The 144,179-nt window shown below is 44.9% G+C and overlaps 1 protein-coding gene across 1 annotated transcript; it reads right to left on the minus strand.

Moving 5' to 3' along the window:
- Window positions 1–37,675: 37,675 nt before the first annotated feature.
- Window positions 37,676–114,790, minus strand: LOC124552295 (zinc finger protein AEBP2-like). Its single transcript, XM_047126571.1, has 4 exons — window positions 114,623–114,790; window positions 94,769–94,902; window positions 79,482–79,591; window positions 37,676–37,851 (listed from the first exon to the last, which is right to left on the minus strand). Exons 1-4 carry the CDS (start codon window positions 114,788–114,790, stop codon window positions 37,676–37,678), a joined length of 588 nt encoding a protein of 195 aa, XP_046982527.1.
- Between the last annotated feature and the right edge of the window lie 29,389 nt (window positions 114,791–144,179).

Here is a 144,179-nt window from a genome sequence, read left to right on the forward strand (position 1 = left end):
GTCCTTCCCTAATCCGATGAGACCGATGACCTCGCTGTCTGGTCTCCTCCCGCAAAACAACCCAACCCCAACCCAACGGGCGTGTGCTATGTATGCTGCTCGGTATCCTGGGCGACATCATCCAAGTGTCCGGACCGTTCGCCGGATAGTTACGTTATTTAAGGAAACAGGAAGCGTTCAGCCACATGTGAAACGTCAACCACGACCTGGAACAAATGATGATGCCCAAGTAGGTGTTTTAGCTGCTGTCGCGGCTAATCCCCAAATCAGTAGCAGACAAATTGCGCGAGAATCGGTAATCTCAAAAACGTCTGTATTGAGAATGCTACATCAGCATCGATTGCACCCTTACCGTATTTCTATGCACCAGGAATTGCGTGGTGACGACTTTGAACGTCGTGTACAGTTCTGCCATTGGGCACAAGAGAAATTACAGGACGATGACAGATTTTTGGCAGGCGTTCTATTTAGCATGGCGCTCTAATAGTCACAAACATATGGCTCACAATTTTACACGAACAGTTGGTAACAGGTAGGTTTTTTATAAATTAAAATACAGAACATTTTATCTCGGTTGTTGCCGGACAGGGTGGCCAAGCGGTTGTATGCGCTTCAGTCAGGAACTGCGCGACCGTTAAGGTCGCAGGTTCGAATCCTGCCTCGGGCATGGTTGTGTGTCATGTCCTTAGGTTAGTTAGGTTTAAGTAGTTCTAAGTTCTAGGGACTGATGACCTCAGAAGTTAAGTCCCGTAGTGCTCAGAGCCAATTTCGGTTGTTCCAATGTGATACATGTACGTTTGTGAACTTATCATTCCTGAGAACGCATGCTGTTACAGCGTGATTACATGTAAATATCACATTTATGCAATAAACGCTCAAAATGATGTCCGTCGACCTCAATGCATTTCGCAGTACGTGGAACAGCATTCCTCTCAACAGCGAGTAGTTCGCTTTCCGTAATGTTCGCGGCCGGCCGCGGTGGCCGTGCGGTTCTGGCGCTGCAGTCCGAACCGCGGGACTGCTACGGTCGCAGGTTCAAATCCTGCCTCGGGCATGGGTGTGTGTGATGTCCTTAGGTTAGTTAGGTTAGTTAGGTTTAAGTAGTTCTAAGTTCTAGGGGACTTATGACCTAAGATGTTGAGTCCCATAGTGCTCAGAGCCATTTGAATCATTTTTTCGTAATGTTCGCACAGGCATTGACAATGCGCTGACGCATGATGTCAGGCGTTGCCGGTGGATCACGATGGCAAATATCCTTCAACTTTCTCCACAGAAAAAAATCCGGGGACGTCAGATCCGGTGAACGTGCTTCGACGACCACTCCACCTGTCATGAAATATGCTATTCAATACCGCTTCAACCGCACGCGAGCTATGTGCCGGACATGCATCATGTTGGAAGTACATCGCCATTCCGTCATGCAGTGAAACATCTTGTAGTAACATCGGTAGAACATTACGTAGGAAATCAGTATACATCGCACCATTTAGCTTACCATCGATAAAATGGGGGCCAATTATCCTTCCTCCCATAATGCAGCACCATACATTAACCCGCCAAGGTCGCTGATGTTCCACTTGCCGCAGCCATCGTGGATTTTCCGTTGCCCAATAGTGCATATTATGCCGGTTTACGTTACCGCTGTTGGTGAATGACGCTTCGTCGCTAAATACACTCCTGGAAATGGAAAAAAGAACACATTGACGCCGGTGTGTCAGACCCACCATACTTGCTCCGGACACTGCGAGAGGGCTGTACAAGCAATGATCACACGCACGGCACAGCGGACACACCAGGAACCGCGGTGTTGGCCGTCGAATGGCGCTAGCTGCGCAGCATTTGTGCACCGCCGCCGTCAGTGTCAGCCAGTTTGCCGTGGCATACGGAGCTCCATCGCAGTCTTTAACACTGGTAGCATGCCGCGACAGCGTGGACGTGAACCGTATGTGCAGTTGACGGACTTTGAGCGAGGGCGTATAGTGGGCATGCGGGAGGCCGGGTGGACGTACCGCCGAATTGCTCAACACGTGGGGCGTGAGGTCTCCACAGTACATCGATGTTGTCGCCAGTGGTCGGCGGAAGGTGCACGTGCCCGTCGACCTGGGACCGGACCGCAGCGACGCACGGATGCACGCCAAGACCGTAGGATCCTACGCAGTGCCGTAGGGGACCGCACCGCCACTTCCCAGCAAATTAGGGACACTGTTGCTCCTGGGATATCGGCGAGAACCATTCGCAACCGTCCCCATGAAGCTGGGCTACGGTCCCGCACACCGTTAGGCCGTCTTCCGCTCACGCCCCAACATCGTGCAGCCCGCCTCCAGTGGTGTCGCGACAGGCGTGAATGGAGGGACGAATGGAGACGTGTCGTCTTCAGCGATGAGAGTCGCTTCTGCCTTGGTGCCAATGATGGTCGTATGCGTGTTTGGCGCCGTGCAGGTGAGCGCCACAATCAGGACTGCATACGACCGAGGCACACAGGGCCAACACCCGGCATCATGGTATGGGGAGCGATCTCCTACACTGGCCATACACCACTGGTGATCGTCGAGGGGACACTGAATAGTGCACGGTACATCCAAACCGTCATCGAACCCATCGTTCTACCATTCCTAGACCGGCAAGGGAACTTGCTGTTCCAGCAGGACAATGCACGTCCGCATGTATCCCGTGCCACCCAACGTGCTCTAGAAGGTGTAAGTCAACTACCGTGGCCAGCAAGATCTCCGGATCTGTCCCCCATTGAGCATGTTTGGGACTGGATGAAGCGTCGTCTCACGCGGTCTGCACGTCCAGCACGAACGCTGGTCCAACTGAGGCGCCAGGTGGAAATGGCATGGCAAGCCGTTCCACAGGACTACATCCAGCATCTCTACGATCGTCTCCATGGGAGAATAGCAGCCTGCATTGCTGCGAAAGGTGGATATACACTGTACTAGTGCCGACATTATGCATGCTCTGTTGCCTGTGTCTATGTGCCTGTGGTTCTGTCAGTGTGATCATGTGATGTATCTGACCCCAGGAATGTGTCAATAAAGTTTCCCCTTCCTGGGACAATGAATTCACGGTGTTCTTATTTCAATTTCCAGGAGTGTAGAACGCGCGCAAAAAATCTGTTATCGACCCGTAATTTCAGTTGTGGCCAGTGGCAGAACTGTACACGATGTTCAAAGTTGTCGCCATGCAATTCCTGGTGCATAAAAATATGATACGGGTGCAATCGATGTTGATATACAATTCTCAACACCGACGTGTTTTGAGATTCCCGATTCTCGCGCAATTTGTTTGCTACTGATGTGCGGATTAGCCGCGAAAGCAGGTAAAAAAACCAACTTGGGCATCATCATTTGTTCCAGGTCGTGGTTGACGTTTCACATGTGGCTGAACACTTCCTGTTTCCTTAAATAACGTAACTATCCGGCGAACGGTCCGGACACTTGGATGATGTCGTCCAGGATACCGAGCAGCATACATAGCACACGCCCGTTGGGCATTTTCATCACAACAGTCATACATCAACACTATATCGACCTTTTCCGCAATTGGTAAGCGGTCCATTTGAACACGGGTAATGTATCACGACCCAAATACCGTCCGCACTGGCGGAATATTACGTTATACCACGTACTTATACGTTTGTGACTATTACAGCGGCAACTATCACGAAGCGCAAAAAGTGGTCCAATTAAAACGTTCATAGCCGGCCGGAGCGGCCGACCGGTTCTAGGCGCTACAGTCCGGAACCGCGCAACTGCAGGTTTGAATCCTGCCTCGGTCATGGATGTGTGTGATGTTCTTAGATTGGTTAGGTTTAAGTAGTTCTGAGTTCTAGGGGACTGATGACCTCAGATGTTAAGTCCCATAGTGCTCAGAGCCATTTGAACTACTTGAACTTCCCATTGTAAGCGCTGCAGGAGCATATTCATTGCCCCTGCAGACTGCGGCCGAGAATTGTCACGAGGAATGAAACACGTGTGAGTTATGTTAGGTGGGATGCATGACAGCAGGGTAAATCTCTTACCAGGCCCTCATACTTGGAGGGAGACACTACTTTTAGGCATCTTTATGAGCACACTGTGTACTCAGAATTGAAAAGAGCATGCGTAGTTATCGATGTGTATACTAGGGACACTACCCAACACATTTGTGTAAAACGTCATCGGATTTTTACAGTGGCTGCCATTGCGCAACTGATCGGATCTTACTTGCCGCATAGCCTTCGTATTATTTAAGATACCTTCGAGCCACTCACATATCTTTGAAGCTATTCCGTATGCTCCTACCTTCGTTAAGATTCTTCAGTGGCGTTCCGTGTCAACTGATTTTCGAATGTGTTTCACGATCAGATTGGCTTTAGCAAAGGTAAATGTTCCACATAGGCAGCCTTGATGGTTCTCTTGATAAGGTACTAAGACTAAAGAAAAATGTAGACAATTTCATAGTATCTGTCGGCCCGGAAAAAGCGATCGACAGTGTCAAAAGGAGCAAGATATTCTTAATACTCAGTAAAATAGATGCAAGCTACAGGGAAATACAGGTAATACACAGTATGTAGCAGAACCAAGATTGGAAGCCGAAGAACATTACTCGGACTAGAGTATATGAGAAGGATGTCCTCTTTTCCCTTGGTGTTCAAACTTACACAACGAAGAAGCAGTGATGGATATAAAAGAGAGATGGATGATTGGGATTAAAATTCAGAGTGAAAGCATATCAGTAACAAGAGTCGCCGATGTCATCCTTATCCTCAGATATTACAGAAATACAGGCTCTGTTGAATGGAAAGAACAGCATAATGAATGTAGAACATGGATCAGTAATAAACTGAAGAAAGACGAAAGTGATGAGACAAGCGACAAACGTAACATCAAAACTGGATACCACGAAGTAGATGACGTTAAGAAATTCTGCTACTTTATAAGAACAACAGACCGTGTAGGACCTCAAAAATGAGATTAGCACAGGCAGAAAGGGTATTCCTCGCCAAGAAAAGTGTGCTAGTACCAAACTTCGGCCTTCATCTCAGGAATAAAGTTCTGAGAATACGCGTTTGGGGCACAGTACTGTATGGCAGTGAATCGTGGACAGTGGGAAAACTGGAACACAAGAGACAAAGAGTCTGACATTGGCGTCCTGTAGAAGGATGTTGAAAATTAGGTGGACCAATAAGGTAAGGAGTGAAGAGGTAGTGTGCAGAATTTGCGAAGAAAGGAGCATATGGAAAACACTGTACAATATTCGCCAGTTTTGTTTTCCCTCGCCCTTTTCAAGTTAATAATAGGAATATTTCGTGCATGACATAAGACGCCTGCCATAACCTCATCTGCAGGTACAATAAAGTTCACCTGCTTTAGTTCAGATTATCCTCAAATGAAACCGAACCTTAAAAAGCGTTGCGATGCTCATGCTAGTAGATACCTGCTTTATTTCTATCATTCATCATATACGTTTTCTACGGAAATAATATTTCTTACGGAAGTGTTGCTCACGTCTCAGTTTTGTGCACATAAATATAGTAGACCTGATATGTCTGCAGCCATGCATATTATTAGGACTGATTACACGGTGGTATCAAAAATGTGTGACTGTGTATACTTCTACTCTCTTTAAAGAAACTTTTTTACACGTTTCTTTCCCCATGAGGAATGCTTCGCTTTGACTCTGATGGATATGTTTAAGATAAAAAGTTGTAAGCTGACGCGCGTAGGAAGAATGTGTTCGCACATTTGTCTGTTCAGATAACTGCATAGAAACCTCTGCCACTATATTAATCACTAACCAGTCATAATTTTTGTGGCAGTGTGATACATGGCATTCTTAGCTCTTTTTCATGTGGCATTAAAGATAATCCTTCTCAACATTTAGCTGATCAGTCTTTTCGTGTAACTGGCGCCGTTCCCTATCTCGCTCCTTACCATGTTACTCTATTTATTCTCTGCATGTTCCGGTCTTCATTTCTTCCAGCAGTTTCGTCTTTCCTGCTTTTTTTTTATTGTAAAATTAATCCTTTCCGCACGCCCGTATACGTGTACCAGTCTTTTCGGTCGCATCTGTCGAGTTCCACTTACCTTCACACTTACACGTATTTTTTAAGGTACTTCTGCTACATCATATTTCATTTACTCCTAGTTACTTGCTTTACTGTTTTCCCTCAACACATTAAGTACTTATGCATTTCAGTCGTGTAATACGACGAGTAACATTAAGAATTCTATTCACACAATTATTAAAAATAGTAATGCAAGAAAATTGTTGGTTCTAAAGAAATCCATCCAGAAATTTTCTACGTCTCCTCTTATCGAAAAAGATGGCGCAGTAGTAAATACAGTGCCCTCGTATACGGAGAGGATTTACCATAGTATAGTACTCTGTTCCGACGACGTTTGTGTTACTGACAGCCCTCTTTCTTCATTCTCGAGTTGTATATGTCCCAGTATACTATGGGGCTGGAATACTATCGCTGCAGACTTGACGAAATGAGTCACTACAATTGTGAAGTAGAAGTTCTCTCAACAAAAATACAGTGCCGTGTAAATGAAACGTACGGGTTATGTGAAAAGAATGTCACAGTTTCGAATTCCGACGTCAGGAATCTTGAAATTAAAATTCCCTTGGTGATTTTAAATCTGGAAAAGTACTCATAAGTTGCTTTCATTTGTTTTACTCACATTTTGTTTCAAATTTTGAGGAACACAAAAATTATTTGGAGTAGCGCTGATCGCTTATAAACATGGTCGACAGATCTAATAGCTGCCTTACAGAGGGAAGAAAATGGAATTTTAGTTAGGTAACTTCTTTATTATTTGAACATAAAACCGTTTTCAGGTGCTGCTCTCTATATTCGATCGTTTGTTTACAGAATATAAGTAAAAATTCCGGCTATACCTTGTAAGTAGCTTTAGCAGCCTCTTATTATAAATTTATGAAGTTCAATGGTCGGGACTGTAATATAATGTAATAAGAACTAGATGATAGCCGCTTTCCGTGCCGGCCGGTGTGGCCGAGCGGTTCTAGCCGCTTCAGTCTGGAACCGCGCGACCGCTACGGTCGCAGGTTCGAATCCTGCCTCGGGCATGGATGTGTGTGATGTCCTTAGGCTAGTAAGGTTTAAGTAATTCTAAGTTCTAGGGGACTGATGACCTCAGATGTTAAGTCCCATAGTGCTCAGAGCCATTTGAACCATTTTTGGAACCGCTTTCCGTTTACAGCGAACTTTCCTCCTACAGAATGTGTTAACCAAACAACACCTTTACTAAACTAAACTTGTCAGTATTAAGAGGCTGATGAAAGCATTTCTCTTAGCATACACAGAGTGTTACAAAAATGTACGGCCCAACTTCAAGGAAACATTCCTCACACACAAATAAAGAAAAGATGTTATGTGGATATGTGTCCGGAAACGCTTAATTTCCATCTTAGAGCTCATTTTAGTTTCGTCAGCATGTTCTTCCACCTACGCTCAATGGAGCACGTTATCATGATTTCATACGGGATACTCTACCTGTGCTGCTAGAACATGTGCCTTTACGACACAACATGTGGTTCATGCACAATGGAGCTCCTGCACATTTCAGTCCAAGTGTTCGTACGCTTCTCAACAACAGAGTCGGTGACCGATGGATTGGTAGAGGCGGACCAATTCCATGGCCTCCACGCTCTCCTGACCTCAACCCTCTTGACTTTCATTTATGGGGGCATTTGAAAGCTCTTGTCTACGCAACCCCGGTACCAAATGTAGACTCTCTTCGTGCTCGCATTGTGGACGACTGTGATACAATACGCCATTCTCCAGGGCTGCATCAGCGCATCAGGGATTCCATGCGACGGATGGTGGTTGCATGTATCCTCGCTAACGGAGGACATCTTGAACATTCCCTTTAACAAAGTGTTTGAAGTCACGCTGGTACGTTCTGTTGCTGTGTGTTTCCATTCCATGATGAATGTGATTTGATGAGAAGTAATAAAATGAGCTCTAACATGGAAAGTAAGCGTTTCCGGACACATGTCCGCATGACATATTTTCTTTCTTTGTGTGTGAGGAATGTTTCCTGAAAGTTTGGCCGTACCTTTCTGTAACACCCTGTAGTATAACCATCAGGAGGACGCTGCAGTACACCAAGATGGATTTTAATGAGATTGTTGCAGATACCTTTCACAAAAAAAAAGAAGAATGATGTAGGCACTTCTATGGTGGGGCAATGTCAACAGGTGGTTTCCAACATGAACTCTCCCGAACAGAAATTTCCATACACTTTGCGTGTAGTGACGTGTGAGAACGAGCTTGCCTCGTAGAGGAAGTGAGGGGCGGAAAAAAGCGTGATCGTGAAAGAGTTAGGCACGTGATCGGAGCGTATCTCGGCGGCGCAGCACGTGCTGGGACACCTGTTAGCGGGCGCTGGGCGGCTGTTAGAGTTTACTGCCCTGTAAATCTCTGGCGGCCCGCCGCTACGATGACATTAATGCCGGCATTAGGCGAGACGTTTACGACACTTTAAACGGTCCGGGCGCACGCGCGCCGCCGCTCTATTTATTTGCTTCCCGACGCCGCCGACGCGAGATATCACGGTCGGAAAGTGGTGGCGGAATGGTGGGAGGGGGGGGGGGGGTCTGCCCGCAGTTTTACGACCTGTGGTAACACGCCTCATCAGGCTAGATTGGATTACGCGCGCCGCGCGCCTGCCAGCGCAAGCGGCGTCTTGCGCTACCACAGGGATCTGTTCACGGTCCAGTGTTTATTAACTCTGACTCGCAGGAACTTGTTTACAGTGTAGTGACTGCGAACGGGATTATTATTTTTCTGGCCACGGATCATATCGCAGAGAATAAGTTGAGAAGCGTCATGCAACACTGTTTTTCGCTAGAGATTAACTTTTTGGTTCGCATCCTTCATTTTTTCCTGCCCCATGGATGCAGTCCTGGACCAAGCAGCTTAACTTTGGCGCGCAGAAATTCGTTTTTAATGCAAGGTGTTGTAATATATTGGGTTCCACGGCTCAAACTGCAGTGAACTAATCGATGAGTGTCGTGTAACGCTGTTTAGCACAGAAATCTTGCATTTTCTCTCACAATTTTCGTCTTGTGCTACCACAACAGTGCATTCCTGGACAATCTTTTAGTAACCCTAAAAAAAAAGCACTCCGTCGTCAGGCCACGAGTGGCCTACCGGGACCATCCAACCGCCGTGTCATCCTCCGTGGAGGATGCGGATAGGGCCGTGCGGTTCTAGGCGCTACAGTCTGGAACCGCGTGACCGCTACAATGCTTCGTGTATTTGAGGACGAACTATCGCCAGCACTACTGAGGGAAGTAGACAATGCGCAAGGGACTTAGATCCGTTCAGGAGCGAAATTCAAAACCCTGTCCCGCCATCAACATTTAGGTTTCCTGCAGTTTCCTTATATTGATCAAGACCAAAGTTGGTGTGGTCCGTTTTAGAAGAATACTGAACATTTCATTCTCCAAATTTTTCCTATAAGAGCACGTGTTCCTTTTTTCATGACCTCAATGTAGGTATACTTTTAAATCTAATTTTTGTTTTGTCAAGGCCATGGATTCTGCCTGGCAAAATAATGTGGGGGTGGTCCCTTTTAGAAGAATACTGAACATTTCATTCTCCAAATTTTTCCTATAAGAGCACGGGTTACTTTTTTCATGACCTCTATCTAGGTATACTTTTAAATCTGATTTTTCTTATGTCAAGGCCATGGATTCTGCCTGGCCAAAAAAAATGTGGGATGGTACAGGGATCTGTCTGTTTGTGGCAGATAAAGAAGTTAAGCTTGTAACAAGACCAGTTTCATAAAAATGGCTCATACTACAACAGGTTTGCTTTCTCACACCATTCTTTGTTGACTCTGATTTCCAGTGATGTACAAAATACAATTTTGCGTTGTATTTGTTGTGATGTACTTTGTCAGTATTTTAGTTTGCAGCATTACAACTCGCCCGATGAACTCATTTATTCCAGTTATGATGTAACGTTGATTCACCCTAGCTGTGTGAGGGACAATCGACTCTCGACCTCTCCTTATCAAGCTGACCTCATGGACCTATGTCACTGAGAACGTAATAGCTGTATTTATAACGTTTACAAATGATTCTTTTGTATGTCTTAACCGCTACAAAACGATAATTCACATTAAAGGTCACATTGTTTTATTGTTCGTCTTTCTACCTTTGCTTTATTTATTATTCAGTTACGATTAACTGTATCGATTCTTCAAATGGAGCTTATCCTTAACAACAAAAACATTGGTACAAGTCTTTACTGATGCGGTCTGTTTAGGTATATTATCGACACAGCATTCAATAAAACGTATAAAGAAAGCACGGTGACAAGATGAAATTAAAAGTCGTATTCATTATGCTTTTATTTGGTTCTTTCTGACAGAAAAACTTTTTAAAATTGAATTGAAAACAATCTCTACTGCAATAAAATATTTGTCGGCAAAGGTAACTGGTTCCGGTAAAAGTGTGACCATATGACGGCAAGCAGTGGTGTTGAACGGAGAATGATCCATAAATGTCAGTTTCTTCGCTCTTCCCAGTACCACAGGATTTGAATGTTCATATTTCTGAACAAATTTCAGTCCCTGAATTAAGCGTCTACGGTCCTTCCCTTTTCCGATTAAAGTTACTAATTAGTTTAAAATTTTGTGCATTATACCGTAATAATTCTAGGTATTTTCGGATAGAAACTTGTGGTCTCCCAGGCAAAATCCCGTATTTCTGTTTCCTTGTTCCGTATCCACGTACACCGTGACACAACCATATTGCGTATTGAGATGTTTCATTTTCCTAAGATTCTCCGTACCTCTGAATTTTCAGGCTCCCATATATAACTGTGATTTCTTCCTGACTGGAGTATCGGCCTTCTTACGTCAGCGAACGAATATCTCAAGTTCTCATTCTTTGCCAAAGCGCTTGGCACACAATTACAGTTCTTTCCCAAGGATATGGAGTTCATACAGTTTTCTTGCTCTGTCGGCTAAGCCTCATTCTCTTATCAGATGATTAATTAGTTTGGCAACACCCAGAATAAAGTAATAATAAGTTTCACGCAACCGCAGTCGTCCAACTAAGGCAGAACTATAGCGGATCAAAACTTTAATTTAACGTTACGTACCGTTTTAGCTAGACACACAATTCTTCCTCTAGCAACTTCATTTCGTACGCTTTGTTCACTCTATCTGCTATGTTTATATAATATTACTCTTTTGTCGGAGGTGCTGTTCTAAATTCCACTGTGGGCTAAAAGGTCCGTGCATTTGAGTTTCCGATATTTCCTGAGTCCCTCATGACGATTTCTTCCAGAAATGGCGACGAAACCTAGAATTTTCCACAAATAAAAAAAAAAATAATGGTACCCCGTTACAATAGCCGAAAATCTTCTTATGTAAGAATTCAGCCTCCGTATGGTTGTGTTCCCAGAATTCGAAAAATAGTTGATTGATTGACGTGAAAGACTGACATAACGTTGGACTCACATACTCGTGCTTTTTGTTAATTTATTTTTAATCTGTGTAGTATATAAATAAATAAATATATAAAGGGGAAACGATACTACAAAAATCGGGAAAACTTGTTGACCGATTTACTCATTTTTACACGATACTGTAATGAACATTCGGATGGACATAGACTATATATTTCTAATATATGTATTATACCAATATTTGTGTAACACATAAATGGGGAATATTGTTACCAAAATTCTCGAAATTTTCCTGACAGATTTACTAAAACTTTTACGCGACTCTCTAATGAATAGTCAGACGAACACAGGCTATATGTTTTTCTAATATATATGTAATATATAAAGGGGAAACTTTGTAACCAAAACTCTCGAAAACTACTCGACCGATTTACTTCAATTTTACACGTTACTGTAATAAACGTTTGGACACATACAGGTTACATAGTTTTAATGGATGTAATATATAAATATATATAGAAAACCTATAATAGTGCAAGGTCGTTAGCAAACAAAAAATGTTTTATAAATGGGTTATCGGCTTATGATTAGAATACTGTTTCATAATGTGAATTTCCAATAGGAGTAAACAAAGCTCAAGGTCAGAGAGAGAGAGAGAGAGAGAGAGAGAGAGAGAGAGAGAGAGAGAGTGAGAGAGAGGCGTAGGAAATGGATAGAGAGGTGGGAGGAAATAGACAGAGAGAGCTGAAAGGAGGAGATTAATAGGTAGCGGGGGCAGGAGGGGATGGAAAGAGAGGGAGAGGAGGTAATCGAGAGAGAGCAGGAGAGAGAGAGGAGGCAAAAAGAGATGGAAAGAGAGGTGAAGAGAAGTTGTGAGGGAAGGAGGAGGGGATGGACAAAGAGAGGGGAAGGAGGAGGGGGTGGACAAACAGAGGGGGAGAAGGAAATGGACAGAGACAGAGGGGAGAATGAGATTAGGACGTATATCCCCTTCACATCCATAGCCTGTTTAGCAACTTTCCATTTAACAAGACTGAGTTACTGGGTGTTTCTAGATTGTAATACACGTATTTAAAAGATACGTCTGAGTTAAAATTTTTACAATTTCTAAATTTTCCAGCAAATAACCAAATTGCCTTGGCAAGAATCTGTGGTTCCGTCAATTGTTTATTACATCAAGACACGCCTTTACATTGCTAGGAGACGTGGTCAAAATACCATACTAATGTTTTCAACAACAGACAGAGTGAAACAGTTGGGCATTTCACGATGACGGACACAGAGGCTCAATCAAGTTTTTAGGGTCGTGCAGACGAGAAATGATTTTTGCTCGACGTATTGAGAGCAGCTATCGGCAAGCGAATGGATCAACAGGTATTGCGAAGAGAAGTGGCCAGAAATATTTGCGTGCACCGGTTTCCTCTGGTAAACAGACACGCTGTCACTGCGAAACTGATCGCCGTGTTTATCGCATTATACGTATCGACGTTCCGCATATTTCACACTGCTTCGCTTACGCGGACATGCAAACGCTGTCGCAACTCAGTTCCTCATTTTCTCGCTTCTATACGCCATAACTTGTCGTTTCACACTTCTGACAGCAACAGACAAACATATTTTGTTGCGTTACGATACCGCGGAAGGTAGCAATTTTTCTGTTTAATCAAATCGAAGTCATCATACTATGTTACGGAGCGCTCTTGCCATATCGCCAACAAGGTAACACGTTGTAAATAGTCACCGTCGATAAACTGTATGATGGACGGTCCCTAGTCGAGGTAGTCCTAATTCGACGTCTGCGTTGCATCCACTACTAGCCTGCGGTGCTTTTGAGGTTGCCAACTAATTTCAGTAACTAATGTTCCTCCTGTGTGGCTGCTTCTCTTGGACCGATGCTACTACTTCTTAGCGTTATTTATTCTGGAATGTTCCGCTGTGGCATCAAAACTAATGACCTGATTAACGTTTTTTTTGGCGGTATGGGGAAAAAGCTTTTCTTTGCTTTACCGCTCCATGGATAGAAAGGAACAGTATTAAGTACACAGCGGGTTGTCTCGAGGTGGCCCACAAGGTCTCATGCTGGGACCACTGTTTCTTTGCTGCCATTTATTTCCGTGATCCGCTATCACACGACTTTGTAAATGCAATCGCTGTGGTTATCGCTTTTGCGAATCAGTATGCTGTCTCTGTTGCAGGGCGTAACTAGTTAACGAAACGACTGCGCAATAGTATTTCATTTGGCGATTCCTGCCGACGATAACACTTCTCTAACTTTTTATCTCATCCGCAACTGTCAAAACGTTTCTCATCGAAGTGAATGTAGCACATTATTGTTGTTGCGAGCTGTAAATCCGCTGGCTGTCTCTAAAGATGCAGATAACAAAGGATCTCGGTACACAATGGTCGTTAATCTGTTAACCGAACTAATTTTGCTTTTACTTAGTTCTAGAGTTCCATTCTACCGAAACTACGATTCCGTAGTTTGGTTATTACCGGCAATATTGGTAGCACTGGTAAGAGAAGAAACACAAAGGAATACCTGACAGAAACTGGGATCTGATAACTTACCTTTTTTTTTTTTTTTTTTTTTTTTTTTTGTTTTCTTTTGCACGTAATTGGAACAGGACATCGTTCATTGTTACACCGTTGTGTATTGTATACACTTACAAGACGTAAATTGGATTTTATAAGTAATAGAAAATTAGTTAATCTCCTAACTTCTGCGCTTTTACTTAGACAAAGCGATTACATGCACTAATTTTTAAAAAAATCTGTTTAATTATTGTTGTTATAGTATATTGAACAGGGTGTTCTTGATCATGATGACTGGCAAGAGTTTCCTGTTATTAATAATAAGTGCGAACATTGTATATTAATTACACAGACATGATTTATGTAATCTTGACGAAGTATTGAAACGATGTTTGATATGTTTTTGTTTTGGTTTAAATGGTTCAAATGGCTCTGAGCACTGTAGGACTTAACATCTAAGCTCATCAGCCCCGAGAACTTAGAAATAGTTAAACCTAACTAACGTAAGGACGTCACACACATCCATTCCCGAGGCGGGGTTCGAACCTGCGACCGTAGCGGTCGCGCGGTTCCAGACTGAAGCGCCTAGAACCGTTCGGCCACACCGGCCGGCTGTTTTTGTTTTGTTTGTGTGTTTTTTTAATTTTACCCTTTCCTGACGAAATTCCGTTTTCTGCTGTTACGTGATAAATGAGCATTGTTTTTCTTATCTTTACTACAGCATACCCCCGTTTCACAATACAGATCAACAATTTTCGAATCAAACCTGAATGAAACACTGACAATTTCAGTTCTGCTGTAAATTCTCTTTGTTTTTAAGCAAAAGGCGGGAGGACAACCAGGCACTACAAAAGTGTCCCTTTATACATCCTCACTTAGTTTGTAGACGGTTCACCGCTTCCGGTTTTTGGAGAAGTCTAGTGAGGCGCTGATGAGCAATAAAAGCGATTAAAATGAGGTAACGCCCTATAGGTATGCAACACATCTAACGTACAAACAACGCAGTTGCAACCTTAACTGACCAAAGCCACTAGGAAAGCTACCGTAGCCTATGCTTAAGCCGGCCGAAGTGGCCGTGCGGTTAAAGGCGCTGCAGTCTGGAACCGCATGACCGCTACGGTCGCAGCTTCGAATCCTGCCTCGGGCATGGATGTTTGTGATGTCCTTAGGTTAGTTAGGTTTAACTAGTTCTAAGTTCTAGGGGACTAATGACCTCAGCAGTTGAGTCCCATAGTGCTCAGAGCCATTTTTGAGCCTATGCTTACTTACGACAGTCTACTATAGCATACGTTAGCTTTACAACTCTGGTTAGAATAAAAGGACTGCTTTGAGCACACGCGAATTGTAGGAGAGTCAGAGATTTCGTTAACCATTTGAAAAAGTTAGTAAAATAATACTACTAACTTATCTACGTTAACATGATTGTGTAGATGCTCAAAACTAAATCGCAAGACATGCTCACAGATCACCCGCAACTCTCCAGGTTGTAAACAACTCATATTGATTTCGCTTGGTTAAACACACGCACGTACAGATGTTTGTAGGGTATGCAGGTGTATGTGTGTGAGTGAAAGAGCGTTGTCTGACTTAATAACTAAATGTTCGTCTAGTATTTGCATCACTGTTTTCTACTGATCTGTGTGCATTTCAGTGCGACGGATACTAACTGAGGCGTTTAACGCAGGCATGGTGACGCAGTGACACCCCAGGGACGTTACATTCTTAAATAAAGGGCAATAGATGGGAACATAATGACAAACAAAATTGAGGGTCGAACTACTGTTTGCTTGGATTTTGTAAATTTTGGTTTGCCAGTTGTTGGTGATGAAATTCCTGTACATTCACTTTTCTTTAGCACGTCCCAACAAACTGATGTACAGCACTGAACACGAGCAAATCTTTTATACACAGCGTACTATATTTCACAGACACCGGGCAGTTTGCCAGTGTACTAATTACCAATGAATCGAAGCCTTATGACAGGAACGTAAAGGAGGGTTCCTTTGATAATATTTGGAAAGTCAGGCAACCATGTCTTTCCGAACGATTTCTTCTTGTATAATACTTGACTTCATCGTGAAATGATACATCTAGAAGCGAAACCATAATATACGCAACAGAATGAATACAATGGCCTGAACCAAGGAAGACAAAGTCGATTTCATCTGCCGAAACACTTACGGCGTGTGTTGTCTGAAATGCAGGAAGAGTTTCAGCTTATTGATTACCTTGAAAAGTGTAAGAAAAGGAATGTGTTCATAGTATCAAACATGAACAATTGCTCACAGCTCTTAATGTACGTATTTTACTAGACCTTTTTATTGTTTTGCTTCATAATACGCCTCTCAGACATTTGTCGGGGAGGTCTAGTTCAGCCTGTATGCAGGGTGAGCCAGGGCTACACCGACAAACTTTCAGACCAAAGTAAGAAAAAACTATGTAGTAAAAATGGGCTCTATAGTGCTTACCTTAAGAGCTATGAGCAACTGTTCGATTTCGATACTATGAAGCACGTGGTGAATAGTATGGACCAAAACAAGGAAAAAGTCTTTCAGCTCTTGTTCAGTAGAAGAAATTTGTTTCACAGAAGTGAAAGTGAACAAGTGTTTGCAGCTCTTAAGTGTCCGCTGTAGAGCCCATGTTTACTGCACAGTTTTCCTTGTTTTGGTCCATATTACCATCTCCGAAATTTGTCGGTGCAGTGCTGGTTCAATTACCCCTACCTATTGGTTATATACAACAAATAACACTTTCAAAAATTACGTATGGGGTTTTCATGTTCTCTCGCTCGGTATGCGCAGACTATTGGTCTCCGAGAAACAATTAACAGGATGCTTTTGTAGGAAATTTAATGCAATTAAGTTTTTTAATGGGATGGGTTCAAAAATGGCTCTGAGGACTATGGGACTTAACTTCTGAGGTCATCAGTCCCCTAGAACTTTGAACTACTTAAACCTAACTAACCCAAGGACATCACAAACATCCATGCCCGAGGCAAGATTCGAACCTGCGACCGTAATGGTCGCGCAGTACCAGACTGTAGCGCCTAGAACCGCTCGGTCACTCCGGCCGGCCTTTTACTGGGATGCAATTTCACTGGAGACCACAGTTTTGAAGTCAAACAAGAAAAAAGCGTTTGAAGGTGAATTTTGTACATTTTTCTTGAATAATCGTTCTTGAATGACACATTAGCCTGTGATTTTGCAATGTTAATCACTTAAATATATTGCCTAGACAAATTTATTCCAAACATTTCGTTACTCTACATTAATTACTTTTTGGTGCTGCACTTTCTTTTCCCATCAATGCAGTTTCATTGTTTCAACAGATTTGCATTCTCTTATTCCCCTTATTCCCATCTCCAAAGATACCTATGGCTGGAAATGTTTTGATTTCAGTAAGTTAAAAAGAAGAAGAAGAGGTTCAAATGGGTATAAGCACAATGGAATTTAAAATCTGAGGTCATCAGTCCACTAGAACTTAGAACTACTTAATCCTAACTAACCTAAGGACGTCACACACATCCATGTCCGAGGCAGGATTCGAACCTGCGACTGTAGCAGCAGCGCGGTTCCAGACTGAAGCGCCTAGAACCGCCCGGCCACACCGGCCGGCAGTGAGTAAGTTATGAAAGCTATCGAGGTGTGTGTGTGTGTGTGTGTGTGTGTGGTGTGTGTGTGTGTGTGTGTGTGTGTGTATTACACTGTGGATCTAGAAACGACGGAGACGCTTCGTCCTGCTGTAGCCGTCAGTGGTTGTCAACCACACAACAGGCCACAGCAGTCCACCCACCGCACCGCCGCCCCACACCGAACCCGAGGTTATTGTGCTGTGTTGAGCCTCCAGTGGACCAGTGGACCCCCTTCCCCCCCCCCCCCCCCCCCCCGCCCCCTCCGGGAACGCCTCGTACCAGACGAGTGAAGCCCCAAATGTTCGCGTGGTACAGAAATTATGGAGAAAGTGTTTGCGCAGCAATTGCCGACAAACTGAGGCGGAATAAGGAGGACCAGCCCGCATTCGCCGAGGTAGATGGAAAACCGCCTTAAAAACCATCCACAGGCTGGCCGGCACACCGAACCTTGACACTAATCCGCCGGGCGGATTCGTGCTGGAGACCGGCGCGCCTTCCCGCTCGGGAAACAGCGCGTTAGACTGCGCGGCTAGCCGGGCAGGCTGTCGATGTGTATTTTGTAAATCTTCCGTAACTCACTTCACAGATGGAATGTATTCGCTAGAAAACAGTTTTACCAAAACAATAATGGCCTTCATACGAGCAGCGTGGAGATGTAAATATACTACGAATCAAACAATGTCGCCCTTTCAGAAGGGTTCACCATGCACAAGTAATTCTGAAGTTTGTGGCGGCCAGTAAGGGACGTGGGGTTATCCCGTGCAGATAGGTGCTTTCCGAGCAGAAGGGCAGAGCGGCGGACTGTTGCTGCGGGCGTCCTCTGCGCCGGCGGGCAGCACGTGGCGTTTTCCCGGCCGCATTTCTTTCCGATCCGGCGCCGCGGTTGTAAATCAGCGGAACCAGTTCCCAGCTGAGCGCAACAGCTGCCCCGGGTCCCGTTCTGCCGGCTCGCTCGGCAGCCAAGCCTTCCGCCACACTCAGCTCAACGCCCCAGTTACACGGGGAACCGCGGGCGTGTAGCGGCCCTCGGCCCCTGATCACCTCGGCCCCAGGTCACCCTGCTAATACTTTCCTCCTCGACTGAGACACTAACAGCAATTATTAGACCAATAGTGCAACGAAAACAAACTGCAAATGGTCGGGAAATAGGAAGAAACGAAAGGTCTACGAAAATATCAGAAGTAATGGAAAATCTAAGATCAGTCTCCTTAGAACATGTTCAAAAATGGCTCAAATGGCTCTGAGCACAATGGGACTCAACTTCTGAGGTCATCAGTCCCCTAGACTTACAACTACTTAAACCTAACTAACGTAAGGACATCACACACATTCATTGCTCGAGGTAGGATTCGGACCTGTGACCGTAGCGGTCGCGCGGTTCCAGACTGAGGCGCCTAGAACCTCTCGGACACTCCGGCCGGCTTTGAACATGTCCACTGAATGTCTGAGAACAGGCAAATGAAACAACTATCCTGTATTTATGAAAAAATAAATCAACAAAAATGTGGACTACCGAAATAAGAAAAGAACTGGAAAGGAACAACAATAAATAATAGGAAATAACAGAAAGAAACCATTTTTAACAGTAAAATACTAAATTTAGAAGGTTTTCAAGTTTGATGAAACGCTAAGTCGGGAACAACATGGACAGAAGGAAGAAAATAACAACGTGGAATGAAGACGGAGGAGTACTGGAAAAATAGGGGACAAGGAAGGCTGAAGACGAATTGTAATTATGAAGTGATCCTAACTGGAAAAGACGAAGAAGAAAAAAGTTTCGTGAAGTAGAACAGCTTCTTCCCATCTATGTTAAATTACAAGTTTTCTCGCTTGTTCAGTTTTATTTAAAGGTATGTAATTAGAATTAAAATTTCTGTTGTTCCAAATGCATCAGGTGCGTTTGCTTCTCGTTGTGCGCCTTGTTTCTCGCGTTTGGAGTGAAGGAAAGAGAGAGAGAAAACACCTTTCCTTTGTAACATGTGTAATTTTATTTCTGCCGTCTTATTATCAGCTGTGGGTGTGCTTCTGTCTTTTTTGTAAATTTCTTTAGAATATGATAATTTAATGCGGCACACTTACCGTCAATAATTTTCCGAAGGTTTCTTTGTACATATAATGTGCTGTATTTATCGTGTTTTGCAGTAATGCAGTACTTGTATAAACCTCCAAGCTTGTCTCATTCTTCCTAAGTATGACGTAGTATTACTCACCTAACGACACCTTACCGTTATGGAAATACAACTCCAGTCTGAGACATAGAATCACGTTGACTACGTAATCTAAAAGCTGTAAATTCAACTAAATACTTAGGTATTACAATTACGAACAACTTAAATTGGAAGGAACATACAGAAAATGTTGTGGGGGAGGTTAACCAAAGACTGCGTTTTATTGGCAGGACGCTTAGAAAATGTAACAGATCTACTAAGGAGACTGCCTACACTACGCTTGTCCGTCCTCTTTTAGAATACTGCTGAGCGGTGTGGGATCCTTACCAGGTAGGACGACGGAGTACATCGAAAAAGTTCAAAGAAAGGCAGCACGTATTGTATTATTGCGAAATATGGGAGAGTGCCTCACAGAAATGATACAGGATTTGGGCTGGAAATCGTTAAAAGACGGAATCTTCTCACGAAATTCCAATCACCAACTTTCTCCTCCGAATGCAAAAATATTTTGTTGACACCGACCTACATAGGCAGAAACGATCACCACGATAAAATAAGGGAAATCAGAGCTCGTACGGAAAGATACAGGTGTTAATTCTTTCCGCGCGCTATACGAGATTGGAATTAAAGAGAATTGTAAAGGTGGTTCGATGAACCCTCTGCCAGGCACTTAAATGTGATTTGCAGAGTATCCATGTAGATGTAGATGAACAGTGTTCGCTGTTACCAAGGAAAAATGTGCATTTTGTAAAACAACTTAGCGGAGAACCACTCTGGACTTCTTTAATGGTTTGTTGCCAATAGTGTAAAAGTATGTTGTTTTCCTTTCTTTAATTCCAGACAAGGTTCACAAACAAACCGGCGTCAGACTCTTAATTTCGATCCGTAATGATCATGTTCAGATCTCAGTAAAATAGTAGAAGACTTGTATTATCGTAATATGATTAAAATAAAGTGTCGTCATAATATGACGATGCAACATAGACAGAATAATGTAAGGTTATTCACATATGAAGATGGTCATTACCGACCGAAATCGGTAGTTTGATGGAATTTGATTGTGATCATTGACTGAGATTAAGGAAATAAATTCTGTCCTTCCTTGGTCACTGTCTTTATTCGCGAGTATGTTGTAGCTTGTAAAAAATTGTCTCCTAGGGGTAATGAATTTCGTGCGATGATAGGATGAAAGTTGACATCTCGAGTTAAAGCGAACAACACGCATGCACGCCATCCCGACGCAGAACAAATACACAGTCGTGACACATTTCACTTCTTCTTCGGGACGCATTTCCTTCCAGAAGAGCAGACAGGCTGTCACACGCGAGCTCCCCGCTGCAGTCCCACTTTCGACACAGCGTGCGTAATCGATCTTAACGATTCCGCAACTGCCACGCGTGTTTACGACACGAATCGGGCTGGTTTCTCCAACTCTCTCCTCCACACCTCTTGACTCCTGTCTGCAGTGACCACCAACAGCCTAGGCGCTCCGTCCGCCATTATTCATCCGTAGCTCAGTTACTTAGCGAGAGATGAGTAGCAAAAAAACCACATGATGGGAACAGTACGCTCGCCAAGTCACTATACCGTGTTTAGCGGAGGGTTTATCGACTACCAGTATTAGGGAGTATTGCCATTTCACCCTTCCCCCCACCTCCGCCACCATCTTCTTCCTGTTCTTTAATGAATCAAACTCAAACTCTCATGCAAAAAACAGCTTCAAACGTCTGATCATCTTACGAATGAGTTGATGAGTTAAATATTTGACGTTAAGCGTGTAAACCCTTTTTGTGGTTGAAGACACTGTAGTTTTCAATGTATCTCAGCGTTTGTGTCGTCATACTTCCTCAGTTACGAGTCGTAGAATGGTACAATTTTGTAGATACATTCAGTGGCATATGTGGATGCTATCTGCACAATGTGTTGCGAATATATTTACTAGTAAAGAAGTAATAACTTAAAATTTCATGTCTGATGCTGCAGTTTTAGTGTATGAGCAGCGAAAATGCAGGAAACAAGAACCTTTATGCCTTTCATTATTTTGTACTGAGAGGAGGGGGGTTGTCAGTAATAGCAAGTTTCCTAAATACTAAAATAAAGTCGAAAGGTCGTCGAAAGTCGGTACGTGTTCTCATTGTCAAATACTAGGCGAATATAGTCAAGGCTATTTGCACGCCGTGACTTAACGGTGCGTCAAGACATACTCGTATAAGCAGCTTCTAACTTGTAATACCTGCCTTACTGTGTCAGATCTTTAACTTAAGATTATATATCTTGACGCTTTGAGTCTGAAAAATACAAAAAAAAAATTATTTTAAAATTTTTTTTACAAAATGGACCAGTATCATCGTAGTAAGCAACAAGTACTAGAAGATATTGGCAAAAAGTAAATAGCAATTATCTTAAAGAGGTGGTTTCACTGTGGCATATAATTTTAAAATTTTTGATAAAAGCCGCGTGGGATTAGCCGAGCGGTCTAGGCGCTGCAGTCAGGGACTGTGCGGCTGATCCCGGCGGAGGTTCGAGTCCTCCCTCGGGCATGGGTGTTTGTGTTTGTCCTTAGGATAATTTAGGTTAAGTTGTGTGTAAGCTTAGGGGCTGATGACCTTAGCAGTTAAGTCCCATAAGATTTCACACACATTTGAACATTTGATAAAATTAGCGTTTGTTATCTTAGTAAGCGACGAATACAAGAAGAAATTGTCAAACATTATACAATCAGGTGTATTGAAGTTGTGGTTTCACTGTGGAACGAATGGGATGAACAGTTTTCAGCCGGGCAATGTGGACGAGCGGTTCTAGGCGCTTCAGTCTGGAACCGCGCGACCGCTACGGTCGCAGGTTCGAATCCTGCCTCGGGCATCGATGTGTGTGATGTCCTTAGGTTAGTTAGGTTTAAATAGTTCTAAGTTCTAGGGGACTGATGACCTCAGGTGTTAAGTCCCATAGTGCTTGGAGCCATTCGAACAGTTTTCAACCATCCATCATTTTCTGAGATATAGCTGAAAGTAATTTCGCGTTTTTCGTGACAAAATTCACATCTCGAAGCTTCCATGAGCTCATAATACCGAAAATAGATTATAGTCCTATATAATAAACAGAAACCGTACTAAAATTTAATAAATTTGTCGCAATAATACGTACAGGTACAGCGGTTTCCTTTCGAAACCGTCCATAACTGCAGTAGTACAAACTTAAATTTGCGATACAATGACTTGTGACACACTTCGCTGTCACTGATCTCCTCAGTATGATCACCATTAAAAAAAACCTCCCACTGTCATGAGGCACTCCCACAGCGCCCACTGTTTCTTTCAACGGTCCGAGTGACTGCTACAGTGCACTATAATTCATAGATGTACCTTAGTGCACCACTACAGGTCTCTGTCTTGCGATACCATCGGTGGCGCAAAAGTCACTGGTGAAACGTCCCCTTAGAAAAATTATACATGACTGTGCTTAAACTGACACACAATATTTTTTGCGCAACGCAATCTGACTTTCAAAAATCCCTACAAAAGAATGGCCCTGACTAACATTAACCTATACCTTTCATGAATCACTTACCTCACAAAAATCTTCGTTACACGAACTACTGCAGTACAGCGAGCGCCAATAATGCCAGCTAAATAAAAGATTCAAACTACTGACGGCACTAACTGCTGATAGGCATAGTTAGCAAATGTATGATTTTGATAGAGAACAAACAATGTATTTACCTTAATAGTGTTCAAAAGTCATAATATATATAGCAGTTCATGACATCCATTCTTACAAATGTACTGTGTCTGATGGACACACGTGCAGATCATCCGCTCTCAAAAATCCGCCATCTCACTTCCCCACATCCACCACTGCTGGCGGCTCACCTCCAACTGCGCAACGCTACGCGCTGTTAACATCCAGCTGCCCAACACTACAATAGCCAACAACAATGCAAACCAGCCACAGACTGCACACAGCACAGCCAGTGATTTTCATACAGAGCGCTACGTGGCGTTACCAATAAAAAAACCTGAACAGCCTACTTACACTGGTACTTAAAAAAATTATAAATTAAGTAGTGGTTTCAAGCAGAAACTACTGCTGATCAAGGGGTTAATACGTAGATCATGACAGCAATTTAAATTTTTAAGTTCGGTCACTAGTTACATCATACGGTGAAAATAAAATTTTTGTTGCTTCTAGAAGCCGTTACATAGGTGACCTGCAAGTAGGGGATGGGAATCAGGTGACTGTTTCAGCCGTTTAGTGACATCGTTTCCCCCCTTCCCCGCCCTCTACCGCTTTGCGCCCTTGCTATTCTATTCACAGATGGTTCGTGGAAAGAAACACTCGGTACCCTTTCTGAACGATCGCTAAATTTATGTTGGACAAAGCACTATGATTCCTGATCCATTGTGGAATTAAGGTAAAAAAAATTTTGCGATTTACTCACGACTGAACGTTGTGGAACGGAACTCCAAAACACTGCGCCGGCCGGGGTGGCCGAGCGGTTCTAGGCGCTACAGTCTGGAACCGCGCGACCGCTACGGCCGCAGGTTCGAATCCGCCTCGGGCATGAATGTGCGTTAAGTCCTTAGGTTAGTTAGGTTTAAGTAGTTCTAAGTTCTAGGGGATTGATGACCACTGCAGTTAAGTCCCATAGTGCTCACACCATTTTATATATATATATATATATATATATATATATATATATATATATATATATAATGTTTGTATGTATTTATACCATGTTTATATGTATGTATACTATGTTTTTAATGCCTTTGCGCATACTGTACTATTTCATTTAGACGCTACAACGTAATAATCTTATATTTGACGATTAAAAATATTCCTCTGATACGAAGTAGTGGTATTCGGGAACATCTGCTATACATTCGGGAGGACGACGGTTCAATCTCGCGTCCGGCCATCCTGATTTAGGTTTTCCGTGATTATCCTAAATCGCTCCAGGCAAATGCCGGGATGTTTCCTTTCAAAGGGCACCGCCGACTTCCTTCCCCCTCCTTCCCTAATCCGATGAGACCGATGACCTCGATGTCTGGTCTCCTTCCCCAAAACAACCAACCAACATCTGCTATACACATTAGTTCAGGTTGATTACTTTGACATGTACAATTTGTTACACGATTCTTGTTAATGTACGGGCGACTTTAAGACGGTTTCTACACCATATTGGGTGTTCGGTAAATTAATACGCGTCACAATATATTTTGGTGCTTTCGTGAGGACATTTCCATCTTGAAAAAAAAAAAAAAAAGAAAAAAAGGAAGTCGTGGCATATTACAGTCTATCGTTTTCTTCCTTATCATTTTAACTTAACAGACTAGTTGTTACGAAAAAAATTGAGAAATTACCAGGAGCTACGAAAATGCGAGAACTTCGACTACGATTCATGCGGACACCCAGTTCCTCGCTAGACGCGCCCGTTGTGAATAATGAACGGCGCTTCGGTCTTTGGCCCCTCACTCGCTCTCGGACTCACCAGCCATAACCACTTTGCGGCGGCGGGTAATGGAAACACGTGAGTCGTATTAGAGGAATAACCCTCTTCACGGAATGTGGCGTAACAAGCGCACGCTAGCGGTCGAGCGCACACACTGGTGTACCAGCTGGCCGTATCCCTCTGCCCTGTACTTACTTTTTCTTTGCCTTCGACCATCCTTTTTTCGTCTCTCTTTCCTTCCTGTTTCTCTTTCTGGTCTACCGTCGTCTCGTTACCGCAGCGATTTGCATACCGGCCCGGGCCAGCGCCGCCGCGTACTCAGCACGCATTTTCGCGGGACCGCTCGATAAATTTTCCTCCGCCACGGTGCGCGTGTGGGCGCAAAGTGGTGTCGATGAGGCGTTTTATTTAATAAGCGGGCTGGTCGCTCACTTTCCCTCTCGGGACCTCCCGGAGGAGCAATGTCAAGAGCGGGCGCGCGCGCCCAAGGCTAGCTAGCGGAGCGCCGGTCGTACGGCGACGTAAATGGCCGTTACTCGGAATTATGGTCCCGCGGCCAAACAGGTTACGCGGCTACTGCGTGCGGGCGGGCGTGCGGGCATGTGTGTGTGTGTGTGTGTGTGTGTGTGTGTGTGTGTGTGTGTGTGTGTGTGCGTGTGTCTGGCGACCGCCGAGGCCGTGTCGTATTTCTTCGCGGCTTCTTTAGCTGACCTACATTTACAGCAGACTTTTACTGGAGCAGAATTCGCAGGTTATATGATAGGTAGTTAAATTTTTTAGAATGAGAGTTTCACTCTACTGCGGAGTGTGCGCTGATATGAAACTTCCTGGCAGATTAAAACTGTGTGCCGGACCGAGACTCGAACTCGGGACCTTTGCCTTTCGCGGGCAAGTGCTATACCGACTGAGCTACCCAAGCACGACTCACGCCCCGTCCTCACAGCTTTAATTCCGCCAGTACCTCGTCTCCTACCTTCCAAACTTTACAGAAGCTCTCCTGCGGACCTTGCAGAACTAGCACTCCTGGAAGAAAGGATATTGCGGAGACATGGCTTAGCCACAGCCTGGGGGATGTTTCTAGAATGAATTTTCACTTTACAGCGGGGTGTGCGCAGAAATGAAACTTCCTGGCAGATCAAAACTGTGTGCCGGACCGAGACTCGAACTCGGGACCTTTGCCTTTCGCGGGCAAGTGCTTCATTCTAGAATCCTCCCCCAGGCTGTGGCTAAGCCATGTCTCCGCAATATCCTTTCTTCCAGGAGTGCTAGTTCTGCAAGGTTCGTAGGAGAGCTTCTGTGAAGTTTGGAAGGTAGGAGACGAGGTACTGGCGGAATTAAAGCTGTGAGGAAGGGGCGTGAGTCGTGCTTGGGTAGCTCAGATGGTAGAGCACTTGTCCGCGAAAGGCAAAGGTCCCGAGTTCGAGTCTCGGCCCGGCACACAGTTTTAATCTGCCAGGAAGTTTCAGTTAAATTTTTATTTCGAAATATATAACCGCCATTTGATTGCACAACGGCTTTTTTTCCACAATCTAGATTCCAACCTTAGGACATTATCAAGTGTTACAAACTATTAAAAATCATTATGAATTCAGTGAATTCGAAAAATAAAATTCTATGTACCGACTTCACAGAAAATCCTAGGAAGTTCTGGTCTTACGTTAATCCAGTAAGTGGATCGAAACAGCATATCCAGACACTGTGGGATGATAATGGCATTGAAACAGAGGTTGACACGCGTAAAGCTAAAATACTAAACACCTTTTTCCAAAGCTGTTTCACAGAGGAAGACCGCACTGCAGTTCCTTCTCTAAATCCTCGCACAAACGAAAAAATGGCTGACATCGAAATAGGTGTCCAAGGAATAGAAAAGCAATTGGAATCACTCAACAGAGGAAAGTCCACTGGACCTGACGGGATACCAATTCGATTCTACACAGAGTACGCGAAAGAACTTGCCCCCCTTCTAACAGTCGTGTACCGCAAGTCTCTAGAGGAACGGAAGGTTCCCAATGATTGGAAAAGAGCACAGGTTGTTCCAGTTTTCAAGAAGGGTCGTCGAGCAGATGCGCATAACTGTAGGCCTATATCTCTGACAACGATCTGTTGTAGAATTTTAGAACATGTTTTTTGCTCGCGTATCATGTCATTTCTGGAAACCCAGAATCTACTCTGTAGGAATCAACATGGATTCCGGAAACAGCGATCGTGTGAGACCCAACTCGCCTTATTTGTTCATGAGACCCAGAAAATATTAGATACAGGTTCCCAGGTAGATGCCATTTTCCTTGACTTCTGGAAGGCGTTCGATACAGTTCCGCACTGTCGCCTGATAAACAAAGTAAGAGCCTACGGAATATCAGACCAGCTGTGTGGCTGGATTGAAGAGTTTTTAGCAATGGAGAGACATCTACAGATCTTAAAGTAACCTCTGGCGTGTCAGAGGGGAGTGTTTTGGGACCATTGCTTTCACTATATATATGACCTAGTAGATAGTGTCGGAAGTTACATGCGGCTTTTCGCGGATAATGCTGTAGTATACAGAGAAGTTGCAGCATTAGAAAATTGCAGCGAAATGGAGGAAGATCTGCAGCGGATATGCACTTGGTGCAGGGAGTGGCAACTGATCCTTAACATAGACAAATTTAATGTATTGCGAATACATAGAAAGAAGGATCCTTTATTGTATGATTATATCATAGCGGAACAAACACTGGTAGCAGTTACTTCTATAAAATATCTGGGAGTATGCGTACGGAACGATTTGAAGTGGAATGATCATATAAAATTAATTGTTGGTAAGGCGGGTGCCAGGTTGAGATTCATGGGAGAGTCCTTAGAAAATGTAGTCCATCAACAAAGGAGATGGCTTACAAAACACTCGTTCGACCTATACTTAAGTATTGCTCATCACTGTGGGATCCGTACCAGGTCGAGTTGACAGAGGAGATAGAGAAGATCCAAAGAAGAGCGGCGCGTTTTGTCACAGGGTTATTTGGTAAGCGTGATAGCGTTACGGAGATGTTTATCAAACTCAAGTGGCAGACTCTGCAAGAGAGGCGCTCTGCATCGCGGTGTAGCTTGCTGTCTAGGTTTCGAGGGGGTGCACTTCTGGATGAGGTATCGAATATATTGCTTCCCCCTACTTATACCTCCCGAGGAGATCACGAATGTAAAATTACAGAGGTTCGAGCGCGCACGGTGGCTTTCCGGCAGTCGTTGTTCCCGCGAACCATACGCGACTGGAACAGGAAAGGGAGGTAATGACAGTGGCACGTAAAGTGCCCTCCGCCACACACTGTTGGGTGGCTTGCGGAGTATAAATGTAGATGTAGATGTAATGGTCTAAGGCCGAAATCTAGATTGCGAAATAAAACCTGTTGTGCAGTCAAATGGCGGTTATATCTTTCAAAAAGTTTTATGTGGCTGTGGCTCCACACCAAAGTAAAATTGTTAAATTTTTGTTTGTTTGCGGGGAAATATCTCCACGCCTTGTAGAGACTGAAATCCCCGCCCCACAGTAGCGTGCTCACTCAGTTGATTTTCTTAGCCGTCTGGATAGACCACAACGGCTGCAACATTTCTGCTGCAACAGAAAACTAATTACCGCGTGGAACTCCATATTGTCAATCCGCTACGCCATTTCTTCATGTTCTGGTTGTTGTTCTTCTTCTAGTTCTTGTTCTTCTACTTCTTCTTGTTGTTGTTGTTCTTCTTCTTCTTCTTCTTCTTCTTCTTCTTCTGCTTCTTCTTGTTCTTGTTCTTTTTGTTTCTTTAGCGGACGAGTGGCTAAAATAAGGAAGCTACAAATGTCGTTGGGTCGCGTCACGTGACTCCCTTCGCACGTTACTTCGGAGACGCCATATTGAATTTCATCATGCTAGGTTGTGTCCGTATTATAACATGCGTGTTACGACAGTGGATCCACATTTGCCGAAGCTAACAGAACCCATTTTGATTTAGGTGAAGGAGAATCTGAATTAGCTTCAGGATTTAATATTGAATATGGTGTAGGTGTTTCAAGGCAAATGCGCTCTGAAGATTTATGACAAACATGTCACTCTTGGTAAGTTACTATTAAATGTCAGTTAACGACACATTGACGGTTAAAGATTTTGTCAGATCGTAAGATACACGATTATAATGCTCAGAGAGGTATATGTATTAGGTGGTCTTGAGCTTAAAGAGATGGAGTTGCAGAATGCTAATACTTCTTTTTATCGTTGCGTTTATAACAAATGGCTCTGAGCACTAAGGGACTCACTGCTGAGGTCATCAGTCCCCTAGAACTTAGAACTATTTAAAACTAACTAACCTAAGGACATCACACACATCAATGCCCGAGGCAGGATTTGAACCTGCGTCCGTAGCGGTCGCGCGGTTCCAGACTGTAGTGCCTAGAACCGCTCGGCCACCCCGACCGGCGCGTTTATAACAGATTCTCATTATTTCTTATTCATGTGATACAAATACGTTGCCGCGCGGGATTAGCCGAGCGGTCTCAGGCGCTGCAGTCATGGACTGTGCGGCTGGTCCCGGCAGAGGTTCGAGTTCTCCCTCGGGCTTGGATGTGTGTGTTTGTCCTTAGGATAATTTAGGTTAAGTGGTGTGTAAACTTAGGGACTGATGACCTTAGCAGTTAAGTCCCATTAGGTTTCACACACATTTGAACATTTTTGAACAAATGCGTCCTGCAATATTTAATATTACTTACACATAAGAGTGCACTCTCTCATGAATGATTTTCTTCGATATTGCTACTTCACTGTGATTAAAAAACTAAATATGAAATTGTTGCTAGTGAAACGAGCAACAGCGAAATTTTTACTCTTCCTTTTCACGAATACTCTGCTGTTTATTCCGAATATGTCGCGTTTTAAGGCGGTCTGGTTAGATAGGAACGCGAGAGCTATTCTCACAGCAGTGGCACTTGTAATCTTACTTGTCACAAATATTTGGCTGCGACAGAATCGTTAACAACGCTTTCCCTAAAGTCGGCGGTCACGACAAAGATCGCACCACATTGCCAGCGAGTGACATCACGTGACCCGAACGCCAGCCGAAGACCGAGTACATTTTAGTCACTCGCCTCTAGCGGCACGCTTCGATACTGTAGGGCTGTTATTTCACGGGTACCAGCACAACACACATGTACCTACAAACAGCAAAAATTTAATTACGTGACGTAATTTTCCTAACTGATAAGCAGAGCTTTATGGCTACCCTCCCCGGCAGGAAATCCAGTACTGTTACTCTCGGAAAAAGTATACAAGATGAGTTACTTTTCGAACAAAGAGTCACATTGTTTCGACTACTGTGCAGATTATGTGTCTTCAGGCCATAAAAAGTAGAAAAGCAGCTCGCGCCGTCCATTTCCGTCTTTACAATTCATACAGTTTCAACCAAGTGATCGTAACAAAATAAAATACCACTTGTAGTGTGGCTGCAGAGAAATGCGCCACGGTTGCAACGGTGATTTCACGGGGTACAGCTTAGTTCAAATGGTTCTGAGCACTATGAGACTTAACATCTGAGGTCATGAGTCCCCTAGAAGTTAGAAATACTTAAACCTAACCTAAGGACATCACACATAGGCATGCCCGAGGCAGGATTCGAACCTGCGACTGTAGCGGTCACGCGGTTCCAGACCGAAGCGCATAGAACTTTTTTTTTAAATCGTTGTGTTCGGTCGTTGCGGACGTCGCAAGGCATGCTGTTCAAGTTCGGTGGTTGATCCTTCCACTCAGTTTTTTTATTGCAGAGTCCAACCGGCTCTCTGGCCGAACACGCTGAGCTACCGTGCCGACGAACCGCTGGGCCACACTGGCCGGCTGCAGCTTATTGTCTGTCGCTCCCAGCCATTTATCCTGCCCACATCCACACGACTCTGCACCTGAAAGGCCTGTTGATAAACATGTCAGGTGACGAGACTCGGAAGCACCTTGTTGTAACTACTTCTTGGCTGCTACATTCCCTGAATTCCGATGTGACCTACCCAAAGGAATCACCCCTTCTCCCCAATTTTTTGTAGGCGGGGAAGCCCATTATGGATATTCTGCACTGGTCAGCTATATGGAGCAGACTGGGAATTCTAGAATCTGAACACATCTGCTCCAGCAGCGTGAGAGACCACATAATTCTGTATCGCACACCATGCATTTCTTAATTAATTTCAGCAATATTCATCGTGTAGTGTACTTGGCGGACTCTCTGTACAGTATTCAGAGTATCTTTACGTCAGGATCATCAGTCGGTTTGTTCATTGCTGAATGTAGTGATCTTATTTCTTGATTCATTTATTTAGTAACTGACTCATCGTCTAGAAGTCTTCATGCACAGCGATCTTCAGCTCCTCGTAATATAATGAGAAGAGGTGGTAGGGGAGAAACCTTCTTGGCTTGGTCCAAGCGGCTTCTTAATCTCTTCCTCGTGCTCTTTTGGCTTGGATTTTGCCTCGCAAGATGGTCTTTTCTAACATATCCGCCTCTCTTCTCAAAATGTTCCCAAGGAAACGGGAATATGTGTGACCGACACGGGAAGATAAACTTCTTGTACTGTTGGAAATGCCGTGTGGCTAGTCTACCGTCGGGTAGACCGTTCGCTTGCTTCAAGTCTTTTGATTTGAAGCCACTTCGGCGACTTGCGGGTCGGTGGGGATGAAATAACGATGATAAGGACAACACAACACCCAGTCCCTGAGAGGATAAAATCTCCCACCCAGCCGGGAAACGAACCTGGGCCATTTGGTATGACATTCCGTCGCGCTGACCACTCAGCTACCAGGGGCGGACTCTTGTACTGTTAATTTCTTATGTAATCGAATCATTTGTTCTTCTCTCTGTCGACGGTATGTGTTAAATCTCCCGTCAACACCGCAACTTGAAGGCATCAGTTCGATTCTTGTCACTAGCTTTCACGGTGCAGCTGTACGAGAACACAGGGGACACCGACGTTGTTTGGGATATTACCTGGCTTTGCCGGATCATAGTGAGTTTAAGCATTGCGCTCTGCCAAGAAGTCTGATGCGATCTAAACTCTGGATATTTTTTATGTCTGTCTCTATACCGAAATTTAAGCTGCCAGTCTTCGCTCTGGAGAACAGGTCGCCAAGTTCCTCTTCATTTCCTGCAATGAATTTGAAGGGCGACCAGTTGTAATTGTTTAAAACCACTCAAAACCCAAGATAGCACAAAATATTTTTTGTTCAGGACTCCAATTTCAACAGTCTTAGTTAGCTGCCATCTTCAGGTCTGAAAGTTTTTTTTTTTTTTTTTTTTTTTGTAGTAAAACATGTTCATTTTACTCTGACCTCATGCGCAAGATATTAAGTGGATAAAACTCAGCACTTTATAAACGTTTCCCATCAGTAATATATATATAAACAGCATCTGATCCAAAAGTCCATGTCCATATAGGCTTACATATTGCTCGCAAGCCGCGCGGGATTAGCCGAGGGGTCTAAGGCGCTGCAGTCATGGACTGGTCCCGCCGGAGGTTCGAGTCCTCCCTCGGGCATGGGTGTGTGTGTTTGTCCATAGGATAATTTAGGTTAAGTAGTGTGTAAGCTTAGGGTTTTTTGGGGAGAAGAGACCAAACTGCCAGGTCATCGGTCTCATGGGGTGAGGGAAGGACGGGGAAGTAAGTCGGCCGTGCCCTTTCAAAGGAACCATCCCGGCATTTGCCTGGAGCAATTAATGGAAATCACGGAAAACCTAAATCGGGATGGCCGGACGCGGGATTGAACCGTCGTCCTCCCGAATGCGAGTCCAGTGTGCTAACCACTGCGCCGCCTCGCTCGGTGTGTAAGCTTAGGGACTGATGACCTTAGCAGTTAAGTCCCATAAGATTTCACACACTTTTTTTTTTAACACTGCTCGCAATGGGGGTAGTACCGTCCGAAAAGCGTTGATTTTTTTTTTTTTTTTTTTTTTTTTTTTTTTTTTTTTTTTTTTTTTTTTTTTTTTTTTGTTTTTCCGCCACCACATGATACTCCACCAACGCAGCCATCCAATGCGACCCTGATGAGATGACATTCTCTGCATAGATGTTGCACAGCAGATGTGGCAGTATAGCACGTTCAAAAATGGTTCAAATGGCTCTGAGCACTATGGGACTCAACTGCTGAGGTCATTAGTCCCCTAGAACTTAGAACTAGTTAAACCTAACTAACCTAAGGACATCACAAACATCCATGCCCGAGGCAGGATTCGAACCTGCGACCGTAGCGGTCTTGCGGTTCCAGACTGCAGCGCCTTTAACCGCACGGCCACTTCGGCCGGCGTATAGCACGTTCTATGACTCCTTTTGTCACATCGACAAACTCAAATATTCACCTGTCGACTTTCACGCTTACAGTATGACTGTTGCAAACACCTTTTACTGATAGTACTAGGTGTTTTGAAACCTGAGATTAACAGAACACTTGATACTGTGTATCCCACGTGTAACTGTTGGGAAAGTTCTGCTGAAAGTGTTGGATGATTTTTGCCACATGAGATATGTTAGTGTCTTTGATCACATAACTGCTCGACACAAGCTCGTTGGAGGAGCGGACTTGTGGGGCACGGTGTGGCGCCGGCGTGTATCTGCCTGGCAGCTGTTCCTTTACTCTCACGTGCTCCTCCTACGGCGGATCCCCCCCCCCTTTTCCGCCCCCACTCACGTCATCCTTCACCGCTCGGCCGGCCGGGCCTCCTAAATTACTTTTGTCGTTGACGTACGAATATCCCCCTCCCCCGTCCCAACCCTCCATCAGGCCCGCCGGGATCAATTCCCTGGACGCCCCCACACGCATGGCAGCTGTCACTCCGTCAAAGCGGCTGCCCCGCCTCCAACAGGCAGGCGTTTTTCTCGCAGGCGCTATCCTTTGTTGTTACTTCTCTGGGCAAGGCTTAAAACTTGCTGCAGAGGAACCTTGTCTTGCAGGAGTCTAATCTACATCTGCATTTATACTCCGCAAGCCACCCAACGGTGTGTGAGGGAGGGCACTTTACGTGCCACTGTCATTACCTCCATTTCCTGTTCCAGTCGCGTATGGTTCGCGGGAAGAACGACTGCCGGAAAGCCTCCGTGCGCGTTCGAATCTCTCTAATTTTACATTCGTGATCTCCTCGGGAGGCATAAGTAGGGGGAAGTAATATATTCGATACCTCATCCAGAAGCGCACCCTCTCGAAACCTGGACAGCGCGATTCAGAGCGCCTCTCTTGCAGACTCTGCCACTTTAGTTTGGTAAACATCTCCGTAACGCTATCACGCTTACCAAATAACCCTGTGACGAAACGCGCCGCTCTTCTTTGGATCTTCTCTCTCTCTCCTCTGTCAACCGGACCTGGTTCGGATCCCACACTGATGAGCAATACTCAAGTATAGGTCGAACGAGTGTTTTGTAAGCCACCTCCTTTGTTGATGGACTACATTTTCTAAGGACTCTCCCAATGAATCTCAACCTGGTACCCGCCTTACCAACAATTAATTTTATATGATCATTCCACTTCAAATCGTTCCGCACGCATACTCCCAGATATTTTACAGAAGTAACTGCTACCAGTGTTTGTTCCGCTATGATATAATCATACAATAAAGGATCCTTCTTTCTATGTATTCGCAATACATTACATTTGTCTATGTTAAGGGTCAGTTGCCACTCCCTGCACCAAGTGCCTACCCGCTGCAGGTCTTCCTGCATTTCGCTGCAATTTTCTAACGCTGCAAGCGGGGTTCTGTACTGGACTTGCATATTCCTTGAGGTAACCTACAATTCACAAGACTTCGTGCTAACGTGACGTCATTTTGACGTCACACGCTTCACCGAAGACGAAAAGAGGTGTCTATCGAATTTGGCGATCGTTTGGTTCACAGCATACGAGGCGAGCATGACGTTGAAAACGAAAACAGTCACCTCAAGAAGAAAGCACTGGAGGTTATGCTTTTCCTTTACCACAGGATACGTTAAGTTCGAAGTTACATCGTTTATAAATGTGCAAAGCTCCCCTTTCACGCAGACTGGGCTGCGGATAACGGAGAGATCAAAGTATTGGCAAAATTTACCTCCGAAAGGTACTTAAAAAGTTGTACTAACTGTTTTTCGTAATACGCCTTCATCAACACCGTGACACGAGTTGCTGATTAACAAGCAAAAAGACGCTGAAGCTAACCTAGCATTGAATGCAGTAACGTGTACATTCAACAGGGTTCATTAAGATAGCCCAACAAACTTAGCTTATATTTTGGAATTCTGGAAATTAGTTTCAGGAGTCGCTCTACAGTTAGAATGTATGGGTAGCCATACCAGGAAACGAATTAAAGTAACAGCTAATTTATGTTTTGTCCAACGAAATAATGCTATTCCAAAACAGGAAAACGTTGAGGATCCCTGGAAAACGCGTCGCTATTAGAAAAATTTTCAGTAATAAAATGACGAAAAACGTAGTATTGCTGGTTAAAGATGTATTTTTGAAACGTCCTCTTTGAAAAATAATGAATGGCAGTGCCGGAAAAACTCTTGCGTTATTTGATACAGGAACAGCCGAGTAAAACTCAACGTACTCAGACAGTTTTCTCTTTACTTGTTCTGATCATCACTAAACCGACACGCAATATTTTTTTGCGCAACGCAATCTGACTTTCAACAATCCCTACAAAAGAATGGCCCTGACGAACAATAACCTATACCTTTCATGAATCACTTACAGCACAAAAATCTTCGTTACTCGAAATACTGCAATATAGCGAGCGCCAATACTGCCAGCTAAATAAAGGATTCTAACTGCTGATAGGCATAGTTAGTAAATGAAAGATTTTGATAAAGAACAAACAATGTATTTACCTTAATAGCGTTCAAAAGTCAACATATATATTTGTGACATCCAGTAAAACAAATTTCCTTTTTCTGACAGACACACGACCAGATCGTCCGCTCAAATCTCTGCCATCTCTCTCTCCACATCCACCACAGCTGGCGGCTCACCTCCAAGTCAACTGCCCAACACTACACAAGCGAATAATCCAACAATGCAAACCAGCCACAGACTGCCCACAGCACAGTCAGCGATTTTCATACAGAGCACTAAATGTCATTACCAGCATGAAACCTAAACAGGCTACTTACAGTTTAACTGAAGGCGTTTGTTTGGAAACGAGTTGTCCTAAAAAGCACTAGCTCGTTAATTGTCTTTTATATACTTTCAGATGGCTCAGACTAAGTTACCTCTTAATTCTGATGCAAATTTGTCAGTCTTTTTATGCTTCTTCTTCTGAATGGTACTTTACCAGATATTCGACGTTTGAATATTTATTCGCATCAGCGTGTTCCATGCCTTAATTTGTAAATTATTTACAGTGACAACTCACACCTGAGAGAGAGAGAGAGAGAGAGAGAGAGAGAGAGAGAGAGAGAGAGAGAGAGAGAGAGAGCGAGAGAGCATGACGCGAATCACATTCATAGTGACGCTATGTATTGTAAACCACATATTTTACATAAATTTTCACTTCAATGATGTCAGATCACTGTCACTGTCAGCATCACTGTCATTTATGCCGCAAGATGAAGCAAGTTCGGCAAGTTCAAATGCTGCGTCTACTGTCGTAATTTCATATCGTCACCCTGTGTGTGGATTCGGTAGTACCATATTCTTATTTCCGGCCCGCTCGAGTCTACTACGATGGCGCTTATATATTTATATGACAGACGCACAACTGTGTACACCGTCAGAGGATGACGGCGTAAGATTACTAGTCTACCAGTGAGCATTTAAAAACGGCAGGTTGCCGAAATGAGCTGACGGTGTGGAGCAATCGACAAAGCTTGTATGACAGCCAAAGTAGGGAACGGGGCTGTCTTTCACCGTATCTTGTCATTGCTCTTCCGTCTTCCGTTATTTCATTTGCGTCATTGCTTCTTCGATGTACGACATGGGTGAAAGACAGAATTTCTGTTTCACGCTCTTTCTTATCCCACCACTCCGTTCTTGGTTCTCGATTTGTATAGTACTCTTGATTCTTGTTCACATTGTCTATTTCCCATCTTTTCCCCGCAGCTTACTCTTGCCCTGCACCATTTTACGCGTCCAACGCTTCATTTTGTTTAGCTCGGCAAGTCCTATATCTACATCTACATTTATACTCCGCAAGCCACCCAACGGTGTGTGGCGAAGGGCACTTTACGTGCCACTGTCATTACCTCCCTTTCCTGTTCCAGTCGCTTATGGTTCGTGGGAAGAACGACTGCCGGAAAGCCTCCGTGCGCACTCGAATCTCTCTAATTTTACATTCGTGATCTCCTCGGGAGGTATAAGAAGGGGGAAGCAATATATTCGATACCTCACCCAGAAACCTGGATAGCAAGCTACATCGCGATGTAGAGCGCCTCTCTTGCAGAGTCTGCCACTTTGAGATCCTACGAAGAGCCATCAAATTTTCTCGGGTGTTGCTTCAGTTTTCAAGGGTAACACACTGTCGACGTCATCTTTTCGTGACGTCACACGTCACTGTGTGTCGGAAGCCGCTCGCGTGGTATGACGCGCGGCCGTTGCGTTCTCCCACGCGGCCTCCGCCGCCGCCCCCGCCGCCGCCCCCACGCCGCCCCCGAGCTCTTTCCGGGCTGGCCGTCGCCGACAGGCGGCATAAATCTCGGCGGTCTGCGCCCGGCGTATGACTGATTTACCGCCAGAGCCCACAAAAAGAAAACCGCCCCCGCCAAGGCACCTCCCGCCCGAAATAACAAAACACAGAAGACGGCGGCGCACTCTGACGGGGGGGCGCAGGGGGCGGCACGAAAGGACGGACAGTTCCACAGAGAGAGAGAGAGAGAGAGAGAGAGAGAGAGAGCGAGAGGGGGGGGGGGAGAAGGAGACTCTCTCCCTCTCTCTTTGTGGAACTGTCCGGACACCAAATTTCCTATGAAAGAGCTGAGTGTACGGACACCAAACCGACTGGAAAACTGCCACTGAAAACACGCTATGGAAACATCTCACAGGTGACTCATTTCGTATACTTGCAAGAAACCATCCAACCCCCTGGACTGGGCACAATCTCCAACATAGAAAGAATATCAAAACTGCAAAAGGCGTACAAACTGGCTTGAAATCACTATAACGAAAGAACAACATGTCGTATGCTAAAGTACGGCATTAAAACGCCGTTGTTTTACCGGGATCCTTGTATTCGGCAGAAACCACAGTTATTAGAGGGATCACAAAGATTCGTGACAGAGAGAAATAGGAACGAAAAACTCTTAGGAAAAGCTACTGCGCTGTGCTCCGAGACAGAAGTTGGGTCAGACGACCTAAAAAATAAAAAAAATGCGCAACGAACACACACACAAAATAAAAGATAAATTTAAGAAAAGACGTCTTCAGTTGTATGGACACCTACATAGAATGGATGAAAACCGACTCACTACGGAAATTTTTAGCATCGTTAACACAGGCAAATTAATGACCAGTTCCATGACAGAAACATAAGACGACATGCAACAACTGAAAATTTAAGAAGAAGAAGAAATAGAAAACAGTTCAGAAGTAAAACCAGAAACAATAAAACTGAAGATATTGAGAGGTGGCATGAGCCCCCTCTCATATTTCTATCTTACGATTTTCCTCTCTAATTGCACACAGTGAAAAGTCGCTATTCCTTCACACGCGGACTTCCCACGCAGCGTCTCTCGTCACCCGGGTGGTCCGGTGACAGGCGGGCACCGCTGATCTGGAAAGGGTTAAGCCGACGGGTGTGAGGAAGTCGAGTGAATGCTTTGCAGACGCCGACATTGTCAAAAGACACGCCCGGAGGGGTCAGAAGTAGCGGCTGGGCTAGAGGTTCCGTTACTTCGCAGAAACTTAGCGAAAACACTTTCTGGCGGGCTACCAGCGAGGCGTGGGAATGACTTGTGTACCCAGGCAGTTGTGGCGGGAAAATTCCCGCGCTTTCTGCAAAATAGTAACTGTGATTGGCTTGCTCAGGGCATAGCTCCGTGACGTAGCAAAATCGGCGCAGAAATTGGCACCAAGAATCTCCATTGGTGGAATGGTAGTGCTCCGGCAATAGAGTGGAATTTTCTGCCGGTTTTCGAGTTGCTGATTGGAATGTTTAACCACGGCCACTGTCGTGGGGGTGGGAATGTTGTGTGTTCGGCCTGTACGGGTGCTCTAGGTAGTCGGCTCTCGCCTTTCGGTCGAGGACGTCGAAGCCACCAGCCGTCGCCTCCGGTACGCCAGATCGTGTTCTGGCAGTTAAGAAGACAGATTGGGAATGTATGTCCGCAGCACCGGCAGACAGGGATTTTCCTAGGTGATAATCAGAGCTCAGCAGAGCGCGCCTGTTCGTCTTTTTCTAACTTTGTTCTGTCTTGGGTAGCAGCAATTAATGTTGGGTTGGCTATGTGTTTTCTCTTAAGATTTGAGTTGCAAGGAATTGGCTCCACATACCACTTCGTCATAATCCTCACAATCTAGTTTAGGGACAACTTCACATTCACAGCATTTGTTTGAGTATCCAATTTGAGCCAATTTGATGTATTGTAAATGTTTCATGTGTTTTTGTTTATTATTTTGTGTTAAGTCTTAATAAATCATATTGTTATTTTGGACAGAACTTTCATTCTGTTAATCGGTAGAGCAACCTTATCATTCCTCACTATGTTAATGAAACCTTCGTTTATTTAACTTATTTATCAAATTAAATTATTGCAGGTGCCAAACTCTCTTCTACTCCACTGGCAGGGTTGATTAGAGTCAGTTCGCGTATTTTTTTTAATCCTTGTGCCACAGCAAAAGTCGGAGTTCGGAGTTAGAATAGGGGGGGGGGGGGGGGCTTAGAGCATCATTTACATATGTAGATTCTAGAAGAATTTAGTGTTAAATGCGCTGCTAGCCCCGGCACCTCGCAATGTGTCAACGAAGGAAACAACGTGGAGAGAAAGAGAAAAAAGGAAGAAAAAACAGTTTATTAATGAAGAGATTTTGGGAAGAAAAGAAAAGGAAGTAAATCTGTGACTGACCCAAGTTCACAATCTCTCCTAAAGGGAAGTAATCAAAAGTAATAGACAGGAAAAACAGCTCCATGTGTGCAGGGTGGAGATATGGAAAGAATTTAACCTACCTCAGCACAGGTCAAGTTCTTTGATGTTAAGCTGCGATCATGCACGCCACTAAAGAGACGCCACAGCTCGCAGCGTACAGCTACCGCTCCCAAAGGGCGCCACAAATCCTTCACGGTGGGGCTGTTTTCATTATGGTGTCAACTGAGGCATGTCGCGTGGATATTAATGTTAAAGTACAGGTTACCCAAGAAGAAGATCACGAAGAAGAAATATAAACTTAGGGTTTTGCCGATGACATTCTAAGTCTTTCGTGGACTGGACAAAACCTGGAAGAGGCATTGAATATAATGGATGCGATCTTGAAAAGACGTTATGAACGTCAACGTAAGTAAAACAAGGGCAATAGGCTGCAGAAGATGCTAATGTACATATTTAGGCTGGGAAATGAGACACTAAAAGTAGTAGATGATTTATTCTGTTTCGTCAGCAAAATAACTGATGATGTAATAATGAGCGATGTCGAATGATTACGAAATGCGGACTGCGTGTAGAATGAAAACAGTTTCCAAGGAAAAAAAAATTGTTAACATTGAATATAAATTTAAGTGCAAAGAAGTCTTCTTGGAAGGTATTTGTATAGTGTGTAACCTCGTATGGAACTGAAACGAGGACGATAAACAATTCAGACTAGAGGAAAAATAGCAATTTTTCAAATGCAATACCGAGGGGTGTTGATGGTTAGGTGGGTAGCTCAGATAACTGGAAATGGGGAGAAAAGAAATTAATTGCACGTGTTGACTAAAAGAAGGAGTTTACTTTAGGATACGTCCCGAGGCTGCAACGAGTCGTCGACATTTTGGCAGTGGAGGGAAGTGTGTGGAGTAAAACTTGTAAAGGGTGACCAGTGTTCAAACATAGGTAGCAGTTTCTTGTGGGTGTAGACGTAAGTTGTTACGAAGAGATGCAGAGACTTCCGCAGGATATAATACCGTCGACCCCAAATGGTCGATCCGAATATGGACTTCGTACAGGATTGAAACGGGCAACAAAGGCATTTATAAAAGAAATTCGTGGGGTTCACGCTTGCATCTGAGAGCGTGCAATAGCGGCGTGTTTAGTTTACTTCAAGCGTCAGTTTCGCTTAGAAATTTCTCCGGATGTAACTGGCGTATTGTGACGCAATCAACCCCATTCTTTCTGTGATTGTTCATGTCACTGATTGGGTAAGAAATAATAAGGGATGCCCATTTGAAATAGTTTGCGTTGAAACTAATATTCGCTTACCTTTTAGAATCTCGCATTGTATTTGCTTTGATGAGCCCCCGCCTTACATTCATACCTGTGACAGCCACCTATTGTAGTTCCAGAGATATTTGCGCTGACATGATTAAATGGACCATCCTGTATATCAACGGCCTTGCCGCAATGGTAACAACGATTCCGACCACATCACTGAAGTTGAGCGCTGTCGGGTTTTGCTAGCATCTGGGTGGGTGTCATTTAGTCTGTTTTGATATGGGCCTTATTTAAGGTTAACAACACTGTTTTGCATACTTACAGGTGAATTTCAGATTTTTCTATCTTTAATTGCTTACCTATTGTATCAACTCAGATACGTTTTTAGTGGAACATTGTACCAATATAACAGCATTCGAAAGAAGTCAAATACATTATGTAACGCTTGCTGATGTTGACGTCGTAGTTGGCTGTTGACGTGTAAGCGGTGTGGTGTCATGTCACACTTTTATGCCGAGAAATCTTGAAAGAGGACACAAATAAAAAAAGTATATGTGTCAAGTCGGCGTAAATGACGTCCTGTTTATGTTGGATGCTACGTGTTCGAAAATAGTAATGGACCTAAAACGCTTCCTTGTGGAACATCTCTTACCTGACGATGACACACAAATACTGAAACTAGACTCCGTAAATCCAAGAAGAACGACTGTGTATTTCGTACAGAAGGGAGAAGCAGGCAATATGTCTTGCAGGGTTTTGTACGCCTTCGTTCGTCACCCACGCACAGCCTTTCCGCAGGCGAGAGACGTCCCGGTCGGTATGACGCGGCCGACCCATTACGGGGACTGTAATGGGCCCGCCGGAATGGATCCCGAGCCCGCCAGAGATTAATTCGGCGCCAGATAAATTCCGAAGGGCAGCGCGCCGTCTCACTGCTTATTAATATTCCGCTGACCCGCTCCCTGTGATTTACGACCCAGCCGGCGTCTCCGCACGACAAAAGGCAACCAGCCGCCATGGCGGGCGCAGTTCCGCGTGCAAATCACAGCGCGAGCACGTTGGCGCAAGTCTCGCCTCTTCATGCTTTTACTCAAACTGTTTCTGCACTTGTCTGTCATCATCAGGCGTGAAATGTTCCACAAGCAAGTGTTTTAGGTCCATTACTATTTTCGATCACGCGTTATCCCACGTCCTGGTCTCCTTTTTTAATGTTTTCTGCCACTTACGAAGGAAGTCCTCCCTCAACAACTGTTACTTTATTCCAGTAGTTTCACAGGGACATATCGGATTTTTATTTATTAATGTTGGCTTTTGACAAGGTCGACCTTGCAGTCAACAACTATACATAGTAACTAAAAAATTTTGCTTTTAGTGCATACTCTCAGGATTATTTTACAGTTCTGTCTAGTATAATATACTATGGACATATAATAATGGCCATGATCAGGGCATGGTTCAAATGGCTCGGAGCACTATGGGACTTAACTTCTGAGGTCATCAGTCCCCTAGAACTTAGAACTACTTAAACCTAACTAACCTAAGGACATCACACACATCCATGCCCGAGGATTAGGGCATGCCCAGAAATATCTGGCACGTAGGCGTTTTCGAAATTATAATTTTTTTATGGAGGTTGTATTGTTAACTTCCTTCACGTTAAGCAATACTATGATATTTTGCTTAACAAAATTATAAAACTAAACAAGAATATTCGTTAATCTTTCAATCTTTGCAGTTTGGTCGTTTAAATTTTTAGAGGGCTACATCGCACATGAAATTTTGAAGTGTAAAAGAACAAAAAGATCATCTTTGTCACAGAAAAGGTTTAACTGGATCGTAAATGACAATATAGTTGAACTTGCACATCAGCTCACCTAATGAGTCAACTAGGCCGTCTCTGTAAATTTCTTGTTGATGTAAACTCGTGGATTCAGCTGTCATCGTAGTAAAAGTCTTTACCCCACTTTAATTTTTGTCTTATTGAACTGATGCTGTATTTTCAGCTGCTCTACATATTTGTAAAATAGATTTAGGAACTCAACTTTACTCAAAGGCGTAAGTTAGCGACCTTAATTTTTAGCATGATCGTACAGTCACTGATTGTTCTCCGAAACACCATTTTCTAAAACAGGTTTCATGGTCAGTCTTTGTTGTCCTGTAAACCATTGGACCTTACAGATCATTGGGTGAATCGCTAACTGGTTTTCGTAGCTGCTCTTATATTGTATCTCTGGTGTACAAAGGCTAAGATGTGGGGATTGGCTTTTTTTTCCTCGGTACTTGATGGACACGAAATTTTACTGCTATATTTGAACTGTGTCTCTGAACTGCTTAAGATAAATAACGATACGTTTCCTTTGGGAAAGACGCAGCAAGCTTCATTCCTGATTCTTGTCTAATTTGAACATGAGGACAATCGCCTATGGCCTCCTCGTGCACATGATGTTGAACACCAATCTCCTATTCATCCTTTCTTCTCGTTTTTCGACAGCTGGTACTTATTTTCGAGTACGAAGAGAAGTTCCAGAGACTATGCTGCAGAGCACAAATAGATTCAAACAGGGAAACAGAATAATGTTTTGATATATCTATCTCCAAATTTTACTGTTATTCGTAGCAGAATCGTAATATTTTCATAAATTTTTAAGAAGGTTCACAATTTGCGACGTCCAAAGGAAGTATTCATTATTGTTCATCTCAATGTTACACCCACCACGTTTATGGACAGCATCGCTACTATTAACGAGAAGTCCTGATCGTATACTCAGATTGTTAACTAACTTAGAACAAAACAAAAGTCCCAGGGACAGTCAGCGTGATTTATAAAAACAACTTCTTGGGCAACTATGCTCCTACGCGCGACCCTGATGCCTGCCAAAATAAATATATCAAAATATCGATCTGGTGAGGCCTTGCAGCACTCAGCCTCCTACGACGGAAGGTGGGTGCACCAGCCTACCACAGTTCGGAATACCAACTTCTGATTATTTTGCCAGAAGCCAGTGCCCTGTATCGCTGTTAGGTGTTGGATCTTCACAGGAATGATTACATGGTGTTATTGAAGTTTAGCAACAATCAGTGCACAGAGTACCACTTTAATAATTTCTTAAAAAGATCATTTGTCTTTTTCAGTGCTCAAGAATGAACGGTGGAGAAGACCTTAAATCTCGTATCGTGAGCAGGAAAGAATGATTTATTCGCCTTTCATTAATGACGTGAAATTATCTGTGTGAGCCGAGAATAAAAGTGGACCCGATACTAATGCTTGTGGTACACCTATGCCGTGAGACAGTTCCGTCGCGTATGATCCCGCGCACTTGTGGTCGAACGATACTGTGAAAGTGTACTACACAGTTCCGCAAGACAATATAGTAAATTCATTGTACGCCTGATGTCGACTGGAAGCTCAGGGTGATAAGCGGAGACATGACTTTTCCCTGGCGCAGCTAATGAGCCCCCCCTGATAAGCAGAGCGTGCAGATAAACACGAGGCCGTGTGTGGCTGGCGCAGGCGTGCGTGCGGCCGGGGGGCGTGGCCGGCCGTGACGTCACCGCGAGGCCCCGCCCACCGGCGCCTTCCCGCTCGGGCCAGACTTCCGGCCGCCGCTGTGTCTGCACGGTAGTAGTCCAGCGCAACGTCGTACCCGCTACAAAAGTACTGCCTTTGTCTGTCTTCAGAAGTGTTTCGAACACTTCTCAGGAAATAACCCTGCAGATCGTTGGCTCAGCTGCTATAGTCGCTTTTATCATGGTGTTGTGTGACACTCTAAGGAATGAAGATATTAATATAACTTTATGACGAAACTACGAGGTCACGTAATTGTGTTGAAGTGCGATATTTTCTCGAACGGATAAGCATATCGCCAATGCTATCTTCGCAATGTACAACATTTACACGGAAGGGCCAAAGAAACTGGTACACCTGCCTAATATCAGAAGTGCCTCAACACGATATGGTATGAACTCGACTAATGTCTGAAGTAGTGCTGGAGGCAATTGACACCAAGAACTCTGCAGGGCTGTCCAAAAATCCGTAAGAGTAAGAGGGTGTCGAACAGCACATTGCAAGGCAGCCCAGATATGCTCAATAAGATTCATTTGTGAGGAGTTTGGTGGCCTGCGGAAGAATGTCGGTTCAAAAATGGTTCAAATCGCTCTGAGCACTTCTGAGGTCATCATTCGCCTAGAACTTAGAACTACTTAAACCTAACGAACCTAAGGACATCACACACATCCATGCCCGAGGCAGTATTCGAACCTGCGACCGTAGCGGTCGCTCGGTTCCAGACTGTAGCGCTTAGAACCGCACGGCCACTGCGGCCGGCTAGAATGTCAGTAGCTACTGACAAAATTACTCGTGCATATGATGTTATTTATGTATATTTGACGATGCTGGTGCTGATTTTGCATTTAACATTTGCCGTTGCCACTGTGGCTGCAGTACATTAGGACTTTGTTTTATAGACCGAAACCGGTAATCTGTTAACAAAAAGTTTGTGACCATAGACGTAAATTAAAGGAAACTTATTGCATCATATTTGCTTGAAATCGTCCAGCGGTCTAGGAGGAGATGTGGAATATACATACATACAGCACATTCGAATATATATTTTCATAATATGTATGGATATTTTTTTTGCTTAATCTTAATCATTCAGTAAAATGGAGTGTTAGAAAGTTACTGTACGTAATTTCACTTCTCTTTCCGGCTTCTAAATTAATTTCGTTGCTATAGCAGAGACATATTTTGCTTTGGCCGTACACTGTATACATCAGCTCTGTATTAACGTCTTCACCACTCCAACACCTTTGAAACTATTTTTTTTGTCACTCTTGCTAAACTGGGCCACGTTTTGTAAATTTGAGCATGTATGCTGCATAAAACATATGATGGTGTGCGCTAAAGCAGTTTCCAGGAAATTAAACACCACTCACGTAGTTCAAATGGTTCAAATGGCTGTAAGCACTAAGGGACTTAACATCTGAGGTCATCAGTCCCCTAGACTTAGAACTACTTAAACCTAACCAACCCAAGGACTTCACACACATCCATGCCCGAGGCAGGATTCGAACCTGCGACCGTAGCGGTCGCTCGGTTCCAGACTGTAGCGCTTAGAACCGCACGGCCACTGCGGCCGGCTAGAATGTCAGTAGCTACTGACAGAATTACTCGTGCATATGATGTTATTTATGTATATTTGACGATGCTGGTGCTGATTTTGCATTTAACATTTGCCGTTGCCACTGTGGCTGCAGTACATTAGGACTTTGTTTTATAGTCCGAAACCGGTAATCTGTTAACAAAAAGTTTGTGACCATAGACGTAAATTAAAGGAAACTTATTGCATCATATTTGCTTGAAATCGTCCAGCGGTCTAGGAGGAGATGTGGAATATACATACATACAGCACATTCGAATATATATTTTCATAATATGTATGGATATTTTTTTTTGCTTAATCTTAATCATTCAGTAAAATGGAGTGTTAGAAAGTTACTGTACGTATTTTTCTTCTCTTTCCGACTTCTAAATTAATTTCGTTGCTATAGCAGAGACATATTTTGCTTTGGCCGTACACTGTATACATCAGCTCTGTATTAACGTCTTCACCACTCCAACACCTTTGAAACTATTTTTTTTTGTCACTCTTGCTAAACTGGGCCACGTTTTGTAAATTTGAGCATGTATGCTGCATAAAACATATGATGGTGTGCGCTAAAGCAGTTTCCAGGAAATTAAACACCACTCACGTAGTTCAAATGGTTCAAATGGCTGTAAGCACTAAGGGACTTAACATCTGAGGTCATCAGTCCCCTAGACTTAGAACTACTTAAACCTAACCAACCCAAGGACTTCACACACATCCATGCCCGGAGCAGGATTAGAACGTACGACCGTAGCAGCAGCTCGGTTCCGGACTGAAGCGCCTGGACCTGCTCGGCCACACCGGCCGGCTCCACTCACGTAGTGTACGTACCAAAATGAGTTCACTTTAAAATGCAGAAGTCAAATACGAAATGAATTCTTCGCACAGAAATGTACACTATGTATGGTTTCACCACATTTGAGTTTTATTCACTTTAAAATCATTTCATTAATGTTCAAATGGCTCTGAGCACTGAGGGACTTAACATCTGATGTCAACAGTCCCCTCGAACGTGTAAGTAATTAAACCTAACTAACCTAAGGACATCACACACATCCATGACCGCGGCAGGATTCGAGCCTGCGACCGTAGCAGTTGCGCGGTTCCGGACTGAAAATGTTTCTGTGAAGGTCAAATGGGGAAAATCTCCCGTATATTAACGGAAATATGAACGGAAAAACTTCTTGTTCAGCTTAGTGCACCAAACCAGTAACGAGTACAAAACGAATCCCCAGCGGGAAAGTAAGGAAATCTATGAGAGCCGTTTGAAGATGGATTTGCAGTAAATCCGAAACCGGTAATGATATGATTTAAATAAAATTTTTTTAAACCGCAGCTCTTTCCATATTTAGGTAGTCTCTGTGCTTGACTAGGACACTCCGACTATCCGTGGATGTGTGCTGTTTCGCACGGAGGAGGTCTCCAGGGTCTAAGACACGTAAAGTGAGAGTACGGGTCGTGTCTCTCCATTCCACGCACGACCCCACCGGTCCGCGGCCCGTTATGATACTTGAGCAGCTGTAGCTGTGAGTTTACCTGTGTGTGAGTGTGATTACCCCGCGCCGCAGTAAATTATACGGCCGGTCGGGTCGGTTGTGCGCATGCGCCCACTGCTCGCTGGCTGCGCGGAAGGACGCGCCAGATCCTTATCCTCTTCCTCATCCTGGGGGCGGGACCCCAGCTCTGTTCCGCCAACCTGCGCCTCTCTCGTACACACGTCCACTCGTACGCTCTTAGTTTCGTTTATGTTCACCCGCTCATTCTGCCTCGTTATGTAGGGTAGATGCTGCTTGTGGCTGTAAACAAACCTTGAGGCTTCCAAGAATGTTTTCTGTTGTTCTTAAGTTGCTAGCAGCTCAGTGCGTAGCGTACAAGTCCTTTAATCGTGATGTCCCTGTTTCGAATCGTACTAACAGCATTTTTTCTTTTATTTAAACCCTATGTTTATTACCAAATGTAAATGCTAATTAGCCGGCCGCTGTGGCCTAGCGGTTCTAGGCACTTCAGTCCGGAACCACGCTGCTGCTACGGTCGCAGGTTCGAATCCTGCCTCGGGCATGGATGTGTGTGATGTCCTTAGGTTAGTTAGGTTTAAGTAGTTCTAAGTTCTAGCGGACTGATGACCTCAGATGTTAAGTACCGTAGTGCTTAGAGCCATAAACACTAATTAACGAATTTTGGATGATAATATATTTTATTTTAAACTACTGATCGTAAGAAAATGAGTGTAAAACTTGGTACCAAAAAGCGAAACAGGAAACAGAAAATATAGTTTTTTATTTCGAGACTTTGTACAATATTATTGATGTACAGTATGCAGTTTTTTAATCTGACAATATGGTATTCCGGTGGTCAGGAAGTCGGCACATTAGCGCGCTCGGTAGTCTGGGAGGGTAAGTCTATTCTCATTAGTAATTGCTAATGAACCGTAAAGAGATGTTGCTAGATAAGTGTGACCGACTATTTGTTAATTAACAACTCCATTTGACAATAAAGGTCGCGTCATACGGAATTTTAAAAGTGTACCTATACAGAGAAAACCTATAAGTCGATCTCGACGCCTGTAGACAAGCATCTGCTTGACACCCGTCTGATTCGAGATGCCTACCTGCAGATGTCTAGAACTACTTCATAGATTTTCACTGTACAGGTACACTTTTAAACTTTTAAAATTTCCAGTAAAGCTGAGCGGGTGCCATTGAGGTTGTTGAGGTATTGGGGGGGGGGGGGTGTTATAGGGACTCTTGTTGTTTCATCCACTCGTGTATCGAAGTTGCAACCCCCACCCCCATGCCGATCACGTCATAAGGGGATGCGAAACAAGAGGGATCAAAAAGCATAAACACCCTATTTTTATTCTGATCGCGTTTACAGGTCATCACGTGATGTTGAACACAATATAGAGGATCCAACCTGCACACTAGATCAAAAATTGCTCTCGCCTTGCGTTCACTTTCAGTAGGGGTGCAGAGGAGAGTTGAAACGTCTCGGAGGGTCAAAGGTAGCTAAGAACGTTTTCCTGTTATTCATCACACTGCGAACTGTCGTCTTCGAACACGAAATGTGAGGGAATCAGTACCACAAGGAAATTTTTTTTTTTTTTAAATTTGTGGTAAGTTCCTGTGGGACCAGACAGCTGATATAATCGGTCCGTAGGCTTACACACTATTTAATGTAACTTAAACTAATTTACACTAAGGATGACACACACATCCATGACCGAGGGAGGACTCGAACCTCCGACGGGGCGACGAGAAGAGCCGCGCGAACCGTGGCAAAGCGCCTGAGACCGCGCGGCTATCCCGCGCGGCAATACCACGAGAAAGGGAGTGTTTCATTAACACCCTTTAAGGCACCCCCTGAGCAGCGGTGTATCTGAAACGTTTTCCTCGCCCGCCTATAAGAAAACTGCGTGGTTTCAACGCCAGGGACCACGATCCTCACCCCAGTGGCAGTGGCAGTTGACCCCAAATAATGAAAAGTGTGAGGTCATCCATCCACATGAGTGCTAAAAGTAACTCGTTAAATTTCGGTTACACGATAAATCCTTCTAATGTAAAAGCCGTAAATTCAACTAAATATCAAAAAATGTTCAAATGTGTGTGAAATCTTATAGGTCATCAGTCCCTAAGCTTACACACTACTTAACCTAAATTATCCTAAGGACAAACACACACACCCATACCCGAGGGAGGGCTCGAACCTCCGCCGGGACCAGCCGCACAGTTCACGACTGCAGCGCCAAGACCGCTCGGCTAATCCCGCGTGGCTAAATATCAAGGTATTACAATTACGAACAACTTAAATTGGAAGGAACACATAGAAAATGTGGGGAAAGCTAACGAAAGACTGCGTTTTATTGGCAGGACATTTAGAAAATATAACAGACCTACTAAGGAGACTGCCTACACTACGCTTGTCCGTACTCTTTTACAATACTGCTGCGGGGTGTGGGATCCATACCAGATTGGACTGACGGAGTTCATCGAGAAAGTTCAAAGGAAAGCAGCACGTTTTGTATTAACGCGAAATATGGGAGAGAGTGTCACAGAAATGATACGGGATTTGGGCTGGAAATCGTTAAAAGAAAGCCGTTTTTCGTTGCGACGAAATCTTCTCACGAAATTCCAATCACCAAGTTTCTCCTCCGAACGCGAAAATATTTTGTTGACACCGACCTAAAAGGGAGGAACGATCACCACGATAAAATAAGGGAAATCAGAGCTCGTACGGAAATATACAGGTGTTCATTCTTTCCGCGCGATATGTGAGATTGGAATAATAGAGAATTGTGAAGGTGGTTCGATGAACCTTCTGCCACACACTTGAATGTCATTTGCACAGTATCCATGTAGATGTATATGTAGAGGCGACAAAATAAGGGGTGAAATGTGGTTAAGAAGGGGTATGACAATGTTAGGTGATACATCCACGGTGACGTTGGGCAGAATTGTGGTGAAATTTGGTGGCAGCGCCACATCTTTAATCCGCATTAAAGGCATCAGCTTCTGAGCTCTGGCCTTTTTTCTCGTGTATGGACAAGTTTCTGTTTGGAGCGCCGTCGAGTCCATGGTGACGCTCGGCGCCACCATTTTGCACACTGCAGAGGAAGTTTGTAGACACCTGTGCCCAATTTCAAACTTCTGCGTCGCAACGGGAGTCAATTTACAGGTTTGGAAAAAGCGATCCTTTAACTGCGCCGCACAGTGTATTTTCTTATTTGAGTGTGCATTATGGGAAGTCTACGACGACATGATTCACGTTATTGCTGTATGGAGGTGTTACGCAGTTCGTTGTTCTGTCGTTCGCCTCTGCTACCGCGGCGTGAAGTCTAGACGATTATATACCCGTGTCCTGTCTGCAGCGTTATTAAACGGAAATGAGGAACAAAACCAGACTAGACCCATTAACGGCGACGACTGCTAAAAGTTCTTTCGTCCAGATGGCGGCTGTAGATTACCTCTGCAACGGACGCAGGTTGGCGGCGCTTCCATTGCGCGCTCGGAAAAGGAGAAATGTTTCAGATATCAGTTGGCGTGGCGCGGGGAGTGCGTAGCAGGTGGCATCCGCTTACAAGGCGGTCGCTACGTAAATTGGAAGTAATGGAGGCGGCGGTGACATCAGACGGCCGGTGTATGGTGCACGGCCACACACGGCCCCGTCCGCTTCCGGTAGGCGAGGACACGGCGTTCGTTGCCTCGCACCTGCAGGCGGCTATATGATTACCCGCCTTCCAAGTCAGCCAAGTATGTCGAATGCTCATTGCTCATATCTATTCGTAGGTAGAGTGACCTATCAGCTTCCCATCCTGCATCTGTACTACTAAGGTCATCATAGGGCGTGTGGCAGAGGGTACTTCATATGTAAATGTAAACTCCGTCCACAGCCCTGGTACGACCGACCGCCATGTCGTCCTCTGCCAGTGGCGTCACAACCCTGGAACCGACCGACCGCCATGTCGTCCTTTGCCAGTGGCGTCATTGAATAAGGAATGGGCGGCGTGGGGTCAGCACACGGCTCTCCAGGCCGTTGCCAGTTTCGTGACCTGGAGCCAGTATTACACGGGCATGTAGCTGATCAGTTGGCTTCATGAGGCTGAGTGTGCCGCCTTCTAGCTTTTCCAGCAAGGGAAAATCTCTGGCAGTACCAGGAATAGAACATGGATCGCCGCTTGGCAGTCAGTTACACTGATCATTCAGCTATAGAGGCGGATAGAGAGTACGCCCTTATTTGCTGTCCCATTCGCGAATACTGTGGTTAGAACGACACCGTGCTGTTGCTGTAGTCTCCAGTCCGAAGACTCGTTTGATGCAACACTCTGCACTGGTCTCCCTCGTGCAAGGCTCATCATCTCTTCCTCATAGCCGGCCGGGGTGGCCGAGCGGTTCTAGGCGCTACAGTCTGGAACCGCGCGACCACTACGGTCGCAGGTTCGAATCCTGCCTCGGGCAGGGATGTGTGTGATGTCCTTAGGTTAGTTAGGTTTAAGTAGTTCTAAGTTCTAGGGAACTGATGACCTCAGCAGTTAAGTCCCATAGTGCTCAGAGCCATTTGAACCATTTCTTCCTCATAACTGCAGCCAAAATCCATTGAACGATCTTTCTGAAGTCAAAGCATGGTTATTGTCTGCAACCCCTCACACCATCTTCCCTTCCGTTATCTAATAGCCGATTCCTGATGACTCGTGAAGTGTCCTGTCAAGAGCCATAAATTTCCTTTTCCCCACATCAGTTCAGTGCCTCCTCATCACTTAGTCAACATAGTAATCTACTCGTCTTTTTAACGACTTTTCTTATGTCTTGTCCACACTTTTATTTTTCCGAGAAGCTTCCGCGTCTCGACTTTCCGTCATTTTAAAAGGCAGTGTTATGTCAGTTGTATAAAATTATTCATTAGATACAGTGTATCGCGACAACATTCTCAGTCACGAGACAAGTGATGTGATTCATTGTGTCTAATGAACTTATATGACTGACATAACACTGCGTTTGGAAATGACGGAAAGTCGATGACAAAAACCACCAATCTATCATAGTTCAGGAGATATTACGATGTCGTAAACAATGACATGCGTGAAAAACCTCTGTGTCATGTATGACGTTTAAGTTTATTACTTCTGTGCTACTCACTCTATCGGTAATAAATTTCACATGCAGTATTCACATGTAGTGCTGAATGTACCCACACAAATATATCACTTTACGACTCATAGTTCAAGAGATACGATGTCGTAGCCGGCCACTGTGGCCGAACGGTTCTCGGCGCTGCAGTCCGGAGCCGCGCTGCTGCTACTGTCGCAGGTTCGAATCCTGCCTAGGGCATGGATGTGTGTGATGGCCTTAGGTTAGTCAGGTTTACGTAGTTCTAAGTTCTAGGGGACTGATGACCTCAGATGTTAAGTCCCATAGTGCTCAGAGCCATTTGAACCTAAATCGCTTCAGGAAAATGCCGGGATGGTTCCTTTGAAAGGACACGGCCGACTTCCTTCCCCATCCTCCCTAATCCAATGAGACAGATGACCTCGCTGTTTGGTCTCATCACCCGAATCAACCATCCAAGTTAATTTTTTATTTTTTTTTCTAATAGAAAAATGTCAAAACGAGTATCCGGGCAATGTCAGGTTTGTCAACTAGTAATGGATGCAAGATGCAGCCGGCGAGGTAATTCAGCGTGTACCGTGAGGGGACGGACCCTCCTCTGTAATAAAAAACTGAGTTCTCGTCGATGGAATGTGAAAGGTGTTGTGCGACATCCGCACAGAACCAACGGCGAAAAACAATGAAGAAACAGATGGAAATAAAGAAAGACAAGGAAAGGTGATAAAGCACGCTTTTGGAGAGCGAAAGGTCGCGGGATCGAATCCTAGTCAGACAACGAATACTCTTTCATTCTGTTTGTAAGCTAGCTTTCATCTCTAATTGGTCCGAAGATTCGCACGTGGTTCGGATTTTACGTCAAACTGTGTGTGCCATTTCTTCCGTAATATAATAGTGGTAGGTTATGGACACGTAAGTCGCCCAAGTGGCGTCTATGTTGAAACACACGAAATTATCGTAGGTGGATGGAAGTAACTTACGTGAGGATTGTAGTCCTGAGACGGCCAGGCAGGAAGTCGAAGAACCGGCGCACGTATTCGGCAAGTGAGGCGCGCTCGCGATACGGGAAGTGCGTAACTTCGTCCACGAAAACCTAATACTGACTGCCGCATCGAGGGCGCGAGCCGGAAAACGGAGCGAAGCGGACAAAAAAAAAAAAAAAAAAAAAAAATGCCCGACTTTGGGTTTTACAGCGCGATGTGGAGTCCCTTGTCCCCGTGTAACGGTGCTAACGTCCGGCCGGGCCGTTGTGTTTGGACAGCGAGGAAGACCACCCCCGCAGAGGGACCCCCTCGCCTCGCGCCGCAGTCGTAAAAGAACCCAGGCCGTCCTTTGTCTCCTTAAAAGAACGGCCGCGGTTTTACGGCGCGCGCTGCTCGTGTAAGGATTCCTCGGCCGCGAGTCAAGGCTGCGAGGCCGACCGCGCGCTGTCCTGTTTGTTTATCGACGGTTCGACGCCCAGATGCCCGCCACACAGCCGCTACCACAACCCCGCGGCTCAAGTCGTCGGCACACGGACTGTGCTTTCGAACGTCATACAGGGTGGCGCACGAAATGTGTTACCATTTTGTTTTTGAATATAAACTTTACTGTCAATATAATCTGAAAGGCACGTATACTATAATGAAGATCAGTCCATGGAGATTTGTTATAACTGAGCACATGGACTGTTGGGGGGCCAATTTTGTCCGTCATTGAGCGACCTGGAAACCTGAGTGAAATGATCCGCGTGTCGAATGCTCGTGTAAAAACTCCAACACAGTGTATGCAGTATGTGGCCTTGCTCCATCTTGCGTGTCAAAGGGCAAGGCAGTAGCAAGAAGCTGTGGAATGAAGCTATTACGAAGCATGCTCAAATATCGCTCGCTGTTCACAGTTTCTTCAAATAAAAAGGGTCCAGTAAGTCCGTGACTGGAAATTGCTGCCCACGCTGTAATCCTCGGAGCACAATGTTGTCTTTCATGAAGTACTTGTGGGTTTTCAGTGGCCCAAAAGCGTACATTTTGTTTGTTAACCACACCGTCTAAATGAAAATGCGGCTCGTCTGAAAACCAAACGTTGTCGAGAGTTTCTTCGCTATCCTCCGCCGACTGAGCAGTCTCTGCTGCTTGTGTTCTTCAGTGAGCTTCTGTGCACAGGTCATCTTGTATGGGTACATATGGGGGTTACTTTTAAGAATGCGTTGAACGGAGCATCTGGATATTCCCAGTTGCACTGCTGCCTTTCTACACGATTTCCCGGGACTTCTCTGTACAGCAACTCGTACCGCTTCAATATTCTCCGGCGGACAAGCAGGCTTAGGCCGAGGTCGCTTCGCTTCCAATACTGTTCCTTCCTGTGCAAATTTATCGTACAACCTGTGGATGGTCTTCTTGCAACGGACCCATCGTGTGTTAAACTGTTGTCGAAAACGCCTCTGAGCCACAATAAGGCTTTGCGTTTCATGAAAAAGTAACACAATTGCCGTTCGTTGCTGTGTCGTCAGTCTTCCATTGTCAGCCATTGCTGCTTACCAGTCTCCTAGCGGCAGTATCGTGAATTACACGTCATTTCGTAACTCGTTTGTTTTTTCCAAGCTCTGCTGATACTGCTGTAGAGATCTCAGCGGGATATCTAATGTGCGTCGTAAATTGTGGAAGAAACAATTGGTAAGACATTTCGTGCGCCACCCTGTAGTTGAGCGTGCCGAGTTCAGCGTGCTGCCGGAAGCTCAGAAACGGTGCGACCTGTGCACACGTGGCGTGGGCCAAAACGTGGTATACGCGATCGCAGCCACGCTCCAGCGGCAGTTGTCGGCTGTATCTGGATCGGATATCACACAGTTTGTATACGAAATGGACGGGCGTAAAATTACTGCGTTAGCTCCATTAAAACGCACATTTCTTCCTTTGTCTATATACTAGTCACGTTGTTCTGTCTTCTTTTTATTTCATGATTACCGGTTTCGGCGAAACTGAAGCCACTATCAACGGATCTAGGGAGGACAGAAAACACTGTAAAAGTGGGCTAGGACTCCACTTATATAACATGTATACATATAAATTTAGTTACGTACCTTAGGACACATACAGATTACAGCATCAAGGCAAACTTGTATGTGTCCTAAGGTACGTAACTAAGTTTATATGTATACATGTTATATAAGTGGAGTCCGAGCTCACTTTTATAGTGTTTTCTGTCCTCCGTAGATCCGATGATGGTGGCTTTAGTTACGCCGAAATAAATGGAATAAAAATAACTCCTGCGATCTTGGCTACCAGTTCATTATCTTACAACCATCTAGATCGCTCCCACATGAGTACAATGTGCTCCCTACAAAACATTAAAGAAAGCACAATGTCCAGTCACATCGGTTTATAAAATTTTAACAGTGCGTTACACACTGACAATATTCCGCCACATTCTCACTTTTTAATAAAATCCTAAGGTTATTCTTACTTGATCACTGTTCCCATTCAATAGCACAACTTTTACTGCAACATGTAATATATAGAACCTGAAACAAGAAAATGCAAAGTATCTTATTAGAAGTAGTGCAACATGTCATGTAAATAAAGACAATGGAACAAACTCACTCTTCACAAGCAGCACATTCATATTTGCGAAACATCGAATATTGTCGAATAAATTTCAACTAATCAGAAAGTATCAGAACGTATTAGAAAACGCGGACGTTAGTAAAAAAAAAAGTTTGGATCTAGTGAGACGCGAACTAGCAACACATCGCCTCTCATCCGATATTTCTGCATCTCCAATCATTGCACTGCACCGACCATGAACGAGTTATAACTGTAACTCGCATCTTACCACCTGTAAGTTTTGTAAGTAGGCTGTCTAGGTTTTTATGTTGGTAACGCCACGTAGCGCTCTGTATGAAAATCACCGACTGCCCTGTGTTCAATCTGTGGCTGGTTTGCATTGTTGGAATATTTGCTATTGTAGTGTTGGGCAGTTGGATGTGAACAGCGCGTAGCGCTGCGCAGTTGGAGGTGAGCCGCCAGCAGTGGTGGATGTGGGAAGAGAGATGGCAGAGTTTTGAAAGCGGACAATCTGGACGTATGTCCATCAGAAAGAGTAAATTTGTAAGACTGGATGTCATGAATTGATATATATATTACGACTTCTGAACACTTAAGGTAAATACATTTTTTGTTCTCTATCAAAATCTTTCATTTGCTAAGTATGCCTATCAGTAGTTAGTGTCTTCAGTAGTTAGAATCTTTTACTTAGCTGACAGTATTGGCGCTCGCTGTATTGCAGTAGTTCGAGTAATGAAGATTTTTGTGAGGTAAGTGATTCATGAAAGGTATAGGTTATTGTTAGTCACGGCCATTCTTTTGTAGGGATTATTGAAAGTCAGATTGCGTTGCGCTAAAAATATTGTGTCAATTTAGTGATGATCAGAATAAGTAAAGAGAGAAATGTCTGAGTACGTCCAGTTTTACTCAGCTGTTTGAAAATCAAATAACATAAGAGGTTTACCAGCACTGTCATTCATAAATTTTTCTAAGGGGAAGTATCAGCATTAATCATAAATATGTTAATAAGTAACGTTTAATTATAACAAATTGTACCAAGACCAATGCGTTTTTGGTCGATCCTCAAGGTGCCATAGCCTTCAAATGGCATAGGTTCAGAATATACAAGTTACATTAATTCTTTAACCCCTAATACGACGTTTCTTGTCATTTTCTTAGACTGAAGTGGTTCTAAGCACTATGGGACTTACCATCTGAGGTCATCAGTCCCCTAGACCCAAGGACATCACACACATCCATGCCGGAGGCAGGATTCGAACCTGCGACCGTAGCAGCAGCGCAGTTCGGGTCTGAAGCGCCTAGAACCGCTCGGCCACAACGGCCAGCCATTTTCTTAGAACGCGTCGTACAATTAACTACGGGTTTTTGAGAAATCCTCCTTTTGATAGCGCTTAGAAACGGCGTACATACATACATACGCTTTTCAACTGAAAGCCATATGACGTCTTGCGGGACTGTACTCAAGAGATGTGGTTTACATGCGACGTAGATGCCGTCCTTCCATCTCATTGGTCCACGTTCAGACGCACGTTCATAATAGCTGACGTTCCAGGTATTGCTGTGGATGTTCGGGAAGGCACTCTAACATGCATTTTCCACAGTATAATCTAAGAAACTAGGCACGCTCAATTTGCGAATGCACGGTCCGTGTGTAGTGGGCTTTACGCTGTTCCCTGTGCGTTGGAGGTAATGGTTTGGTGGTATAACTACTTACCATCTTTAATGTCCTTGAGAAGTTGCTATTAACATTATATTAATAAGTATTTTGGAGTACGACTGTCTCTATGCAATTGATTAAATGCAGTATGTGTTTTGCTGCATGTGGTTCGCCTCAATTTATTAGCGCGTCATCAGTGACTATGTCTATTGGTATTACTGTACATGTACTCATGTTGTCCTGCTGGTAAGCTGTTGTTTTGCCTGTACCACTAAATACAGTTTTCAGTAAAGGACACAAAATGGATTCATACTCTTCCACCGTGTTAACATGTTTACTGTCGAATGCATTTTGTGATGTCTAAGGTCAAACGTCATATTTGTGTGTGGTGAACGTATAGATGTCGGATGTATGACACTAAGAACTCTACATTTGTATTTTGTGTAAGTCTTCTTTAACAGAAAGGTTCATTTGCTCATTAAAAAGCTACATTAGACACGATCCTATTGGAGTATGTATTCCCTTGCCTGCCTGCGGTTTGAGAAATCTAACGTAATCGGTTGTTGAGGGACCTACAGTTTCAATGGAACAGGAGCCATGGTGCATCATGGTAGTTCTTAGGTGTAGAAAATACTGCTCGTGTTAAAGTAGGCTCAACTGTCAAAAAAATCTTTGAAGCAATAGTGTGTGTAAGATGGGGAGCTTGATACTCACTCATTTCTACTTACCTTTCGTTTTGCGTTCTTCAGATATGCTTTTTCTCTTAGTCGTTTAAGAAACTTACCTCGACTTGCCTGCTAATGGTGGTGTACTAGTTATAGTTGCAGCTTGAACGGCAGGTCTGCACATAAACACCTAGGCACTTATCTTGACTTAATGTAATCTCAGGCGAATATTCAAGGTCAGCTACATGTGATTGTGATTTAAGAATTGAACGAAAAAGTGTAGTGTTTTATCCCTCGTGATGTTCGTGCGCTGTATATCAGCGCACTGCTGTTTTATAAATACTGTGTCTACAATGAAATCGAATATCGAAAACGTGTGCCGCTCAGAGAATCTGTGAAGGTTATCATTACACAAGTGTGTTCGCACCTGATCTGAGCGACTGAAACTCGCACAATTATTCACTGTGAAAGTAAATATTTCTCAGATTACTCTTTTCGATATTTTTATCTTGTAATTATCGAAATCGTTTGAAGGTGGACTGCTGTTTACGTCTGACGACGGTCAAGAAGGACTTGGCTCAGTTTTTGGTGCAGGAATATTGATGCCTACACTTCCGAGAAATCGGCAGAGAATCAACGGTCAGGAAGGTTGTTTTTCCAGTACGGCTAATTTTTCTCGTGGTTTTGGAACCATTCGGTTTGTACTGATTACCACATGGTAAAAGCACCAAGGCACATTTGCTTCGACCAAGGCGTGTCGCTAGTTTCCACTGGATATAGAGATTTTTTTTAATGGAGTAAAGAATGTGAGAAGATTAGGGACAGTTTCAGGGGTACAGCTGAGTACACATATTTACGTCATGTAGGGTGGCTTTACCACCAAAGACGTTACAGTCAATTTCTGATTGGTTCCAGTAATGTTTTTATCACTTTTCCAACCTCAGTACCGTTATAAGTTTACGTACGCAATTTTCGTCAGAAATACAGAGACGTTTGCAGAGGTAATAATTTACATATTGCATGACAGTTCTGTAAGAGAATACTAACTTTTTTTGTCTCCAGGGAGACAGAGAATAACTAGGAAAGGAAAAGAATGCTGCCTACTTTCTCCAATTCATTCATTTCAGTGAATGGAATTTGCGTCGGGTTCTGTAGGTGGGTGTGTTTTCATTTCCTTCACCTGGAGAAACAAAACTGGTCCCTTTGAAGCTGGGATAGAATCTCACACAAGGAGTTCTGTTCTGTCCGCGAACAGCGTCGTGTACCTGCAACAAAAGAAGTAAATACACAAAGAAGAACATTACTCGTCAGCTAATAACTTATGTATCTTATGTGTTGAAATGTACGGTTTTACGAACTTCGTGTGATCGTGTTACACTCATTTTGGACTGGTATTAAGTTCTCATACAAAGATAAAATGATTCTCCACTTTCGCTACCTATCAGCTCCTCTTTCCCTCTGACGTCAAGGCACACTAACTCAGAAACTGTTGGACGGCTATGTGTAGTGAACCCTTTCGTGAACGATGTATTCTGTGCCCTGCCTTTGGTCTGTCATAGGAACGACTGAGAAATAACCGGATATTAGACATAAATATGTGTAGAAAGGCAGCATAAAGACATCAGCGCGTTGTCTTGTCGAAAAGTTCACAAACAGTTTAATACCATTAACGGTGTCTCTGAATTAAGTAACATGTGAAGAGTTTCTCGTTGGCCGTTGTAACGTTTTCGCAAACACTTTTATACCATTTTTCAAGGGGCCTTTCCTCAAAACAGCTGCTGTTCAGCAAGTCTAGTCCCTTGTCATAATCTACTATTTTTAATTACAGTCCTGATAGGATGAGAATTCAGTCAAGAGGGTTTTTCCGTGTTATGTTAAAACTTGAAAAGAAGACTAAACTTGAACACTGCAGAAGTACAAGAAACGAAGATTAGAGTGTTTTTTATGTTCTTTTATGGAGCCATAGCATCATTCACAATACGGAAAACCCAAAATTTTTAAAAAATGGAAAAGTATCATGGCCTTCAGCCACCGTTCTTGCCAAAACTGACATATATGCCGTTGATAACATTGCTTTACCAACCTCACAACTCAGATACCAGATTACGTGGCACATCTTTAGGCGATCGATCAGTGACTGACTTCTCATAGAAATAATAGTAATAGCACGAGATGGGTGGCAGAAAGACCACTACGGAAGCTAGTAGATGTCTTGTTCTTCTCCTAATCTCTTTATGAAGAAAAGCAACCAAAAACAAGTTTAAACACCCCATTCTCTCAGTACCGGCGTGTCAGCTGCATCTCCGGGAATCCATTGTTCATTTCGCGGGCAGCGTTGCTACGAGACGATACGATCATCGTAGCTGACGCCCTGTACCGAGCAGTTAAGCTTCGCGTTCCCGTGCGTGAAACCAGAGTGTGTTATGATAAATCTTGTTAATGCGTCAGGTGTTATTGCTACAACACAGCGACTGCGACTTCGAGAACATACACCGGCTGTCGAAGTAAAGGTGAGTGCCTATGATCAGCCGATCGGAATAGCACCTCGACACAAGAGATGGGAGATTCTTCCCTTTATCAAGTAAATATCAGTGTCGACTTATTAGTGAACAACTAATTTCGACCCTGGACTCTGAACTTTCGGCCGGCCGGGGTGGGCGAGCGGTTCTAGGCGCTTCAGTCTGGAGCCGCGCGACCACTACGGCCGCAGGTTCGAATGCTGTCTCGGGCATGGATGTGTGTGATGTCTTTAGGTTAGTTAGGTTTAAGTAGTTCTAGGGGACTGATAACCTTAGAAGTTAAGTCCCATAGTGCTCAGAGCCATCTGAACCATCTGACCTTACGTTGTTGCAAGTCGGAAATTGCTCCATCACGTCAGAAGCACCGGCCGAGCTGATTACTACGAAAGATTTCTTGCTGTCCGCGAAACTGCTGCCTCACGGTAAACGATTTGCGGGGATGTTTAGTGCGGTGTATAAAGCGACCATCACTAAGTGAACGGGTTTGGTAATAATTATCAGTCTCGATTCTTGGTTCGATTTCCGATAAGCGTTGCGTATCGAACGATCGTAATCTGAACGATATATATCGAATGATGAAATACATTTTACGCACGGCTGTCGCGGCGGGCGATATAGAAGGTGTTTAGTGAGTTGTTAATGGAACATCGCGTAACTTTTAGCATTGTGAATAGGAATGAGTGAAGGTGTTGTAGTCTGGAGTCCCGATGCTCTTAACTGGCGAAACTTGATTCCTCGATTGGGTAATTTCCAAGAATGATTGCCTATCGAAGTCGCTCGGTCCATATGATACATATCGAACATGCGATCGTAAATCGATCATGCGACTCTGGTGGCGGGCGTTATGAGTTTGTTTTAGTGTAGCAGCGACAAACCAAGAGCTTTACAAAAATACTTGTAATAGCAAAGGAGATGACTTTCCTTGTATTATATTGTATGTTAACCGGGGGCCTAGAAACGACGGAGAGGCTCCGTCCCCGCCGCAGCCGCAGTGGTCCACAACCCCACGTCGACTACCGCAGTCCACTTCACCCCTCCGCCGCCCCACACCGAACCCAGGGTTATTGTGCGGTTCGGCCCCCGGTGGACCCCCCCCCCCCCCCCCCCCCCCCGGGAACGTCTCACACCAGACGAGTGTAACCCCTATGTTTGCGTGGCAGAGTAACGGTGGTGTACGCGTACGTGGAGAACTTGTTTGCGCAGCAGTCGCCGACATAGTGTAGCTGAGGCAGAATAGGGGGAACCAGCCCAAATTCGCCATGGCAGATGGAAAACCGCCTAAAAACCATCCACAGACTGGCCGGCGCACCGGACCACGACAGAAGTCCGGATGTTTTGGAAAACTACTGCAGATATACGTCTGGGACATGTTTCATTAGACTCACCAGACCAATAACAACAAAATAAATTGAAATCATACTTTACTTCATCCTCGTACAGTTTTGCGATTGCTTCATATTAGCGAAGTTGCAAAATTTCAGGCAAAATCTTGTATTAGCCGTAACTAAAATTTTCGGACCTACGTTAATATGAACTTTCTTCTTCAGTTTTACTTGTAGAATAACATATTAAAATATTTGCATATAAAACGCTTCTTGCAACTTACTCGATTTCTCTATAATTATCAGACCTGGTTCACGCCATAATGAGCTTGTTCACTGCCGCTGCATACAGCGTACGCTGACGCAGAGGCAGCGCCGTTATTTCGTGCCGGCAGTTCGGTAGCCGTGGACGCTCCCTGGAACCGGCTGGAGATCTGGAACGGATCCGCCTGCCTCCAGGCGAGTATTAATTAGAGGAATACGGCGGGCGGTGGTAGCGGGTGTGGGGAGGGGGCGGATTTGGGAGCTGGAGGGGGGAAAGCAGCTGAAGACACCAGCGCTGCTCTGCCGTGACGACCGGAAACCACGGCGAGATCGTAGACGTCTGCGTCGTCAGGGGCACTGGGACCTACTGTGGCAGGCAGGATGCCAACTTACCTCATATTAAACGCTATCTTGGGACTTACGCAAGTATGCGAACTTTGTCACAAAGCAGAAACGTCGCAAGCCAAACGTAAATTAAAAGGTGCTATATTCTTGAAACGCTTTGTGGGCGGGTAATTATGTGCGAAAGGTGACAGGTTTCGCTATTTATTAATTAGCTCAAACGTTTTTGATAGTGAAACCCCGAGCCCACATCTCTTGGGAGCACATTTGATATTTATCGCGTAGCCCTACTACAGCGTTGATTTACGTCTGTAAAGTATCAATACTTTCAGCGTGGCGTGTTAGGTGGCTACAGTTATGTACACTACTGGCCATTAAAATTGCTACACCACGAAGATGACATGCTACAGACGCGAAATTTAACCGACAGGAAGAAGATGCTGTGATATGCAAATGATTAGCTTTTCAGAACATTCAGACAAGGTTGGCGCCGGTGGCAACAACTACAACGTGCTGACGTGATGAAAGTTTCCAACCGATTTCTCATACACAAGCAGCAGTTGACCGGCGTTGCCTGGTGAAACGTTGTTGTGATGCCTCGTGTAAGGAGGAGAAATGCGTATCATCACGTTTCCGAATTTGATAAAGGTCGGATTGTAGCCTATCGCGATTGCGGTTTATAGTATCGCGACATTGCTGCTCGCGTTGCTCGAGATCCAGTGGCTGTTAGCAGAATATGTAATCGGTGGGTTCAGGAGGGTAATACGGAACGCCGTGCTGGATCCCAACGGCTTCGTATTACTAGCAGTCGAGATGACAGGCATCTTATCCGCATGACTGTAACGGATCGTGCAGACACGTCTCGATCCCTGAGTCGACAGATGGGGACGTTTGCAAGACAACAACCATCTGCACAGAACAGTTCGACGACGTTTGCAGCAGCATGGACTATCAGCTCGGAGACCATGGCTGCGGTTACCCTTGACGCTGCATCACAGACAGGACCGCCTGCGATGGTGTACTCAACGACGAACCTGGGTGCATGAATGGCAGAACGTCATTTTTTCGGATGAATCCAGGTTCTGTTTACAGCACCATGATGGTCGCATCCGTGTTTGACGAAATCGTGGTGAGCGCACATTGGAAGCGTGTATTCATCATCGCCACACTGGCGTATCACTCGGCGTGATGGTATGGGGTGCCATTGGTTACACGTCTCTGTCACCTCTTGTTCGCATTGACGGCACTTTGAGCAGTGGACGTTACATTTCAGATGTGTTGTACGACCCGTGGCTTTACCCTTCATTCGATCCCTGCGAAACCCTACATTTCAGCGGGATAATGCACGACCGCATCTTGCAGGTCCTGTACGGGCCTTTCTGGATACAGAAAATGTTCGACTGCTGCCCTGGCCAGCACGTTCTACAGATATCTCACCAATTGAAATCGTCTGGTCAATGGTGGCCGAGCACCTGGCTCGTCACAATACGCCAGTCACTACTCTTGATGAACTGTGGTATCGCGTTGAAGCTGCATGGGCAGCTGTACCTGTACACACCAGCCGAGCTCTGTTTGACTCAATGCCTAGGCGTATCAAGGCCGTTATTACGGCCAGAGGTGGTTGTTATGGGTACTGATTTCTCAGGATCTATGCACCCAAATTGCGTGAAAACGTAATCACATGTAAATTCCAGTATAATATATTTGTCCAATGAATACCCATTTATCATCTGCATTTCTTCTTGGTGTAGCAATTTTAATGGCCAGTAGTCTATTTATGTGTCGTTATGAGTTGCATGGGAAACCTTAGAAATATCAGAACGAGTTATTTCAGCGCTGACAAGAGCATGTGATGCCGAACTGTTTATTTTGCTTCTTCAGACTTTCGCTTTCATCGAGATCGCTAACGCTGATTCGTTGTATTTGTAAATTAATAGAAAAGTACAGTTCAGTGGGACGGAGGTGCGTGATACTATTTTTCACCGTAGTCAGCGAATCTCTGTCCGTCGGAATAGTTCAGTTGCTCGACGATATAATGGTCACGGAGTCGCTCGTCAACGGCTGTGTAAGCGCCGTCGTTGGTGGAAAATCTCTTCCCCCGCCCCCAGGGGTTCTTTCAGCTTACAGAAAAGACGTATATTGCCTGGTGCAAGATGTGAACTTCCCGGTCAGCATCAGCCACATCTGTGTCGTCTTGCTCAAGTTGTTGTGACCATTTCACTGTAGCTGGACGCGAAATTGCATGTGGTTCCTATACCGGCAGAATTTCACGGAGAATTTGTCTGCAATTTAGATGTTTTGTGCACAAGAATCGTGCTGTTCCTCGTACTTCAACTTTGGACTACACTTCCAGTTGCCTCGCCAATTTACTTCCACAGCCGGCCGCAGTGGCCGAGCGTTTCTAGGCGTTTCAGTCTCGAACCGCGCGACCACTACGGTCGCAGGTTCGAATCCTGCCTCTTTCATGGATGTGTGTGGTGTCCTTCGGTTAGTTAGGTTTAAGTAGTTCTAAGTTCTAGGGGACTGATGACCTCAGATATTAAGTCCCATAGTGCTCAGAGCCATTTGAACCATTTTTTTTACTCCCACACCGTGATCCACCTGTTATCCGTACCACAGCGGAACTTTGCCTGCAGGAAACCGGATGCATGAACTCCCTTCTGACAATGCTCCATTGTAGCAACTCAAGGGCTCTAACGTGGGAGATGTGTAACTTACTTGTTCCCTGCATATATTTATCGAAAAAGGAGTGAACAAAAAACCGCTACTTTTCCGTAGAATGGGAAACGTCTGAACCTGAAAGCATCGTAAATTGCTTGAACTGCCTGTGCGTGATAACTTGCCGGTAATTGTGGATGACTAATTAAAAGACGATGGGGTGCATAACTCATTAATTACTGTTGCCCAAGCGTACTGCACAATCCCAGTCGTTCGTCAACATTCCAGGCACAGCATGGTTGAAGAATCGGTTCTGCGTCTTGCACACACCTGAAAGCACTCCCCGTCAAGCGAGAAGTGGCGAAACGCTGAGTGTCGGTAAGACTTTGCGTTACTCACCAAGCATTCTGCTTCATTCGCGCGAGATACCTATATGGGCACCGCAAGCGAGAAAGCTGGCGCAACGTTCTAGAACGTATCTCTTGCGAGTCCCTAGGGTCGAGTGGAAACGTTCATTTTGCTCTGTTCAGCGGTTGTTGCAAGTGCAACGGTACTCTGAGAAACCGCTTAGCTGTCGATCAGTTGTCAGTGAGGCGAATGAGGTCGAAGAGGTGAGCTGATGGCTTCACTCTGTCTGTACTGAAATCTCTACTCGTTTGCGGATATTTATGTTTTGTGCAGTATGTGATCAAAAGTATCCGGACACGTGGCTTAAAATGACTTACAAGCTCGTGGCGCCCTCCATCGGTAATGCTGGGATACAATAGGGTGTCCGCCCACCCTTAACCTTGATGATAGTTTCCACTCTCGCAGGCATACGTTCGATCAGGTTCTGGGAGGTTTCTTGGGGAACGGCAGCCCATTCTTCATGGAGTGCTGCACTGAGGAGAGGTATCGATGTCGGTCGGTGAGGCCTGGCACGAAGTCGGTTCAAATGGTTCAAATGGGTCTGAGCACTATGAGACTTAACTACTGTGGTCATCAGTTCCCTAGAACTTAGAACTACTTAAACCTAACTAACCTAAGGACAGCACACTCACCCATGCCCGAGGCAGGATTCGAACCTGCGACCGTAGCAGTCGCGCGGTTCCGGACTGCGCGCCTAGAACCGCTGGACCACCGCGGCCGGCCACGAAGTCGGCGTTCCAAAACATCCCAAAGGTGTTCTATAGGATTCTAGTCAGGACTCTGTGCCAGTCCATTACGGAGATGCTCTTGTCGTGAAACCACTCCGCCACAGCCCGTGCATTATGAACAGGTGCTCGGTCGTGTTGAAACATGTAATCACCATCCCCGAATTGCTCTTCAATAGTGTGAAGCAAGAAGGTGCTTAAAACTTCATTGTAAGCCTGTGTTGTGATAGTACCACGCCAAACAAAAAGTGTTGCAAGCCCCCTCTATGAAAGACACGACCACAGCATAACACCACCGCCTCCGAATTTTACTGTTGGCACTACACACGCTGGCAGATGAAGATCACCGGGTATTCGCCATACCCACACCCTGCCATCGGATCACCACATTGTGTACCGTGATTCGTCACTCCACACAACGTTTTTCCACTGTTCAGTCGTCCAATGTTTACGCTCCTTACGCAAAGCGAGTCGTCGTTTGGTATTTATCGGCGTGATGTATCGCTTATGAGCAGCCGCTCGACTATGAAATACAAGTTTTCTCACCTCCTGCTTAAGTGTCATAGTACCTGCAGTGGATCCTGATGCAGTTTGGAATTCCTGTGTGATGCTCTGGATAGATGTCTGCCTAATACACATTACGACCCTCTTCAGCTGTCGGCGGTCTCTTTGAGTCAACAGACGAGGGCGGCCCGTACGCTTTTGTGCTGTACATGTCCCTTCACGATTACACTTAATTATCATGTCAGAAACCTAGGGATGTTCAGGAGTGCGGAAATGTCGCATACAGACCTATGACACAAGTGACACGCAGTCACATGACCACATTCGAACTCCGTGTGTTCCGCGGAGCGCCCCATTCTGCTCTCTCACCATGTCTAATGACTACTGAGGTCGCTGATATGGAGTACCTGGCAGTAGGTGGCAGCACAAATCACCTCATATGAAAAACGTATATTTTTGGGGATGTCCAGATGTTTTTGATCACATAATGTACGTATTGTATGTGCAAAGTCAGTCATATGTAATCGGACTTTGGTTTCTGCCATAAGATATTGCTCCTAATATACGTCACTGGTAGCGTGTAAGTAAATTTGATCGGAAAAATTCGTTAGTGTGCAATCGTCAGTCATCAACTGTTGCCTACAACACGTGCACATCTGGTTCTGTGGCGTCTCAGACGTCCTACGTAGGAATGAGGTTTCCTGGCCATTCGAGATGTCCTAAGTAGGATTGAAGTGAAGTGACGTAGATGTCTCAGATGTCCAAACTAGACTGAAGTGTAGTGATAGATTAGGCGAATTATAGGACGAGCTATATGTGGTGTAAGTTCGAGAACTTCTTGTCGACCCCTATTCAATAGTCTGGGAATTCTGACATTGCCCTCACAGTATATATTTTCTTTAATGTCGTTAGTTGTTAGGAATATTAGCTTATTCCCAAGAGTTTGCAGCTTTCACTCAGTTAATACTAGACAGAAATCAAATCTGCAACAAGTGGTTATTCAGGCTTTTGGCAGGTGGCCACATTAATGTGAATGGACTGTGTATAAGTTACATCTAACGTAGAGTACATTAACACTACTGGCCATAAAAATTGCTGCACCAAGAAGAAATGCAGATGATAAACGGGTATTCATTGGACAAATATATTATACTAGAACTGACATGTGATAACATTTTCACGCAGTTTGGGTGCATAGATCCTGAGAAATCAGTACGCAGAACAACCACCTCTGGCCGTAATAATGGCCTTGATACGCCTGGGCATTGAGTCAAACACAGCTTGGATGGCGTGTACAGGTACAGCTGCCCATGCGGCTTCAACACGATACCACAGTTCATCAAGAGTAGTGACTGGCGTATTGTGACGAGCCAGTTGCTCGGGCACCATTGACCAGACGTGAGAGATCTGGAGAATGTGCTGGCCAGGGCAGCAGTCGAACATTTTCTGTATCCAGAAAGGCCCGTACAGGACCTGCAAGATGCGGTCGTGTATTATCCTGCTCAAATGTAGGGTTTCGCAGGGATCGAATGAAGGGTAGAGCAACGGGTCGTACAACACATCTGAAATGTAACGTCCACTGCTCAAAGTGCCGTCAATGCGAACAAGAGGTGACCGAGACGTGTAACCCGTGGCACCCCCTACCATCACGCCGAGTGATTCGCCAGTATGGCGATGACGAATACACGCTTCCAATGTGCGTTCACCACGATTTCGCCAAACACGGATGCGACCATCATGGTGCTGTAAACAGAACCTAGATTTATCCGAAAAAATGACGTTTTGCCATTCGTGCACTCAGGTTCGTCGTTGAGTACAGCATCGCAGGCGGTCCTGTCTGTGATGAAGCGTCAAGGGTAACCGCAGCCATGGTCTCCGAGCTGATAGTCCATGCTGCTGCAAATGTCGTCGAACTGTTCGTGCAGATGGTTGTTGTCTTACAAACGTCCCCATCTGTTGACTCAGGGATCGCGCCAGGCTGCAGTATCCGTTACAGCCATGCGGATAAGATACCTGTCATCTCGACTGCTAGTGATACTAGGCCTTTGTGATACAGCACGGCGTTCCGTATTACCCTCCTGAACCCACCGATTCCATATTCTGCTAACAGTCATTGGATGTCGACCAACGCGAGCAGCAATGTCGCGATACGATCAACCGCAATCGCGATAGGCTACGATCCGACCTTTATCAAAGTCGGAAACGTGATGGTACGCATTTCTCCTCCTTACACGAGGCATCACAACAACGTTTCACCAGGCAACGCCGGTGAACTGCTGTTTGTGTATGAGAAATCGGTTGGAAACTTTCCTCATGTCAGCACGTTGTAGGTATCGCCACCGGCTCCAACCTTGTGTGAATGCTCTGAAAAGCTAATCATTTGCATATTACAGCATCTTCTTCCTGTCGATTAAATTTCGCGTCTGTAACACGTCATCTTGGTGGTGTAGCAATTTTAATGACCAGTAGTGTAAAAATCACTGTAGTGCAGGAATAAGTGTGTCGATTTAAATATTTTGTTTGGCCGCCACTCATACGGCCAGAGCGTGTTCTGACAGCGACAAACTGATAATTCCATTCCCCGTCGCCATAAGAGTGCTTTCTATCCAATACAGTACCTGTCTTTAATTCAGTAGCTCGCGAATGTACATGCATACCTTGATATCTTTACTCGTGGCTGTACTCATAAAGAATATCTCTGCCTAACGTGTATCAGCAGAGAAAATTGAAAAGTGTCGTGAGACAACTCCAAGCGTTTCTGCGTTGCGAGGAATGTGCTCTTGCAACTGGGCTACCAGCCTCACCTTTCGGGCCGACACACCCTTCTAAACCGCATAAACTAACGCAACGTCAGTGTGCTCGTTTTGAAAATGGGAGGTTGTTGTCTCCTGAAAGTGTCTAGCTGAATTCAGCGTAATATGAATAACTCGTAAGACAGTATGTTCACAGTTTTAGACTCGTAAAGATATTTTGTAACTAACTTCCGTTTTTTCTTTTGCAGGTAAGAACTGCTGCCATCCGCAGTGTTTCTACCACGTGCTTGATGTCTGACTAGCACTTCAAGGTATGTGACTGGACTTTTTCTATCGCTGTCCGCTACCACTCTTTGTGTAGTAGGGACTGAGATAACAACGGTCCAGTGAAGGAATTTCAGTTATATTAATTTTGTCGTTTCAGTGAGGATTAGTATAGAATTACAGAGCACATATTGAAATATTTTTTTTTTCTTTTGGAATCGTATTTCCACATTGGGAATAGGCATTTGGAGGGATAATTTCATGAGTTAGAATACCGACAAATAGAATTTAGTGCCAATACTACTTGCAAATAGTAGCTAACAACATTAAGACATTACTGCCTGTCAAATCTGCTAAACTTTCTGGACCTTATAAGTACAGAAGAAAGTGGTTGTTCACGTTATTCAATTCTCATTCTAACCTATCTACTGTCTTCTTAGCCTGTCCTTGGTCTTCTAGCATCTCATTATCTTTTTACTTTGTATTTCTTTATTTTTAGTGTTAGTCTTTCAGGGTATATTCTTTGCAAATGTTCATTCTACCTTCTGTGAATTTCATTCACTTCTGAATTGTGCTCACTGCTGTGTAATGTACTGTAATGTTGGAGGTAGTAATTTCGGTTATTTGCTGTAGAAAACTATATTTGACAGAGAAAGAGTGCTCAAAATTTAATTTCTGTTTTCTTTTGCACCGCTGTCTGTTTTACCGTTTAGAATAAACGTTCGATTATACTCTCTGTATATTTGCAAAAGCTAGAAATTCCTTTATATTTCAGTATCAAAAACGTTGTGCCTTTCAGTACCACATATCGCCTGTCTTGCTACAGTAAGCAGTACAGGTTGTTATCTTAACAAAGTAAGAGAAGTACTGCACTTTTTACTGTGGTTGATTTAAAACTTACGCCTTACTCAGAGAACATGAAAGAAAATTCGTATTTAACTTAACCAAAAATGGACAGGAATTTAAAATTATCCTAGCGTTGACCGTTCAGCTGAAACCATTATCTTCAATCGCTTTAATTACTTAAAGTGCTCTGTAACACAAGTCGGCTGGAGCAAGTTAAAGTTAGTTGAAAAGTATACACTTTGGCGCGATCCTTTTACGGCCATAACTCCAAATCGCCGCATTTCCTAACGTTGATCGATTGGAAAATTTCACTGGATTCACGTCTCCTAGACTGCTCTGAATTTGTTATCAGCTTGATTTTCTCGAGCCTCTATTAACCTTCGCAATGCCAAGGGATGGATGGGGGCGAGAGGATACTTTACGTCCACCTTTTGCAAATATTGTGACACAGTTTTTTATATTTCACAACTTTGAAAAAAAAAATATATTTGTTGTTTTTAGTGAATTCTTCTACAAGATTCCAGAAATGTTTCAAAATATTATTAAAAATAACATATTAACCCAAAAATTTAAGTCTTAGTAGTAGATGACACTTTCCACAATGAATGTCATATTCAATATTATCAGGTTTTTAGGACCTTACTCACACATTGTATCCCCTTGAAAACTACGTGGTGAGTAAAAGTCAACGACAGTTAACGAAATTTGCATTTTAAAAACTTTTTTTGTGGTGGTCATAGTACAGTGGGTAGTACACATTGTTGAAAGTACCATGATACTACTATGACTCTTCTGACCGATATTTTAAGAGTATGGACACTATTTACACTTCAGTACCCGTTCAAAAAGCATGTTGTCCGTATAGGTCAACAACAATTAACGAAATTTTGATTTTTTTGTTAGGACGTAGAGTATCCCCCCCCCCCTCCCCCCCCCCCCCCCCCCCGCACTCACCCCCCCCCTTGGTAATGCAAGCTATGGAAAACGCATTGGTATTGCTATGGCACTGTGCGGCTGGTCCCGGCGGAGGTTCGAGTCCTCCCTCGGACATGGGCGTGTGTGTTTGTGTGTCCTTAGGATAATTTAGGTTAAGTAGTGTGTAAGCTTAGGGACTGATGACCTTAGCAGTTAAGTCCCATAAGATTTCACACGCATTTGAACATTTTTATTGCTATGGCAAGAACCTGCTCCTCACCTCGTCCACATGAGCCAAGACCAATCCGGCACAGGCAAGGACATCGTTCAGGGCCATAAACCACGAAATCCCATAGTAGGGATGCATTCAATGCCCAAACTACTAGAGAGTCCACGTTCTACTTTCAGCATCACAGGTGACTGTGTGTCGTTTCTCAAGATAGCACTACCAAAGTAAATGCAGCACGCAGCTGTTTGTTACGAAACATACGTAGTGGCTCACACACATTACTCACTGAAATTTTCTCCTCTTACTATCCTAGTATGCTCACAAGGGAACCTCCCCCTCAGATTTAGTTATAAGTTGGCACAGTGGATAGGCCTTGAAAAGCTGAACACAGATCAATCGAGAAAACAGGAAGAAGTTGTGTGGAACTATGAAAAAAAAATAAGTAAAATATACAAACTGAGTAGTCCATGTGCAAGATAGGCAACATCAAGGACAACCTGAGTTCAGGAGCGCCGTGGTCCCGTGGTTAGCTTGAGCAGCTGCGGAGTGAAAGGTCCTTGGTTCAAGTCTTCCCTCAAGTGAAAAGTCTTCTTTCTTTTTTTTCGTAAAGTTATGATCTGTCCGTTCGTTCATTGACGTCTCTGTTCACTGTAATAAGTTTAGTGTCTGCGTTTTGCGACCGCACCGCAAAACCGTGCGATTAGTAGACGAAAGGACGTGCCTCTCCAATGGGAACCGAAAACATTCGATCGCAAGGTCAACGGTCAACCGATTCCTCCACAGGAAAACACGTCTGATATATTCCATACGACACTGGTGACAGCATGTGCGTCACATGACAGGAATATGTTGTCGACCCACCTAACTTGTACACTTGGCGAATGGGTAAAAAGATTCTTCTACCTTGCCCGATTTAGGTTTTCTTGTGGATGTGATAATCACTCCGAAAAAAGTGATGAAAACATAAGAGTTTGTCACATAAACGGCAACAAATGAATGCAACAGTTTCACAGTCGCACAATTTTCCCTGTGCTCTGTCAAAACATATGTTTTGTTTCGATGTTTGTTTAGGTGTAGCGTCCCCATACTGCGGCGCAGTTTCCTCGCATCGGACGGACGGACGGACGGACAGATAATAATTGTCTGAAAATAAAAAAAATTAATCTTTTCACTCGACGGAAGACTTGAACCAAGGACCTCTCGTTCCGCAGCTGCTCACGCTAACCACGGGACGACGGCGCTCCTGAGCTAACATTAACCTTGATGTTACCTATCTTGGTTATGGACTACTCAGTTTTATATATTTTGCTTATTTTTTCATAGTTGCACACAACTTCTTCCTGTTTTCTCGATTGATCTGTGTTCAGTTTTTCAAGGCCTATTCGACTATGCAAACTTATAACTAAATCTGAGTGGGGTGTGTTGGGGAGATTCCTTTGTCAGAATCGGATATTCCACCCCAAGCCCAGGTGTTCACTTCACTACACTACACTACACTACACTACACTACACTTGAGCCGCCAGCTGCCGCGGTTGGCGGAAGCCGTCGGGCGCGTGGCCAACCGCTCGTGAAAACGTCACAGACGCCCTTCCGGCCGTGACGTCACTGCCGGGCCCGAGGTGACGCTGCCGACATCGGGTACCCCTTCGCCGACGTGCCTTCAGTAGCCTGGCTGTATGAGCAAGAGTGTTGGTCTCCGCTACACTTACGACATTACACAGTGCACCCACTGACATAACATTGTACGAGGCCTATTCGGAAAGTAACGTCAGATAGATCGCGAAGTGGCAACCACTGTGAAAATCAAAAATGTCTTACTTGCAACAATTAGCTTCACCTTCCAGCTACTTCTCTACAAAGTCGCCGCTTCGACTTAGATATTTGTCATAGCGTGGTACCAGCTTTCCAGTGTCCTCGGTATAGAAGGCAGCCGCCTGCGCTCTCCGCCACTATTCTACGCTGGTCTGCAGTTAGTTGTCTGTGAGAAAATGTTGTCTTCGTAGCCAGCGGTCCGTGTGAGCCGAGATGAACATGAGAGGAAACCAAGTCCTGGCTTTGGCTTTGTAGTGCGGCCGAGTAATGTCATGAAGAGGGAAATATATGACAGGGTACGTTATGTGGGGTCGCATGAAATCAGGTGAAATCAGACAGCAGGGCTATGCATCTTCATGCGCTCACTCTGGCTCAGAGCTGAAAAGAGCGACGTGATGCTATCTGCGGGCATACTAGAGACACTACCCAACACATCTGTGCAAGGCTTCATCGGATTTACACTGTCGTTTCTGTTTCGCCACCTATCGGTCCTTGCTTTACCAACAATCCCCGTATAAGGGTGGTCAAGTTTCCGTCCTTGCAACCAAGTCGATATTACTGTTCCTGCTCTGTATTTAAATATCTCCGCTTCCTATCTATTTTACATACACCGATGACGTAACTCGACTGCTCGCTGTACGTACTCCAGACAAATTTGTAAACTAGACCGACTCTGCAGAAACCTATAACATTGACCAGCTGATTCTGTGGTGTTATGTGGTTACTTGTTCAACACTATTTCCTATTAGAAATGAAAGCAACACTACTTACAACATGAAATTAAAGAAATTTTATTTCTGTTTTGAAAACGTAAATACGATGCACACTTTCTTTCTTTTGCTACTGCCTTTAGCCCGCATTGTGCGCAGGGTCGGCAGGGTTAAGTACGGAATTGGTATGGTTAGTTTTAAGGGCTGGCCGGAGGCCCTTCCTGCCGCCACCACGTACCCCCCGTGACGGAAGTAGTGTACCCCAGCTGTCTGCGCCTAGTGTAAATCGTGAAATAGTGTGAATGTGTTTCAAATGTCTGCGATTCGTGTAACTTAGGCGGGAAGTGTAACTTAGGCGGGACGTGGGAACCAGCCCGGTATTCACCTAGGAGGATGTGGAAAACCGCCTAAAAACCACATCCAGGCTGGCCGGCACACCGGCCGTCGTCGTTAATCCGCCGGGCGGATTCGATTCGAGGCCGGCGCGCCTATCCGCGTCCAGGAAGCAGCAAGTTAGCGCTCTCGGCTACCCTGGCGAGTGTAAACACGATGCAGACATTATGCAGGAATTTCGGAAATTCCCATTACAGACTTCTAGGACGTGTAGAGGGGAGTGAGTAGGTAATATTTTTGAATAGGAGCTCATGTCCGGAAAACGGTGGACGTTTCAGTTCAGATATGTAACCCGTCCAAGTCTGCTTATTCTCAAGTTAACTGATTCTGCGTACTACGAAACATGTAGGATCTGGTCTTGAAGGCTGTGCCCCTGCATGTCCATCAGAGAACGTGGTTTCAGCACGATATTGCACCACATCACTTCTCACGTGCTTTCGAAGATATCTCAACAGACGATACCTTGAAAGGTAGATAGACCGATGTGGTCCAACCGCGTGGCCGCCGCGATCGCCAGAATTAACTCGTATGGACTACTTCTCGAGGGGTGTTATGCATTACTTAATTTACGAAACTCCTGTAGAGACGGAGGAAGATCTGCTGGCACGAATTCTGGCCTCTGCTCTGGAAATTAAAGAGACGCCACGTGGGACGCAGACTGTGTACCACAACATGCTTCGTAGGCACCAATGTCTGTAACAGTGTTGATGGTTGCCACATGGAGCGTCTGTTGTAATGCATCAGTACTGTTCTGTACGTTCTATATGCTGGGTTCTTTTTTTGTTTTGGAATAATATAAAAACACGTAATGTTTGAGTGTTAATACAAACGAAAGCGCTTAAGTAATTAATAGGCGTTTATTATATTTCCTTTCGAATTGTTACCTAATAACTGTACTTCGTCACGCCTAATTCACTTCCTCAATCAGAAGTAGATGAGCTAAGCGTCTGAATTGAAACCGCACGATTCTGGACATGCGTTCCTATTCTTAATATAATGTACCCACTCCACTCTTCGTAACGGGAATTTCCGAGGATCCTGTATAGGGTGAGAATACAGGGTGTATCATAATTAATGGCGTAAACGCATACATTTGAAAATACACGATACTAGAAGCGAAAAAGTCTCAGTAAACATGGTACCTAAGACGCATACGTTAAGAGCTATGAGCACTTGTTCAGAAGAAAAGAGGTGTTTCACAGTTGCGAAGACGAACAAGTGCTCTTACCTGTTAAGCGATACATTTTAGGTAGCATGTTTACTGAGACTTTTTCGCTTCTAGTATCGTGTATTTTCATCTGTATGCGCTTACGCCATTAATCATTATACACCCTGCATAGGTTTTCCCTGATAACAAGTATTTATTTCGTAGGAACTATGCTAGATACAGCTACGCAGTTTGTTGGCAATGTTAACTAAATACATGCAGTTTTTTTGTGGATACAATTCAGCTCCTGTTTTTGACAACACCTCTTCCGTCACCGCCTCTACAGCATCTCGTATCTGTGCCGTAAGAGTTTGCATGTCAAGAACTGCTAATTCATCACTTTATCCTTAATGTAACCCCCACAAAAGAGTCAAGACGGGTTACGTCTAGTGAACGGGGTGGCAATGATGTTGGTCCGTTTCTACCGATGCCTCTTGTCTGGAAAAGTTTCATCCAAGGACTGGCGAACAAATAACCCGCAGTGTAGGGGTTCTATATGTAACGAGAGAGAGAGAGAGAGAGAGAGAGAGAGAGAGAGAGAGAGAGAGAGAGATCGGTAAGAAATGAGATGCTGTCTTTCACAGTGTATGTGGCGTAGTATCCATAAAAATCTTTAAGAATTAAGCTCCTATTTGCAACAAACTGTCTAGCTCCATCTGGCATAGTTCCTTAGAAACAAATTAAATTTTTGTACTCAGGAAAAGACTTTGTATCACCCTGTTGACTGAAAGTCCTTTAGTATCACACAGCAGTGTTAGTCAAATACAAAGCTTCGTTATAACTCCGTTACCTCCATTCTCCTGAGCTCTCCCATTTCCCCTTAAAAATACAGGTTTGTGCCATTATGTGCCACTGGAACCTGTTGGACCGCGCAAAAACTGTTTTTTCATCTCTCTCTCTTTCTCTCTCTCTCTCTCTCTCTCTTTCTGTGTGTGTATGAGTGTAAGTAAATGATTTTGCTTGATTCTGTCCGTGATTTAATTAATAAAACACTGCACCGTACTTCTTTCTTATTCATGCATAGCATGACACGTTTCGAGAACTTACTGTATCAAGTGGAAGTATTTACACTGGTATTTCATGTGACTTTTGCGTGAGTGTTTCGTTTCTCTTGCCGTGCAGTCGCGTACTTACGGTTTTACTGCAGTCGTAAAATATAACTCTTGCGATTTCTCTTACGTGCTAATGTTAAGAAATAGTATTTTTCGTCTGTCTGCTTCCAAGTATTCTGCCATCTTCGTTGTGCAGAAATCCACACACGAACAAATGGTCATTTACGCTGTTTACTTATATGAACTCAAAATGTGGTACAGAGATATCACGACAGTGTCGCCTCCCAAAGAGTTTGGATACAGTCAGATCAGCTACATTTCTCATGTATTACAATATTATAATGAATAATGATAAACATATTTTCTGGCTTCTTTTTTAGAAAAAGCAACATCGATTATGATGAATGGAATTAACAGTTCTGTTCGATTAAACCTGTAATTAAATACCGCAGGGGTTGATGAAAACCTGTGGGGTCTCCAGCCGGATGGCAGTGATGGAATCACTCACCTCAGAAAGTTGCACTGGGACATGCTAAGATGGAGGTTGAATTTAATTGAATTTTCTCGTGTTGAGATTTCTGAAGGAGCGATCTGTTTTGCCCAGTAAAAACTTTCTGAAGCCAAGGTCACATAAACATTTCTGTATTTACAAAAAAAAAAGGTTCAAATGGCTCTAGCATTTTGGGAAATAACATCTGAGGTCATCAGTCCCCTAGACTTAAACCTAACCATCCTAAGGACATCACACACATCCATGCCCGAGGCAGGATTCGAACCTGCGACTGTAGCAGCCGCGTGGTTCCGGACTCAAGCACCTAGAACCGCTCGGTCACAACGGCCGGCTCTGTATTTACGACAACAGGTTTCGACAGACTTTGGTGTCATCTTCAGGTCAGCAAAAATATTTGTGATGCAACGTTTTCATTTTGAGTCGGAACATCACGCCACGTTGTCACGTTAGTGGATAAAACACAGCGCATTGTCCAAACATTTGTCTTAAATGGAATATTTAAAACCAAAAAAGCACCTTGTGCACATGACCATGTTCAGATATGTAGCGTTCACAGATGATTGTTACCCCATAAACATCACAGTACTCAATAAAGTGCATTTTAGCACTTCTTTTTACGCTAGCTGAACATGTTCTTATCATCATAGATGCTCCATCTTAGATGAAAACCTGAAGATGACAGTAAAGTCTGTCGAAACCGGTTGTTGTAAATGAAAAAAATACTTGCGCGATCTTGGCTTTAGAATTTTTTTTTTTACCAAGGTTGAATTCAAACGAAGGTCTTTGGACGTTCGGGAGATTCACGCCCACGAACAACAGTGTCGTTTTTCCGTGTGATTTCTATGAAGACTGAGCTGACTGCACCCATTACAGTTCAGTATTGGCAGTAGATTCGCGACCAGTCTGTCGTACCTGTATGCCTACGGACTCAGGTGTGGTTCCCTCTGCAGTCTTACCGGCGGACCGCCCGCGAAGCGCTGGCGAAGTCCTCATTGTGGAGGCCGGCTGGCCTTGGATGCTCACGTCGGCCGTCGGAACTTCACACGCGGCCCTCGTTGCCCGTCCTCTGCAACAAACGGACAAAAAAACACGGACAAAACACGCACCAGCGCCTCCGACAAAGGACCTCAAAGGTGCGCCGCTCAAGGACGCGGGGCGCCAGTAGTACTGTTGGTCAGCCGAAGAGATGTCGTGAGGACTCATTACGCCTCTTTGTGTCACTGTATACGTGGGGCGGGGGGGGGGCGGAGGGGGGCGAGGGGGCGGAGCGCCAGCACATTGCAGGTAACTGCTGACTCACGAGTGCTTTGGCTATGCGGGAACCTTTAAGGATATATACTGATGAACCACAACATCCAACATTGCCTAATGGCACTGAAACTTCCTGGCAATTTAAAACCGTGTGCCGGACCGAGACTCGAACTCGGGACCTTTGCCTTTCGCGGGTAAGTGCTCTACCAACTCAGCTACCCAAGCACGACTCACGCTTTGCTTCTGCCAGTACCTCGTCTCCTACCTTCCAGTTGCTTAATAGCCTTTGGAATGCAGTTCGGCATGGATTCGATAAGTCCTTTATAGGTTTCCGGTGGCATGTGGCATCAGTTGTCTACGCACAGATCATGCTGTTCCCGTAAACTGTAGGCCGGTCGTTTGTGAGCGAGGAGATACGACCGGATATAGCATCCCAAATGCGTCCCATAGGGTTCAGATGAGCGGCCGAGACATCAACATGAGTTTGCTGTCGTGCTCCTGAAACCACTGTAGTACGATTATAGTAATATGGAAGCAGCCATCGCCGTCGGGGAAGATACTAGGCATGAAGGTATGCAGATGATCCGCACACTCGACTCCCATACGGGGAATAGGTGGGTTCAGATCTGTCTGGACATCCAGATGTACGAAGGAGTTTCAATAAATAATGCAACAGCCGGCCGGTGTGGCCGTGCTGTTCTAGGCGCTACAGTCTGGAACCGAGTGACCGCTAAGGTCACAGGTTCGAATCCTGCCTCGGGCATGGATGTGTGTGACATCCTTAGGTTAGTTAAGTTTAAGTAGTTCTAAGTTCTATCGGACTGATGACCACAGATGGTAAGTCCCATAGTGCTCAGAGCCATTTGAAATAATGCACCCCTTTTTTTCTGGGCGAATCTTGGTTGAAAAAATGAGGAATTTGCTGTGGAACATCGAGGAATATTGTTGCTTCAGTCCCTGTTGGTAGGCCGGTCGCTTGTAAGCGAGGAGATGCCACCGGATAGCGTCCCAAATCCGTCCCATAGGGTTCGGATGAGGAGAATGTAGGAGCCGAGACATCGACGTGAGTTCGTTGTCGTTCTCCTGAAACCACTGTAGTACGATTCTGGTCTTGTAATATGCAAGCGGCCATCGTCGTTGGGGAAGATACCAGGTATGCAGATGATCCGCGCTCTGGATTCCCATACGAGGAGTAGGGGGGTTCAGATCTCTGTCTGGACATCCTGATGTACGAATGGCTTTCAATATATAATGCAACAAATTTTTTTCTGGGCGCATTTTGGTTGAGAGAATGTGGAATTTGCTGTGGGAAATCGTGGAATATTGTTTCTTCAGCCCCTGTTGTTTCATGAAGTTCCGACAGGTGGCGGTGCTACAAAAAAATGGTTCAAATGGCTCTGAACACTACGGGACTTAACATCTGAGGTCATCAGTCCCCTAGAACTTAGAACTAATTAAACCTACCTTACATAAGGACATCACACACATCCATGCCCGAGGGAGGATTCGAACCTGCGACCGTAGCGGTCGCGCGGTTCCAGACTGAAGCGCCTAGAACCGCTCGGCCACATCAGCCGGCGGCGGTACTACACATACCTTTTAAAATGGCGTCCTTAGCAGAGGTGCGTTCCAACCAGAGAGCTGCCATTGAGACTCTTTTTTTGCGGAAAAATCGGTGCATCGCAGATATTCATAGATGTTTGCAGAATGTCTGCGGAGACCTGACGGTGAACAAAAGCACGGTGAGTCGTCGGGTGATGCGTCTGTCACCGCATCGAGGTCGCGCAAACCTGTCAGATCTCACACGTACCTGCCGGCCACTTACGGCTGTGGCTCCTGCAATATTCGAACGATCGGACACTCGGCGGATCGCAATCAAACATCTCTCAGCGTAACTGCACGTCTGTTGGTAGTGCTGACACACACGTTCACGGGTTGGGGTCCTCAAAGGTGTCTGTCCACTGGATTCCTCTCCGAGAAGACCACAGAGGAACGGAAGTGCTTCTGTGTTACGTCGTTGACTGCGAGAATTTGTTGTCGAACAACATCAACGGCGATGAAACATGGGTTCGAACAGGAAACAAGACGGGTAACCACGGACTGGAGCCTCGCCGCCTCTCCTCCTACGGTGAAGTCATGGCGGTTGTCTTCTGAGACTCTGAAAGAGTTGTTATGTCTGATATCCTGCGTCATGGTGCAACGATCAACTCGAAAATGTATTGTGCTCCCCTCAGGGAACTGAAGAAACGACTCGAGCGTGTTCGTTGCCACAAAAACGCAAGCGAACGTCTCACCCTTGACAACGCAAGGCCACACACAGGTGTGCGCACCCGAGAGCAGCTCATAAGACTTCAGTGGACTGTTCCTTCCTCATCGTGGATAATGAGGAGGTTACTCATACAGCAAGACGTCGCCCCGATGTCGACCAGTACAGTGGTACCGTGCGGGCATACAGGCTCTCCGAGTTGGATGGCGTAAGATCGTCTCATTGAACGGAGATTAATTGAAAAACAAGATTTTCTAGCCAAAAGAGTGAGAAATTATATGGTGTATTGGAAATCCGAATAAAACCAACCTGATAACTGGAAAAAATGTGTTACATTACTTATTGATCGCCTGTCGTAAATTTGCCGCGGTTTTCTTAACTCGCTACGGTCGCAGGTTCGAATCCTGCCTCGGGCATGGATGTGTGTGATGTCCTTAGGTTAGTTAGGTTTAAGTCGTTCTACGTTCTAGGGGACTGATGACCTCAGATTTTAAGTTCGATAGTGCTCAGAGCCATTGGAACCATTTTCTTAACTCGGTTGAAGAAAATGCCGAGGTGGTTACCTTGAAAAGTCGCAACTTGACTTCCTTCTTAAACGACTTTTGTTGATGGAATGTTAAACCCTAATCCTATTACCTTCTTCTCTGGATCAATGTCCCTCGTTGCTGCGTGCTATACTTGACGTCAATAGAGGTAAACTATTCCCTAACTGTGTCCCTATTGGCCGAATAGTTCTCCAGACCGAGCGAGGTGGCGCAGTGGTTAGCACACTGGACTCGCATTCGGATGGACGACGGTTCAATCCCGCGTCCGGCCATCCTGATTTAGGTTTTCCTTGATTGCCCTAAATCGCTCCAGGCAAATTCCGGGATGGTTTCTTTGAAAGGGCGCGGCCGACTTCCTTCCCCATCCTTCCCCAATCCAATGAGACCGATAACCTCGCTGTTTGGTCTCTTCCCCCAAACAACCAACCAATCAACCAAGTTCTCCAGGTTATAAATGAGTTGATTTACAGTCCGATGCGAACTTTGATTTACGTACTCCAGTAATATCTAAATCGGAATAACGGCGCCCAATATATTCTGTTCCAAATTCTCTTACCTGAGAAATAGCCGAGGTCAGCTGAACCAGAAACTACTATCTAAATGGCTCTAAGCACTATGCGACTTATCAAATGGCTCTGAGCACTATGGGACTTAATATCTGAGGTCATCAGTCCCCTAGACTTAGAACTACTTAAACCTAAGTAGCCTAAGAACAGTACACACAGACATGCCCGAGGCAGGATTCGAACCAGCAACGGTGGCAGCAGCACGGTTCCGCACTGAAGCGCCTAGAGCCGCTCGGTCACAGCGGCCGGCTACTATCTCCAGAACGTGAACCAGCGATGTAAACACTACGCTACGTATGTGCGACAAGCAGAGCACGCAGTAAAGATTTGTGAGAATCTGTTCGCCGTGTATTGCTCTCCACTCTCTCGTGAGTTTCTGCTGCACCACAGTGGAACGTGCTTTCTTGGTGTGCCTCTTATCAAGTTCCTTCGTTACGTCCGATACAAAATTCTGATACGAAACGGTCGGACGTGGCGGATGGGGCATTAGTCGACCTGGACGCATGTGGGCGGCACGCTACAAAGGAAACGCACGGTGTGTGAGGCTGCGTTACGCGTGATGCCGCGGCCCGCGGCTGCTGATTGGGCGACGTGGGTGGCTCAGGCGGCGTGGCCAAAGCGGGGAATCCCCGCCCTTCCGTCTGGCAACCCGCTCCCCATCAATCTTGCACCTCTCCCTCCTGCATCTCCCGGCCACGATGAAGCGTTATTATCGCTTAGCGAGGAGGAATTTATGCTCGGATAATCCAGCACTCCATTACAGGTGCATGGTGGCCTGACCTACCGCAAACGATATCACAGCTGCGGCTCACACGCAGTTTACTGACCATCTGGCATCAAAGTAATGTAGTCAGGGCATAATAAAGGAGGTATAAATTCGGTCTATCGCACGTGCCATCTAGCTACGGTTCTACCGATATCCAGCAATCGGGGAATCAGTAATGCATAGCCGTTCGTTTGGCACGGAATTTTACCCTTGTGGAAACTCGCCATTTCAATATGTGCTAACAAGTAAAAGAGCAAATTTTTGATTCATTTATTTATTTTTATTTTAGTTTTTATTCTGACAGGTTCGATGCGGTATGCCACCGGTTCCTCTCTTGTGCCATGCTCTTCATTTCATAGTCACTAGCGTCCGCCATTATTTGTTGGATGTGTTCTAACCTCTGCCTTTACAGTTTTTACTCTCTGCAGCTCCCTCTAATACCATGGAAGTCATTCCCTGGCGGCTTAACACATGTCCTATCACCCTCTCCCTTCTTCTTCTCAGCGTATGTTACTTTCTTCTCCGACTCTACGGAGAACCTATGTTTTCGTCAGTCCACCTAACTTTTAACGTCCTCCTGTAGCACCACATCACAAACACCTGCATTCTGCTCACTTTTTCGCCGGCCGGTGTGGCCGCACGGTTCTAGGCGCTTCAGTCTGGAACCGCGTGACCGCTACGGTCGCAGGTTCGAATCCTGCCTCGGGCATGGATGTGTGTGATGTCCTTAGGTTAGTTAGGTTTAAGTAGTGCTATGTTGTAGGGGACTGATGACCACAGATGTTAAGGCCTATAGTGCTCAGAGCCATTTGAACCATTTTTTTCTGCTCTTTTTCGATTTTCCAGTGTCCACGGTTCATTGCCAATTGATGCTGTTATCCAAACGTACCTTCTCAGAAAATTTCCTCTTCATTTTAAGGCTGTTGTTTCATACAAGTCGATTTCTCTTTGCCAGGATTTCCATCTTTGCCTGTACTAATCTGCGTTTTATGTCCTCCTTGCTCCGCTCGTCTTGTGTTATTTTGTTTCTAAATTAGCAGAAATTCTTAATTTCGTCTACTTCGTGGTCCCCAGTTCTGCTACTCCTCATTACTTTCGTCTTTCTTCGGTTTACTCTCAGTCCTTGTTCTGTACTCATTAGACTGTTCATTCCATTCATCACTCCTACAGTTCTTCTTCACTTTCACCGAGGATATCAATATCATCAGCGAATCTTATTATTCATATCCTTTTATCCTGATTTTTAGTCCCACCCTTGAAACTTTCGCTTATTTCCGTCACTGCTGAGGGGCGATGATAGACTACATCCCTATCTTGTACCCTATTTAATCCAAGCATGTCTTGCTTGGTCTTCCGTGTACAGGTAATATAGGAGAACAAAATTTTTTAGTAATAACAGACTGTCGAGCTCAAAACCCTCCCAGTGGTTGTACTGATCTCGTCATCGAAGCATCCACCCTAGCGAACCACTGCTGATTTTTTACTACTTTTACTTCCTAATAACTTATGTTTCCGAATGTTATATCACGAGTATAAGTACTTTACTTTAAGTCTGTGGCATTATTTCTAGACGAAATTTCATAGTGATTTTTGAGAGAGCTAGCGGGTTTGGTTACGATGAAATAAATTTTTATTTATACGGCCACAGAGACGCTAAAATGTCCAACTGATTTCGACCGTATGTCAGACCTGGTCATATTACGCAATATGAACATAGAAGTTATGGAAGAAAAAGACGTATCTAATACTGCTACAAAATTATGCAACGAAGAAGTTACTTCAGAAGTTTAAAACTGTATGTACCTCATGCTCATATTAGAAAAGTAGATAGATCGTTTATTTTGTGCAGTGAAAGTATATTATGAACACTGGTTAATGATATGATTGTAGTGTTACATACGCGTTTTCCTTCATAAAACTGTATGCCGTGTATTATGTCGAGGTCTACTAAATGTCGACATACATTGTCAACACTAGGTGCAACATAACAGACACTTTAGCGGTATTCTGGTGGCATACATTAAACGTCTTTTATGAAGGTTGTCGAGACAAAAGCTAAGGAGAATTTTATGATTACGATTATGGTAAGTGAGGGGAAACGTTCAGATCCGAATTTTTTTTTATTTTCCGTAATCTTACTAGATTACCTAGGGTGAGAACAGGAATGTTGCCTGTAGAACATCACTGTCGGGACCTTGGTCTAGTGGTAAAGGAAATGGAAATGGTCGCGCGATCGAATACCGGTCGGATCACGGAAATTTTCGATCTGCCTTTCAAATGTTCAAATGTGTGTGAATTCCTAAGGGACCAAACTGCTGATATCATCAGTCCGTAGACTTATACACTACTTAAACTAACTTAAACTAATTTATGCTAAGAACAACACACACACCCATGCCCGAGAGAGGACTCGAACCTCCAGCTGGCGGGATTGCGAAAACCGTGACATGGCGCCTCTAACCGCGCGGTCACATAGCTTTCACATCTCAGCGATGTGAAGATTCGGCAGGAACCACACTTGGTTCGGATACCATTTTAAACTATAGGTCAGCTCTCCTCGGCAGTCTTTTACTGGGGAAGGTCAGTGATAAATAAAAAGGCAAAGTGGCGTCCTGTTGAAAGACTTGCACAGTAGATTCACAGAGTTATTATTAGTAGATCACTGCTGATTTCGCTTTTATCCTTCTATACCTACCTAATGGTATGTCCCAAGTGACCTAGAAGTCAACCATCCGAGTACACATTTCAAACTAATCGTATTATATCGGTGTAAGACTACACAAATTAAAATGTAAATGTTAGTTTGTTGAAAATCGTGAATCTCCGAAAGCTATTCACCGATTACTTTGAAGTTTCGACACAACGTTGCATTCGAAAACGCTAGTGTTTTTTTGTCCATATTTTAAATGTATGTTATATATGACTAAATATGTAATTTATAACAGTGAACCTTATTACCAAATTACCAAAAGTCTAGAAAAGTTCTTGACGGATTTACTTTAAATGTTTGTATAATACTCAAATGAACTTTCAGATGGACGTCAGTTATACTTTTAATATATATATAAAGTAGCAAACGGGGATATTGTATTTACGGCTTCTCGGCTATTGATTAGAATAGCACTACAGAATCTGAACATGCAAAAAAAAAAAAAAAAAAGACAGGGCCCAGGTTCAGACAGAGGTGGGAAGAGGATATGGACAGAGGATTTGGAAGGAAGTGGAGATAAAAAAGGAAAAGGAGGAAATGGACAGTGGAAATAGAGAGAGATGGCGAGGAGCAGGTGCATATAGAAAGAGGACAGGAAGTGATGGACAGAGGGAACTGGAGAGAGAGGGGGCAGGAGGAGAAGGAGAGAGAGGGGGAGGAGAAGATGGACACAGAATGGGGTGGGGAAGAGATGGACTCGGGAAGGACGAGGAGATGAAGAAAGAGAGGGAGAGAAGGAGATGGACGGAGACGGGGGAGACTAGGGGTTTAAAGCGTATTTCCAGTTCCCGTCTACATCAGAAAAGTATGCTTTCTCTTTTCTTTCTTTTCCATTTTACCAGACTGAGCCACACCAAAGCATGGTCTGGAATAGCTAGCTTCTTATTTAAATCCGCACTCAGACTGTATCTCTTTAACTGTCGGCCACTTGACATTCATTTCATTTGATTAAATATAACATTATTAATTTATGGTTTTCAAACAAAAATTGTCTGTCTAGATCGAACCTCACTTCTCTCTACATAGCCTGTAATGTGGCCCGTAACACGTCTTTCTTGGTTTTTTGCGGTCTAAGGCGTTGCAGTCATGGACTGTGCAGCTGGTCCCGGCGGAGGTTCGAGTCCTCCCTCGGGCATGGGTGTGTGTGTTTGTCCTTAGGATAATTTAGGTTAAGTAGTGTTTAATCTTAGGGACTGATGACCTTAGCAGTTAAGTCCCATAAGGTTTCACACACATTTGAACATCTTGGTTTGTTACCGCTGGACGATGCCTCTACGTACCGTTCTAAATGTGCATACAAGATGGATACTAGGTATCTGTCTCTAAATTCGTGTGTGAGAGGTTTCGAAGAGTGTCAGGCTGGACTCTTGCTTTACTGCGTTGAAGACGCAACAGACTCATCAACAAAATGGAGAAAGATGCTGATCAGTGCTCAGTAACTAGATTCCAGCCACCATGCATTAGGGATGGCATATTGAGGCCCACAGACAGGCAGACAGACGACGTGCTGAGGGACAGCAGAGAGCCAGCGGGCGCGTGTGTGGAGGTCGATATGTGAGCGCGACTGCAGGGATCGACCAAACGGTTGTTAGCGGCACGCCACGCCAAGCCACGGGGCGGCCGTGCCAGCTACGGCGAGCTCCTGCCTGCTGCCGCGAACAGCGGGGTCGTGGTGACGCCGCGGAGGCCTAAGTGCGAAAAACTCCAGCCACTTAGGGAGGTCAGCGCACTTCGTTTGTCACTTTGACGACGTCGCTACGGCTACAGTCCCACAAGGGGAGGGCACGACGTTGGGATCGCAGATTTACTTCGAACTTTGTACACCTTAAGTAGGCCATTAAAACAACCGGCCATCCTGATTTAGGTTTTCCGTGATTTCCCTAAATCGCTCCAGGCAAATGCCGGGATGGTTCCTTTGCAAGAGCACCGCCGACTTTCTTCCCCATCCCTTCCAAATCCGATGAGACCGATGACCTCGCTGTCTGGTCTCCATCCCCAAACAACCCAATCCGGCTCTGAGCACTATGGGACTTAACATCTATGGTCATCAGTCCCCTAGAACTTAGAACTACTTAAACCTAACTAACCTAAGGACAGCACACAACACCCAGTCATCACGAGGCAGAGAAAATCCCTGACCCCGCCGGGAATCGAACCCGAGAACCCGGGCGTGGGAAGCGAGAACGCTACCGCACGACCACGAGCTGCGGACCAACCCAATCCAACCCATTAAAACAACGTAATGTACAAGCAGTAAAGCCGTCGGCACACGGACCGTGCATCCGAACGTTGAGCGTTGAGCGTGCCGAGTTTCTGACGTCGTAGCGCGGAATAGCACGTTCGGGCGTCTTTCCGAACGTTCAGAGCAATATCTGGCATGTCAGATATTCTGGGCGTGCGTCTGAGCGTTGACCAATGAGATGGCACAACGCCACCTACGTCACACGCACGCCGTCTCCCTTCAGTACAGAGTTGTGAGGCGCCATATAGGCATTCATTTCAAGCCTATATGTATATATGCCGTTTCTGAGCACCAGCAGATTGAGAATCACTGGAAAACCCGTTGTTAGTTGTGTGATTCGTTCCAATAAAATAATGAGAAACATCATATTCGTGGCAAAACAATTATTGTAACTTGCGTATTATGAGAGTAGGCTATTTTAAGGCAGCGACGCACTGAAGATGCACCCAAAACGCATTGTTCTTGGTACAATTTGTTTTAATTAAATTTCAATTAGTAACATAATTACCTACGATTAACGATTTTAGCAATGGGTAACACAATTAAGTAGAAGGAGAGAGTTGTTGGTTTAGCGTAAGCCGGCACGGTAGCTCAGCGTGTTCAGTCAGTGGGTTAGCTGCCCTCTGTATTAAAAAAAAAAAAAAACTGATTTAATGGGTCAACGACGAACTGAAACGGGTGTCTTGCGACGTCCGCCACGAGCAGATACAACGAACGTAATCGAACAAAATGAGATTTAAAAAAAAAAAAAAAAAAAAAAAAAAGTTCTGTTCGGTCAGAGAGCCGGTTGGCGTCGTAATAAAAAACTGAGTGGAAGGAACAACCACGGAACGTGAACAGGATGTCTTGCGACGTCCGCAACGACCAAACACAACGATCAATAACGAACAAAACGCAAAAAAAAAGCGTAATGAATAGCGGTTCTGTCCAAAATTGACGTTTTGTTGGGGCGGTGGTTCGCGTCCGAACACTTCCAGATTTTTTTTTCCTAACATTCGAGTTGTTATTAGGATCTGATTCTTTATTATTAGTTTGATATAAGTATATGCTATAATATTTGATGTTATGTAAAAATAAGTTCACCTTTTTTTGAGGGGTGACTTTGTTCGATTGGCTTAATCTACAGGACAGCTTGCGCTACTTGTATAAAGATATTTTGCTCCTTTTTCTTTTACGATTCGTAATTCACATGTTGCAAAGATTGTGCTACTGGGTAGGAACAGTGATCAAGTAAGACTGACCTTGGGGTTTTACTAAAATGTGGGAATGATGAAATAATGTTTATCTTATGCAGAGAAGCATTCCAAATTTGTACCGAGCTGTTTGTTAAGGAACGTTTATAAGCCTGTGTCCTTATTGATTGGACATGGTACTTTCCTTTTCGAGGACGATGGAGGAAATGTGCGTTTTAACAGAGCTAACGTGAGAATTTTACGCTTGACTGGACATGGTACTTTCCTTTTCGAGGACGATGGAGGAAATGTGCGTTTTAATAGAGCTAACGTGGGAATTTTACGCGCGCCCTTTGAGTAAACAGTGTGGTTTACGAACTAGAAACATCCATCAACTGCCGCTGGAGTGCGTTGCGATCGCATCGTTCCTGAGCGTTCAGCAGCACGTTGAACTTGGCACGCTCAACGTCAACGTTCGACAGCATGGTCCGTGTGCCGACAGCTTTAGGTGCAGTATTCTGACAATTTCGAGAAAATCACAAGAGAAGTTTTACGCGTCTATTATGTAACTCATGTACCTGTGCTTAGGTGCCGGACATTAGAGTTCATTGTGGTCAAGTGGTTAGCGCTGTAACATCGTAAGACGAACGTGTCTGAAGCGACGGTTCGACTCCCGCTCAAACCTTCGTTTTTGTACTACAAGTGTAAATTCTGTGATATTAAAAAAAAATGCACCTACACTTTTCGTCCTTGCTGCATTAGCAACGTCTCACCGCTAAGCAGGTTACTTGCCAAATGCAGCGTGCCACTGTGTCTGCAGTTCGAAGCGTCGAGGTGCAAAATAGTTTCGGGTACCTTTCCAGATTGTATAAGGCATTTCGCAAATCACGACAGGAAAACTCTATGCGTTTCTTCATTTACTTGTTGATAGTTATAAATATGTTTATTCTAATAATTAAATTTAATTAAAAATAGTAAGTAGTAAAATGACATGAAATTCTCTGAAACTTCATGCAAATGCACGTGCTTTATTAAATTATATTATCTTTCAAACGTCATATAAACTAAGTAATATGACAAATGATGAAAAAGATATAGATTAAAAATTAAGTTTGAGCAGGAGTCGTATGAAGTCCGGACGCTAACCACTTGACCACCAAAATCTATAATGCTTGACTCCTAGCACAGGTACATCAGGCACAGAATACACGCGTAACACTTCTCTTACGATTTTCTCGGAATTGCCGCGGCACTACACCTTACTACTTGCACATTATGTTGTTTTCCATTGCCTTTCCTTATATTTCCTTGCATCCGGTATCCTATATTTGAGTAATTATCTGAATTTTTCTTACTGTCGCTGCCAGAATTCTAGTCCACCGCCCCAAGGAAACTCAACAATAATTTTTGACAACATGAACGTCCGCTGTTGCCCTTAGCATTCCTACGATGGATGTTCCACCATATCACACGATCCTGAACTACAAGAGGAGAAGCAACGATTACTTGCCTGCGCCGTTGACAGCGAAGCACCTCATGACTGAGACCTTCCTCTCCACGTGGGCACCAGTGGCATCCCGATCGTCTGACTCGGTGCAGACATTCTTTTGTAGCGTCCATGGCTAAATTTCAGGAAATTTCCGTGGTGGTGGTTAGTGTTTAACGTCCCGTCGACAACGAGGTCATTAGAGACGGAGCGCAAGCTCGGGTTAGGGAAGGATTGGGAAGGAAATCGGCCGTACCCTTTCAAAGGAACCATCCCGGCATTTGCCTGAAACGATTTAGGGAAATCACGGAAAACCTAAATCAGGATGGCCGGAGACGGGATTGAACCGTCGTCCTCCCGAATGCGAGTCCAGTGTGCTAACCACTGCGCCACCTCGCTCGGTGGAAATTTCCGATAATGTACGTTTGGAGCGTAGTATTGTATGATAGTGGGAAAATTGGAACAGAAGAGAATCAAAGCATTTGAGATGTTGTGCTACACAACAGTGTTGAAAAATGGGCGGGCTAATAAGGTAAGGAATGAGGAAATTCTCCGGAGAATCGGTGACGAAAAGAATATGTGGGGAAAAAACTGACAAGAAGAAGGAACAGGATGGTAGGGTATCTGGTAAGACATGAGGGAATAATTTTCATGGTACTAGAGGGAGCTATAGAGGGTAAAAAATGTCGAGGAAGACAGATTATAATACATCCAGCAGATAATTGAGGACGTAGGTTGCAAGTGCTACTCTGAGATGAAGAGGTTGACACAGGAGAGGAATTCGTGGCGGGCCACATCAAACATACCAGTCAGAAGACCGATGACTAACAAGGGAACCTCCCCATCGCACCCCCCCTCAGATTTAGTTATAATTTGGCACAGTGGATAGGCCTTGAAAAACTGAACACAGATCAGTCGAGAAAACAGGAAGAAATTGTGTGGAACTGTGAAAAAATATGCAAAATATACAAACTGAGTAGTTCATGGGGAACATAGGCAATATCAAGGTTGAAATGGGCACAGCAGCGCCGTGGTCCTGTGGTTAGCGTGAGCAGCTGCGAAGCTAGAGGCCCTTGGTTCAAGTCTACCCTCGAGCGAAAAGTTTACTTACTATATTTTTGCAAAGTTATGATCTGTCCGTTCGTTCATTGACGTCTCTGTTCACTGTAATAAGTTTAGTGTCTGTGTTTTGCGACCGCGCCGTAAAACCGTGCGATTAGTTGATGAAAGGACGTGCCTCTCCAATGCAAACCGAAAACATTTGATCGCAAGGGCATAGGTCAACCGATTCCTCCACAGGAAAACACGTCTGATATATTCTATACGACACTGGTGACAGAATGTGCGTCACATGACAGGAATATGTTGTCGACCCACCTAACTTGTACACTTGGCGAATGGGTAAAAAGATTCTTCTACCTTGCCCGATTTAGGTTTTCTTGTGGATGTGATAATCACTCCCAAAAAAGTGATGAAAACATAAGAGTGTGTGACATAAACTGCAACAAACGAATGCAACAGTTTCACAGTCGCACAGTTTTCTCTGTTGCCTGTCAAAACATATGTTTTTAACGTTTTCAAATTGTTCCGTGTGTATACCGTCAAATCCTGCATATGTCCAAGCAAATCTGAACATATCCTGGAATTATGGAGAGCGAAATTGATTGTCTGTGAGTGCCTAAACTCTGATAATTGTCTGAAAATAAAAATTTAAACTTTTTACTGGAGGAAGACTTGAACCAAGGACCTCTCATTCCGCAGCTGCTCACGCTAACCACGGGACCACGGCTCTCCTTTGCCCACATCATCCTTGATGTTGCCTATCTTGCGCATAGACTACTCAGTTTGTATATTTTGCTTATTTTTTCACAGTTCCACACAACTTCTTCCTGTTTTCTCGACTGATCTGTGTTCAGTTTTTCAAGGCCTATCCACTGTGCCAAATTATAACTAAATCTGATGGGGGTGCGATGGGGAGGTTCCCTTGTAAGAAAAACCACGATCGAGGCCAGTTCTGTCACATTTCCTCCTAATGATATCTTTGTCTCTGATGAATACTCGCCGTCATGGTCCCACTGGTTTCAGAAACTACTTTCAGAGGCTCTGACGAGAATCGCTAGACGCCGTCACCAGGAGTTGCCCGATAACATATGCCGATCCCTTCCTCAGCTTTTGGCAGAATCCAGGAAGTTAGATTAGAATCTATTCGTTAAGGGAGGTTAGATTTTAGCTTTCTCGGAAGGGATGGATGCCATGACGCCTCTGTACTTAGATACCACTGTTGTATTGTGGCTTTTGCAACTAAACAGACGGCGAATGCATGTAAATGAGCTATATTTGTCTCCAAAAGGGCATGGTGAATACTGTACAGCCTTTCCTCAAACATGTTTTATGAATGTATGAGATGAACAGAGAAAAACTGCGGAGTACATACTCGAGATTATTTGTGGTAAACCAAGGTTACGCCGACCGCTTTGGCCGAGCGGTTATAGGCGCTTCAGTCTGGAACCTCGCGACCGCAACGGTCACAGTTTCGAATCCTGCCTCGGGCAGACTGCTCTTAGCGAGAGATGCCCTATTTTCCTGCGATCCTCCGTTTCTTGCATCCCCATTACTCTGTCCATCATGTATTATTTTACTTGCATGGTAACAGTATACCTTTGTTTTGTTCATTTCTCAGAGGGCAGTTAGTAATTTTTCCTTCTCTCGCTACCCTGATTGAACAGGACAAAAGGTCGCCGAACTTTGTGGACCATTCGCGACTGGAATGAGGCGGAGTAGTGGAAGAGGTATACATAGCGCCCTCCACCACACACCTTAAGGTGGCTTGCGTAGTATAGATGGAAAGGTAGAGTGCTGGTATGAAGTCACATCGGACACGCACTGTACAGTGACTTATGGAGTATACGTGTGTGCATGCAGATGTAGAAAAGTTTGTTTTACCTGAGGATGGCAAGTAGGAAACTGGTCGAAACGTCGCGGCAACGTGACTCGACTGATAACCTGAGAAGATTTCATCTAGATTCGCTCGATTCTGCCGGCTGTTGCTGGGCGCCTTGTTAGCGTGGTGCGGACGACAGGTCCCCAGAAATGGGCCGTGCGGCACAGACGGCTCCGTTCCCCCTGCGACGTCGTTAGCGGGGTGCTCTGGTGACGGCGCATTAGGGAGGAAGCTTCCAGCTCCTGACCCGGCACCCGCAGCAGACAACCCGGCCAGAAGCCCCCCCCCGCACGCGTACCCGTGTGACATACAGCAGGCAGCCGGCACTTTTGTCTCATCCCCCACCACCCCTTCTGCTGTCTCGCAGCACCAAAACGCCGGCAGTATCGCAGGCTGCTCACTGTTCACCCGTGGGAAGCCGGTCGTGTCCGCCTGTAAGGAAACAGCCCAGCATTCACCGCAAGTCATATAGGGAAATTGCAGATAATCTACACTCCTGGAAATGGAAAAAAGAACACATTGACACCGGTGTGTCAGACCCACCATACTTGCTCCGGACACTGCGAGAGGGCTGTACAAGCAATGATCACACGCACGACACAGCGGACACACCAGGAACCGCGGTGTTGGCCGTCGAATGGCGCTAGCTGCGCAGCATTTGTGCACCGCCGCCGTCAGTGTCAGCCAGTTTGCCGTGACATACGGAGCTCCATCGCAGTCTTTAACACTGGTAGCATGCCGCGACAGCGTGGACGTGAACCGTATGTGCAGTTGACGGACTTTGAGCGAGGGCGTATAGTGGGCATGCGGGAGGCCGGGTGGACGTACCGCCGAATTGCTCAACACGTGGGGCGTGAGGTCTCCACAGTACATCGATGTTGTCTCCAGTGGTCGGCGGAAGGTGCACGTGCCCGTCGACCTGGGACCGGACCGCAGCGACGCACGGATGCACACCAAGACCGTAGGATCCTACGCAGTGCCGTAGGGGACCGCACCGCCACTTCCTAGCAAATTAGGGACACTGTTGCTCCTGGGGTATCGGCGAGGACCATTCGCAACCGTCTCCATGAAGCTGGGCTACGGTCCCGCACACCGTTAGGCCGTCTTCCGCTCACGCCCCAACATCGTGCAGCCCGCCTCCAGTGGTGTCGCGACAGGCGTGAATGGAGGGACGAATGGAGACGTGTCGTCTTCAGCGATGAGAGTCGCTTCTGCCTTGGTGCCAATGATGGTCGTATGCGTGTTTGGCGCCGTGCAGGTGAGCGCCACAATCAGGACTGCATACGACCGAGGCACACAGGGCCAACACCCGGCATCATGGTGTGGGGAGCGATCTGCTACACTGGCCGTACACCACTGGTGATCGTCGAGGGGACACTGAATAGTGCACGGTGCATCCAAACCGACATCGAACCCACCGTTCTACCATTTCTAGACCGGCAAGGGAACTTGCTGTTCCAACAGGACAATGCACGTCCGCATGTATCCCGTGCCACCAAACGTGCTCTAGAAGGTGTAAGTCAACTACCCTGGCCAGCAAGATCTCCGGATCTGTCCCCCATTGAGCATGTTTGGGACTGGATGAAGCGTCGTCTCACGCGGTCTGCACGTCCAGCACGAACGCTGGTCCAACTGAGGCGCCAGGTGGAAATGGCATGGCAAGCCGTTCCACAGGACTACATCCAGCATCTCTACGATCGTCTCCATGGGAGAATAGCAGCCTGCATTGCTGCGAAAGGTGGATATACACTGTACTAGTGCCGACATTGTGCATGCTCTGTTGCCTGTGTCTATGTGCCTGTGGTTCTGTCAGTGTGATCATGTGATGTATCTGACCCCAGGAATGTGTCAATAAAGTTTCCCCTTCCTGGGTCAATGAATTCACGGTGTTCTTATTTCAATTTCCAGGAGTGTATATAAGGCATGTATAAGACGTTGTCTATTCCTGCAGTAAAGTATATACGTGTCTTTAGGTTCGCGTCTGCTCTTAACAGCCAACACGAAATGAGGGCAAACTGGCAGAAAATACGACAGCTCCATTAATATTCATGTGGTTTGATCGGGACGCAAGGAGAGTGTATACGCCAATTAAAAAAAGCCATTTCTTACTCCTGGTTTTTGTGGTATTCCAATATTGCGTTGGTAAGAGGTGCCGAACTTTATTCAGTTATATCATGTTGGAATTCCAAAAACCTGTGCCCTCTCAACGTACAGGATGCCCGTGTCTACGTTAAGAAACGACACGTAAGACTAAGACCTGTTCTGTGATCAATAACGAATGGAAAGGTTCGGAACTAGCCATCATTAACCCAGATTTTCAGTAACAGTATCTACTAACTGTTGGCCCTGGAAGAGGCGAATCAATACCGACGACTGCAAAGACCAGCATCAGTCTGGTGTGGACCTCGTAGAGGAAGAGAATAACAGGTCATCGGAAGTGCGTCTACGCAAGCACATACGTTACCTTGTATGGGTAGTCAGCGACAGATGTACAAATAATTTCAGGAGTACTTCAGGAAAGTGTGTTCGGACCCTTGCTCTTATGTTGTAGACGATATTTATGATCCGGCACCATGCTAACAATAAAAAACTTTTCCTGGTGTTGGAGTTGCCTATAATAAAGTATTAGCTGTATAAAGCTCAGCAGTTATTCACTCACAAGATCTCAGAGTGGTCAAAGAACGGCAGCTTGCCTTAATTGTTCAGAAATGTGAAATTGGGAACTCAACCGGCGGAGTAAACTGCAGGGTGTGGCAAATAAGTGTCGCCGAGCGGTTCTACGCGCTTCAGTCTGGGACCGCGCGACCGCCACGGTTGCAGGTTCGAATCCTGCCTCGGGCATGGATGTGTGTGATGTCCTTAAGTTAGTTAGGTTTAAGTAGCAACTTGCTGACCAGGGCCCAAAAGCGCGAAAAGATGAATGGTAGTCTCTTACAACATCTGCTATAGTCAGGTTAGTATTTACTTTCCTCCGCTGTATTTCTTCGCACCCTGGAACTCTGTTCTCCGGGTCACTTTTATTTGACCTGTCCTGTACTTCATTCCGCTTGTTGAGCTGCAGAATTTCACATGCCTGTACGTTGTATGAGGGTGTTCGTGTGGTGAGAGTGTGGTTGCCTTATTCTGGTTACGAAAGTGGAAATCGAACCGGCACGGTAGCTCAGCGTGTTAAAAAAAAAGCGTGTTCGGTCAGAGTGCTGGTTGGCCTCTGTAATAAAAAAACTGAGTGAAAGGATGTCATGTGACGTCCGCAACGACCAAACAGAACGATCAACAACGAACAAAATGCAAAAAAAAAAAAAAGTGGTCAGCGCGACGGAATGTCAGTCCTAAGGGCCCGGGTTCAATTCACGGCTGGGTCGGAGATTTTCTCTGCTGAGGGACTGGGTGTTGTGTTATCCTAATCATTATCATTACATCCCAATCGACGCGCAAGTCGCCGAAGTGGCGTCAAATCGAAAGACTTACACCCGGCGAACGGGAGCTCATAGACGATGATTGCATCACAATGACAGTGCACCACGTCATGAAGTTGCATCTGTGAGGCAGTTATTTGTGGACAACAACATTCCTGAAATGGACTATCCTGTTGAGAGTCCCGATCTGAAGCCAATGAAACAGTTCTGTATTGAGTCGGAAAGTCGACTTCACTCTGGAGTACAACCTCACCTTCTCTGCCTACGGCTCTTGAGGAAGAATGCGCTGCCATTCCTCCATAGACTTTCAGACACCTTAATGTAGTTGTTCACACGCGAACTCAAGCCGTCAGACGGGCAAAAGGTGGACACTTCCCATACTAATGTCCGCTAACAGGTGTCCAGATAGTTTTGATCTGGACGTTCAGTGATTCCAATTCTGACTCATCGGTGCTGCTCCACAGCTAAGACAGCGCTACTGTAGACTGTGGTGTGGAGCTGGGAGTGTGTTGTGGTAACGGTCCCCGGTAGACGCCGCGCCGGTGTGCTGCTGGAACCTGTTCCCTCCAGCATTCTGATCACGCGGCGCGGCGCTCGGCCTTCGCCGGCCACCAGGTGGTGGAAGAGGCAGCCTGCCCCAGTCCCGGGCATCCTCTGGGAGGCGCGCCAGTGGAGGCCCTCAGGCTGTCGACCTATGCTAATGGCTCTGGGAGGAAGCCCGGCCTAAGTTTCTGGATAGCCAGGTGCACCACTGGGTGACCGCCTCATGCATTGTTGTTACCTTTAAACCAAATGTCAACCGTACTGAGACAGAAAAATAAAAATACAGCAACTAGACACTTCTCTATGTGCTTGTATTTATACCAATAAGCGTTTTCACTTAGACACACACTAATATGTATATAGGGTGTTACAAAAAGGTACGGCCAGGCTTACAGGAAACATTCCTCACACACAAACAAAGAAAAGATGTTATGTGGACATGTGTCCGGAAACGCTTAATTTTTATGTTAGAGTTCATTTTAGTTTCGTCAGTATGTACTGTACTTCCTCGATTCACCGCCAGTTAGCCCAATTGAAGGAAAGTAATGTTGACTTCGGTGCTTGTGTTGACATGCGACTCATTGCTCTACAGTATCATCTACATCAAGCACATTAGTACGTAGCATCAACAGGTTAGTGTTAATCACGAACGTGGTTTTGCAGTCAATGCAATGTTTACAAATGTGGAGTTGGCAGATGCCCATTTGATGTATGGATTAGCACGGGGCAATAGCCGTGGCGCGGTACGTTTGTATCGAGACAGATTTCCAGAACGAAGGCGTCCCCACAGGAAGACGTTCGAAGCAATTGATTGGCGTCTTAGGGAGCACGGAACATTCCAGCCTATGGCTCGCGACTGGGGAAGACCTAGAACGACGAGGACACCTGAAATGGACGAGGCAATTCTTCGTGCAGTTGACGATAACCCTAATGTCAGCGTCAGAGAAGTTGCTGCTGTACAAGGTAACGTTGACCACGTCACTGTATGGTGAGTGCTCCGGGAGAACCAGTTGTTTCCGTACCATGTACAGCGTGTGCAGGCACTATCAGCAGCTGATTGGCCACCACGGGTTCACCTCTGCGAATGGTTCATCCAAAAATGTGTAATTCCTCATTTCAGTTCAAATGTTCTCTTTACGGATGAGGCTTTATTCCAACGTGATCAAATTGTAAATTTTCACAATCAACATGTGTGGGCTGACGAGAATCCGCACGCAATTGTGCAATCACGTCATCAACACAGATTTTCTGTGAACGTTTGGGCAGGCATTGTTGATGATGTCTTGATTGGGCCCCATGCTCTTCCACGTACGCTCAATGGAGCACGTTATCACGATTTCGTACGGGATACTCTAGCTGTGCTGCTAGAACATGTGCCTTTACAAGTACGACACAACATGTGGTTCATGCACGATGGAGCTCCTGTACATTTCAGTCGAAGTGTTCGTACGCTTCTCAACAACAGATTCGGTGACCGACTTGACTTTCATTTATGGGGGCATTTGAAAGCTCTTGTCTACGCAACCACGGTACCAAATGTAGAGACTCTTCGTGCTCGTATTGTGGACGGCTGTGATACAATACACCTTTCTCCAGGGCTGCATCAGCGCATCAGGGATTCCATGCGACGGAGGGTGGATGCATGTATCCTCGCTAACGGAGGACTTTTTGAACATTTCCTGTAACAGAGTGTTTGAAGTCACGCTGGTACGATATGTTGCTGTGTGTTTCCATTCCATGGTCAATGTTATTTGAAGAGAAGTAATAAAATGAGCTCTAGCATGGAAAGTAAGCGTTTCCGGACACATGTCCACATAACATATTTTCTTTCTTTGTGTGTGTGGAATGTTTCCTGAAAGTTTGGGCGTACCTTGTCACCGCGCCAAATATATCAAGAAGTAAGTGTCAAACGAAAAAACTACAAAGAACGAAACTCGTCTAGCTTGAAGGGGGAAACCAGATGGCGCTATGGTTGGCCCGCTAGACGACGCTGCCATAGGTCAAACGGATATTTTTCATTACATATTTTTATTACATATTCGTGAAGTACGTAAATATGAATGTTTTAGTTGGACCACTTTTTTCGCTTTCTGATAGATGGCGCTGTAATAGTCACAAACATATGGCTCACAATTTTAGACGAACAGTTGGTAACAGGTAGTTTTTTAAATTAAAATACAGAACGTAGGTACGTTTGAACATTTTATTTCGGTTGTTCCAATGTGATACATGTACCTTTGTGAACATATAATATCTGGGAACGCATGCTCTTACAGCGTGTGATTACCTGTAAATACCACATTAATGCAATAAATGGTTCAAAGGGCTCTGAGCACTACGGGACTTAACATTTATGGTCATCAGTCCCCTAGAACTTACAACTACTTAAACCTAACTAACCTAAGGACATCACACAACACCCAGTCATCACGAGGCAGAGAAAATCCCTGACCCAGCCGGGAATCGAACCCGGGAACCCGGGTGCAATAAATGCTCAAAATGATGTCGGTCAACCTCAGTCCATTTGGCAATACCGGTACGTGTAACGACATTTCTCTCAACAGCGAGTAGTTCGCCTTCCGTAATGTTCGCACATGCATTGACAATGCGCTGACGCATGTTGTCAGGCGTTGTCGGTGGATCACGATAGCAAATATCCTTCAACTTTCCCCACAGAAAGAAATCCGGGCACGTCGGATCCGGTGAACGTGTGGGCCATGCTATGGTGCTTCGACGACCAATCCACCTGTCATGAAATATGCTATTCAATACCGCTTCAACCGCACGCGAGCTATGTGCCAGACATCCATCATGTTGGAAGTACATCGCCATTCTGTCATGCAGTCAAACATCTTGTAGTAACATCGGTAAAACGTTACGTAGGAAATCAGCATACATTGCAACATATAGATTGCCATGGGGGCCAATTATCCTTCCTCCCATAACGCCGCACCATACATTAACCCGCCAAGGTTGCTGATGTTCCACTTGTCGCAGCCATTGTGGATATTACGTTGTCCAACAGTGCATATTATGCCGGTTTACATTATCACTGTTGGTGAATGACGCTTCGTCGCTAAATAGAACGCGTGCAAAAAATCTGTAATCGTCCCGTAATTTATGCGCCTGCGCATAAACTGTGTGATAGTTACTTGTTGGGACAAGACGCAAACTTAACTCCTGACCTTGAATTTACTAGTAAAGTGAAATAAAAGGTATAGCTGAGGAAAAGGGCGTATATGTTTCCTGTGCAGAACGTACTTAGATCGACTGTCATAACATTCATGAAGTATTCCTTGGTCATGATATGAGGAAGACAACATGTGCTTACAAGGTATGACCTGTCAAGAAACATTTTGTGCTTAAGCACGAAGTTAATCACCTAAAAAGAACTTAGGGGTTGGAAGGACAATATAAACATAGTATAGATTTAAATGTCAGGAAGTCGTTTCTGAAAGTATTTGTATGGAGTGTAGCCTTGTATGGAAGTGAAACGTGGACGATAAATAGTTTAGACAAGAAGAGAATAGAAGCTTTCGAAATGTGGTGTTACAGAAGAATGCTGAAGATTACATGGGTAGATCGCATAACTAATGAGGAGGTATCGAATAGAATTGGAGAGAAGAGGAGTTTGTAGCACAACTTGACTAGAAGAAGGGATCGGTTGGTAGGGCATATTCTGAGACATCAAAGGTTCACCAATTTAGTATTGGAGGGCAGCGTGGAGGGTAAAAATCGTAGAGAGGGACCAAGAGATGAATACACTAAACAGAATCAGATGGATGTAGGTTGCAGTAGGTACTGGGAGATGAAGAAAATTGCACAGGATAGAGTAGCATGGAGAGCGGCATCAAACCAGTCTCTGGACTGAAGACCACAACAACAACAACGTCCTTTTCCTCAGCTATACTTTTTATTTCACTTTACTAGTAAATTCAAGGTCAGGAGTTAAGTTCGCGTCTTGTCCCAACAAGTGACTATCATACAGTTTATGCGCAGGCGCAAGGTATTGTGTCCCCCTTGGCGGACCTCATGACGCTACGGTCAGTTCCAGTAAAGCACTCGTGGCTGCGCATCGTGGTCGCGAAGTGGGGCCGAGGCAGTTCCAGATAAGTTTTTACAGTCTGACGATGATTTATGGATTTGTAGTTTTAGCTTGAAGGTGTCCACTACGGACAAACGGTAGTTACTGTTATTCTGGTGGCCGAGCTGTTCTAGGCGCTTCAGTCTGGAACTGCACGACCGCTACGGTCGCAGGTTAGAATCCTGCCTTGGGCATGGATGTGTGTGATGTCCTTAGGTTAGTTAGGTTTAAGTAGTTCTAAGTTCTAGAGGACTGATGACCTCAGATGTTAAGTCCCATAGCGCTCAGAGCCATTTTTACCGTTATTCTGAAGAAGGTTGGGTTATTCCGACTGAAACCTAGGTAAATTCTAGGGAAATGGTGCAACTGAAGGTGTTGGTTATTAAAATTAATGTTTATACAGTTGCTGACAGGGCCGCGAAATGTTGAAAGTATTTAAATTTTCTTTCGATTACGTACTAAATCAGAATTGCAACTATATTCTCATTAAATGCTGCAGCAGTTACCCGACCTCTCCCCATGAGACGCCTATGAAACCGCCGTCCAGTTGTAAGTAGACTGGTTAGGCTTTTATGTTGTTAACGCCACGTAGCGCTCTGTATGAAAATCACTGGCTGTGCTGTTTGCAGTCTGTGGCTGGTTGGCATTGTTGGAATATTCGCTATTGTAGTGTTGGGCAGTTGGATGTGAACAGCGGAGTTTGGAGAGCGGGTGATCTGGACGTGTGTCCATCAGAAAGAGTAAATTTGTAATACTGGATGTCATGAACTGATATATATATATTATGACTTTTGAACACTATTAAGGTAAATACATTGTTTGTTCTCTATCAAAATCTTCCATTTGCTAACTATGCCTATCAGTAGTTTGTGCCTTCAGTAGTTAGAATCTTTTATTTAGCTGGTAGTATTGGCGCTCGCTGTGTTGCAGTAGTTCGAGTAACGAAGATTTTTGTGATAAGTGATTCATGAAAGGTATAGGTTATTGTTTGTTAGTCAGGGCCATTCTTTTGTAGGGATTATTGAAAGTCAGATTTCGTTGCGCTAAAAATAGTCTGTGCACTTTAGTGTTGATCAGAATAAGTAAAGAGAGAAATGTCTGAGTATGTTCAGTTTTGCCTATCTGTTTGAAAATCAAATAACGTAAGAGGTTTACAACACTGCCATTTATAAAATTTTTATAAGGGGATGTTTCACAGTCGGCAGACGGCGCGAACCTGGATGAGGAGAGTTTCTCCTCTCCTCTCGGCTCGGTCCGAGGTCCGCCCGCATCCACTTCACGAAGCCGGCGCTCCGCGGCCCCCATACGTCAGTTACCTCTGGCAGCCTCTCATTTGGAAACCCTCCCCCCCAATCCCCTTCTTTCCCCTCGCCTCCTCATTACTTTATTTTATTTTGCTCTTCCCCGCGGCTCTTTGTCTGGCCGTCTCGCTCGCCTCTCGCTGGCCGGCCTTAATGCCTTCTACATGGCTCTGTCAGGTCTATTAATCCACCTGCTACAGCGCGCCCGCTTCCTTCACCGCTCCGCCGGCGCCATTTCTCAAGCGCGTCGCGCATCTGTTCACGGCGTTGGGGGGGGGGGGGGGGGGGGTAGAGGATGAGGTCATGCGGGTTATAACAGTTCCCTCGTTCGCCCCCACCCCTAAGAAACATTTTATCGAAGGATTACGGTAGGTTGATGTTTTTCAACTTTCCAACCGTATAATTACAACTGAGCGAAACACGATTTTCGTGCCACACGCGTTTCGCCTTTATTCTTTGAAAGGAACCTTCAGTGGTGGATTTCGTAAGTGTTATTCTGTATGTTGTGATTTTGTTCCATTTTTGGCGCTGTTCTTGTTCGTAGAAGTGCCATTTAAAATGTTGTTTTTTTACATTTCGCAGCACTAGGAACAAAACCTACGAAACGTGCCACTGAAGATTCCATTCAAACAATAAAGGTGAAACGAGTGTGGCACGAAAATTGTGTTTTGTAAGTGGATGGTTAAGAAAAAGAAATACCGTAATATTACAAGTAGCTGAGGACGACAGGATTACAGAGGTTGAAGATTTTAGCTGAAGGCGTTTATATTTTAAGATGTGACAATTTTCGAATTTTTCAGCCAACTTACGCAGCATGGAAGCCAACAGGTGTCTCAACTGTGGCAACGAATTATAGAGTGTTCCTGACGACGATGTCGAGATTCTGTGAAGTTTGCGTTCCTATTCATTTGTTCAGTTCGTAGCTATCTTGAACGTAAGCTGTTTTATTGTCAACAGAGTGTTAATGGAATATTAGCCCCTTGTAGCACTAAGGTAGCACTTTCCAGTACTTTGCTGCACGAATTTTACGTCGTATACGACACAGTGGAACTGTATCTCAGAGAAACGTTTTTTTTTCTTTTGTAAACATTCAGCAGTAATTTGTTATTAGTTTTTGGCGCAGTTTACTATTTTAGTGATAACATTTGAAATAGGTAAAACAACAACAATAAATAATAGAAATAATAATAAGAGTAATAATAGATGTGTAATAACTTAACTGAAGATGAAGTAGGTGAATTTTTTTCCTTTACGTCACAAGATGATGTAATGTCATTAGGTGGAGAAGAGGAGATCAGTGTTTAACATCCCGTCGACAACGAGGTCATTAGAGACGGAACACAAGCTCGGATTAGGGAAGGATGGGAAGGAAATTGGCCGTGCCCTTTCAAAGGAACCATCCCAGCATTTGCCTCAAACAATTTAGGGCAATCACGGAGAACCTAAATCAGTATGAGTGGACGCGGGTTTTCATTAGCTGGAGAAGCCATTCGGCTTTGAAGTAAATCTAGCAGAACTTAATGAAATGTCAAGCGACGACGAGGAAGATTCGATTTTCGTTCCACCAGCTGACACAGGATCTGTAGTTCTGTCGCCTGACGACAACGCAAACATGACGAATCCAAAACTACTACTGCCACAGCGACGAAGTAATCTTGCCTGGCACCATGCGGATGTGTGAGCCGCTGTCACCTACTCCATCTTCTGAAGAAGCAGTAGGCCATGGAAAAGATTTCTGATCTCCACATGTACAAACCAGATGTCATTCATACGTATTGGCAAGTGACTGAACTCAACAACTAAAGAAATCAAGGTATTATTTGCAGTAGCTATTAAGATGTCATATCTTGCCTATCCTAGAATGCACAGAATATCCTTTGCATGAAAATATAACTATTTTTGCAAGTACCACGAAGTAATTAAATGATTTCTATGTTTTTCTCGAGCCGTCCACTGTGGCCGAGTGGTTCTAGGTGCCACAGTCAGGAACCGCGCGCGGCTGCTTCGGTCGCAGGTTCGAATCCTGCCTCGGGCATGGATGTGTGTGATTTCCTTAGGTTAGTTAGGTTTAGTAGTTCTACGTCTAGGGGACTGATAACCTCAGATGTTAAGTCCCATATTACTTAGAGCCATTTGAAGCATTTTTTTCGATTACAAATTTCCAAAATATAAAATCAGGATATTAAACAACTACATTTTTATAATTTGCTCGCCTTGAACGCCAGTGTGTCGTACACGACACATCTGTTTTTGGAAAATGTAGCCAATACAATAAAATTTTCGTAACCTTGTTGGTCAAATGTGTAAACACAAAGAAATGTTAGGTGGATAAACATATTTTTCTGGTAGTGGATCTGAACAGGTTATACGTGGGAGTCCAATTCATTAAGGGCTCGTTGGTAGGGTGGTGGTGTGAGGCTAATGGTTATTAATTAAGAATGCGATGATCTCATATTTGCGCTGCCTACATTATTGTGAAAATAAATTTCTTTAATTTCCTCAATGATCGTAAAATTGTTAGGTCTTCACGTTACAAGATTCGGTCAACAATGACCATCTTCAGATCTGCAGAAAAACAAAAATACAACTAGTGGCTTGTCTACAGCTTAAAACAACGAAATAGGAAGTATTGAGAAGTATTTCTGACATGCATGTGAAAATTATGCGCTCTACCTACGATAAGGCATACCTTTTTTAATCAGATATCTTAAAATAATAGCCATAGGGTCATCGTTAACAGATAAACACAAAATCAACTTAGCATCATCGAGCATGTCTAAAATCTAGTATCTAGTAGTGTCATCTTGTTAACAGCGCTACTCTTCATAACAAACTGCTGTACAGAAGCCACAAAGTGTTTGTGTCGCAAGCTTGCCAGATGTCGCTAATGTAGGCGTATACATATTCTTCAATCGAGTTATTGTACGATATGGAATAAAAATAAGATTACAGTCGGTGAAAATCTGTAATGGGCTTATCAGGTGTATAAGTCGTCACAGTACTAAAATGCAATAAATTAAAAACAGGACCAAAGTTAAATTGTTAGACAGGAGATAGTTAAGTGACGCCGGCCGGGGTGGCCGAGCGGTTCTAGGCGCTACAGTCTGGAACCGCGGTACCGCTACGGCCCCAGATTCGAATCCAGCCTCGGGCATGGATGTGTGTGATATCCTTAGGTTAGTTAGGTTTAAGTAGTTCTAAGTTCTAGGGGACTAATGACCTCAGAAGTTAAGACCCATAGTGCTCAGAGCCCTTTTTGAGTTAAGTGACTATAATTCTGGTACTCTCTTTTTGCGACTTTTAGATAAAAATATAATATACATAAAAACAAGCTTGCGGAGATAACAGAATAATATAAAAACGATAAAATAAATATGGAAAGAAGTCGAATAAATGAAAACAGAACATAGCAGCAAGCAGTCAGCGCTCTCTGTGGGCGTGACCGCCAGAATGTCGCCTAGGCGATAAGTGGTCACAGGAACTTACCACGAGAGGGCCCCTCGTACAAAGCGGCAAGCCGTTCCAAGAAAGGAACGATGAAACACCGTAACAGTCAATTGACAAGATTTTCTAGTTAATGAAATATATAACATACACAGGGAAGAGATGGGAAAACATGAGAATAATAGGCTCAACGTATGTGAAATTTGTGGTAGCCTTTAAATCGGCCGCGGTCCGTTAGTATACGTCGGACCCGCGTGTCGCCACTATCAGTGATTGCAGACCGAGCGCCGCCACACGGCAGGTCTAGTCTAGAGAGACTCCCTAGCACTCGCCCCTGTTGTACAGCCGACTTTGCTAGCGATGGTTCACTGACTACATACGATCTCATTTGCAGAGACGATATTTTAGCATAGCCTTCAGCTACGTCATTTGCTACTACCTAGCAAGGCGACATATTCAGTAATTAGAATGAATTCTGAACAGACAATATTGTGAATCATGTACCGACAAGAGCGACGTTCATCATTAATGGATTAAAGTTAAGTATCAAACTAATTACGTCCGCTTTCTGAACTCTAATTCCTTGTCATGTTCCAGACCTCACGTCAGTATAGTTCTTCCCTCGCCACGCCAGCCTGCGTGAGCTAAAACGCGTTCATTCCGGCCTCCATTCATAACACGGTGTTGGCTCTTCTGCCAACACTCAAAATTATCGTACAATTTTAGTTAATGCAGCGTTGTAGATGCAGCCAGTTCAATAGCAAGCAAGATGGCGGAGGAGAAAAAATGTTGTACGTCCGAACCTAGGTTCGTGTTGGTGATGCCTTCGCATGTTGTTCCAGAAGCGGGGAGGTAAGTTGCCTCTATTCAATTACAAGTCGATACCTCGGTCCGAACGCGGCATTTTCTGTTCGCTTCTCTCCGTGTTTCGTTGAGCCGCGAAGGAAAAAGGTCTTTATCTCCAGACAGAACCAGAGTGACGTGTGTGTGTGTGTGTGTGTGTGTGTGTGTGTGTGTGTGTGTGTGTGTGTGGAGGATAATGACGAGTGGGAGAAGGAGAAGGAATCGCGGAAGGAGACGGCAAATAACGAATCGCCGGCAGCTGCGGCCGACCTTGGCCCTGAATTATCGCCAGAAATATTGACCCCGGGCGCGGTCGCCTAATTTATGTGTTTTGGTGCGGCGGGCACAAAAACGGGCAGGCAAGGAGCGAGCGAGCGAGGGAAGGAAGGCAGGCAGGCCGGTAAAAGGCGGGCGCCAAAGCACCCTCCGCCGCCCACTCGAGGGGGTGTGGCGCCCCCGCGGGGAGCGAAAATCAAAGGGCGGCGGGAAGCGGCGCGTCGGCATTCCGGGGTAATGCCGCGCCGCAGTGGCTGGCAGCGGGGAACGCGCCCTCTGCAGCTACACGCTAGATAAAAAAATAAAAATAAAAAATACTGAAATAGAAAGAGGAATTCGTGGACTTTACGAGGAGGTGCAGTCGCAACAATGTGGGTCATTGAGTTAAAAGATAACGACGTTCGCGCACGGACGTAGGTTGTTTTGATGCTCGATGCATAGGCCTATTTTTTGAGTCATCACTATTCTGAGTGGTTTGATGCAGCCCACCATGAATTCATCAGCTGTCTCTGCCTCTTCATCTCAGAGTAGCACTTGCAACCTGCATCCTCAATTATTTGCTGGATGTATTCCAATCTCTTTCTTCCTCTAAAGTTTATGTGCCTCTACAGCTCCCTCTAGTACCTTGGAGAACATCCCTTGATGTCTTAATACACTACTGGCCATTAAAATAGCTACACCACGAAGATGACATGCTACAGATGCGAAATTTAACCGACAGGAAGAAGATGCTGTGATATGCAAATGATTAGCTTTTCAGAGCATTCACACAAGGTTGGCGCCGGTGGCGACACCTACAATGTGCTGGCATGAGGAAAGTTTCCAACCGGTTTCTCATACACAAATAGCAGTTTACCGGTGTTGCCTGGTGAAACGTTGATGAGATGCGTCGTGTAAGAAGGAGAAATGCGTACCATCACGTTTCCGACTTTGATAAAGGTCGGATTGTAGCCTATCGCGATTGCGGTTTATCGTATCGCGACATTGCTGATCGCGTTGGTCGAGATCCAGTGACTGTTAGCAGAATATGTAATCGGTGGGTTCAGGAGGGTAATACGGAACGCCGTGCTGGATCCCAACGGCCTAGTATCGCTAGCAGTCGAGATGACAGGCATTTTATCCACGTGGCTGTAACAGATCGTGCAGCCACGTTTGCAAGACAGCAACCATCTGCACGAACAGTTCGACGACGTTTGCAGCAGGATATACTATCACCTCGGAGACCATGGCTGCGGTTACCCTTGCCGCTGCATCATAGACAGGAGCGCCTGCGATGGTGTACTCAACGACGAACCTGGGTGCACGAATGGCAAAACGCCATTTTTTCGGATGACTTCAGGTTCTGTTTACAGCATCATGATGGTCGCATCCGTGTTTGGCTACATCGCGCTCAACGCACATTGGAACCGTGCATTCGTCATCGCCATACTGGCGTATCACCCGGCGTGATGGTATGCGGTGCCATTGGTTACACTTCTAGGTCACCTCTAGTTCGCATTGACGGCACTTTGAACAGTGGACGTTACATTTCATATGCGTTACGACCCCTGGCTCTACCCTTCATTCGATCCCTCGGAAACCCTACATTTCAGCAGGGTAACGCACGACCACATGTTGCAGGTCCTGTACGGCCATTTCTGGATACAGAAAATGTTCGACTACTGCCCTGGCCAGCACATTTTCCAGATCTCTCACCAATTGAAAACGTCTGGTCAATGGTGGCCAAGCAACTGGCTCGTCACAATACGCCAGTCACTACTCTTGATGAACTGTGGTATCGTGTTGAAGCTGCATGGGCAGCTGTACCTGTACACGCCATCCGAGCTCTGTTTGACTGAATGGCCAGGCGTATCAAGGCCGTTATTACGTCCAGAGGTGGTTGTTCTGGGTACTGATTTCTCAGGACTTATGCACCCAAATTCCGCGAAAATGTAATCACATGTCAGTTTTAGTATACTACATTTGTCCAATGATACCCGTTTATCATCTGAATTTATTGTTGGTGTAGCAACTTTAATGGCCAGTAGTCTTAGCGCTTCCAGCTGCAACGCCTCTCCGGCTCGGCGTCTGCTGCTGCAGTGGAGGCTCGCGCCGCTCTCGACTCTTGGTGTCTTCCGGAGCATAAATTAGAGGCACAGCGGGCCGGGTGACGTCCGCGCCGTCACAATTTCCCGGCTAATTTCCTTTCGTATTTTTCCCGCGCCGTCGCTGCCGCTATCCCGGCCAGCGCGTGCCGTCTGCATTAAACATGAGAAATCCCGCCGCTCTGCTGCGCTGTTCCACACTCGCGTATTGTGGCGTCCTGGGCCACACGGCGTGCAATACCGATCACATCTCCCCAGTTGTACCGCAACCCCACTCTTCACTTCTTCCTGTTTGCTTTAGACACATCGATAGTGCACGATTGCTACCGGGTGAAGTTGCCCACAGAGGTTACTGTAGGGTCTAATTATCGTATGACAGCGAAATTTAGTGGATTTGCTAATGCGTTAATGTGGAATCGATTTATTCTGGAAAATAAATTACTGGAAATTAAAATTGCTACACAAAGAAGAAATGAAGATGATAAACGGGTATTCAGTGGATAAATATATTATACTAGAACTGACATGTGATTACATTTCATGCAATTTGGGTGCATAGGTCCTGAGAAATCAGTACCCAGAACAACCACCTCTGGCCGTAATATCGGCCTTGATACGCCTGGGCATTGAGTCAAACACAGCTTGGATGGCGTTTACAGGTGCAGCTGCCCATGCAGCTTCAACACGATACCACAGTTCATCAAGAGTAGTGACTGGCGTATTGTGACGAGCCAGTTGCTCGGCCACCATCAACCAGACGTTTTCAGTTGCTAAGAGATCTGGAAAATGTGCCCGCCAGGGCAGCAGTCGAACATTTTCTGTATCCAGAAAGGCCCGTACAGGACCTGCAACATGCGGTCGTGCATTATCCTGCTGAAATGTAGGGTTTCGCAGGGATCGAATGAAGGGTAGAGCCACGGGTCGTAACACATATGAAATGTAACGTCCACTGTTAAAAGTGCCTTCAATGCGAACAAGAGGTGACCGAGACGTGTAACCAATGGTACCCCATACCATCACGCCGGGTGATACGCCAGTATGGCGATGACAAATACACGCTTCCAATGTGCGTTCACCGCGATGTAGCCAAACACGGATGCGACCATCATGATGCTGTAAACAGAACCTGGATTCATCCGAAAAAATGGCGTTTTGCCATTCGTGCACTCAGGTTCGTCGATGAGTACACCATCGCAGGCGCTCCTGTCTATGATGCAGCGGCAAGGGTAACCGCTGCCATGGTCTCTGAGCTGATAGTCCGTGCTGATGCAAACGTCGTCGAACTGTTCGTGCAGATGGTTGTTGCCTTGTAAACGTCCCCATCTGTTGACTCAGGGATGGAGACGTGGCTGCACGATCCGTTACAGCCATGCGGATAAGAAGTCAGTCATCTCGACTGCTAGTGATACGAGGCCGTTGGGATCCAGCACGGCGTTCCGTATTACCCTCCTGAACCCACCGATTCCATATTCTGCTAACAGTCATTGGATGTCGACCAACGCGAGCACCAATGTCGCGATACGATAAACCGCAATCGTGATAGGCTACAATCCGACCTTTATCAACGTCGGAAACGTGATGGTACGCATTTCTCCTCCTTACACGAGGCATCTCAACAACGTTTCACCAGGCAACGCCGGTAAACTGATGTTTGTGTATGAGAATCGGTTGGAAACTTTCCTCATGTCAGCACGTTGTAGGTGTCGCCACCGGCGCCAACCTTGTGTGAATGCTCTGAAAAGCTAATCATTTACATATCACAGCATCTTCTTCCTGTTGGTTAAATTTGGCATCTGTAGCACGTCATCTTCGTGATGTAGCAATTTTAATGGCCAGTAGTGCATTTACTTACGTTCCAGATCTCGCGAATGGGTAGCACTCAGTGCTCCACAGTTATAGGCCTAGCTCCTAAAACATTGTCGGCTGCCCTGGCTTTTGTACGCACATTTTACCCTACTGCAACCAGAAGGGTTGAGGCGTAGCGCAGAGTTGCCGCGCAGTTTGAGGCGCCATGTCACGGATTGCGCGGCTCCTCCCACCGAAGGTTCGAGTCCACTCTCGGGCATGGGCGAGTGTGTTGTTCTTAGCATAAGTTAGTTTAAGTTGTGTGTAAGTTTAGGGAGCGCTGACAGCAGTTGGCGGTTCTAGGCGCTACAGTCTGGAGCCGAGCGAACACTACGGTCGCAGATTCGAATCCTGCCTCGGGCATGGATGTGCTTGATGTTCTTAGTTTAGTTAGGTTTAATTAGTTCTAAGTTCTAGGCGACTGATGACCTCAGATGTTAAGTCCCATAGTGCTCAGAGCCAGTTGGACAGCGGTTTGGTCCCTTAGGTACTCTCACACAGTTTTAGGCGTAGCGCTTGCTATCGCGACATAATACCACGTATTCCACGCATTCGGAAACCCAGACCCTTCCGTAGGACTGACTAAGGTATTGATTGATCGCTCCAGATCACTAGTTTCCAATTATCCGTGCTGCCCAACTCTTTGTAGCACCTCAAGCGTCACTTGGTACTGACTCTAGCAATGTGTGGATTATGAGGAGCTGCTCGACCAGTGAACTCCATTCTCGTTAACATCGACGGACAGTAATTGTGCTAGCTGGACTGCTAACACCGTTTTGGAACTCAAGAGAAATTCCATCTGCTGATTTCATGTGATTTTTTTACAACCGCCCTTCGCAACGCGCGGCGGTCCCAGTCCGTCAGTACGTGAAGCCTGCTTGCTCTCGGATTACCTGTGGCTGTTCGTTCGTGTTTCCACTCCACGCTCACATCATCAGTTGTCGATTTGGGCAGCTTTACAATGGTTGAAACGTCCCTGATGGATTTGCTACTCGTATGACATCCGTCGAGTAGTCCATGAACTCCCTCGAGATATCCTTTGTATCTTTACGCTTTTCTGTGGTAACACAGCATTCGCTTTCTGAGCGCAGGTGTCATCGTTGAGTGACTGTAGGAGGATACAATATGACTTGGACAGGATTGGTGATTGGTGTAAAGTATGGCAGCTAACTCTAAATATAGGTAAATGTAGATTAATGCGGATGAATAGCAAAAAGAATCCCGTAACGTTTGAATACAACATTAGTAGTGTAGCGCTTGACACAGTCACGTCGATTAAATATTTGGGCGTAACATTGCAGAGCGATAGGAAGTGGGACAAGGATAGAATGGCAGTTGTGGGGAAGGCAGATAGTCCTCTTCGGTGCATTGGTAGAATTTTGGTAAGATGTGGTTCATCTGTAAAGGACACCGCTTATAAAACACTAATACAGCCTATTCTTGAGTACTGCTGGAGCGTTTGGGATCCCTACCAGGTCGGATTGAGGGAGGACATAGAAGCAATTCATAGGCGGGCTGCTAGATTTGTTGCTGGTAGGTTTGATCATCACGCGAGTGTTACGGAAAAGCTTCAGGAACTCGAGTGGGAGGCTCTAGAGGAGGCGTTCTTTTCGTGAATCGCTACTGAGGAAATTTAGAGAACCAGCATTTGAGGCTGACTGCAGTGCAATTTAACTGCCGCCAACTTACATTTCGCGGAAAGACCACAAAGATAAGATAAGAGAGATTAGGGCTCGTACAGAGGCATATAGGCAGTCATTTTTCACTCGTTCTGTTTGGAAGTGGAACGGGGAGAGAAGATGCTAGTTGTGGTACGAGGTACCCTCCACCACGCACCGTACGGAGGACTGCGGAGTATGTATGTAGATGTAGATCTAGAGGTGTGGAAAGGCTTTTTTAGTAGGCATTTGGACAGGGCTTGCTGGACATTACGAATTTACATTCTAGTGCTTCCAGCAGTCAGAAGCTGCGACTTTTGTACGGGAGTGTTATTGGGCTGCCGGCCGGGACCGAGCGGCTCTAGGCGCTTCAGTCCGCAACCGCGCTGCTGCTACGGTCGCAAGTTCGAGTCCTGCCTCGGGCATGAATGTGTGTGATGTCCTTAGGTTGGTTAGGTTTAAGTAGTTCTAAGTTCTAGGGGACTGATGACCTCAGATGCTAAGTCCCATAGTGCTCAGAGCCATTTCAACCATTTGTTAGTGGACTGGTCCGGGCCGACGATCCGCAGTGCCTGATAGGCGTTTTCATTTAATAATGTGTATCTTGGGGCGGCTCTCCTCAGAGCGGGTCGCGTGGTTTGTGGCAGTATCTCAGGACCTCGCCGCCTCCACCGCCGCCCCCGCCCCCGCCGCCGCCGGAAAACACGGGGCCCCCTCTTCCGGTGGGCAGCGCGGTGGCCGTAGAGGAGGGTGTAAAAATTGCTGCCTCCGCTTCCCCTGCCCCCACCACCCGGCCGCGGTGTCTGCCACCCCCTCGACTGCTCATACTGCAGAGCGCACTACGTAACGAACCGCCGAATCAGACCCGACCTCAATGTATATGCGATCCTGTACTCATGGAGAAGGACTGATCCGTGCAAAGAAAATAAGAGATACTTATTTTTTACTAGATCCTCCCGGCGACACGTTCCTATGGCTCAAAAAAATGGTTGAAATGGCTCTGAGCACTATGGGACTCAACTGCTGAGGTCATTAGTCCCCTAGAACTGAGAACTAGTTAAAACTAACTAACCTAAGGACATCACACACATCCATGCCCGAGGCAGGATTCGAACCTGCGACCGTAGCGGTCTTGCGGTTCCAGACTGCAGCGCCTTTAACCGCACGGCCACTTCGGCCGGCTTGCTATGGCTCAGTCTGGTCAAACGGAAAAGAAAGAATAGGGAAAGCACGCGTTTCTAACACGTATGGGAATTGGCTGTACGTCCTAATCTCTGCCGGCCGCTGTGGCCGAGGGGTTCTAGGCGCTTAAGTCCGAAACCACGCTGCTGCTGCGATCGCAGGTTCGAATCCTGGCTCGGCTATGGATGTGTGTGATGTCCTTAGGTTAGCTAGGTTTAAGTAGGTCTGAGTTCTATGGGACTGATGACCTCAGATGTTAAGTCCCATAGTGCTCAGATCCATTTGAACCATTTCAGGTTCCGTAATAGTTGGCTGTAAGCACTATGGGACTTAACATCTGAAGTCATCAGTCCCGTAGACTTAGAACTACTTAAACCTAACTAACCTAAGGACATCGCACACATCCATGCCCGAGGCAGGATTCGGACCTGCGACCGTAGCAGCAGCGTGGTTCAGGACTCAAGCGCCTAGAACCGCTCGGCCACAGCGGCCGGCTCCGTAATACTACCCCAATCGTAAGTCAAAAATCCATAAATACAAGTTCCCTGTTCGTCAACAGCGTTTCACTATTATATGTTTCATATATACAGGGTGTCCCAAAAAACACCGACAAGCCGTAGGGACAGTTTCCTGACATCTACACCTCCATCTACATTTATATTCTGCAAGCTACCCATCGGTGTGTGGCGGAGGGCACTTTACGTGCCAGTGTCATTACCTCCCTTTCCTGTTTTAGTTATGTATGGTTCGCTGGAAGAAAGACTGCCGGAAAGCCTCCGTGAGCGCTCGAATCTCTCTAATTTTACATTCGGGATCCCCTCGGGAGGTATAAGTAGGGGGAAGCAATATATTCGATACCTCATCCAGTAACGCACCCTCTCGAAACCTGGACAGAAGAAAAAAAGTCTGGTAAGCAAATACCCTAAAATGGATACCTTAAGACCTATGAGCGCTTGTTCAATATAAGACATGTGTTTCACACTAGCTCATGGTTCTTAAAGTATGCTATTCAGAGCCCTTATATACCGGACATTTTTTTCTTGGTTTGGTCCAAACTACCTCCTCCCAAAATGTGGAAAGCAAAGTCTTTGGAACAGAAGAGATCTGTTTCATAGAATCAAAGTTGAACAACTGCTCATAGCCCTTAAGGTATGGATTTTAGACTTCATGTTTAGTAGACTCCGAGCGGTCTAAGGCGCTGCAGTCATGGACTGTGCGGCTGGTCACGGAGGTGGTTCGAGTCCTCCCTCGGGCGTGGGTGTGTGTGTTTGTCCTTAGGATAATTTAGGTTATGTATTGTGTAAGCTTAGGGACTGATGACCTTAGCAGTTAAGTCCCATAAGATTTCACACACATTTGAACATTTTTGTTTACTAGACCTTTCCACTTTTTTTCGTGTGAGGACCCTATCCGTAAGGCTTCTCGGTATTTTTGGGACACACTGTATATTTATATATTTTATATATTAAAATACAGAACTTCAGGATATTTTCGATAATAAAGTTTCCACTTTATATCTTACATATTTACCAATGTATCACATTTATTTATGTGTTGCATGTATTTTAAAAATAGATATAGGCACGTAACATCCGCGTTTTCGAATACAACGTTCTGTCAGAATTTAGAAGCAATACGCGACGAGCTTTCAGACATTTAAGATTTTCAGCAAACGAACATTTTTTTTTTATAGAGAGTTCCTCTATATTTGCTACATTTATATTTATGATGAGTGACGCTCTAGCAGGTATATAAAACACATATGTATTGGTTCAAATGGCTCTGAGCGCTGTGGGACTTAACATCTGAGGTCATCATTACCCTAGAACTTAGAACTACTTAAACCTAACTAACCTAAGGACATCACACACATCCATGCCCAAGGCAGGATTCGAACCTCCGACCGTAGCAGTCGCGCGGTTCTGGACTGACCCGCCTATAACCGCTCGGCCACCGCGGCCGGCTACATGTGTATTCGAATGCAGCGTTGTGTGAAATTTTCAAAGCAATACGTGAAGAACTTTTTGTGATTTACGATTTTGAATAGACAGACATTTATATTTTTATTTATATAAGTTTAGCTGCCTTGTTTAGATCAGGGCCATGACACCCTCTCTTACATCTAACCAGGCGTTCTGTGTATATATTTTCATTATATTCATTACGAAACACATGTTATGAGAGGCCTTATATCTAAAATGGAATCTCACATGTAGAAATAATCTCCTCCTTTTTCTGGCCTTTATCCTGTATCTTCATGGGGGCCAGCTTGTTAATTATTGGATTTAGCGGTAGAAGGTTCCATATACTTTCTTTCGCGACAGTGGCTTGCGGAGTATGTATGTAGATGTACGTGTGGTTGAAAGAAAAGAAAAATATTTGGTTTCATTTACGCTCGTGAGTAAAAATGAGTGTGAGGTGTACATTGGTGTCTAGGTGGCGCTGCATTTGTTGTCTTGTGTGGCTGTACGGGCAGCATATGCCCGTAGCGTGACTACTCTCGCACAATGTGGGCAAAATGAAACTCTCCAGGAAAATATACAATGCCCTTTAAGATAGGCAACACGACTTACGTCATCTTTAGCCATGTAAGTTGGGTTGCCTGTCTAAAGGCGGAAGAAATATTTTCCAGGCGAATTTTACTTTACCCATGCTGTATACAGGCTCGTTTAAATATCGAAATTCTGGTGCTCCTTGTTCAGATTAGCAAGTGTCCGTTACTTGGGAAATATTTCATTTTCAGGACAGGAGCTGAGGTCGTGAGAGAGGTCAAAGCGACGATTAGATGACGACATCGACGCGGCCTGGAATGATCTCACGTCAGACAGAGGCTGCGACGTTTCCACTACGTGGGCACTTCCTCTGTAGAGTCGTGCCACTGACCCAACACCTCCCCCCCCCCCCCCCCCCCCCCCCCGCCTTCCTCCCACCCATCAGTGGACGTGGTCGCTCGCCTTCTCTTGGTTGCGTCTGCATGGACACGGGGAATAAAACAAGTAAATGAACAATAACGAGGAAAAAAAAACCAAAACAGGAGAAAAGAACTGTGTTGTAAAACGGAAAGGAACAGAGAGAGAGAGAGAGAGAGAGAGAGAGAGAGAGAGAGAGAGAGAGAGAGAGCCGGCCCATCAATTAAGGCTCATCAATGGAGCGCGAGGCGAGAATAAGACGACGTCCGCTGGCTATCGGCGCGTCTGAAGTCGAACTCTGCTACTCGCGCCGGTCCTCTTTGTTTGTTTTCGGTTAACTGCCGGCTGCGAGGCGGTCAAGGCTGGCACTGCTGCCTCAGTCAGACGCAGTAACACCGACTTGGCGTATCCGCAGATATCCGCGATAATAAATACTCTGTTGTTAAAAGTCACAGGGGAGTGTCTGTATTAAGATTTTCGTCTATGTTTGCATTACAGGCAGTCTGTAGTAACGACTGCTATCGTTTGTCACAATCTGTATGTACTGTGCGTACAAAGGCAATGCCACGACTGACTGACTGACTCACTCACTCACTGGCTCATCATCGCCCAGCCCAAACCACTGAGGACAGAAACTTGAAATTTGGAGAGGGCGTTGACCCTTTAAGAAGGGATGCTTCAAAATTCCACCCCTAACCGAGTGAAATAGGGTATGAAAGGATTTTTGAAAATACATCACTATGAAGGCAATTTTGAAGGTGCACGTACGAACACTGGTACTTGGTTTCTAGATCAGAAGTAAAGAAATACGTGTTTCAGTATTCATATAAATTTAATCCCTATAAGGGTGAAATAGTGAATGGAATTTATTTCGAAAATAAATCATTATTAAAGGACTACTAAAGCGATTTCGAAGCTACATCTATGAAAACTGGTATTTGACTTTCCAGTTAGAAATACAAAAGTAAGTGTTTCAGCGTTTCTGGGAATTCATCCCCTAAGGGACTGAAATAGCCGTGAAATGTTCTTGAAGTGTTTCATTATGAAAGTATTTTAAAGTTAAATCTATGAAAATTTGGATTTGGCTTCTTGGTTGGAAGTAAAAAAAATGAAAAAAATAATGCGTATTTCACTGTATTAGTAAGTTCAACCTCTATGGGCGTGAAATTGGGGATGAAAGTTTTTATTGAAATATTTAATCACCGAAGCATTTTTTAAACTAAATCTATGAAAATTTGTATTCGCCTTCTTTATTAGAAATAAAAAATACGCGTTTCACTGTTTTTGGAAATTCAACCCCTAAGGCGGTGAAGAAGGGCCAGATTGATTCACTGACTCATCATAGCCCATCCCAAACCCGTATGGATAGAAATTGGGAGAGGGTGTGGATCTTATACAGTAGGCATCGTTTAAGAAAGGATTTTTCGAAATTCCACTCCTAGGCGGTGAAATAGGGGATAATTGCCTTTTGAAAACATGTCGCTATTAAGCCAATTTTGAAGCTAGAATTAGGAAAATCGGTTTTTGTTTTCTCAGTCAGTAATTTTTGCAATTTCAAACCTTAATGGGGTGAAATAGGGGATGAATATATTGAAGAAATTTGAAGCAAAAACTATGGAAATTGGTATTTCTCTTCTGTGTTAATTTGTCTAAGAGGGTGAAAGTTTCTATGAAAACATTACCACAAGAACGCATAGGAATGAGTGATTAAAGCCTTGGACTCTAGCTACCAGAATCCCTGTTTTAGCAGAAGTACCTTCTGAGAAGTCCATGCTTCTATGGCCTTAGTTAGCCTGAAAAGCTTAGAAGAAGTTGTAGTGTGATACAACCTCAAAATTACATTACAGAAAAACAAACAAAGCAAGTAAATAAAGATCTGTGCCGACCATTCAGTCTAGGAGCGGGTGCTAAGCTAGTTATTAACTGTTTGGGACAGAATGCCGCTATATTGGCTCGAATGCACAGTATAATGTAGTCCGTAGAAGCATTAACATCTGCAAGAACTAAAAATGGCGACATTCCGAGTTTCCTGATTTTTCCGCACATTTAGGCGTACATCGCGCTTCATTGGTACTAGCGTTAACCCTAAGTCATATTTGTTCTGTTTGCATTAACAGAGGTCGTCGTCTTATGTACAATGAGTAGGGGCCTGCGTGCTCCGTCTTCACGACACAAATTAATTACGTTATTATCGAAATCCGCGACAAAGCGAACTGGAACTCTCTAGAAATGTGGCGGAAAATCGAAAGAGATTCTGGGCATATGTTAAGTAAACCAGAGGAAAGGCTCAGTAAGTACCTTTATGCGCGACAGCGATGAGGAGGAGGAGGGGGAGACAAGGGACCCAACCGTTCGGAGCAGGTAAAATCGTGGCAAATGTCCACCAAATGTCCGCACACCGGGCGCCGTCACGGCATGGCGCTACGGCACGTTGTTTGGATACTGCAGCAGGTGGCGTGTCGATTTTACCCGAGACAGTTGGCAGGTTGGGAAGTATCGATATTTTGCCTTCGATACACCGCCAGCATCAACATCACTCACTCGACGAACCGAAAATTCGATATTTCAAAGCTTTAAAAAAATTATGCCCTCTATAGCTGAGAATGTCTTGTGCAGTTCGTGTACTGATATTACGTTTACACTGTGACTGCAGTTCGCTGCTGAGAGAGAAATATTTCACGGCTTCGTTTCTCTTTATGTCGTTCCACATAGGTTACGAAATGGGAAGAAGTTCCTCCATTGTAGTGCGACCGTACGGAAAAGGAAAGAAAAGAGACAAGGAAGGCTGTTTTACATCAGAGATACACACAGCGGGTAGCACGCAACCTTTGACCAGCTATCTTGGGCCGGAAGCGGAGAAGGCAGTCAGGAAATAATTACACCGGAAGGGGCGGGCCAGGTAATTTCGCTGCTCAGCTGTCTTCCTACCGCACCATCCCCTCTCATGCCCCCACCCACCAATCGTGCATTTCTCCAACAACATTTTTGGCAGACGATCACCCTACTCTGTTTCTGTTTTTTTTTTTGTCTTTAATTTCCTTACCTTCGCCTTATATCCGTGTGGCCGTGCGGTTCTAGGTGCTACAGTCTGGAACCGCGTGACCGCTACGGTCGCATGTTCGAATCCTGCCTCGGGCATGGATGTGTGTGATGTCCTTATGTTAGTTAGGTTTAAGTAGTTGTAAGTGCTAGGGGACTGATGACCTCAGATGTTAAGTGTCAGTGGCCGTGCGGTTAAAGGCGCAGCAGTCTGGAGCCGCAAGACCGCTACGGTCGCAGGTTCGAATCCTGCCTCGGGCATGGATGTTTGTGATGTCCTTAGGTTAGTTAGGTTTAACTAGTTCTAAGTTCTAGGGGACTAATGACCTCAGCAGTTGAGTCCCATAGTGCTCAGAGCCATTTGAACCATTTTTTTGTTAAGTGTCATAGTGCTCACAGCCATTTGAACCATTTTTTTTTTTTTTGTACAGTTAGTCCAGAAAACTCGCTCAGTTGTCGCCAATTATTGCCTCATCTCCTGTACAATCAGTTAACAAGAATCCGTTCCGCTTTCCAGAAAAACATATGATGTCAACTGTCCTGCAGGTGGTACGACTTTTGTGAATTACAGCAACATTCTTCCACTCACTGCTTTGAGAAGTATTTCTTTCCTGTGAACCAGTTGACACAACTGTCGTACACAGGTTGCTGGCAAATTCCTCTTCATATTTACTTAATGTCAGCACTCGACAAATGCTGAACATACTTGGCACGACGCTTGTTCATAGCTAACTCTTGATGTAAATTGTACCCTACTCATGAGAATGGACCTCTCACTCTGCATCTGAGTGTGTGCTGTCTTCAAACTTCTCGACAGATTAAAACTGTGTCCTACGTAGGGGACTGAACCCAGAACCTTTCCGGGAGTGGGAAGTGCTAATCTATGCAAGCATCACTGTCGAAACGCCGTCCTCTGTGCTGTAAGTGCTTCGAAACGAATTCGGTTATTTCGAATTTCTTAACATCAGCTGTATTGGGTTCACCCCTTGCCCAGTCCTGACGCGAGGAAACTACGGAAAATAGGTAGGAATGTCCGGGCATGGATTTAGTTCCTGTTCCGCCTGACTACTTATGATTTGTTCAAAATGGTTCGAATGGCTCTGAGCACTATGGGACTTAACTTCTGAGGTCATCAGTCCCCTAGAACATAGAACTACTTAAACCTAACTAACCGAAGGACATCACACACATCCATTCCCGAGGCAGGATTCGAACCTGTGCCGTAGCGGTCGCGCGGTTCCAGACCGTACCGCCTAGAACCGCTCGGCCACTCCGGCCGGCTATGGTTTGGTCATAAGATACGCAGTTGTTTAGGTATGCACCGTTTTCAAATTAAATAAATATCGCGATCGAGGCATTCACAACTTGTATGACAGAAAGGTTCGCGAATTTCAACATCCATCGAAGAGGACGAATTCTCAAAAATTTTTACGCTTTATATGTTTCACTGCTGATGCGTTTGCTGTAGGAGAGTGGAAAAAAAAGAGATGACATAACTCTCACCCGCAAAACTTGGCTTTTTTTTTGGTCAAACACTCGCAGCGGGCCACTAATGAATTTATATGGCGCCAGAAAACGAAGCGCGATTTTTTTTTCGTTTTCCCGCGTTTTCATCGGACAAAAAGTGATGTATGTCTGCAAAAGCAGACGCGAGCACCGGGAGTCCATATCTGCACGAATGTGTGTGTGTGTTTTCGCACTTCCTGTGCGAGCCTCGTAATAATCAAAAAACACTGCAATAACAGGCCTTTCCAAGGCCGTCGGTCGCACCAGTTTTTTTTTTAAACCGCAGCGGCTCCCCCCTCGCTTTTGAGCGAAGATTCCAAAAATCTGATAAGCGGTGGCGAGTTTTTCGGCGCCAGCACCCGGAAGGGGACTCCAGCGATCGGAAACGCAGATTCGGAACCGAGGTCTGTTATTTTTCTAATTTTTTTTTCTGTTGCCGCGCTGCTAGCGTTTCGTCACTGCGAGTGCAGCCATTATCAGTAATTTTATTGCGCGGAGGACATAATGTCGCGCTTGTCAGCGATTCGCACTGGGCCGAAGGTTTTCATTAATATTCGCTCCATTTTGTTTTTTTTTTTTCGCTTTCGTCCTGCCTTTTGTTATGCGGAGCGTCAGCGTTTATCTGATTTTTTTTATTCGCTGTGGAGCGGTCAGTGAGTGAGAGAGAGAGAGAGAGAGAGAGAGAGAGAGAGAGAGACGGTGACGCAGAAAGAGAGGTAGAGGGACATGAGAGAGAACACTATCTATGTTTTGTTTCTTTTTTCCATTACTCTTTCTATCCCTCGCGTGTCTCTCGGACTTATCTCTTCCATGTCTCCTGCTCTCAGTACACATTCTGTCAGGCTCTTTGGGCAAAAATGAACAGAAGCTCTTTCTTCGCGTCACGCGGTAGAGTTCAGGCCGTTGACCAGAAAACGTAACCCCACTGACGCCGTCATCTAAACGCTTAGAGTGGTGTGTTGTCCAAAGGATGCAAGGAAGATTGCAGTTTGACGACCCTCGAATAACTGCTTCCTAAGGGATGGGGCACGATATTGCGTGGAACAATATTGGCGAATGACATACGCTGGGTGCTTTTGGATGAAACCATACTGTGCGGGTGACGGGGTGGAGAAGAGTTTGTACCTGTTTAATTCAGACGAATTTTGCCTGAGAACTGGACATGCACTCGACCCCCTCCTTACAAAACACCTCATTGGTTATGTGCGCAACGGTAACGGAAGAAAATGATGGTGGGCCCTGCTAGTTGGTAAAATAAGGAGGGCACGCTCACAATAATTTAATAAAAGTCGTAATCTACTCAGAAAAAAAGAGAATTTCATCATAATAAACAACAGGAAATGGGATTCTGCCTATATCTACGAAATGATATGCGGATTAAATATTACAATGAGATTTATTATATATCAGAACATAAATGCACATGATTGTCGACACAGTCAGTAGATTAAGGGATAGGGTATACTGAATTTTTTTTTTTTTTTTTTGTCATCAGTCTACTGACTGGTTTGATGCGGCCCGCCACGAATTCCTTTCCTGTGCTAACCTCTTCATCTCAGAGTAGCACTTGCAACCTACGTCCTCAATTATTTGCTTGACGTATTCCAATCTCTGTCTTCCTCTTCAGTTTTTGCCCTCTACAGCTCCCTCTAGTACCATGGAAGTCATTCCCTCATGTCTTAGCAGATGTCCTATCATCCTGTCCCTTCTCCTTATCAGTGTTTTCCACATATTCCATTCCTCTCCGATTCTGCGTATAACCTCCTCATTCCTTACCTTATCAGTCCACCTAATTTTCAACATTCGTCTATAGCACCACATCTCACATGCTTCGATTCTCTTCTGTTCCGTTTTTCCCACAGTCCATATTTCCCTACCATACAATGCTGTACTCCAGACGTACATCCTCAGAAATTTCTTCCTCAAATTAAGGTCGGTATTTGATATTAGTAGACTTCTCTTGGCCAGAAATGCCTTTTTTGCCATAGCAAGTCTGCTTTTAATGTCCTCCTTGCTCCGTCCGTCATTGGTTATTTTTCTGCTTAGGTAGCACAATTCCTTAACTTCATTGACTTCGTGACCATCAATCCTGATGTTAAGTTTCTCGCTGTTCTCATTTCTACTACTTCTCATTACCTTCGTCTTTCTCCGATTTACTCTCAAACCATACTGTGTACTCATTAGACTGTTCGTTCCGTTCAGCAGATCATTTAATTCTTCTTCACTTTCACTCAGGATAGCAATATCATCAGCGAATCGTATCATTGATATCCTTTCACCTTGTATTTTAATTCCACTCCTGAACCTTTCTTTTATTTCCATCATTGCTTCCTCGATGTACAGATTGAAGAGAAGGGGCGAAAGGATACAGCCTTGTCTTACACCCTTCTTAATACGAGCACTTCGTTCTTGATCGTCCAATCTTATTATTCCCTATTCGTTGTTGCACATATTGTATATGACCCGTCTCTCCCTATAGCTTACCCCTACTTTTTTCAGAATCTCGAACAGCTTGCACCATTTTATATTGTCGAACGCTTTTTCCAGGTCGACAAATCCTATGAAAGTGTCTTGATTTTTCTTTAACCTTGCTTCCATTATTAGCCGTAACGTCAGAATTGCCTCTCTCGTCCCTTTACTTTTCCTAAAGCCAAACTGATCGTCACCTAGCGCATTCTCAATTTTTCTTTTCCATTCTTCTGTATATTATTCTTGTAAGCAACTTCGATGCATGAGCTGTTAAGCTGATTGTGCGATAATTCTCGCACTTGTCAGCTCTTGCCGTCTTCGGAATTGTGTGGATGATGCTTTTCCGAAAGTCAGATACTGAAATATTATGAGAATAAGAGTTGACTCGAGAACAAGGTGCTCCTACTCTCTGTGATGCAATAGATTGACGATAATGGCTGAATCGAATCGAATATTAATCTCCCGACTATATAGCAGTATCGCAATTAGTAGTGAGAGCTCAAATTGGATCACATGGAGAAACAAGCAAGGTGGACTTGTAGCAAAGTGAGCGCGCATGCTGCTGAGGGATTCAGTATAAAATTGATAACGTCCTACAGTGCCGGAGCCGCAAAATACTGTACCAGTACGTCGTCGGTAGGCAGCGTCCTGATGATGTAGGAGCCAAATCCTGCTGTGCAGCAACTCTGTGTCAACCCCTGGCCACGAAGGCTGTCCTAGAATTCTAAGTTCTTCCGAAAACGAGCGACCAAGTCGCAAGACCGCCCGACTCCGACGAAGATCAGATCCCGAATCCCCCTCTGCGATGCGATGCAAGAGCGAAGTCAGCATTGCTCAAGTCCCTACTCTCCTCGAAAATTGCGAATCAGCATTCAGTTCTGATTCCAAAATTCCGCCACACTGTCTCAGAACATCATTCGCGCCAATAGCGACCGTTCCCTCCAATTTCGAGCAGGGCAGGATTCGATCCTGCGACCGTAGCAGCAGCGCGGTTCCGGACTGACCAAGGAACGTGACGTTTCTGCCGATCCGTCTCCCAGCGAGTGTTAGGTTGAGATGATGGATCGCCAGAAATGGTCAATGCACATTCTCTGACACAGCACTAAGAGTCTCATATGTCTACATCTTACGCAGCACTCACATTCACACAATCCCTGTTCACACTCGCCACAACACCACCTGTGCGGCTGGTGCCGGCGGCGGTTCGAGTCCTCCCTCGGGCATGGGTGTGTGTGTGTGTGTGTTTGTTCTTAGGATAATTTAGGTTAAGTAGTGTGTAAGCTTAGGGACGGATGACCTTAGCAGTTAACTCCCATAAGATTTCACACATATTTATCATTTTTTACCACCTGACCCGACGGTCCCTCGGTATTCTGCATGAAGTGCACAGTCGCGCTATGCTCTCTTTGCTGCTTATAAGTATACACTGTGGGATCATTTTTCTTTTTTTTTTCTTTTTTGTAGGGGAAGGCGGGGGACGCGGGGATGGGATGGCAATTTGACATGTCATATCCTGGCACGTTGGTTTTTTCCAAGTCGTGAGTGCTTGCGTGCATACATGTGTGTGTGGGGGGGGGGGGGGGGGGGAGGTGGAGGTGGAGCTAGAGCTATGATACTAGCGACATGTCTGTTGTCATCCACCGTTCGCGATTTCTTAGAATCTCGTATAGGGATTGTCTTGACTCGACTTGACTCGACACATTCCCAGTTTCCATTATGGACAACTATAGACATATATCTCTAACGCCGATCAGTTGTAGAATTTTGGAACACGCATTGTGTTCGAGTATAATGACTTTCCTGGAGACTAGAAATCTACTCTGTAGGAATCAGCATGTGTTCCGAAAAAAAGGATCGTGTGAAACCCAGCTCGCGCTATTCGTCCACGAGACTCAGAGGGCCATAGACACGGGTTCCCAGATAGATGCCGTGTTTCTTGACTTCCGCAACGCGTTCGATACAGTCCGCCACAGTCGTTTAATGAACAAAGTAAGAGCATATGGTCTATCAGACCAATTGTGTGATTGGACTGAAGAGTTCCTAGATAACAGAACGCAGCATGTCATTGTCAATGGAGAGAAGTCTTCCGAAGTAAGAGTGATTTCAGGTGTGCCGCAGGGGAGTGTCGTAGGACCGTTGCTATTCACAGTATACATAAATGACCTTGTGGATGACATCGGAAGTTCACTGAGGCTTTTTGCGGATAATGCTGTGGTATATCGAGAGGTTGTAACAATGGAAAATTGTACTGAAATGCAGGAGGATCTTCAGCGAATTGACGCATGGTGCAGGGAATGGCAATTCAATCTCAATGTAGACAACTGTGATGTGCTGCAAATACATATAAAGAAATATCCTTTATCATTTAGCTACAATATAGCAGGTCAGAAACTGGAAGCAGTTAATTCCATAAATTATCTGGGAGTAGACATTAGGAGTGATTTAAAATTGAATGATCATAGCTGGTAGCCGAGCGGTTCTAGGCGCTTCAGTCTGGAACCGCGCGACCGCTACGGTCGCAAGTTCGAATCCTGCCTCGGGCATGGTTGTGTGTGATGTCCTTAGGTTAGTTAGGTTTAAGTAGTTCTAAGTTCTAGGGGACTGATGACCTGAGATTTTAAGTCCCATAGTGCTCAGAGCCATTTTTGAATGATCATATAAAGTTGATCGTCGGTAAAGCAGATGCCAGACTGAGATTCTTTGGAAGAATCCTAAGGAAGTGCAATCCGAAAACAAAGGAAGTAGGTTACAGTACACTTGTTCGCTCACTGCTTCAATATTGCTCACCAGTGTGGGATCCGTACCAGATAGGGTTGATAGAAGAGATAGAGAAGATCGTTACAGGATCATTTAGTAATCGGGAAAGCGTTACGGAGATGATAGATAAACTCCAGTGGAATACTCTGCAAGAGAGACGCTCGGTAGTTCGTTACGGGCTTTTGTTGAAGTTTGGAGAACATGTCTTCACCGAGGAGTCAAGCAGTATATTGCTCCCTCCTACGTATATCTCGCGAAGAGACCATGAGGATAAAATCAAAAAAATTGTTCAAATGGCTCTGAGCAATATGGGATTTAACATCTATTGTCATCAGTCTACTAGAATTTAGAACTACTTAAACCTAACCAACCTAAAGACATCACACAACACCCAGTCATCACGAGGCAGAGAAAATCCCTGACCCCGATAAAATCAGAGGGATTAGAGCCCACACAGAGGCATACTGACAATCTTTCTTTCCACGAACAATGCGAGACTGGAATAGAAGGGAGAATCGATAGAGGTACTCAAGGTACCCTCCGCCACACACCGTCAGGTGGCTTGCGGAGTATGGATGTAGATGTAGATGTAGATGTCTCTCTCTTTCGTGTCGACTCTGATTAGGTGTGCTGCATATGGGCCATTGTCTAGCGTACCTCGCTCTAATCCATGCACCGCCTGGTCCTTTAAACAGCGGAAGAATAATTGCAGTTTGATTGCGGTAATTAGATTAAGCAGATTATTATGCGCGATATCGCGACCTGCAATAACGCAAACTGATTTGTCACTCGGCATTACTTTCGCGCTAATGGAAGTGGTTGAATCAAATTAGTGACTCCACGGTTATCTTGGTCCTCGCTTGTAGCAGCGTATCGCAACAAGGATCTGTGAAATTCGGTCATGGCGACTGGTTAGCGTAGTGAGATTGTTGTGGCAGCGCGCGATAGGAGCCAACAAGTGTCGCCCATTTGTAAGAGGCTCCCCTGCTGAGACCGCCTGCGCTCGTACCGCGTTCAGCCTGTCAGGCGCCATCAATTCTGCGGCCATTGCCGAGAGCGTCCTCTGGCGCTGAAAAACACTCGGTTTCTACCGCGCGGCGTGCGCCTGTGCGAAAGTCGTGGGATATCGTACCGAGGCGTCAAGTACTCGGCAGCCGCTACCTCGTCGCTGCCGGGACTTTATGAACATTACTCTGCACTATCGTAGTTGCAGAAGGGCCCACTAATTTTTCTACAAGTCGTTTCTGTATGTATTTGTATGGAGTGTAGCCGTGTATGGAGGTGAAACATGGACGATAAATAGTTTGGACAAGAAGAGAATAGGAGCTTTCCAAATGTGGTGCTACAGAAGAATGCTGAAGATTAGATGGGTAGATCACATAACTAATGAGAAGGTACTGAACAGAATTGGGGAGAAGAGGAATTTGTGGCACAACTTGACAAGAAGAAGGGACCGGTTGGTAGGACATGTTCTGAGGCATCAAGGGATCACAAATTTAGCGTTGGAGGGCAGCGTGGAGGGTAAAAATCGTAGAGAGACACCAAGAGATGAATACACTAAGCAGATTCAGAAGTATGTAGGTTGCAGTAAGTACTGGGAGTTGAAGAAGCTTGCACAGAATGGAGTAGCAAGGAGAGCTGCATCAAACCAGTCTCTGGACTGAAGACCACAACAACAACAGCAGCAGTAATTGCTGTCGTCTTGTCATTGCTATTGTTTACATGTAACTGTAGTTGCATAGGTTGCAAAAATTTTAGTAAAATCGATTAAAACGGACTGAATAAAAACGAAAACGTGGTCAAGATTCAGTATAAAAACAAAGAGCTCTAAAAATTAGTATCAAGCACTTTGTCTAAATTTAATTTTATCTTTATCTCTCATCTACCAATATCTGGAAACGAGACTAGAACGAATAAGTCCACATATATTATAAAAAAAGTATGTAGGAGTATGTATAGGGTACGGCGCTTAAATCCGAACAGATTTCAACTTGAATTTCCTGCCATATTGTAGTTCCGCTGGAAGTCGCGATTGGGGTTTGTAATATCCCCCCTCCTTCCTAATATCAGCTATTGTCCACAATAAGCAAAGTCTTTTATGAAAAATTTGAGAGAAGCGAAGATTACAATACTCTTCCTAGTCTACTTAGCTTTTCGTGTGGAGCTGGCTCCAGTTCTTCTTGTCTAGGAGTGTGATTCTCGAAGCTCAAGTTCTCACATTTTAGGTCCTCGTGATTGAATTGATCTCAATAAATCTCAAGTTTGTTGCTGCAGAACTTTTGTTGTTATGTTAATATATTTTGTCATATTTTAGTATATCTTACAGTCTTTTAAGATTTCACATTAATAAAGCTGAAATTACATTGTTCGCCTAAAATACAAAAATATGTCCGATCACATCAGAGGCATGCTTACTATTACTTCACCTTGCGGTAATAACCATATTACAAAGGGTTCACAGTTTTTCTTGACAAATAAATTTGTTAATTTCGATTATTACTTCATAAATGAATCCAGAAATAAACTTAGTAAACAGTTCTAGAATGCGGAATTAAGAATAGAAATTGTAAGTGTGCCAAGTAATTCGTAATTTCAATTTTTTCTAAAAAAAATTTAACTGTGCACTTAGAGCTAGTACTTAACTATTGTAACATCGCAAATAAAGTAATTCCTTTTCATATATTTTAGCTTGAAATATAACATATTGTGTATAAAATGATACGAAAGTTCTCAGAAAAGCAACTGAGATAATACTGACCTGTCCAAAATTCGGAAAATAATGCTGGTATCGACAACTACTGTTAAGGAAAAGTAATACTAGAGGAGGAAGTCCCGTTACAGGTTCTTGAAAGTCATAGGCATCTAGTAAACAGTCAGAACCTCAAAATGGCAGAGATGTTACGGACAAGTGCGGAATACAGCCGAAGAGCCGCGATTATCGAAAGTCTTCACGCTGGGCGTTCGCCCTCTGAAGTGCAAGGCTTCAAAATTGCCAGTTTCGATATAAATGAGTTGGGCAGTTTCGAGACACGTCATTCGGTAATAACTACATTTTAGAGGTGACACAAACTACTTCTCATATTCCAGAGACTTGATGCTTGTCTGTTCAGTATGCGTATGAATAAAACTCCAGAGGGAGGGTGGGAGCAGCAGGTACCCATTGTTGCCACCGCTTACGGACGCCTTTCCTCATCAGTGTTCGTCATTTCGGCACTCATATAACGTGGAGAGCTGCGACAAATCAGTCTTAGTTCCAGAGACAGTAACAATCCTTTACAACTTCTCTGAACTAGCCCTTCTACTCCCGCTTACAGCTTCTCACCTTCTCGAACACCTACTGGCTCATTTTTCAGTTTAATTCATAATGCTTGCCTTCACTCCCGTGGCCCCAAATGTCCCAGAACCCAACAAGTAACACAGCGATCCAAGACATCGGCGAATGGCGCGAGGTGCCTAGGGAGTGAGTCTGTAGCACTCACCCCCCGCCACACACCACTCCCCTCCCACCCCTGCGGCACCACCCCTGGCGGCAGTCGCTTAAAGGTCGCGTAATCCGGCGGCGCTGCATGTGTCTTTCGCCCTTATCGGCGTGTTGGCCTCCCTAGCTGACTCGCTGATACGGCCCTGAGTGCCGCTCCGTGTATTGAATTTTTGTTTTCCGCTTCCGCTGGCCGAGGGTCGCCGACAGAACTCACCCCTCGCCCTCTGCACCCCCTCCCCTCCTCCCGCCATCCCCAACAGATTCTTCTCCCGTCTCACTCGCCCCTAATTTCTCCTCTTCTTTTTTTTCCCGCACTGTACGCTCTCTTCCATTCCCTATCGCTCCGACCCCGTATCGGCTGGCGGAGATTATTTCGTTCTTAATGTCCGAAAAGGGTCTTTGTGGCCGTTTAATTAAATAATTGCTGAAATTTTCTGGTTTGTACCCTCGGCGTGCGCTGCTCACTGTAATTAAGTTATGAACTCGTCCTTCGCCGTCTTCCTCTAAAGCTTTTTTATGTTCCGTGAATAATGAGTCGATTAGCGAGAGATTAAACTAATTTTCTGCCAAGTTTATGATGTACCATGTATTAGAAAAAGACTTGTAGCTTAAGTTTTCACAGCCGTAATACTAGGGGACATCAAAAAGTAAATCACACATGTCGTCCCTCGCTTAAAACCACCACCACGGCGTAGCGACAGTGCTGCACTGTCATATTAGAGTATATGTTCCGGGTTTCTTGCACATGCAGTGCTACTGCAGTGTAGATAACAGGTGTATTTTATATGCGATTGCAGTCTTTCTCGGCGTATTCCACTGACCACTGATGAATTGTTCTCGGGTTATCAGCCGAATGGTGGCGTCGTCTTGTCGCAACGTTTCAATGAGTTTCGTACCCATCATCATCTGGCGAAGTGATTTCGAGAAGAATTCATGAAGTGTATATTATTCTGGAAGTCAAATGGGGTGACAAGTTGAAACTCCCTCCAAAGTTCGCGGCACATTGCGATTCTTGTGGGCAGAACATCTAAATTGGACATAGATTCACCGCGACATTGTGGCGGCGTATCGATTAAATGCAATGTCGCATACAGCCATAGTGAAATGGTGCCAAGAAGTTGACCAAGGCAACGCAGATTTTTCTACGATGAAAATGTTCACACAGCGGTTCTCGTATGGCTCCGTGAACAAGGAGCGAATTCGAGAAGTTGAAAGATTGGTAGAAAGTTCAGACCGTAGTTTATAGAGATTTGGTGACTATTGAAAATTCGTGTCCCGTATCTATGTCCCTTTAAAGTGTAATGTAGCAATCAAGAAAAGATACTTGGTGTGCCATAATAGCCGGCCTTGGCGGCCGAGCGGTTCTAGGCGCTTCAGTCCGGAACCGCGCGACTGCTACGGTCGCAGATTCGAATCCTACCTCGGGCATGGATGTGTGTGATGTCCTTAGGTTAGTTAGGTTTAAGTAGTTCTAAGTTCTAGGGGACTAATGACCTCAGAAGTTAAGTCCCATAGTGCTCAGAGCCATTTGAACCATTTTTTTTGTGCCGTAATAATGTATAAATTACTTTTTCAAGCCCCTTGTAAGTTTCCTACGCAGTTTTAGGTGTTTCGTGGCCACAAAATTTAATAAATGCGGGGACTCATGCGTCATATACGAACAGTATTATCCGTTTGATTCACCGGGATATGTTTTATACAAAAAAGCTGCGCAACTTCAATATATGGAAGAAACCCATGTTGGACACTCCAGTCTACATGAACATCTTCATAACTGATATCCTATTAACACTGAAATGCTTGGCACAAGGTTCATCGAACCATCTTTAGACAATTTGTTTTACATTCCACTCCCGAACAAGCGCGGGAAAACTGAACGCTTAAATATTCCGTGCGCGCTCAGATTTCTCTTGTTTTACTACGATAACCTTTGTAAGTGTTCGCCTACAAAATATTTTTGCTTTCGGAAGAGGAAGGTGGTGACTGAAATTTCGTGGAAAGATCTCGCCATAAGCTGCTTTATGAATAAAAATGTTTATCGACGACTAGTGTCGACAATAGTTCCATTCTCAAGTCAACGTAAATATCATTGTATTAAAAAAAAAACTTATAAGGATAGCTCGGTATCGTTTTCTGTTATATCTGACGGTTATATTTAATATAAAGATATTGCCATAGACTTGGGATGGTACTATGAGCGAAAATAGTCATCACTGAACATTCATAAGCCAGCATACTGAGATTCTCGAATTGAATTTTTTTCAACATCAATGACTTACATGTGTCGAGGATTTTGCACGTACTTCATGTAGAATTTGACAAACGCAAACGAGAGTAACGTACGATTAGTTGTGTATTTTACTGTATTGTAACAGCAGCTCTTTGCACCAGAAGGCCTTGAAACTAATTTCGTATGTGTGGAATGATTTGTGCCAAAATCTACTTCTATCGGAGTAACTTCAAAATTTAGCAATATTGATAATTGTTATTGACTAGCTCAATTTCTGAAGCTCTTTCTGTCTCTCTCTCTCTCTTTTTGTTTTATTTTTTTATTTTTATTTTTTAAGCGATTTCAGATACTGAATGATGTAATCGACCGCGGCATTAAAAAGATAGCGGTGGCGCGCCTGAGAACAAAATTCATGAAGAAATATCTAGGTACAAGTATAATTGTATTGTTTTGTATGTTAACCGGGGACCTAGAAACGACGGAGAGGCTCCGTCCCCGCCGAAGCGGCAGTGGTCCACAACCCCACGACGACTATCGCAGTCCACTTCACCCCTCCACCGCCCCACACCGAACCCAGGGTTATTGTGCATCTCGGCCCCCGGTGGACCCCCCAGGGAACGTCTCACACCAGAAGAGTGTAACCCCTATGTCTGCGTGGTAGAGTTCAAATGGTTCAAATGGCTCTGAGCACTATGGGACTTAACTTCTGAGGTCATCAGTCGCCTAGAACTTAGAACTAGTTAAACCTAACTAACCTGAGGACATCACACACATCCATGCCCGAGGCAGGATTCGAACCTGCGACCGTAGCGGTCGCGCGGTTGCAGACTGCAGCGCCTAGAATCGCACGGCGGCTCCGGCCGGCTGCGTGGTAGAGTAATGGTGGTGTACGCGTACGTGGAGAACTTGTTTGCGCAGCAATCGCCGACATGGTGTAGCCGAGGCGGAATAAGGGGAACCAGCCCATATTCGCCGAGGCAGATGGAAAACCGCCTAAAAACCATCCACAGACTGGCCGCTTCACCGGACCTCGACACAAATCCGACGGGCGGATCCGTGCCGGGGACCAGGCGCTCCGTCCCACCCGGAAAGCCGTGCGTTAGAGCGCACTGCCAACCGGGCGGGCCACAAGTGTAGTTAATTGAACTATGATGCGTATTCAGGTAGTTTTAAACTGTCCCGTATAGGATCGTTGAGAATATGTCTGCACTGGATGCTGGATTGGCGTCCTGTTGTTATATTGAAAAGCTTACTGCTGGACTCTGACTGCTACAGAAGAAAGGACTCTTGGGCTGCTGAACCATATATCTATCATACTTCGCTCTTGAACGTTTATTGGAAATCATGAGGATGCTGACTAAACTGCCTTCTGTAATATTTTGTACGTTATTTATTGGCATTCGCCGCGCGGGATTACCCGAGCGGTCTGAGGCGCTGCAGTCATGGACTGTGCGGCTGGTCCCGGCGGAGGTTCGAGTCCTCCCTCGGGCATGGGTATCTGTGTTTGTCCTTAGGATAATTTAGGTTAAGTAGTGTGTAAACTTAGGGACTAATGATCTTAGCAGTTAAGTCCCATAAGATTTCACACACACACACACACACACACACACACACACACATTCGACATTAGCTGATGTCACAAATATAAGCTGTGTACGTCATAAAGGAGAATATCATGTTCCTGGCCGACGTAATTTAAATCTCTTTGGCTAATGATGTTAAAAATGAAAAATGCTTGGAACTGATCCCAGTCAGACAGGTTTTATCGAATTCAGGTTTATAAATGCTTTTGGGCGGCACGTACCATTTATTTTTCCTCCCACGAGCCATTCTCGCGGAGAGTAACCTTACTGCTTATGTCATCCGTCAACTAGTCATACTTTTTCACAATTAAAATAATTCGTACCGTACTCTCGTGACGACAGCGCGAAAAAAAAAGAGAAGAAAGAAATGAAAAATGGAATCTCTACATCATGTAAAGTTTTTCCGGATGAGCTGCAGCGTATTTTTAAATAAGCACCTGCAAAAAGGAAAAAAAAATAAATTGTTATTTGTAATATAATTATCCCAGGCCGTAAAGAACATTCTTATACCGTACATAAAAACGTGATAATTTACCTCAGTTTACGCCAAATGCAAATGTTTACGTTTCTAACGCATATAATTAGCTATAATTTATAGATCTGAGGAAGCGGGCGTGGCTCATAATGTGTCCCTTTTTGGTTTTAAAAACAAATGCGGCAGCGAAAATTTTTTTTCCCGCGGTTGATGGGTAACTCCGCTTGTGTCAGCGTGCAGGTTCGCGCGTAATTTAGTGCCGCGAAGAGAGGGGAAACATTTCCCGACAGAGTCGGCCAGCGCGCTGACGTCCCCTATAAAGCATAATTCAAACTAGCACCGGGCAGGGCTCTTTCTGTCCTTCCCCGTCTCCACGAGGCGGCCGCGCCATCTTTTTTAAACAGTATTTTAATGTACCGTAGCCGGCCGCGTCACAGCGCGCGCATTCGCCCTGATAATTTAATTTCGGTCTCCGTTCGTTTGTGCGTAGCTACGGTGGCTCTGTTTTTTCTGTGCCAGAGGTTTGTGTGTGTGTGTGTGTGTGTGTGTGTGGGGAGGAGAGAGAGAAAGAATTGGTAAAATGTGTGTGTGTGGGGGAGGGGGGTAGGGGGGGGGGGGAGAATTATAAACGTGTGTGGTGTATGTGGTGAGTGATATGTCAGATTCCACGAACACACACAAAGAAAGTTGTACGAACGCTGGTGCAGATATGTTAAAAAAAGCAGCATGTTTGCAGAGGAATAGTGTAACAGAGAAGAGATGGGGAGCGAGAGAGAGAGAGAGAGAGAGATAGAGAGAGAGAGAGAGAGAGAGAGAGAGAGACAGAGAGAGAGAGAGAGAGAGAGGGAGGGAGAGAAAGAGTCCAACTAACAGGAAACGAGGGAGAGAAAACTAGAGAGGAAGAGGCAGAGGGTTAGAAGGATAACAGGCGGTAAATCACAATTTTCTGCTTTTTAACGGATTCGATAAAAGGGGTGGACCCACCCCCAATAGCAGGGGCGGCTCGCTTGGCGGTTCAGTTCGTCCTGTTCGAAGCGAGTCGGTGCGTGATCCGTCACGCAGGGAAGAGAACACTGTCTCGCGGACTGTGCTGGGGCGTGGAGCTGTGCGAAGGGAGGTTTTTCTTTCCCAGCACCCCTCCAGCCCCATCACTTCTCTGGACAGACAGACCTTGGGCACGCCCCTCGGCAGGAGAAGGATTTAAATTTTTTTTTTGTAACTTACTGAGTGTTCGGAGAGGGGTCCGCGACTACTTTTGCCCGTGTCTGCGGGAGTGGCCACCAGGGAAAGGAAAACAAAAGGCTGACGCAATGGCGGGACGCCTTTTTCTACCGTTCGTTTATTGTTGGTGCCCGCCAGGGTGCGTTCATGAATATTCATCTCGTTCCTCGCCGACGGCAAGCCTGACATAATTTGTTGCCACTCTTTCATTTTCGAGAGTGAAAAATCTTCTTTTCCATCTTTTACATCGGTTCCCAAATGTTACGTTCCCGCTATCACGCTTACTTTTTTCGATTTCATCTCGTATATTTTCTGTCCTTTTCTCCTTATCCTACCGCCTCATGCTTTACTGCAAATCTTTGTTTATTTATTGCCGGCCGGGGTGCCCGAGCGGTTCTAGGCGCTACAGTCTGGAACCGCGCGACCGCTACGGTCGCAGGTTCGAATCAGCTTCGGGCATGGATGAGTGTGATGTCCTTAGGTTAGTTACGTTTAAGTAGTACTAAGTTCTAGGGGACTGATGATCTCACCAGTTAAGTCCCATAGTGCTCAGAGCCATTTTTTGTTTATTTATTTCATTTTCTTTTATTTATCTTGTCATCTATTGTCATAATCTAGTGCCATAAGTCCCTCTGTTACATCTGAAGAGGTCATTCCACATATTTTATCATCACATTCTAACATACGTTAATAGCACTGTTTCATTTAATATAGATTACAATACCTATAAATAGCTACATAGTTATGGTTCAAAAAATGGCTCCAAGCACTATGGGACTTAACATCTGAGGTCATCAGTCCACCATACTTAGAACTACTTAAACCTAACTAACCTAACGACATCACACACATCCATGCCCGAGGCAGGATTTGAACCTGCGACTGTAGCAGCAGCGCAGTTCCGGACTGAAGTGCCTAGAACCGCTCGGTCACAACGGCCGGCTCATAATTACGGAAATAGGTTTCTGCCTTGAGGAAACACAAATTATTCCGTAACACACTTACATGTTTCTGTGAAGTCTGACCATCGTCGGCGGCTTTCTTTCGTTTTCTAGTGTCGATTGCCAATAAATTATGTACAAAATATTACAGAAGGCAGTTTAGTCTCCATTCTCCTGATTTCCAATAAACGTCCGAGAATGAAGTGTGATAGATATGGCTCAGCAGCTCAAGACTGTATTATATTGGTGTTTGTGTAGTTGTCTGTCATTCGCAGATATTTTGCTCCAGTTTGTCATTTTGAGTTGTTTTTCGATTCCGAAGGACTCTAGCTTGTAGACATTATGCCAAGTGGAACCACCATAAATACTGATGCATATGTGACGACACTGAAGAATCTTCAAGCTCGACTGAGTCGTGTTCGACCACATCGGCAAAAGCAGGATGTTTTGCTGTTGCACGACAATGCACGGCCACGTGTCAGTCAAAAAACCATGGAAGCGATCACAAAACTCGGATGGACAACACTGAAACACCCGCCGTACAGTCCTGACCTGGCTCCTTGTGACTATCATCTCTTTGGGAAACTGAAAGACTCTCTTCGTGGAACAAGGATTGAAGATGATGACTCCCTTGTGCACGCTGGCAAACAGTGGCTCCAACAGGTGGATCCGGAATTTAACCGTGCGGGTATACAGGCGCTGGTTCCAAGATGGCGAAAGGCAGTTGAGAGGGGTGAAAATTATGTGGAGAAATGAAAATATTGTTCCTAAAGGATGTATCTACACACTGTAAAGACCCATGAGGTTAATAGTAAGACGATAGTAATCTTTTCTAGGTTTTTCTTTTGTAAATTGCGTTTAGATGTAATTTATTTTAATTATCAAAATTATTGTGGAGTTACACTCTTTGTGTAAACCAAGTTGATCACGTGGAGCATGTGGTGTAAGCATCAAAGTAGCCCTCAGCTATTCTTTTCGGGAAGATTCCACAGAGACTTAGTATGAATTTAGTATACCAGTGTGTGGTAATTTCATGACGGACAGGATTGCGCTACGAATGTAACTCCTTTGGGTGAAAATTGAATCGGTTGGTTGTGGTTAATTTCCTCTTGCATATGTTTCAATGTTCTTCGTGTGTTATTTTATGAATGCAGTGTTGTATGCAGTCTCCCAATCTTGGTTCCATATTTGATGTGTTCCGTAAGATTACAAACTCACATTTTCACAATCCTAAATAAGGCATCGGTTTGGTTATGAATCAAGTGTAATATGCTGAAATTTTAACGGAACAATGATCAATGTTAAAACGTCCAAATATAAACTGATTTATTTCTTTTTATTTAAATTCTCTTTATGTATGCAGGGTGTTACAAAAAGGTACGGCCAAACTTTCAGGAAACATTCCTCAAACACAAAAGAAAAGAAATACGAGTATGTTATGTGGACATGTGTCCGAAAACGCTTCCTTTCCATGTTAGAGCTCATTTTATTACTTCTCTTCAAATCACATTAATGAGTCTCTATATTTGGTACCGGGGTTGCGTAGACAAGAGCTTTAAAATGCCCCCATAAATGAAAGTGAAGGGGGTTGAGGTCAGGAGAGCGTGGAGGCCATGGAATTGGTCCGCCTCTACGAACCCATCGGTCACCGAATCTGTTGTTGAGAAGCGTACGAACACTTCGACTGAAATGTTGAGGGGCTCAATCGTGCATGGACCACATGTTGTGTCGTACTTGTAAAGGCACATGTTCTAGCAGCACAGGTAGAGTATCCCGTATGAAATCATGATAACGTGATCCTTTGAGCGTCGGTGGAAGAACATGGGGCCCAATCAAGACATCACGAACAATGCATGTGCAAACGTTCACAGAAAATCTGTGTTGATGACGTGATCGCACAACTGCATGCGGATTCGCGTCAGCCCACACATGTTGATGGTGAAAATTTACAATTTGATGACGTCGGAATGAAGCCTCATCCGTAAAGAGAACATTTGTACTGAAATGAGGATTGACACAATGTTGGATGAACCATTTGCGGAAGTGTACTCGTGGAGGCCAATCAGCTGCTGATAGTGCCTGCACACGCTGTACATGGTACGGAAACAACTGGTTCTCCCGTAGGACTCTCCATACAGTGACGTGGTCAACGTTACCTTGTACAGCAGCAACTTCTCTGACGCTGACATTAGGGATATCGTCAACTGCACGAAGAATTGCCTCGTCCATTGCAATTGTCCTCGTCGTTCTAGGTCTTCCCCAGTCGCGAGTCATAGGCTGGAATGTTCCGTGCTCCCTAAGACGCCGATCAATTGCTTCGAACGTCTTCCTGTCGGGACACCTTCGTTCTGGAAATCTGTCTCGATACAAACGTACCGCGCCACGGCTATTGCCCCGTGCTAATGCATACATCAAATGGGCATTTGCCAACTGCGCATTTGTAAACATTACACTGACTGCAAAACCACGTTCGTGATGAACACTAACCTGTTGATGCTATGTACTGATGTGCTTGATGTAGATGATACTGTAGAGCAATGAGTCGCATGTCAACACAGGCACCGAAGTCAACATTACCTTCCTTCAATTGGGCCAACTGGCGGTGAATCGAGGAAGTACAGTACATACTGACGAAACTAAAATGAGCTCTAACATGGAAATTAAGCGTTTCCGGACATACGTATGTCCACGTAACATCATTTCTTTATTTGTGTGTGAGGAATGTTTCCTGAAAGTTTGGCCGTAACTTTTTGTAACACCCTGTATATATATATATCACCGGTTGTCGTAAGATGACTATTAAAAGATTATAATTAATGTTAGTCTGGTTGGAAATCTGGTAAGCTAGACTGGATACCTGGTGAAACAGTTGCTCAGTAGTGCAAGGTTAACTTCCCCAGATAGCTCACGGTTTTTAACCCGCTTTTGTTGTCTTGAATATCAGCACCGCTTTCAGAACAACTTAATGCATCAACATTGCAAGTGTACCGGTGTAGTCCTAATACGCACTGCATGGCGTTACGAAGCTGGAAGTCCGCAGCTCGTGGTCGTGCGGTAGCTTTCTCGCTTCCCACGCCCGGGTTCCCGGGTTCGATTCCCGGCGGGGTCAGGGATTTTCTCTGCCTCGTGATGAAGGGTGTTGTGTGATGTCCTTAGGTTAGTTAGGTTTACGTAGTCCTGAGTTCTAGGGGACTGGTGACCATAGATGTTAAGTCCCATAGTGCTCAGAGCCATTTTTACGAAGCTGGAAGAAAACGGCAGCCATCCAGCTGGCAGTGTGATACGAAGCGTCCCATACGACCGGCCGGCGCAGGTCTCGCCCATGCAGTGCAGTCGGCGCTTAGACCGCGTTTGCGGCCTCAGCTGCCGCCGACGGTGACGTCACTTCCGCTCACCTGCCAACAAATGGCGGCTCGGTGCAACGGGGGCGTTCGCCGCCTGCCGCCGCCGTTCTGTGTCCACCTGGCGGCCAGTGCTCACTTCACAGAAAACAGCATTACAAGCCTACAAATTATGGTCTGATAACACATCGGAGGAAACTGAAGCAGTAGCGAATAAGATTAATAGCATAAGAATATCAGTTCATATTTTTCACGTTACGTGCGTATTGGGCAAACTTTGGTGACCTGCGGATATCACTCGGGTACTTAAGCACGCCGGCCGCTCTCTCATGTGATACGATTGCAGCACTCCTAGCGCATAAAGTCAAAACTATAGGATCGGATTGGATTGGATTGGATTGTTTTGGGGGGAGGAGACCAGACAGCGAGGTTATCGGTCTCATCGGATTAAGGAAGGACGGGGAAGAAAGTCGGACGCGCCCTTTCAATGGAACCATTCCTGGTTGGGTTGGGTTGTTTGGGGAAGGAGACCAGACAGCGAGGTCATCGGTCTCATCGGATTAGGGAAGGACAGGAAAGGAAGTCGGCCGTGCCCTTTGAAAGGAACCGTCCCAGCATTTGCCTGGAGCGATTTAGGGAAATCACGGAAAACCTAAATCAGGATGGCCGGACGCGGGATTGAACCGTCGTCCTGCCGAATGCGAGTCCAGTGTCTAACCACTGCGCCACCTCGCTCTGTCGAACCATTCCGGCATTTATCTAGAGCGATTTGGGGAAATCACGGAAAACCTAAATCAGGATGGCCGGACGCGGGATTGAACCGTCGTCCTCCCGAATGCGAGTCCAGTGTGCTAGCCACTGCAATGTTTATGGGGTAATGCACTGATGCGAATGGCACCCATTTCCCAACCGCCACACCAACAGTTTATGCCTCAAAACAAGTGTTTATTAGAGTACATTCGTTTTCGTTCACTCCACCTTCAGATATTTAAATTTTTTTACGTCTCGTGAATATTGATGCTTTATATATTTTTTGTAAATAAAACTGCCCTTTCCTGCTGCTAGTTACTTTATTTATCCCATATGCGTTTCTCCTTCTGCTGTTCTAAGGCATCATCAATGGGGTCTACGACGATACAGTTTTGTTAGTTACAGATTATCAAACAGTTCACTTCGCGACTTTTTGTAAAAGAAGTAATTACTTACGATTTGCTGATTGGCATTTTTTCACATCTGGTCTGGAGGTCGCACTACCACTTTTATCACTGCCATATAATCAAATCGCCAGCCGGAGTGGCCGTGCGGTTCTAAGCGCTACAGTCTGGAGCCGAGCGACCGCTACGGTCGCAGGTTCGAATCCTGCATCGGGCATGGATGTGTGTGATGTCCTCAGCTTAGTTAGGTTTAATTAGTTCTAAGTTCTAGGCGACTGATGACCCCAGAAGTTAAGTCGCATAGAGCTCAGAGCCATTTGAACCATATAATCACATCTTTGTGTTCTCACCTTCGGCACACTGTTCATCATGTCTCTCACTCTTCGAACATATACTTCGTTAGGTTGGCAACAAATAGGTAAACATACCAAAGAACATGAAACACGTAATGGAGTCGATAGTTGTATCGGCTGACAAAAGAACAATAGTCCACCACAAAAAAAAGAGTGAGAAACATGGTGAACAGTGTGTGGAAGACTGCGAAACAGTACACGATTGAAAACACACTCGTATGCCCACGTGGTTAGCGGAGACACAATTTCTACATACCGTGGCCAAGTTTAAATCACATTAAAACCACGCAGCCGCGAGTAGTTAACATGTTTCAGAATGCGCATTTGAATGGACAAAGAGTGGTGGTGGTGGGCCAACAAACTTTAATACTAAACCACGTGGATGGCTTACAACGGACGTAAGGTAAATGAGACAAAGAAAATTCACGAAGAGGCAAAATTATTAAGGTTCAGGAAAGATTAGAGCGTATACAGACGCAGTTGCAGGCAGACAAGCATTCACACTGAACCGAGGGCGTACTTCTTACATATGCAACACCTTTGTGTTACTTTCTTCTTACGGATCAAAGTCTGCATTAGGAATCAAAGTTGAAGTCTGCGGAAGCCTTGCATTCCTTGCTGCGACAAGGTTAACCAATATTTATAAGACGAGACGCGAGACCACAAGGTAAAAGCTCCCCTCTCGCTACGAGACAACGCGCCATGTGGTTAAACCAACTCACTGTCCTTCGAAGAAAGCTCGGTTACAGACCCTCGGCGTGCTGGAAACAGACTGGCCGTCTCACACACTCCCGTGGCCAGGAAAACCCAGAGAAGAGACTTCCGCCACCAACCTAACACCGGTAACTTTCACACAAGGGGAGCAAACCTCTTTGCCTACCTGAAAACTGCAAGGGCTGGCCATTCTGTACGACTACCGCTGATTCTCTGCAGCAGGCTAAACAACCGTACAGCAACATGAAACACACCCACATTCATACACTCACGCGTGCCAGAGAGTATTGTATCACTGGAAAGTAAATAAAATGATAATGAAAGCGGACTACAGGACCTTTCAACATGTCCGAAAAGAAAAGAAAAAATAGTGCAGCTGTACCCCGAATTAGGACTGTTGATATTTTTGAAATTATTGGTAATCCGATATATCGATATTTGAAACTATCATTGTAGGCTTTCTACACATCGAAACAGAGTCGATGTATCAAGGTGTCGACGTACTGGTCTATAAAAATATCTGCTGCACATTGTAAATATAGTGCCGGTTTTAGACCTGCATATTTAAGTATAAATTTTTTACTACATATTTTGTGCATCAACAAGCTAGCTTCCTCCTAATCCGCCGTAGAGCAAGAATTGAAAGGAAAACTATTCACGTCCACGCTTGGCGATAACCACTTTGCTAACAATGATAGCTGAGTGTAAGTGGCAGATTAACAAGTGTCGCCGCGCGGGATTATGGCTTGGCTCTGACAAGGGGAGGCCGCCAATTGTAAAATTCAGATTCGATTCATATTGCGCATAATAAAAGCTCATGGCCAGAGGTGTAATGTGGCAAAGCACCAAGATGCACTTCT

This window comes from Schistocerca americana, chromosome 10 (assembly GCF_021461395.2).
Source record: "Schistocerca americana isolate TAMUIC-IGC-003095 chromosome 10, iqSchAmer2.1, whole genome shotgun sequence".
Lineage (NCBI taxonomy): Eukaryota > Metazoa > Arthropoda > Insecta > Orthoptera > Acrididae > Schistocerca > Schistocerca americana.

Bases quoted from the DNA above. Each gene is read 5' to 3' on its own strand.
- LOC124552295 (XM_047126571.1), bottom strand. From the start codon at position 114,790: ATGAGCAGTCGAGGGGGTGGCAGACACCGCGGCCGGGTGGTGGGGGCA. The intron at 94,903-114,622 runs GTCCTGAGATAC...GTTTCCTTACAG, and splicing joins GCGGCGGTGGAGGCGGCGAG to GCGGACACGACCGGCTTCCC. The intron at 79,592-94,768 runs GTACGCGTGCGG...CGTTTGTTGCAG, and splicing joins GCCTGCTGTATGTCACACGG to AGGACGGGCAACGAGGGCCG.